General features: G+C 46.5%; 31 protein-coding genes across 31 annotated transcripts; 16 read left to right on the top strand and 15 right to left on the bottom strand.

The window, feature by feature from the left end:
• Positions 1-9,500: 9,500 nt before the first annotated feature.
• N7539_008774 (uncharacterized protein) lies at positions 9,501-10,019 on the bottom strand (the record flags this gene model as incomplete). Its single annotated transcript, XM_056938369.1, has 1 exon — positions 9,501-10,019. The coding sequence occupies one exon, from the start codon at positions 10,017-10,019 to the stop codon at positions 9,501-9,503; it is 519 nt and encodes a 172-aa protein (XP_056786377.1).
• An 824-nt stretch (positions 10,020-10,843) lies between these two features.
• On the bottom strand, positions 10,844-20,373 carry N7539_008773 (uncharacterized protein; the record flags this gene model as incomplete). The annotated part of the gene is made up of 2 exons (XM_056938368.1): positions 10,844-12,159; positions 12,219-20,373. The coding sequence occupies 2 exons, from the start codon at positions 20,371-20,373 to the stop codon at positions 10,844-10,846; spliced, it is 9,471 nt and encodes a 3,156-aa protein (XP_056786376.1).
• Positions 20,374-23,294: 2,921 nt separating this feature from the next.
• Positions 23,295-23,629, bottom strand: N7539_008772 (uncharacterized protein; the record flags this gene model as incomplete). Its single annotated transcript, XM_056938367.1, has 2 exons — positions 23,295-23,362; positions 23,401-23,629. 2 exons carry the CDS (start codon positions 23,627-23,629, stop codon positions 23,295-23,297), a joined length of 297 nt encoding a protein of 98 aa, XP_056786375.1.
• A 1,340-nt stretch (positions 23,630-24,969) lies between these two features.
• Positions 24,970-27,021, top strand: N7539_008771 (uncharacterized protein; the record flags this gene model as incomplete). Its single annotated transcript, XM_056938366.1, has 1 exon — positions 24,970-27,021. One exon carries the CDS (start codon positions 24,970-24,972, stop codon positions 27,019-27,021), a length of 2,052 nt encoding a protein of 683 aa, XP_056786374.1.
• Positions 27,022-31,140: 4,119 nt separating this feature from the next.
• On the bottom strand, positions 31,141-32,647 carry N7539_008770 (uncharacterized protein; the record flags this gene model as incomplete). Its single annotated transcript, XM_056938365.1, has 4 exons — positions 31,141-31,524; positions 31,575-31,718; positions 31,771-32,142; positions 32,192-32,647. 4 exons carry the CDS (start codon positions 32,645-32,647, stop codon positions 31,141-31,143), a joined length of 1,356 nt encoding a protein of 451 aa, XP_056786373.1.
• Positions 32,648-34,791: 2,144 nt separating this feature from the next.
• N7539_008769 (dynamin family protein) lies at positions 34,792-36,966 on the top strand (the record flags this gene model as incomplete). Its single annotated transcript, XM_056938364.1, has 3 exons — positions 34,792-36,059; positions 36,095-36,650; positions 36,700-36,966. The coding sequence occupies 3 exons, from the start codon at positions 34,792-34,794 to the stop codon at positions 36,964-36,966; spliced, it is 2,091 nt and encodes a 696-aa protein (XP_056786372.1).
• Positions 36,967-46,106: 9,140 nt separating this feature from the next.
• N7539_008768 (BTB/POZ domain-containing protein) lies at positions 46,107-47,011 on the top strand (the record flags this gene model as incomplete). The annotated part of the gene is made up of 2 exons (XM_056938363.1): positions 46,107-46,280; positions 46,346-47,011. 2 exons carry the CDS (start codon positions 46,107-46,109, stop codon positions 47,009-47,011), a joined length of 840 nt encoding a protein of 279 aa, XP_056786371.1.
• Positions 47,012-52,470: 5,459 nt separating this feature from the next.
• Positions 52,471-52,878, top strand: N7539_008767 (uncharacterized protein; the record flags this gene model as incomplete). Its single annotated transcript, XM_056938362.1, has 1 exon — positions 52,471-52,878. The coding sequence occupies one exon, from the start codon at positions 52,471-52,473 to the stop codon at positions 52,876-52,878; it is 408 nt and encodes a 135-aa protein (XP_056786370.1).
• Positions 52,879-53,344: 466 nt separating this feature from the next.
• N7539_008766 (uncharacterized protein) lies at positions 53,345-54,292 on the bottom strand (the record flags this gene model as incomplete). The annotated part of the gene is made up of 1 exon (XM_056938361.1): positions 53,345-54,292. One exon carries the CDS (start codon positions 54,290-54,292, stop codon positions 53,345-53,347), a length of 948 nt encoding a protein of 315 aa, XP_056786369.1.
• A 3,137-nt stretch (positions 54,293-57,429) lies between these two features.
• N7539_008765 (uncharacterized protein) lies at positions 57,430-57,838 on the top strand (the record flags this gene model as incomplete). Its single annotated transcript, XM_056938360.1, has 2 exons — positions 57,430-57,467; positions 57,547-57,838. The coding sequence occupies 2 exons, from the start codon at positions 57,430-57,432 to the stop codon at positions 57,836-57,838; spliced, it is 330 nt and encodes a 109-aa protein (XP_056786368.1).
• A 7,045-nt stretch (positions 57,839-64,883) lies between these two features.
• Positions 64,884-65,225, top strand: N7539_008764 (uncharacterized protein; the record flags this gene model as incomplete). The annotated part of the gene is made up of 2 exons (XM_056938359.1): positions 64,884-64,934; positions 65,082-65,225. 2 exons carry the CDS (start codon positions 64,884-64,886, stop codon positions 65,223-65,225), a joined length of 195 nt encoding a protein of 64 aa, XP_056786367.1.
• Positions 65,226-65,243: 18 nt separating this feature from the next.
• On the top strand, positions 65,244-67,741 carry N7539_008763 (uncharacterized protein; the record flags this gene model as incomplete). Its single annotated transcript, XM_056938358.1, is given in 4 exon segments — positions 65,244-65,624; positions 65,646-65,804; positions 66,392-66,598; positions 66,611-67,741. The coding sequence occupies 4 exon segments, from the start codon at positions 65,244-65,246 to the stop codon at positions 67,739-67,741; spliced, it is 1,878 nt and encodes a 625-aa protein (XP_056786366.1).
• A 500-nt stretch (positions 67,742-68,241) lies between these two features.
• N7539_008762 (RNase H1/viroplasmin domain-containing protein) lies at positions 68,242-68,953 on the bottom strand (the record flags this gene model as incomplete). Its single annotated transcript, XM_056938357.1, has 3 exons — positions 68,242-68,545; positions 68,596-68,811; positions 68,871-68,953. 3 exons carry the CDS (start codon positions 68,951-68,953, stop codon positions 68,242-68,244), a joined length of 603 nt encoding a protein of 200 aa, XP_056786365.1.
• Positions 68,954-70,003: 1,050 nt separating this feature from the next.
• Positions 70,004-70,915, bottom strand: N7539_008761 (uncharacterized protein; the record flags this gene model as incomplete). Its single annotated transcript, XM_056938356.1, has 2 exons — positions 70,004-70,119; positions 70,492-70,915. 2 exons carry the CDS (start codon positions 70,913-70,915, stop codon positions 70,004-70,006), a joined length of 540 nt encoding a protein of 179 aa, XP_056786364.1.
• A 1,579-nt stretch (positions 70,916-72,494) lies between these two features.
• N7539_008760 (uncharacterized protein) lies at positions 72,495-73,749 on the top strand (the record flags this gene model as incomplete). The annotated part of the gene is made up of 2 exons (XM_056938355.1): positions 72,495-72,592; positions 72,648-73,749. 2 exons carry the CDS (start codon positions 72,495-72,497, stop codon positions 73,747-73,749), a joined length of 1,200 nt encoding a protein of 399 aa, XP_056786363.1.
• A 4,978-nt stretch (positions 73,750-78,727) lies between these two features.
• N7539_008759 (uncharacterized protein) lies at positions 78,728-79,163 on the top strand (the record flags this gene model as incomplete). The annotated part of the gene is made up of 2 exons (XM_056938354.1): positions 78,728-78,950; positions 79,027-79,163. The coding sequence occupies 2 exons, from the start codon at positions 78,728-78,730 to the stop codon at positions 79,161-79,163; spliced, it is 360 nt and encodes a 119-aa protein (XP_056786362.1).
• Positions 79,164-79,201: 38 nt separating this feature from the next.
• N7539_008758 (uncharacterized protein) lies at positions 79,202-79,948 on the top strand (the record flags this gene model as incomplete). The annotated part of the gene is given in 2 exon segments (XM_056938353.1): positions 79,202-79,541; positions 79,554-79,948. The coding sequence occupies 2 exon segments, from the start codon at positions 79,202-79,204 to the stop codon at positions 79,946-79,948; spliced, it is 735 nt and encodes a 244-aa protein (XP_056786361.1).
• Positions 79,949-80,061: 113 nt separating this feature from the next.
• On the top strand, positions 80,062-80,397 carry N7539_008757 (uncharacterized protein; the record flags this gene model as incomplete). Its single annotated transcript, XM_056938352.1, has 1 exon — positions 80,062-80,397. One exon carries the CDS (start codon positions 80,062-80,064, stop codon positions 80,395-80,397), a length of 336 nt encoding a protein of 111 aa, XP_056786360.1.
• Positions 80,398-81,860: 1,463 nt separating this feature from the next.
• N7539_008756 (uncharacterized protein) lies at positions 81,861-82,382 on the bottom strand (the record flags this gene model as incomplete). Its single annotated transcript, XM_056938351.1, has 1 exon — positions 81,861-82,382. One exon carries the CDS (start codon positions 82,380-82,382, stop codon positions 81,861-81,863), a length of 522 nt encoding a protein of 173 aa, XP_056786359.1.
• Positions 82,383-92,455: 10,073 nt separating this feature from the next.
• Positions 92,456-92,767, bottom strand: N7539_008755 (HMG-box domain-containing protein; the record flags this gene model as incomplete). The annotated part of the gene is made up of 2 exons (XM_056938350.1): positions 92,456-92,624; positions 92,676-92,767. 2 exons carry the CDS (start codon positions 92,765-92,767, stop codon positions 92,456-92,458), a joined length of 261 nt encoding a protein of 86 aa, XP_056786358.1.
• A 3,524-nt stretch (positions 92,768-96,291) lies between these two features.
• On the bottom strand, positions 96,292-96,627 carry N7539_008754 (uncharacterized protein; the record flags this gene model as incomplete). Its single annotated transcript, XM_056938349.1, has 1 exon — positions 96,292-96,627. One exon carries the CDS (start codon positions 96,625-96,627, stop codon positions 96,292-96,294), a length of 336 nt encoding a protein of 111 aa, XP_056786357.1.
• A 587-nt stretch (positions 96,628-97,214) lies between these two features.
• N7539_008753 (uncharacterized protein) lies at positions 97,215-97,703 on the bottom strand (the record flags this gene model as incomplete). Its single annotated transcript, XM_056938348.1, has 1 exon — positions 97,215-97,703. One exon carries the CDS (start codon positions 97,701-97,703, stop codon positions 97,215-97,217), a length of 489 nt encoding a protein of 162 aa, XP_056786356.1.
• A 6,024-nt stretch (positions 97,704-103,727) lies between these two features.
• Positions 103,728-107,219, top strand: N7539_008752 (uncharacterized protein; the record flags this gene model as incomplete). The annotated part of the gene is made up of 1 exon (XM_056938347.1): positions 103,728-107,219. The coding sequence occupies one exon, from the start codon at positions 103,728-103,730 to the stop codon at positions 107,217-107,219; it is 3,492 nt and encodes a 1,163-aa protein (XP_056786355.1).
• A 6,426-nt stretch (positions 107,220-113,645) lies between these two features.
• N7539_008751 (GTP cyclohydrolase I) lies at positions 113,646-114,661 on the top strand (the record flags this gene model as incomplete). The annotated part of the gene is made up of 3 exons (XM_056938346.1): positions 113,646-113,872; positions 113,924-114,308; positions 114,359-114,661. The coding sequence occupies 3 exons, from the start codon at positions 113,646-113,648 to the stop codon at positions 114,659-114,661; spliced, it is 915 nt and encodes a 304-aa protein (XP_056786354.1).
• A 1,279-nt stretch (positions 114,662-115,940) lies between these two features.
• N7539_008750 (nucleic acid/nucleotide deaminase domain-containing protein) lies at positions 115,941-117,557 on the bottom strand (the record flags this gene model as incomplete). The annotated part of the gene is made up of 3 exons (XM_056938345.1): positions 115,941-116,756; positions 116,808-116,980; positions 117,035-117,557. 3 exons carry the CDS (start codon positions 117,555-117,557, stop codon positions 115,941-115,943), a joined length of 1,512 nt encoding a protein of 503 aa, XP_056786353.1.
• Positions 117,558-119,454: 1,897 nt separating this feature from the next.
• On the bottom strand, positions 119,455-119,712 carry N7539_008749 (uncharacterized protein; the record flags this gene model as incomplete). Its single annotated transcript, XM_056938344.1, has 1 exon — positions 119,455-119,712. One exon carries the CDS (start codon positions 119,710-119,712, stop codon positions 119,455-119,457), a length of 258 nt encoding a protein of 85 aa, XP_056786352.1.
• A 692-nt stretch (positions 119,713-120,404) lies between these two features.
• On the top strand, positions 120,405-120,929 carry N7539_008748 (uncharacterized protein; the record flags this gene model as incomplete). Its single annotated transcript, XM_056938343.1, has 2 exons — positions 120,405-120,569; positions 120,744-120,929. 2 exons carry the CDS (start codon positions 120,405-120,407, stop codon positions 120,927-120,929), a joined length of 351 nt encoding a protein of 116 aa, XP_056786351.1.
• Positions 120,930-121,673: 744 nt separating this feature from the next.
• On the bottom strand, positions 121,674-125,662 carry N7539_008747 (ATP-dependent helicase dcl2; the record flags this gene model as incomplete). Its single annotated transcript, XM_056938342.1, has 3 exons — positions 121,674-124,116; positions 124,145-125,360; positions 125,410-125,662. 3 exons carry the CDS (start codon positions 125,660-125,662, stop codon positions 121,674-121,676), a joined length of 3,912 nt encoding a protein of 1,303 aa, XP_056786350.1.
• A 3,843-nt stretch (positions 125,663-129,505) lies between these two features.
• Positions 129,506-129,703, top strand: N7539_008746 (uncharacterized protein; the record flags this gene model as incomplete). The annotated part of the gene is made up of 1 exon (XM_056938341.1): positions 129,506-129,703. The coding sequence occupies one exon, from the start codon at positions 129,506-129,508 to the stop codon at positions 129,701-129,703; it is 198 nt and encodes a 65-aa protein (XP_056786349.1).
• Positions 129,704-131,200: 1,497 nt separating this feature from the next.
• N7539_008745 (dynamin family protein) lies at positions 131,201-133,376 on the bottom strand (the record flags this gene model as incomplete). Its single annotated transcript, XM_056938340.1, has 2 exons — positions 131,201-131,467; positions 131,517-133,376. 2 exons carry the CDS (start codon positions 133,374-133,376, stop codon positions 131,201-131,203), a joined length of 2,127 nt encoding a protein of 708 aa, XP_056786348.1.
• Positions 133,377-135,881: 2,505 nt separating this feature from the next.
• N7539_008744 (uncharacterized protein) lies at positions 135,882-137,460 on the top strand (the record flags this gene model as incomplete). Its single annotated transcript, XM_056938339.1, has 4 exons — positions 135,882-136,337; positions 136,387-136,758; positions 136,811-136,954; positions 137,005-137,460. Coding segments are annotated over 4 exons (1,428 nt in total), but the record flags the coding sequence as incomplete, so codon positions are not given.
• Between the last annotated feature and the right edge of the window lie 3,157 nt (positions 137,461-140,617).

Here is a 140,617-nt window from a genome sequence, read left to right as displayed (position 1 = left end):
TGTGGGCCATAGTGTCTCGTTGTAATAGAGCAAACTCGATGTTGCTAACTGAGCTTCAGCGATTCACGTTCAAAAACATTTAGGGTAGCATGCTCACCTGGTCTGCCTTGAATTGTCGCTAGTGACATGTAGCCCCCAGGGTTGGTCTGAGTCCTGGTAGATGAAGCAGAGGAAGCCTTTCTACTGCCCTTCTTTGGCATTATCTCTTTTGCCTCGAAAAAAGGCAGGCTGAAGTAGTGCCGGGACTGGAGGTAGTTCGCCAAATATAAATTCCTAAAACGCTCGGCATGTGAACTCGAGAAATTTGAAATGTCACATTCTGTATCATCTGACCATGCCCCTTGCCTTCATCGTATAAAAGTCAACTTTGCTTGACGTCTCAACCAATCGCGCAATAGCATCAGGACAACGGAATGAGTGTAAATTTTATTGTGAAGTAATAAACGCCGCAACGATAGACCTGCTGCACTATCATGTCTCAAACAATAGACAGTCGTACTGGAATGAAAGGATCTCCCTCAACTTAGGAATTTTCTGCACATAGGTAGCTATTCTATGTAAGAAGCAAACTTTTTCTTTTCATAGGTAAGGATAGCCGCCTCGATCACGTCCACTCCTATGCAGCGTTGCTAGCAGCACGTCACAGTGCCCTCGGTAGTGCTTTACATTTCTGAGGCTAGACAAAAGGTAAGGGATACCGCCCAGGCAAAAGCAACAGCAGAGCACACTTGCCCATACACTGATGAGCATAGTAACGCAACTACAACTCGGATATCGCTGGCTATCGATCTGTGCAAAAGCCTTCCGCTTTCGCGACGATGACCTATGCGTCTGCGGCGGACAGGGAGATATGATATATATTTCGCTAGATCGACTTTCTCTCCGATCTGCACCGAGAGCTTGGGGGAGGGTCGGGGACGCGCTTAGTAGCACGACAACCTTGTTGGGAGGATCTAGAGAAAGGGGAACTGCTTCACATGCTATAACAGTGGAGGCTATCTTCATTGGACTTCGCTGGATCGTTACAGAGAGTTCGAGGCCACGCGCCATGGGGATAGCGGCATAAGCAAAAAGGCTACTAGGCCACGACATGCCCCGACGATGCTCTTAGTTTGTATTGAAAGTGGTACACAAAACATGTATTTTGAATTTATATATAAATACCGTAGCCTTTATATCGCTTTGGAGAGGGGTCAGGGAAAATCCAAACACATACACATACATGCTGGCGAGGTACCCCCAGTATTCGGAAGGATCTCAATTTGGTCGGGATTTTGACATCTGTTCTATCAGTGATAATTTACGACCTTTTCGAGGACAAGTGAAGCCGAAGATCCGCACCGCCTCCTGTGATCCTTAACTTGGATCATCTCATCAGTCTTGTGAGATGCAGTAACCCATTGTGAGGCCTTCTCTGCTCGCTCCCAGAATCACAATTGGCAATATAGAGTTCCGTGGCTCTCTCGAATCGAACACAGGAAGTAACATGCGAGTGCCGCCCATGGCCAAAAAAAGATTAGACTCAAAGTTGACAAGCTGGCCTAGAGATTCATCGGGATTTTAGGACAGAGAGTTGCACCTTGTAGACATTCTGAGAACTACTGAGCCAACAATCCCTTTAATATTTCGCTGTTTCCTACATGATGACATACAGGAAGAGCGATATATGTTGGATTCGTCCCAGACAATGTAAGAGCGGTTTTCTTGACTTTCACGCCGCTTACGGACAAGCAGTTGAACGAAACTTGCCACCAGTGATAAAAATAAAACTATCTGTACGGTATCTCTATGAAATTAGATCAAATATAGCCAGATCTGGCTCGCCCTTTTGGATGTATTCACTTGATAAGAGTCTCTTTCCTGGGTTCGTCTCAGGATCCTGATACAATCCTAGTATCAGGGAAGTCAATCGCTCATATCGACTCCTACAACCGTGGGACATTGGGCAATGATCATATATGTCAAGTCTTTGTTGCAGGAATTTTGCTTCGGTCGATGTGAGATCACTAGGTTCTTTACAGGTCACATGTGTTTCCAAACCATTATTGATCACCGAAATAGGTACATGAAGCTATACCCTTCGTGGGGGTTGCAATCCTTCTGTGCGGAACCACCGTTCCTGGAATAGTGGATACTCGGACAGCACAAGCATTGGTGATAGCCGACGCAAGGCCGGATGTACCTTCTAGCTAGTGGGGCGTATTTACGGATCAAGCAAAGTCACGGTCTGTAAATTACAATATCTGCTATTGTTGGATTGCACTATCTAGATCTGAAGAAAATGAAAGAAGAATTGACTTATGTTGTGAGTGTAAATTGCCAACCTGGTCGCAAACGTTTAAAAGCTCATTACGTGGTCGTTTGAGTGCATTTCGAGTTAAGAATGAACTTCCTTTCCTTCTCAGAGACAATATTTGCAGCGGATCAATTCCCAACTGATTTTTCTTCAAGGCTCACCTCATTTTTGAAGTCTTCGGTATGTTGGAATATTCCCGGTTTGATCTGGCACAATGTAGTTGCTCATACAGACTCGAGGATGGAAATCTTCGAGTGCGTTGAACATGTCGAAAATTTTGATATGCAAGCGGCAATAGAGTATATTCGTCGCTCTCATTCTGCCTTCATCAGACGCCCCGGAAGCATTGGGGAACCTGATGCACATCACCACGTGTGGTATTGCTACGGCTGTAGCTCCAATTTCAAGGATCACCGAAGTTTCAATTCCCATCAAGCAATGTGGCAACATCTCAAAGCCAAACACGACGAGATTATGAACAGCATAATTTCTGTGGTATAGATCAATACTCGCTAGAGAAAATAGGAATTTTTCAACTTTCGAATGTATAGAAAGAAAAAGGGGTACGCTCAAATAGACAGCCCACTTTCTTTCTGATAGCCGTGAAAGCTTGTGTTCTCTCGAAACGACGCATTCCTCGCTGGGGCGCGAGTGACACAGGGTAGATCCCTGAATCAATGCTAGCTGTGAAGATAGTAGCACATTAGATGTGAAACATGCAATAGCATGATTTGTTGCAAGTTCGTGTCGGGCATTGAGCGACCCACGGCATTATCAGGTCTCCGCGTCATTTATCACTAACAGCGTCGAGCGTGGCCGAGCCTGGACTGTGCTGGCAAGAGCCAGGTGGCCACACAGGAGGATAAAGTAGCGAGTACCTCTGTTCGTATATTCGATCATAAAGCCCACACCATCCCACGATTGAACCTCGTGTTTTTTTACTTTGCCAAATAACCCGAGACTCTTCATGGGGTATCTATCACCTTATATATTCTGCTATGACCGGTCCGTTAGTTCAGATTTATAGATAAGAATGCCCTGGCATTCGTCTGCATCATCTCGTAATCATTCCACATGATACCCAAAATTTAGTATCGTCGGACAATCACGTTATTGCAGAGCTCATGCAACGATCTTACCTCGCGACATCTCTTGCAAAATTCAACCTTGAGGTAGAACAATGTAGTCTCCCCATTCTGTCGACATGAAATCGCAACTTGCGGCGCGTTTTCAGAGTCTACACAGTAAATCTACTATTGAACAAGTCTCTGTATAGATTCAAAGAAATATAGTCTCTCGAGACACGGTCGCAATCTTAGCCTACAAATCAGGTACCTTGGAGATCCTCTTTGCTGCGAAACAATATCAATTGTCTACATATTGAGAAGAGAATTCGGACTATGGATATAGATTCTGAAGGTAGATTGACTGGAATGCTTCCAATTTCATCAACCACTGTTATGTTACTGATATCGACTAAAGTCCCTCGGTTCATCCATCAAGCCTCATGTTCCTAAGCGTATCAAATATTTAATAATGCACATCAGTCAATTGAGATGCGCTATTGCATAGAGGCAATCTTGCCAGGGACTGCTGTCATTGATTCGGAGTGGGGTAGGCCTATAAAAAAGCACCTTACTCTTACCTTCCAATCTCATCTACAGGTCACGATTATGCGCTAAGCTATTGACAACGTCGACAAATCCCTCGCAATCTTGAAGATACTAGGAAACTTGAACGGAGAGAACCTCTTCTCTATGATTTTGGCGCGTTATCACACCTTGAAGCTTTTCAGAAATTGCAGTAGTCATGAAAGCACGGAACACCTGCAAATAATTCCTTACACTACGGACAGATTTGGGAATCCTTTCGTCCAGAGAAATAATCCAGTGTGTAATGCTCTTGCAGAAGTCACACACGAAATGAGGGCCAAAGTCTTCCCGTCCCTGAATTCTAGCACAAAAGAGTATCGAAAGAAAATGATGATAATGAAACGACACCGATGATTACGAAGCCGCTTACAGAAGTTCCGAGTTCAAGCGTTTGGTCCAGCCGTCTTTTGCTTTATTCAATCAATCTGCGGCCACCTTGCCTCAATGGGGGATTACGGGCAACAAATCAGTCACGCGGAGTTTACTAAAATCCTTTACCAATGGTCACCCAGAATCCGCGAAATCCACAGAGCCAGCTAAGAGCCCTTGCTTGAGTTCCTAGAGCAGTCTCAAAGTGACTACTCCAGGACAGTCTGGCAGGGGGCTGAGTCATTGTTGTAGTACCTGATTTATGAGGTGGAAGCTTTACCGCCACTGTGTTTGCCGTTGAAATTACAGATGTGGATAATATGCAACTGCCAAAAGGTTGCAGGAAGCTTCTGCGCCCGTTGGATGGCAGGACAGCGGCGATGAACTTGCTCAAACCAAGTAGTTGAAGTTATTTACGTGCATCAGCCGAGACGCAAACTATTCACTGTCACTGAACAGTGCGCATAAGAATATCTGCACAAAAAGCAAGACTATGCATCACGGCCTCGTCAATTCGGCACAACCTGATGATCACCTGGATGACAGGATTTCCGACTAGACGTACTTACACTATACCAACTGATGAGTGATTTCCTACGGTGTGACGGCATTGATTTTTGGGATTTTGAGTATATCTTTGTAGGTATTTTGACATCTCTGGACTTTGTGTATCCATATCGGGTTGTTTCGTGTCGACAACAGCGTCTTTAAATGGCTATACAAAGTATGTAGTCAATATTCTCAGAGAAGTCGCCCCATCGCTCGTGGCAGAAACGTCAAGTCTTTATCCTGCTAAGCGTTGAATCGATCAAAAATCGTGCAAAAACCTGCAGGAAACGCTGTCTCTTTCCTCAAGTCTTCCTACTTCCAAAGCCCGGATAGAACGATGACCAGTGCACCGGTAATGAATTTCTACTGGTTATTTTGGCCATTAATACTTCTCTTGTTCCAATCGTTACCTTTCTCGAATCGAGGCCAAAATTGTGGACGTGATCACTCAATCCACCAAGGCTAATGGGCGAACCGCTTAAGCCACAGATACGCGGTACCGGTTTGTACGAAAGCGACTCTTAAAAAAGTTACAAGGAGTACCGGATTACCTAAAATTAGTCCTTGTGTCAACCTACAACCTGACCGCTGCGAGCCACGTCTTGATAAACAAGTCCTCCTACCTTGTGAAAGTAGATATCGTATCGATCTATATGATTAGTAGTGATTGTAGTAAGATATAACTAGGGTCACTTTCGTATTCTCTTTTATACAAATGCGCGCTCAATCTCCAGGGATGCTACAGCGAAAGCATTCAAGGTCTCGAAGGAATGTCGCAATATCCACTGTTAGGCAGTTGTCGGCCTGACGACGCGATTTCTCAAGACATGTGCACCCCGACGCTGATATAAGAGCTGCCCACGCGGAGAATCAAGCGTTAAGCCGCGCAAAGAAAGAAACAAGAAGGTTGAAGAAAAACCCTTGCAATGCGTCCTTGTCGAATGAGCTATGCGGAGTCAACGCGTGAGAAATTATTGACTTGTTGCACATACTGCTCAGAATATGGCGACATACTGGTAAAGCGGTTTCTTTAGTTATGTGTATACTACGCTCCCAACCAAGACGCGGGATATGCATTAAACACTATGTCAGATGTCTCATTCCTGACTGCAACCGATAGTTTGTGCGCCACCCACATCATAGACTATGCGTGCATACCTAACAACCCTGTTGCTCCAGTTACAACCCATGAAGACGATGGGGATCTATTTCCTCCCCGTTTTCTGGATGATTTTCGTGGTGGAAGATTGTGATTGTCTCGTCGATCCATACGATACAATCTTCAGGCCGCATCATCAGGCAGATCATCCACGGAATCTGCGTCGACGTCTATTTGACGTCAGGCATAGCCAAATGTGGCATGAGGTGGTCTTCGCAAAGTATATAATATTTAAGGTCTCATCTCTTTGTGCATAATAATTCAGTATGGCTACTCAACTGGATACAATTGTCGTTCAAGCGATTGTCGATTATTCTTTGTGCAATACAGAACATCTCGTGCAGGCTTTGACGGCAGCCGGTGCAGAAGAAGACAACCATGATGGTAATCGAAGACTGGCTCATCTTGGAAGCACTTTGCTCCGATTTATTTTGAGCCTTCTTGTGTTTAAGACTGCACCAATGCGGTACATTCGTGATGTGGATATCGAAACCCCCACAACAGGTAAAGCGCATGTCTTGCAACCATCTTTCCTGTTTGTAGCAGACGTTTCACGAGGAGACCACATTGACTACTCCTTATCCATTTGGACCTAAATCTGACACTGCCTAAATAGCTATCGTGTATCATTGATACGCCTGAGAAGGGACTGGAGTAGGTATACAAGGAAGTCGGGTCGTAATTTGAGCGCTTATCAAAATTTGGTACGGCTGGCTTGGTTTTTGGCTTCGAGCGTGGTGGAGTTATTGCTTCTGACATACAATTTATAAAGACTCGAGTTCCCACAAAGATTGACAAAATTGACCGATCTGCTATTGGAAATACCATCTGGCAAGATATCTATCTGTCTGTATGGTGGTCTCTGCGAATGGCGTGGCCACGATTTTCTGCATGTCTCACAGCTGGCCCTTCTTGGCTTCGATGAAGACAAGATCGATGTCTATTCCGATCTGTATATATTTCTACATAGTATCCAGGGAATAGATGACAGTCCAATAGCTCGGGCATCATTGCATTCATCATCATCCAGCAAATGAAATCATATATACAGACCCACTAGCATCCCGCCTGGTACCCTCGGTAATTTGGAGTTCCGAGAACATCGGGTTGACAGCCAGCCCACTCGTTCGATCGAGCACTAGAGGTCTGAGGCCTGGAGTATACCCCTACTGTGAGATGCCGCATCATGCCAGCGGCTAACTCTCCATCAGGACGATCGAGGCTAATTAATATGCGGTGCGAAACCCCCCCCCCCCCCCCTCCCGGACGATACACAGCGAAATTGTGTGAGCGCGTGTGCCAACTACGGCTCGAGCGAGTCATTTACCAGTCAGCACCAAAAAAGACCAGGGAAAGCGATAAGAACCAAGAATGATCCTGGTCACAGAGCATGGACAACGTCGGACTACCGACCAGAACTCTGACCAGACTAGCCTCTATCTCAATATTGCAATAAAAAATAGCGAGAAGAACAACAGTCTAGCCAAGCACTCAAAATCCACTCAACGTGAGTAGAGGCCCCTAAGAACCTTCGATACGTATAGACCCCGACGCGGGTGCCATCAAGACCGCTTTGGATTTAAAAAAGTGGACTCGCGCGGTTACTTTCAGCTTCCCCACACCTACTTCTGTGGCGCTCACAAAATTCGCCTCCCAAAAGCATTCCAAGCTGAGACGCGTCAACGAGCTATCACGATACTAGTTAACGATAGAAGTGCTACCAGTGGCCTACGTATCGTGCTCGCATTCAACCACTTCCAGTCTTTGCAAAGAGTATCTGTAAGGAATACTTAGAAATTTGTTTAGTCTACCGGAGTTGCTCGGTTCCAACTCTGTCCAGCCGCTTGTAGCGCGATACCCCAATGTTATGCGAGAGTCTTCCAGTCATAAAACATCTGTATAGGGCTCGTCAGATACGGACAATACGCAGCACAAAGAGGAAGATACGGTCGGCCTTCACTCACCGCCGTCGGCAGCAATTCTTAGAAAATCCGTGACGTATAAATACTTACGCTAAAGTCATCTATTAGAGGAGTCACTCATACACGTTATCACCAAATGATCGTTAAACATCCAGTCTGGTTACCGGAACTTTCTTGCCCCTCCCCTGGCCGACGTTTTTATGGAAGCAAGCTCTCCTTTTAAAAAATGGATGAACATCTAACACATAGCATTTCTCTCTCTCAAGCAGGTCATCCACTTCAGCTAAACCTTGTCCCTCAAGACAAGGGAACAAGATAATTTTAAGGAAGCTCAACGGCACGATAGAGAAGCCTGAAATATCGCAGGATTGCGGTGGTTCACCAGAAGGATTAGTGCGTAAGTCACCAAATCAAGATCCGAATATATACACATTTCCCCATCGATAGTAGTGCGAATCACGATCTTACCGACATGATATTGACCTTGCTTGAATCTGAGATAGCCCGTTTCTTTGGAGAGCTCCAAGTCTGCTCACGAATCTGGTGGTTCTTTAATACACCTACGACCTCTTGATCGGTAGAAAAACTCTATCAAATTTGTTCGAGAGTCTCTTAGTACCACAGTCTGACACTTGTAGGAATTTGGGGCCGTGCGTGCAGCTCGCAAAGGAACGAACCCGGTTTCATGTATCTGACTATGTACCAGTAGCACAGTTGAAATGACTTGAATATGGCCTGTGAAGAAATTTCATGAACTTCCTGCGTATGATCGTAGTATATTCTGTAGAGAAATAGAAGGATAGACGTAACAAGATTACCTAGACCGGAATAGATTGTTCCTCCGCACCTAAGTCTTCGCGTTCTCCAGAGGCGTGTTTGTTTACGCAGGATTGGCACGTTCCGCCCTGCCCCTTACACGTCAGTATCGCCACGGGTCTGTTCGCCACACGAGATCAAGCTTCACCACAGCGACAGAGGTTCTCCAGATAGGTCTGCGTGATACAGTCTGGAGCCTTCCTTCCTAGCTTAGTTATAGCGCCTATAGATTTCCCTCTGCAGTAGGAAATAAAAATCCCTTCTCTCTCTTCAGCTCCCTTCCTAGCTTGCCATCAGATCTTTATTAACGGCACCCTATCCAAAATGCTTAACTTACCGCGGATGAGTGATTTCTGTTAGATAGAAGCAGAGAAGTGTCAACAAAGGCCTCACAACCATAGAGATACAGAAGAGGTATTAGAAATATTAGTACAGGGGGTTTCCAACTACTAGAAATCATAGGAGGAAGCACTTGACAAAAGGTAAAGCTTGATTCTGGATGCCAGAAGCGGGAACACTTATATTTCTAGTTGCACACGCATAGCTACTACTTGAGAAGCTCGCGCTCTTCGCCGCGCTTGGTATATTGCCAAGAATCCATGATAACGAGCGGAGTCCCAGGGTCTGCTTCGCGGTATACTTTCCAGCATGTTATGGCTCAGCCAGCGATACAAGGTTCTTCTTGAAGAACGAGACGCTAGGTCTGACCAGATTTCTCAATTTCAACCACTCACCAGCTATCCTTCGTGGTTATGATAGGGTCGAATCCACATTACTCCTCGCTCATCCACAGACCCCTGAACGTTGGACACAAATAGAAGCCCGCCCTTGTTTATGTCAAAGCGTTCTGATACGACACCCCCGAGACGGTCAAACGCCGATATTCGCATAAAGGATCCACATATTGTAAAACCCAGGGAAAAGTGACGGCTATCTTGGGCCGCAAGGACTTCCCTAGCGTAACTCGCCAGATCCAGCCATGCTTTGGAAGTAGTATCGGCTGCTGGATAACTCTTCAATACTCCAGGTTCGGTAATCTCTGGCCACTGATACAAGGTGTTTTTCTTCGCATTCAAATCACTCACGAACCCAATGTCTAGCTTGGGCTCAGCCGTGGAACTCTGAATGGGCCGGTTGGGCTCTACTGGCGGTCTTCGCGGAAGTGGCGTCGATAAAGGTTGGTGCTCTGCTGAGAACGTCGCCAATTTATTGCTCATGTCTGCAGACAAGTTCAAGACCTCTTCTTGGTTCGCCATTTTTGGCTATGCTTTGCATCCATCAACAAATAGTGTATTGCTGCTCTCTCTACATTTTTGAAATTTGCTATCTTTGCTGTGAACGAGCTTGAGAGGCAGACAGCACGGACTCCACGGCGGACTGCAGATGAGGTAGGCAAGTCCTTTAAGCCATTCAAGACTGTAACACCTCCTTTTAATCATAAAGGTAGGTTTGAACTTACTGGCACGTAAAAACCCCTTTATTTCGTGGAGTTCAAGTGTAGAAGTGATATCTCCGCTATTCATCATATTTCAGTGTATTACGAAACCGGAATAAATGTGATGGTCATCCGGAGGGTCTTTTGTAAAGGCTCTGTCTCACCGAGTGCGTAGGTACGACCTAGAATCCCGTAGTGAGGGAAGCCCATATGAACTCTGTAACAGTTTCGTATATGAAAAGCTGGTGACGCGTGTGCGTCCTTGCGGTTGAAGATATCGTTCAGAGGGCTCGCATATATGACATGAAGCATTTTCAGAGTATATTCCAACTGATCGGTCGAAAGGTGGGTCTTTGTAGCTTGTGCCTGTACTTGAATGGATCGTTTTGATTGCTTTGGAAGTACAGGTAAATATCGCAAGGCAGAAAAGTAAGCCTTAGAGTCTAATAGCTTTTATCATGTTGTCTCCTTGGCTCATCTAAATATTCATGCCAAATTTTGACGGAGGACATCGTGGTGAGTGAGTCGTGTCCCACGGCCTTATTGGCTCACTACCTTCAAAATTCAATCACACTGATTTTGTCACCTAGTTCCAGCCCTTGTAACTAATGCTGCGGTCATATTATCAATACTGACGTAGCCAATCTACGTGGATTCTAGTTGCAGCGTCCGGATAGCTCGTTCTGTGATGGCAAGAGCAGATTCCTCTACATCCGAACAAGTCAACAATTGTCCATCCACGATCAGTCCCAAATGGGTCCTTCGGATGTCTCGGCCGTCTTTCCGAATTTGAGACAGCAAAAACTTGATGAACCTCAGAGGGCTCCGAGGGAACGTTCCGTTCGGATTCATGTGGATGAAACCGTCTGCCGCAACCGACAAACTGGCTGGTGTTGGGGTTGACGCCACGCCCAAGAAAGCACAAAGCTCCTGGTAATCCCTGTAAGACTCAAGATATAGCTGGCCTGCAAAGAGATTGAGTTGCATCCTGAGAAGGCCGGGAATAGGCCCAACATTGAGGACCGTAGGGGTGGTATAGAGCGTAAGTCTGTCGAGAGGTGCGAAATCCCGATTGTAGCGAGGAGCATACACGTGAAGTGCAACGGCTTTTGATTTCTCAATCGCTGGCATCAAGAAATTTGCCTCGTATGGGCTGATGATCATGATTTCCATCAGACTATTCGCCTTCCGTGAAACAGAAGGAGCAGTGGACAAAATGAAGCGCACAGATCGTTGGTAAGCATCGGAAACAAATGGAGATCCCTTTGGATATTGAACAGTATTGATAAAGTCAGCAGTTGCCAACAGATTCGAATGAAATCGATCCAAGTCTATCTGTGACGCGGCAGATAGATTATGTAAACTGCTGAAGGCGGGTTGGTAGGCGTTAGAAGATTGCCGAATCATACCTGATTCGATGTATGAGACCACATCATCGTCGATACGGTGTGCGGCAGGCTGGGCCGCGGGAGGGCGCTGATCTTCGCGTTCGCTCTCAATTTCCGGTGCAAGCTCGCGCTCTTGTTCCTCATCGAGGGATGCGGAAGGAGCTAGGCCTTCAAATTCACTACAACGCTCGTGAATGGCCTCAAAAACCTCGATATCTTCATCCACTGTTCGCAAGGTGTTGTGAGGTGGTCTGTACCTCTGCTCGAGGGTCTGACATTCTGGTTCGAGAAATGTTTCCGCCTGTTCCGGGGCCAAACTAACGCCTTCGTGCATTCGGTAGTCCTGCCATCTGATCTTTTGCTTCTCAAAGCGGCAGCCTTGAACGGCCCAGAGTGGCATACTGCGTCGCATGTCTTGCCACGTTTCTAAGATCGCCCATTGCACAACATCAGACACGCCAATGTTAGAAATAATGTCGCGGCTCTTTAAGGACAAGATTTGTCGCTTGATCTCGCCAGGAATGCAAAAAATGACCGATTGTCCATGGCCAAGTTTTCTCATTCTCATACAGGCTATGAAAAGTTAGGGTTTACACCTCTTCACAATTACACAAAAGGGAAGAATTTCGAACCTTGAACTAGCTTGTCCTTGGTGATGCCCGGGCCCAGGGTCACCGCTGCACGATAATCCACCGGCAGCTTGAGATCGATGCCTCGCGTATGTGCCTCATCCAAGAAGACCAAACAGGCTTCCATTTGGAACGCGAACGGTGAGGTCTGTAGAAGCTCCACTCGACCCTCAGTGTCCACGACGCAAATATTGTCCTCATCATTGACAAAAATCGCGCCTCGGATCTGGTCATTCTGAGCAATGGATAGCCATTGCCGTGCTACCTCAAAGTTGTTAAGCTCCAAGATTTGCGCACCCACGTCGAGAATTACTTTTGTAAGCGGGTTCAGCTTCGCCACCAATTCCAATAATATAGAAACATCCGATTGACCTGATCGATGATATGTGGGGATATCCACCACGGAGTTTTCCCGCCTTAATAGGTATTCCAGTATCAGGGCATTTGTATGATTTTGCTCGGGAAGGTCGAGCTGTTTGACGGTCAGTGGCAGGGTTTTTCGTGAGTCATTGGTTCCACTGAAACCGACGGTGGGGTTTGTTCTGAGTTCCCCTGTATCCCAGCCTGAGGCGGACAACTTGTCGGCAAACTCTTTTATCTCTTTTGGAAACACTATTTGAGCGAGGAAATAGTCCACTACGGTTTTCGAGAACCGAAGTGCAGGGAATATTCGGCTCGTGCAAAGATGCTCATCGTCCAAATTGACACTGACTAATTGTCGGAAGCCTGTTTCGAGCATTGGTGCACCCTGTGCCCAGGCTTGGTACTCTGCTTCCGCCTCATCAGATTTTGCCAGATGATTGAAGGCGAGGAGGATCTCGCTGTTGGTGAGTCCACTGTAGTAATACTGAAGGCAGGTAAGGAGGATGACGACATCGGGATGACTGAACTCCGAGCGCAGTGAAGGGCAGTCTTTGGCGCGATACGGTACCGCAAGCCGCGTCGATGGGTCCCGGCGTGAATCGGGCCCGTAGTTGACACGCCAACGCTTTCGCCCCAGACAAAATGCTAACACTCCGCCTGCAAGCAGGCCTCGTAAAAGCAGGAGGTGACTCTGCATGCTTTTATCCCAAAAGCCTGCTTGAGTACTAGACTCCACTGCGAATATCTCATCAGCGGTTGGTTCAGGTTTCAGGATATAGATCAAAAATGCCTGTCGGACCACGCGAGGCTGTCGGGCAATGGGCAGGGGACCAATCCCGTATTCACAGATATGAGTCGCAACTCGTTGGAGTAGTGCATGTTCAGCATCGCAGTCCAACACACGAATGCGTGGGAAACCCCTATTTTCAGGCTGAATGAACTCAATGGAGTCTGGTAACTCAGCCTTCACTTCACAGGCGTATAATTCTACCAAATACAACAGTTCCTGGATGAGAACCCATCGCTGCGGGCTGAGCTCAACGGGGCGCTGAGTGCCCATAGAATATATCAATTCAGACTTGGCGTTGAAAGTTTCATCACTCTCATCGATGATGTCACAGGCATACTCGCGAAAGAGGTTCAGGGTTTGGAGTAGCGTGCGCCCTAGCGCGGGTTTCCCTATAATGAAGCATTCAAGACACATGAGCTTCAAGGACAGGATATGCTCCGGTTGCACAAGCAAGACACCGCCAATTGACATGCACTCGTAACACATGCGCTGAATTTCCTCCACTTCAACCTCCCCGAGACTCAATGACCGCGAGAATGGAAGCTGATAAACTCGACGATCTAGGAGGCCGCCCAACTTCCCAACCAGCATTTGATACATCTGTCGCGATTGGGGCTTTGGAGTCAGAACTCTGGCAATGCATCGGCCATTAGCATGCGCTGCGGCAACAATAGGCACTACCACCGATGATTTTCCGTCCCCCATGTTCAATTGCAGCACGATATTTTGTCCTCGGGTGGACCAAGTCATTGCCATGGCAATCGTCTCCTGGTTTGGCCGAATCAAAATACCGCTTTCGATCTCTAAAAGAAGATTCTCGGGCTTTTGAAATGGATCCCAATTGATATGACCTGAATTGCGGATCTCTTTGAGAAAATCCTCGGGACTAAGGACCAAGCGGCAAAGTCGCTGCGCTTGCTGGAGCTTTGTGATGGAAAGACCGTAGAGTATGAACCAGCTTCGCCACGGGGTGGCTAATTGTGACCAACGATGCCGGCTCAGCTGCTCCAACAGGAGAATGGGTGACAATCTTGGGGTGTGGTGAGCCCTGAAAGCCAGAGCAGAAATCTTCTCTTTGAAGGTGCTCGATGTCCGTGACTCGTCTGTTGAACTAGGCGGCAGCAGCCTCGATATGAGAGTTGTGTAAACATACCGATTATACCTCTCGCACATATTGAGGTAGGCGCCGACGGACCGTTCAAGATCGCCACAGTTGATTGTGAACTGAGTCTGATTCTTGGTGCAAGATAGCGATTTGACACTATCTCGCAACATCTCCACGTACCTTTTCTCATACGGAGAACTGGCGTAGCTGCCCATCGAGTCAATAAGACTCAATAGATTCCCGCTTGGGGGACTTTTCTTTGAGTCTTCCCGGAGAAAGTCCGGCAACAGAGGCTCCTTAATGTTGGGGAGTGGACACATCGCCATCAAATCATCAAAAGAGACATATCCTCGCCGTGGTTGAGCCGGCTCTGGACAGGACGTTTCCGGATAGGGCGGCGGCTGGATGTCTTGAACTGGATGTACACATAGCTGATTTATCATGCTGGCCAGGCATTGCCGAAGCTGACCATTATCAACCCAAATAGAGAACCTGTCTGTCACCAAAGTTATGATTCTGGGAATATCCAGGTACTCATCCAAGTCGACAGCTTCTTGTGCGGCGGGACATGACGGCGAGTGTGTAGGCCACTGACGGTAAAAATAATCCGCCGCAGTTTTGCAGGCGAGCTTCCGTTTTATTATTCGGAGCTCTCTAATGCGTGACTCAAAATTGCCATGGGTCTCGTAGGGAAAAGGTTCAAGCCTATCTTCCGGTGTTGAATGAAGCTGTGCAGCTTCTATGAGAGTCTGAATTGTCCCGCGATCCCACTCACAACCTTCCCCGGGTTGATATTTTCCTCGGATGGTCGTATACTCGCAAATGACTTCTGGGTTCAAGTACAGAGATGCAATAGTCTCGACGACAATCATATCGGTCTGGGCCGAGTAGGCGACGGTTGACAGCCAGATTAGAAGTTGATACTTGTTGAATCGACGATTGCGTGATGAAACCAATTGTTGTATTGCACACCAATTCTCAGCGATAAAGCCTTGCGAGGTAAGTATCCACTCTGCGCTATATCGCAACCTTGCGATCTCTATCTGGGTTCCAGGACCACGTATTTCAAACGAGGTAGTCAGAAATTTCCAGACGTGGGAGAGCCATTCCCCGGATTCAATGTTTCGCGCACGAGATATCTTGCAGCATAGCATCTTGCTAATCGTGAACGCTCGAGTGCTGTTTGGCGAACAGCGATTGGCGTCCCGGCTTGCGTAATGGCGGTCATGCTTGCCTGTGTGGTCTTCTGAGCCGAATTGAGAAACGCGGAACGACGCAGTACGAATTTTCTCACGAAGTAACAAGTGTTGGTTCACGCTTGGAAGAGAAGGCGTGGCAGGTTCTTCGCCCGGGTAGTAAAACATGACACGTGAGTTTTGATCCTGGATGGCTGCTACCTCTTCGTAAAACCCTGGATGTTGTGACAAGCAGCTGAGAGCGTGCCTCCACTCTACACTTTGCATCACCTGCTCATTATCTGGATAAAATCTTCTCTGCGGGGTCAAGGTAGCAATTCTGGTGAGAATGGCGACGTTCTCCGGTCGGAGTCGATCGAATGATCGAACGGACGCGGAACGAAGAATGGAAAGTGCCTGCTCGGTGCCCGTACGCCTGGTCAGTGGATCGGGAAGGAAATACGAAGTGATGGCGTGCAAATAAGCCAAAAAGAGCTTGCTCTGTAGGCTTCCATTATCCACAAAACGCCCAAGTCGCTCATCAATGGAATATGCATGCCATTGCGCCTCGCATAGCACGTTGACCTGAACATGATCGCCGGCCTGTGACCAAGCAACATCGCCTTCAGGAATGAGAATGATGCGTTGGAAAGAATCGGTATTGACGAGGATCAATTTACTGTACAACCCGACTAGCGCATTGCACGCTTGTTTTGCATCAATAGTCATTCCCGGATACTGTCGACACTGAACTGCCGTGGAGCGCTCAGGGAGGACAAATTCCAGTCTCAAACGCGGAAGATTTATATATAACGTGAATTTGACCTTATCGAGCCGGCAATGAATCCCGGAAAGCTTCTCCAAGGGATTCAGAATCCTAGCTAAGGTATCCGCGGTCTTGCTTCTGCTGCCGACCAGGTGATATTCCCGGTTCTCTAGACGCCATGAATTCTCCGAGTCCCCTTTGCGCAATCTCCAATGCTGCTCAGATGATATCCACGGGGATGATAGGGGCCTGAATTCAATGTACCCCCTATCGATGGCGTACCAGTGAGCGTGATTGTGAATGAAATCGTCGGGAAAGTATCCAAGGAAGAGTCTCTTTGGCACGAGAACCCATGCTTGGCCATCTCTCACCGCTTTGACGGCCAGGTGGGATCTTGTTGATCCGGGACTAGGGGTCATGCCCAAATGTATAGTATGACCGCAGTATTTCGCTCGGCACGAAAATTGCATTCCGGGCTGGTCACTTGGCATCACCTCCAACTGCGATCTTTCTCCGAAGAGGATGCGATATATTTGATTTGACATATATTCAGCCGGCAGATGCGCAAGTGGAAGTCCATTGACAAGAAGTTCTCCCGTGAGCAAGTTATAGTGTACCTGTTGTGTTCGGACACGTTCTCCAGTGGACTCTGAACATAAGGCGTGAAGCCAATATGACACAGATGGAGAAACTTCTGACCATATAGAACCAGCTGGATATGCCGCCCACGCCTCGGAAATGGCACTGTCGATCGGGGAAAAGGAGGTAACGGAACAAGCCGCGGCTAGTACTGCACGGCTGTGATAGCATAACACTTGCCAGCGATAGTACAGTATGCGCTGCAGGGAGCCGACTCCCAGGGGCAAACAGTCACGTCCATTCCAAATAATCATGCAGCACCGCAGAAATAGTGACACATCTGACGACAGATCAAAGCTCTGTAGATCGGTTTCGGTGTCAAATGTTTGGACACACACCAGAGCGATATGGACAGCTTTGGCAATCACCTCAACCTTTCGCGCGTCGTCAATCTCTCCACTAGCCGCTGCTCTGACACTTTCGACCCACTGGAAAGAATTTTGGCGCATTAGACGTAACAGATCGAGACATTTTCGATGGTCCTTTTCACAAGGTGAAAGACTGAGAATTCGAAGTAGGAGATTTATCAGCGTGTGGTATCCATGGACCAGGTTCCAGTTTCCTTTCATCCTTTCCGCCATCTTGCTGATAGAGGACAGCAATCTCGCCGTGAATTTCGGTTTACGTAAGATCGCGTGACCGCATCTCATCCACGTATCGGTCCGGGGCAGACCCGCTTGGTGGACAATCTGACGGAAGAATAATGCCGACTCCACTTTTTTCATGTCAATCAAAGGCATTGACAATTCTAAAAGAATGTTCTGCCATTGAATTTCCAGGCCAAGTGGCATTGCTGCGAGTGCTTTGTACTCCGCAAGCGACATTTCCACGGGTGCGGCATTCTGGGTCGCGATCACGGTGTTTGGCGATGGACCATGTGGTTGGCTAGCTGGACGAAACAGGAATTTTTGAAGGGCGGAGCTCCTTTGTGGCAGCTGGTAGGTACATCCGATCTCGGTCTCTTCTTTCCTCTCAAAACTGCTCACAAAACAACCCGCGGTGTTGTCAAAGTACTGAAGTTGTAAAGCATTGTTCAAGCACACATCATCTTCTGTGACATGGATGATCAACCTCTTGCGACGATGCGTGTTCTGATGAGGTTTAACTTGTGATAGAAGGCATATCCGCTGGGAATCAGTCGAGCAAGAAAAGAATGAGGAGAGACCCTGATAATTTTTCAGTCTATGCTCGGATCTAGGCTTCTCAATCTTTGAATATGCAACACCCAGGCAATTGTGAAGCACGTACAGCGTGGCATCTCTCCAACCCCGGAATGGCTCCGGAATTCGGAGCTCGAAGACTGTAGACTTGGCTTGTTGTGGATTCGTCGGTAACGGCCATTCGTGGATGTCAATCTTGATTGACTCTGCTTGTGAGATATAGCCGCGGCATGGGCAGGACTGGCTGTGCCGTGACTCACGGAAACTAAATCTTCGATCCAGGAGCACACTGTCATACTGGCATATGGTCTCAGACGCTAAAGTCATCAAGTGGGTGTAGCGGGCGTGTTTCTGTACCAATTCGGCACGTTTCTGATCCTTGTCATGCTTGGCCTGCTCTTCGATGGCTCGAAGTAGCTGTTGGTGCTCATCAGATTGATCGAAATACCGAACAGAGAAACAGGACCGAGTTCCATAATCACGAAAGACCCCCGGCCCTGGATGTTTTAACCGTCTCTGACGAAGATCGAGATATTCCTCCGCACGACCAAGTCGAATCATTTGTGATTTAAACGGGAGTAGGAGAGAGTAGAAGCAGCCTATGGGTATGCAATGATCATAGTCTTCCAAGTGCGGATGCAGGCGAATCGCTGACTTATCGCAGGCAATCCATAATTCCAACAGTGTGAGCAGCATCATAGACGTGGCTTCTGGATTGTGCAAATATGTACTCAACGCCACTTTGTGATATTCGGAAATCAAACGGCCGAGCTGAGTGCATGTTGCGGCATCCTCAAGATGATTATCTATCCAACTCCCCAGACATGAGTCGACCCAATCTTCAAAACCACAAAGGTTTTGTACAACGTATTCAGGACAGCAAGATTCCAAGCCTATCGGCAGCTTTCTGGCTTCAAAACGCATAAGCTGCGAAGAGGGCTGGAACGATTCGGATGGGTCTTTATCGTCTTTTCGGCCCATGTCCCGTAAAAAACAGTCCAGTCGTGGCATGGAACACTCAGTATCTTCTTTGAATTCTAGCTCTCTGAGAGACTCAAAATCAATTTGACGGTCGTTCTCGCCCACAATACGCTGCCACCCGGTCTGGGTTATATCACCCACTCGCTGAAGAATTGACTGGATCGGAGCAAACCACGCAGGCTCTTCCGTGGAGGAGAGTTTCATCAGTCGACGGACAACCTTAGCCGTCATGAGGTGAAGCATCTCATGAGAGGCTGTTTCGGATGTTTTGTCAAGAATAGAGCCCATGAAATATATCAAAAATGACTTATACAACTGAGAGACTCCTCGGCCATCACATAAGCGGGAAAAAACCAATTGGAGCGCGACGCGAATGAGAAGCCATAAAGCTGACCGTCGCCACGGAGAACGACAATCACGCCACATGACTTCTTCACGACAACGTTTTTGAATTTGTTCGTCTATGCCGTCCTTAGACAGCGGCCGAAGTGTGGCCATGAGAAAGTCGACGATCATTTTCGGATCGGTTGTATCCCTGTCTTCGTCGTGCTGGCGGTTTGCTTTTCGGATCTTCGGCTTTGTACCAGCAACGGGCTGTTGACTCATGCGAGAAATAGTTTGTGCCAACATCGTAAGCAGATCAGGCTCGTTGAAGATACAAGTATCGAAAATCAATGCCGGGCCAGGAAATGTGCGTTGAAGTCGACCTTTCGTTGACATCACCGCTTCATTTACAGGAGAGAGCTCAAAACATTCGACGTGAGTTCTCATGCCCTTATTGCTGATCAAGATAGCAGCATTCTGCTCGTGAACGTAGATTGGTAGGAAACCGCCTGGGTTCTTGTTAACAAGCTTGACTTTGCCATCAAGGGTGAAATGCAGTTGACCTTCTTCTTTCAATTGTCTAAGAACATCACTAAACTGTCCTTCATCTACCTCGCCGTTGAGGCCGTGAACCTGTCGTAGTCGAGTAATCATTGTCAAAGCTTCTCCAATAACTTCAGCCTCGTCTGAAGAGAAGTAAGATTTGAATTGACAAAGGGCATCGATCACTTCATCAGTTAGAAGAACCTCGTGGCCGACACTGTAGTCATCTTCCTGTGGAAGCTTCGGCGGGAGGAAGATATGATGAAATAGATACGATATTCCTTCTATGTCTTGTAAAAAAGTATGCTTCATGTCGGTCCTTATACGGGTAGCAATTTTGTACCGTGGAGTTTTTGTTGAGGGTGATAGGATGCTATTTTGAGTTCAGCAGACTGTCTGGGAAGATTGAACAAGGCCGTGTGTAGAAGATCATATATATTTTACGCGAGTAGCAAAGGGCGGCTTAACTTTGAGTGACGCATTCTGTATCCTCCAGAGCCTTCGATAAAAGTGTTAGTGTAAAGAGTTTCTCGCCTGAACAAAATACTTTATTGAAAATTAATTCAGTTTCGTGAAAGCTGAGACAGCTGGGGCGAGGGGGGGAGCGGTGAGGGGCACATTTGGGTGTATCACAGATTCTTCATACAGCATTGGCGCCCAAATTCTGCCGATTGCAGCACGTAACTGCCGAATGTGAAGATTTGATATCTAGATATGCCAAGATACTCAAGAAAATGACATGTTTTCTGGCATATGCGGACGGAAAGTAGGTAATCCACTGCAGGCTTGGGTGGGACTTGCTGGGGATTACTTGATTTGAGGGCATTCGGGCTAGGATTTTCTTATGAGGCTAAAGTGAGTATTCTCGCTATTTAAGAAAGCACTACTTTTCGTGATATAGACGTGGAGAGAACTCTCCCGCTCATTTCTTCCTTGTCAAAATTTTGAGACAGTAGACTCTCGCAATTTCATTACGCTTTGGGATACCCTCGAGTAGGCGCTATAGTTCCGCAGAGCCCTTGGGCCGCTGTAGATATATGCACAATAGCGCACCCAGTGGCAGGTTCAGTTGTAGTAGAATCTTTATTAAAGAGCCTTTGTAGCAATGGTACTGCGGCTCTACAGACTGCTCTTGAAAAATCATTTTCAGGCTGATTTGAAAGTTTCAGAAAGAATTTCAGCAAATTCTAGTCAGTCCTCAGATTCTTATTGTTATTAGCGAACAGAAAGAAACGGATTCTACACTGCAGGCCTTCACCGCAACTTGGCAGTCATCCCCATTCGGGGAATCTAATATTAAACAGTCTTAATTACTTGATCAAGGTCGGATCGACAGTTCGTTGGGCAAGCATGAAAATCGCCATTTGAGAAATATTGGTTGAAAGTCATTCGCGTCTTACATACTGGCTATCATCAAGGCCTGAATCAGAGATAAGTGAGAGGTGCAGGGAGTTAACTCACACTAATGTTCATCATCAAATACTCACCCTGCCAAAACCGACAGAATAATCAAAGGTGATTGGTCATATTTTATTACCCATCATTTGTGAAATTGCCATCAACAATAGATTGTTGAGCTAGGAGGTTTGCACCGAATGTTCCTGACTTTCTCAGTTCAAATTAAAACAAAATTCGTACAGATGTAAGATTCATTCCTGTGGCAAACAGCCACTTGAACTAACCACTTATCTTGGTTAGATAAATCCAGACGCGGCTCGATAGTTCTTCTCTTAGATGAAAAATGTGACGCCTCGAAAAAAGACCCCGTCAAGAGAACACTTCGGCATCATGTGTACGCAGATGAGAAGGTGGCGGAATGATAGAGCCAAAGAGGTAATTACAACACTCGCACAAAGACTTCGTCATGTTACGCCCAGTGGATAGAAAACAGACATCCGAAGTTTTGCTAAGCTTGTGTGAAGGATAGGTTGCCATTCGTCTCTTATAGAGCTCCTCACAGATGCGTACGTGATGCCAGACTCTACAAAGCTAGCGATCAGAAAAAAGCCGTCCAGTCGAGAACTTTACCGATTCGTATAGAAAAGACCACATCATCTTCACAAGGAATATTAGACTTGACTCAATTTTTGCGGGCAGTGCCCTTGATAATCAGTCACCAGGTTTCAGAAGCTAGGAAAGGCTAGAATTGTTCTATCACCTTCCCATCGCCCATGAATCGACAGACGGCGATCCCTTCCTATCACTTACAGTAACATTGCTGAAAACGTCTCCGTACTGCAGTGACCCGGAATAATGCCTTTCTGCCCTTCCCCAACATCGAAATGGTAACCATATGTTTCAAATGATCTCAGGTCGAAACGATGGGCCATGACGTAATTGCGGTTCAAGCAGCAGATGTATACTTGGTTCAATTGTATGAACCCGGGAGTGAGCGCATCCGTAAGTACAGTATGAGTAGATATAACCACTGTCATGCCCTCGGGGCCCTGTTCCAGATAGCTTGGTTGCTTCAACAGTCAACTCCATCATCCCCTGTCAGCGCTCGGTTACTGACTGCAGGCATATGTTTTGAAAGGTAAGCCAACTGTTACCCTTGTCGGAGCCAAGAACCACACCACCTCATACAGTTAATTCCTAGCTTTATCTCTGTTCAAGAATTTTCCTTACCTGGTGGACCTGACAGCGCTCGAGTTCGGCCATGATTCGCATACTGGCTCTGATGGAATGGTCATGCCCCGATCGATCGGACAAATAATGATAATGGACATACATGTAAGTTTTTCCGCTCCCCGTGGGCATCTTATCACCTCAGCATTGAACTTGAACAGTATTGACGTGCTGTGATATAGATCTTACCACAGCTATTATATTTGTCTTCATACTCAAATCAAACATTACAAGTTGGTAGCTGCGGGGCCGAATGTTGTCCATGTTACCGAAAATTGCATCTAAAGCACAATTGAGACTGAAGACCGGCGTGCTTGATTCCTTGCTTCTTTTTATATTGGAAGAGAATAAACACAACCGAACGTTGTAACGACACATTGGTGCCAAATTCTTGTGCTATGCAAAGGCTATTGAACCAATTATACCGTGCGACAGGGATCCAAGACAGCCTGTCAAATGTACGGTTCTCCCCATCGGCGCCTCTTCGAACCATCCCAAAATCCTGTTGTTCCTGGCGTTCTTCTTTCTTAATTATAATGTGTACTATTTCAGAGAATCGTGCGTCGTTTGCGTCAGGAATCTCCTCCAGTCCCATTAGATATATACTAGTCGGATGATGGGGATGATCCGCCCCCACACCAATTTTTTCCAATATTGCGCCCCGCGAGGTATGCTGCGGAGCTGATAATGTGAATGAGGTACTGAGCTCACCGTAAACTATATCCTGTAATCCAACTGTTTGATGGTTCTTGGCGGCCTCCCACGTCAACGACCTCCCCGCGTTGGTGGCCTCCCGCGTTGGTGGCCTCCCGCGTTGGTGGCCTCCCGCGTTGGTGGCCTCCCGCGTTGGTGGCCTCCCGCGTTGGTGGCCTTCCGCGTTGGTGGCCTTCCGCGTTGGTGGCCTTCCGCGTTGGTGGCCTTCCGCGTTGGTGGCCTGCATATTCATATTCTCGACATAGATCCTGGCCTGCTCTTATCTCCTATGTGTAGCATGATGCTAAACGCTTATTGGCATTCAACTCCTGCATTCCTCACTGTCACACATCACTTACCCATCTTTTCCTACAACTACCAATCCGGTTTTCCTATGGATATTGACTAATATTAATGGCCATATCGAGATCGGATCGGCGGTTCGTTCATCAGGCATGGAGGTGAGTTCTGTGAGGAATTGATGAGCAGCCTTGAGTTTTCCGGCTTTTGCCGACCCTCAATCCTCAAATTGAGAGTCAACCACGACCAAACAGATGAATGCTGAACATTTTTCTTCATCCAGAATACAGCGCGAGGCAATTCTGCACGCTCTTTTAGGGTTTCGTTTGTCTTGTGAGATCGAGTATTGTAATGCAATTCGTGAGTCTTTACGGTAGCAGCGGCCAAAAGCGTCGCAACAGGCGACATGTCTTCACAAACTCTGAGTCCATCCCGTGGCGAGCGGCCACTTGAGCCAGCTTGTCGTCTTTGCTTGCATTTATGACTTCAGACACGGCTCGATGCTTTTTCTTTTGGCTGAACAACGCCGCGGCTCGAAAAAAGCCCCATCGCAGCGAGAACTTCGCGATCATATACACGTAGACGGGTAGGTGGCGGAGTGATGAAGAGTGAGGTAAACTTCGCACAAAAACCCCGTCATATCGTGCCCGGTGGATTGAAAACAAAACATCCGAGCTTTCACTGAGCTTGTGCAAGGGAGAGGTTGCCATTCGCCTCTCTTGAAGCTCCTCGCGGATGCGCGCACGATGCCATGATCGTGAAAGCTGACGATCGAGAGAGAGCCGTCGTATCCAGCATTGTACCAATTTATGCAAAAAAGAATCGATCATCCTCAAAGACGCTTTCAATTCGGCTAGAGTTTTGTGATTAGCACCCTTGATAATCAGGCTCGAGAAGATAACATAAAGAAGGCTGGATGTTAAAGATTATACACCGCCTTTCCACCGCCTGCTGAATCGGGAGACAACAATGCCGACCTATCACATAGCAATGGTTCACATATCCCTGCACTACGGTGGCTCGAAATGGTGCCTTTTTCTGCTCCCCGTCCCCATCCCACCTGCACCTCACTGAAATGGTAATTGACCGACCCTTTGAAATTCTGGAAATGCTTCGGGTCGTTAGGAGAGCCCGATACCTGCTTGCGGCCTGATTAGAGGGAAGGATTGGGCAGAAGACCGACAAGCTCACCACGCCAATCCACAACAAAGGTCAGTAGAAGGAATAAATTTTATATAAAGTAGGTGCCAGCGGTCTTGCTTCCAATATGCCTTCCAGTAGCTAGCTATGTCTTCCCAGAACAAGAAAAGCACCGACAGTCCGAAAGCTGGTAGCCAGCAACCAAGCGTGATTGGGTTGTACGGCATACCTGGCTCGGGGAAAACCTTCATTTTGAATCATCTCAGACAAAATCTCGATCGTTCTTTCTTCACTTTCTACGAAGGGAGTGAGGTGATCTCCAGTGTGACGTCTGGTGGACTCGAAGCTTTTCAATATCTTGATGAGCATGAAAAGAATGAGAGGCGTCGAGAAGCCATTCTTCGAATACGCCGTGAATGTGTGAATAACTCCAAGATCGCCTTCGTGACCGGCCATTTCATGTTTTGGAAGGGTGACGAAGACACCGGCCAGGTGGCCTGTACGGAAAGTGACCTTGACACTTACACCCATATTTTGTACCTGGATACAGCCGTGGAGACAATCATCAACCGTCGGCAGGAGGATGAGAAGAGATTTCGGCCGATCGAATCTTTTGATCATCTGTCGAGATGGCAGGAATATGAGCGGAACCAGCTGCGCCGCTCGTGCTATCATCGCGGGATCCTATTCATCAATCTATCAAAGCATCTATCTGCTGCAGATAAGATTGTGGGACTCGTGAATTCCTTTCATCTGCGCACGGAAGAACATAACCGCTCATGTGCTTTGGGGGCCTTGGATCAATATATCTCGCACCAGCTTGAACGGCCAGAGACCGTACTTGTCCTAGATGCTGATAAAACCATTGCTGCAGCCGATGGCGGCGCGATGTTTTGGGAGCAGTTGAATGCTTTCGAGGCAAGGTCTACTAAGAAAAATCCTCTCTACGATATTTTCAGTGGACCTCTCGGCTATTCTTGGTCGTCGTTTGAACAAGCTACGTTATTAAACGAAGAGGCAGTCGACGATACTCGATTTGAAGAAGTCTGCCGACAAGTGGCATCCCGCATTACTCTTCATGCCGAGTTCAGTTCCCTTCTTGCGATGCTTCGAGTTCATCGGCACGTGTGCGCAATCGTCGTTACCTGTGGAATCGGACGCATTTGGGAGCTCGTGCTCCAGAAAGAAAATCTGTCGAAGCTAGTCCACGTATTTGGTGGAGGGCGGATTGGGAGCGGATTGGTTGTCACACCGGGTCTTAAGAAAGATCTTGTTCTGCGGCTTCGACAGTCTTACAACGCTTACACGTGGTCTTTCGGTGATAGCGTTGTCGACTTACCGATGATGCAAGAGGCAGATGAAGCCATTGTTGTGACGGGAGAACAGACAACCAGGAGCACGTCCATGGACAAGAGGCTTGAAGAGCTGGTTGGTGTCAATGGGTTCCAGCCTTGCCAGGTTACCCTGCCGCATCACGCTCCTCCTCGCGTTCTCACAAAACCACTTCCTGTCACGAATTTGACGGATACGAGCGTGATTCAATCCATTTTCACACGACACAATCGTCTTCGACGCATTGATATATCCCACGCAACAGAGAAAGCCACTGCCAGGCTTCTCATGACTCCCATGCGAGACTCGACTATCTCTGGTCCACGATTGCGAGACGCACACGAGGAGGTTGGTCGATACCTAGCCGTGGAGTATCTGACGGCTGTTGTTGGCCTAGAATCTTACCCCCTTCAACACGTCCAAGGTCATATCACCAACGGCTATCGCCTGTTCCGTGAGACAGAAACATTGATAGTCGCATTGATGCGTGGCGGCGAGCCAATGGCGCTGGGAATCAGTCAAGCATTTCCGAGTGCAATGTTTCTGCACGCACGGAAATTGCAAGACATCTGCGACAAGTCATTGGAGGGCATGGTCACTGTGATACTCGTAGATTCCGTGATTAATACGGGCAATACAATCCTCGAATTCGTCCGTCATATCCGCACTTTGCATGCCTCCATTCGTATCGTGGTCGCCGCAGGGGTGATCCAAGCAAGTTTGCTCCAGCGCAGCAGGATAGCGCAACAACTAGTTGCGTTCGAACAACTTACCTTTGTCGCTTTACGCATTTCCGAAAACAGCTACTCCGGGAAAGGTCCCACAGACACTGGGGCAAGATTATTCTGTACTGTGTCCCGGGAATGAGACTCCAGGGGCTAAATGATTTCTTTCCGAATCTGAGCCGAATGTCATTTTCATGCTTTAGTCAATCACTGCTTTCCAAATTAGGTTATACAAAATCTACCTTATGGAAAGCTCACACTTATTTCTTGGGTTCTGTCTTTTATCAGCTGTCTGTCCGTACGGGCTGATAAGTTAGAGAGCCCTATGAATTCGTCCAAAATGGAACCATAAATGATGACCCCAATATCAGTAACCATCGATTTAGGGGAAACAAGTTAGCGAGATTTTTGCCACCTATAGTTACCGCAAACCACCATATCTCTATGATTCACCTTGATGTAGGTCCCCGACTATTCAGAGGCTTCATATGACAGGGTCTACATATGAAGATGCAGTCGAGTGAACTATGATTGCGAGGCCCGGACTATGAGCTGGCTTGATCCTGCCAAGCCTGTCGGGAGCGCCTGTGATACACGTAATGAATCTCTCCATACTGTCGAAGGCAGACCTTCCAGGTGTCGCTAATATCTGCGCTTTGAGGAAGCTTCTTGTGGGAATCTCATTCGCCATGCCTGTGAGTGTTTTCTTATCATTCGGGCATTACACCAAAGCTCACCGTACCGCCCTGTTGACCCACACCTCTATCCACAATTGTAGCAGATTCCATGAGCACCAGTAGATCGACCAAGGAGTGAATGATTTGGTGACAGCTCTACGACCTTGGCAAGGTTTTAGAGGGACAATTTGTCATCAGCCTGCGTCGTCATGTCGTTATCAATAATACGGTCGTATGTTGGGGCGGTCCCACTACGGGAGCTTACAATACGGTCGGTCTCTTTGACCCTCACCAAAACACTGGTGCACGCCGCTGTTTCACAACAAATTGTTCCCCGGCGCACCGCAAGAATACTAAATCGGGTCGTTCTTCATATTTCTTCATCTAAGATGGCTTCGAGTAAACTTTTATCAAGCTCGCAGGTCCAAAAGTTTAATCACAGTGGTTTTCCTCAAGCTACCTAATCGAATCATACTGAGCTCTAGCGAGTAAGCACGCCCAGGCAGAATAAGAGACATGTCGCAGGGTCATGCATTACTATTGCACGTCGATCTTTGGTTGACCCTCAAATATTCGCGGCACTCCGAGGCTCGTAACAAATAAACACCGCGCCTTTGGAAGGTGGAAAGTAAACGTAATGCGGGACGCTCTAAACCAGAGAGAAATCGGACTTGCGATGTCTGTATGCATGTGGCGTGCCTCTTTCTGAGTGTCGTTGAGCACGAAGATAACTATCGAAGAAAGTCGAAGTTTCCTTTGCACTGGTGTTCTGGTCTGTGCCTATTTGTTCCTGAGGGCTGCCATTCTCGGCCCGGACGACATGTATACCGATCGGATGTGGAGCGTGTGGAGTATTCATATAGATAGACTGATGTGATTAGCCACATTCCGAGAGCCTCAGATGCCCAGCTCACCTTGCTAGCATTGACGATAGACCTGGTCGAGTGTTGGAGCAACGACCAGCCTTACAACCTTCACACAGCTGGTTGTCATGGGGTCCTTTGCTAGGACCAGAGAATACCAGAGACTGTACCTCGATTCCGCTCCATTTTTTCAGCCTGTAGGTCACTCTTTCCACATAACTTTCGCGGTCCAAGGTCAACTTCCCAATAGTTTTGCAGTATCTGCATCGTTTTTGATATACCCGTGCGTTATATTGCTGCTCAGGGTACAACCGAATGGTGATCGCAACTTTCTTGCTCGACCAACCGCGCGAGTGACATGCCTTGCCCGGGCAATCAAACCAGCCCATGATGTTAGTGTCTTTTTCGACGACGCGGTTCATCTCGTCGTCGATGTCCAGGAGTTTCATTTGAAGTCCTTCCTCATTGAGGATTTGTAGAACGTCTTGGTGGAGGCTTGGGTGAAGCGACCACAGTTTTGCGGCTCTGCGTCTTTTGCGTGTCATCTCAAATGTTTGATGTCAGTCGTGGGAATCCGTCAATTTTATCGATAGAGGATGCACTTAGCGCAGAGCCGTGGTCTTGAGATGATCTTCAGAGGTAGATATGCTTTTTTATGAAAGGTCTACCTCGCTTCATACTAAAAACAGCAGTCTCTAGCAAACATACCTTCATGCAGTAGCGCAACCTAATTAGTCGATGTGTATTGGCAAATCTTGGCTAAGATAAGGATTATGGGTCTTGGCGGATGTACCTCGTAACTAGTTAGTTAGTTAACTAACGTACTTACCGCTTGATCGGGTCACCCGGTTGAGCGGGTCACCCAAAACACCATACAAAATGGGATATTTCGCCACTTCAAATTTCAACGCTTAAGGCTGATTATAAGATCTTGCGATACCCCAATATTAAATATATCCTACTAGTTATTTTTAGGTGCCCCACAAACAATTGACGGTTTGATTTTATGGATATATATTTCAACATCACTCGATCGGATCGTATTTTTGGTAATACAGGTAAATAATCAATTTTTGAACATGGAAACCGTACTATGCTAATTTTTATGATAGTAGATCATAGCATACTTAGAATCAGGCAAAATGATATTCTCGTTGCTGATATATGATGACTTAAAAAATCGCGTTTAGTATGGTGCTTTGGGGTGACCCGGTCAAGCGGGAATTACGTTAGTTAGTTATGGGTCAACTTGGATCAGTCAGCAGCCTGAGATAGGACAATGTGACCAGGCAAGATAATTGTGCTACGACGGTGTGTGGAAATCACGTGATTCGTCATATCTTCGGCTATGATAAGCAAGTAACGTGATGTGAGCGGATCATACCGAAACATATGAACCGATCATAGCCCGAGCAGTGTGTTCCGAGAATGAATTGATTCTCTCAATCCATTGAAAAGCGCAGATGAAGTCACTACCCTCCTTCTCTCAATATCTCTAGACTTCTTGGACGTGCACAATCGATTTCGATTTCTCTTACTTGTTGCCCGTACTTTTAGTTCACGACCCATAAGCGGTGGCGATGCTGCGGGAGTAATAACTTTTGTAGTAACATGTGTGAATGAATCAGACAAATTGCATATTGTTACGGGGGTAATTCTATGAGCAGTGGGCACTTCACAGTTCAGCTTTTAGACAATCTAGCCTTTAGCTAGGAGACTTGCTTGGTGATAGAAGTTGGTATTTATCCTCTTGACGAGCACCTCGAGCACGTCCTGCAAGAACCTCAACAAAATCAAACCCGCAGTAAGGCTCTACGAAGCGACTGCACGATTAAGAGAGACTCTTGGGGTTCGCAGATGGAATGAGGGAAGTAAAGTCCGTGGACGTTTTAACCCTCAGTAATTGGTTGGCACCGCATAACGACAGTGTTCTGATACTATTCATAGTGATAGAAAAAGAAAATTGCCGTGTGGGGCTAATGAAGGATCAGAGCGCTGAGCTCGAGCACTGATCGTACTGTAATGCATGTTGAAGATAATACTATGAGCCACATAAGTCCATCGCATCATTGCAATGAGATTAACACATTGCGTGGATATGACGATATAAAGGTCTACAAGACTCTCAAATAGATGTAGTCCGGAGCGTATATGAAGGGTGTAGGCTCCGAGACTTAGGGTTCACCCGCGTAATTATAAGTGATCGACGTACTACCCCGTTATCCAGCTATCGGGAGGGATGTCAAACAGCCATACAGCCATGAAAATCAATGAGTCAGGGTCGGCCAGTTTCGACTCGAGTAAATGGTCTACAGGCGCCGGATCACCATCTCGTGCGACGTACGAGAGCGCCATTCGTCCATTATCATCTGTCACATCATGATCAACGCCCAGGGAAGAATCCGGGGCGTTAATAGTAATGATATGTTCACGTGTAGGAGCGATAATCAGTAGTGAGCTACACCTGGACGGCGGTAAGATTCCAGCTCTATGTGAGAGCCAATGATGCAATGTTGCTTTTTAACCGAAGGTTGCAGCCCAAAACATATCGCGTTATGAAAAATGTACATGCCGACAGAAGACAACTGTCTTCGAATGCGAGCCTCATTGTCAAAGACACCTTGATAGACAGTTTCAGGTGGATAAAACACTCTTCCCGCCATCTTCTGTAAGCCTGCCTCGCACCTTGATAGTCATATAGCCGGAGCCTAGTCTGACCATTTATTGCTCAGCCTCTTTGGATACGATACTCAGCATGGCCCCCGGCGAAAAGAGCAGAGCCTCGCCCACTTTAAGGTTGACGATCCGGTGAAAGATAGAGAGCCTTGTTGGAATATCGAGGAGTGCCTGCTCATCTTTTGCCTGACTGTCTTTCGCTGCATGTAGATTCAAGGCTGCCGCAGCCACGTGAGATTGTAAAGCACGAACCCATGCAGGCGATGAGAATCGATGGACAATAGCGACAGAGCATAGATCGAGAAGATCGCTGGAGATGGTTGGCTCCTGAGTTGAAACAAAGATGCGAGCGCCGAGGTGACGTTGTAATCGAACAGTGGAGAGAAGGGTGTCTGTAAAATTCTGGGCTTCGACAGAGTCCTTCATATACTACGTGACGAATAAGTAGGACGAAGACACCTTGGGAGTATCATTCATACCTTGTGGGCCTCATCAAGGGCGACGATCCTACCAATCCTGGTATCTTGTTCCATAAAGATTCCAAAACAAACGTTAAAAAGGCTGCAGGCGGTATCAGGGGAAACACAAGGACAGGAGAGATCAACGATTGTCAACTGCGAGGCCTGAATCACATGTAAGCTCAAGTGGCCCAGAGGTGCGTTTTGAATACAGTACCTTGGGGACCCAGATTGAACCTCCATCATGGGGTTTTGCCTTCGTTCCCTTAACTTTATAATCCGTCCTTGCTTGGTTGGGGGGCATGAAGCTCTCGAGAATATCCAACCTTTGCTTCAAGGGCTCCATTTGACTAGTCAGCAGCCCAGAACCGAGTACTCTGCTCTTGAAATCTTGATAATTGAACAGACATCCTGTGCTTTGTTGTAGCAGACGCATCTCTCGCAGTATCCGTTGAACAGTCTGCAAGTATAATGGGCCAGCGCCGCTATCCCGGGCAACTGACATGAGATCCAGCATTCGTTTGGTGTTCAGATGAGACTGATCAATCTGTAAAGGCTGCACCTCGATGTTGAATCTTGAGTAGGTACCCTGTAGCATTGTAAGCGGTGTGAGCTTCAGTAATGCATGTCCCCCTTACCTTGATAGTCCGAAGGTTGGTTGGAGCACAAAGTACTCTGACCTTCAGATTGGGATGAGACGACAGAAAGGCAGCTTCACAAGGCGACCCACCGCCATCACAGATAAACGCATCATAATGAAATACGACAGCTGTCAAGGGGCTCAACAGCCTGCCAGCTTTGGATGGAATCAAGCACCCTTCTAGCAAACAAGATAGCGTGTGACTCTTTCCGGATCCCTGGGATCCGCAAATGAACACGCTCGAAGGTGATGAAACGTTAAAAAACAACCGGGGGTCATTTTTCGTCAGTTCATCGTCCTTGGTGGAGTATATAGGTGTATCGATTCTCTTCACGCCCCCTAGAAGTCCATATTGCGTAGGGCCGAGCGACGGTTGGTTGAGAACCGGACCAGTCAGTACGGGGGCAAGAAGTACTTCGTCAGACTGGCCATCGGATTCTTCAAGTTTCAACAAACTCAAGTGATGAGCGAAGTCTCGAAATTTATGTTGTTAGGACTTTTATTGGAATGTGTCGAGATGAAAAAGTGAAATCAGCCAAATACATACCAGCATGGTCTCCTCTATACAAGGGTGATGACATGTTCAAGTTGTGTCCTTAACAGAACTCTCCCCAGTATGATCCTGATACCTATCTCTTATGTACGAAATTTCATTCCACCCACTGAGTCACAGTAGCGGTATGTCTTGAAGCAGGTTTGCATCTTTAGGCCATCGTTACTGATCCGGAACTTGTCAGCAGGAGATGCTCTTCGAAGTGCCGATTCTGCGATACTATGCAAAAGACAAAAATGTGAAGTGACCTCATGCTCAGCTTTACACCTTCAAGAAGTCTGACCATTTCCAGTACGTACATACTTGTCTATGCACAGCTTCGGAAATACATGATTCGCTTCTTTGAACCTTCTTACGGACAGAGCGTCCCAGATAGGACTAGCCTTACTGTGACGATAGGGCCTACAGCCAGACAAGATAAATCTCAATTTATTCGAGCATCAATCTCTAAGCCAGGCGTCTTCTTACAATACGATAATTAATCAAAGCTCTCGACTGCTACTCCTGAGTATAGATTATATCCGCCCGCGCGATTACAGCATTCACTGGATTCAGCGAAACGCCGTAAAGATGATAGATCCCGTTTGACTCTTTCCTTTTATTCGCTCTTTCACTGCAATTCTTCGCGCTGAAACAATCTGCTTAGCTAGAGCTGAGTTGAAGAAGATGTCACGTTGACCTCGTTTCTCGCTCGTCGAGCTACTCGGATTTGACAATTTATCTGTTTCTCTATTAGCTAAACGAATGAAAATGACATACAGGACCCATCGGAGAATCTAGAGGTATCATCCGCATTGGGAAGATACGCTTCCAAGGAAAACATTTCACAGGGCCATGACCGTTCCGTGTGATAAGCTGCGACTTCGCTCAAATATAGCATAATTAGAATCGCATGACTTTCGAGTTAGGCGTGACAAGCGCCTTGCACTTAGCTCTACCTTATTCAATTGTCAATTTTTGGGTCACGCTAGTGGGTGGGTCGGGCTTTTACTATGTAACAGAAGGAGGACCGATGACGGCCAGGGGACATGTCCGCAATGATGGTGAAAATTATCATACTTGGTCTCTAGACAGGCTAGTAGATGAGCCATAGCATTCACTGCCACAGCTGTATTTGATTATATATTTGACTAGAACAAAAACCTTCATACAACGTATAATTTGCTAGAAAATTGTTGAGCTCAGGATTGACCTGTCACAACGTGTCAAGAGACAGAGAAGTTGCCTCGTTTGCAGTACCAACCTAGAAACAGAGACAACATAATCTAACCTTGAGTCAATATATTTCAATCAAGTGACCGGGACTGTCATCGGTCTTCCGGACGTCCGCCCTCGCATGCCAGATCTTTTTCCTCTCACGTGAAGCTATCTGGGTGAGCAATCAGAACAGAAAGTAGCGGGGAGAAGAAATGCCTACGTAAGTTGAGGATCAGGAATGCGCTATTCCAGAACTGGTGGTTTCACGCGGGAAATTCGTAACTCCCAAAACGGGCATAGTTTCAATCACGTTTGAAAAGTACGTTGATTCTGTAAAGAAGCCCGTGGTCTCAATTTGAGATACATTCCACAAAGCCCATAAGCACTTCTACTTGATTTCTGATGTTCTACTATCGCAGGCTTGTAACTCAATATATAGGCATTATGTACTTAGGGAAATTTATGAAGATTTGAAATAATAAAATCAAGAGAGACGATAAGATCTGTCGGAAAGAGGTTAGTACAAGGTGGTGGAGAGTACGGGGCGTGGTAAGTACTGTGTGAGAACATTTCATAAGCAAGGGCTATCGCACAATATTTCTAAGAATTACCTATCCGTAAATGTCTGGCTTTTTATGTTCATGGGCACACGTGTCATCATTGGCTGAGCTGACAATAATGTAGCACAGGCTCATTCTAGAGCATGTTAGGGATACACCCGCCGCTGAGCTGTTTGGAAAGTCGTCGCGGGAGAGGACAATAAATATGTTGTCCCGACGCTGATATTACACCAAAGTATGGTATCCCAAACCTCCAACTCTTACGTTTGAAATCATCTATCCTCCAATATGGTCCTGACAAGATTCAACACCCATGCCTTGAAGGATCTGTGTTCCGAAGAACAGCTAGAACTCCTCAACTCGATCGACACTCTTCGTTCTCAAGGCATTGATCACTATGTCTCACTACCACAGATAATAGTCTGTGGTGACCAGTCTTCCGGAAAAAGCTCGGTTCTGGAGGCCATTTCCGGTGTTAGCTTTCCCGTCAAGAGCAACTTATGCACTCGATTTCCGACCGAGCTCGTTCTCCGAAAGCACCCACGAGTGGGGGTTCGTGTATCTATCGTCCCCCATCAAACCCGCAGTGAGGTTGAGCAACGATCCCTGGGTGATTTTTGCGAACAACTTGACAGCTTTGAAGGTCTGCCGATGTTGATGGAGAAGGCGAAGGGAGCCATGGGAATAAACACTCGCGGCAAAGCATTCTCCAATGACTTGTTGCGAGTCGAGGTGTCCGGACCAGACCGTCCTCATCTGACCATTGTTGACCTCCCGGGGTTGATCCACTCAGAAACCAAACAACAGTCGGCAACAGATATCCAGCTTGTTCAGGAGGTAGTTCAGTCCTACATGCAGGAACCACGCAGCATTATACTTGCTGTTGTGTCTGCGAAGAATGATTTTGCGAATCAAATTGTCCTCAAACTGGCGCGAAGCGCGGATAAACTCGGAACTCGGACGCTTGGTATCATCACAAAACCTGATACACTGGCTGCTGGTTCGGAAAGCGAAGCAATGTTCGTCTCACTGGCGAAGAACTTAGATGTGGAGTTTCGGCTTGGGTGGCATGTGTTGAGGAACATGGATATGGACCACGGGCAATCGACCCGAGAGCAGCGCGACGTTGAGGAATTCAGATTCTTCTCTCAAGGCATTTGGAAAGACTTACCGAGATCGATTGTGGGTATTACCACTTTGCGAGGCCGGCTGAGTACGGTGCTCCTTTCGCAGATTGCTAGGGAGCTGTCAAGCCTCATTGGAGAAATTGAAGATAAAGCCGGCCAATGCAAGACACGCCTGCGACAGCTCGGCGAGCCTCGAGTAAGCATTGACGAACAGAAGTCCTATTTGATGAACATAGCGCAGTGTGTTCAGGAACTGGTCAAAGCAGCTGTCGACGGCACGTACAACGACAATTTCTTCGGTGACGCTTACTCGTCCAGTGGGTATCAGAAGAGAATCCGAGCCATCATGCAAAACTCAAACGAGGTGTTTGCCAATGATATTGACCAAACTGGCCATCAGCGTCGTATAGTTGAAGCTGATGGGCAACAGTCTCCGGCTAAGCATCAAGTTGACATTACCCGAGAGGAATATATCGAGCATATCTGCCATCTCCTCAAGAGAACCAGGGGCGCGAGCTCCCTGGGACTTTCAACCCCATGATCGTTCGTGATCTGTTTCTAGAACAATGTTCTCCGTGGGAGAGAATCACCTACCGCCATACTGATAGCCTTTGGGCCGCTGCTCAAGAATTTCTGATTCTTGTGGTCAAACATACCTCGGACGAGGCCACCTCAGCGGCGCTGATTAGGGAGATCATTTATCCAGCCTGCGACTCTATTAAACAGGAGATGAGCGTCAAGGTCAAGGAGCTTCTTCAACCTCACCAGATTGGCCATCCGATCACCTACAACCACTTCTTTACTGAAAACTTACAGAAAGTTCGAACGGCACGGCAGAGAACTAATATAGCCACAACTCTCCAGCAGTTTTTTGGCGTAAGCTCTATAAAACAGTCTTGTTATATGGATACAACAATTAAACTGGAGGACCTCCTCACGCTGCTCACACAACATTCAGAGCCTGACATGGTTCGTTACGCATCGGTCGAGGCATTAGATTGCATGCTTGCCTACTACAAGGTGATTTATGCCCACGCCCCATCGCGTACATGATATTGACTTGAGACAGGTAGCATTGAAGCGATTCGTGGACGACATTGCCAACGAAGTTGTAGAGGGCAAGCTTGCGGCTTCCCTTTCGCGCATTTTGTCTCCAGTGACAGTGTTCGACATGTCCACAGATCTGGTCAGAAGGATTGCTGGCGAGTCAGAAGAAAATCAAAACATTCGTGCGCAGCTTCGCAAGGAGCTTAGTGTCTTGCAGAAGGGCCTTGAGACCTGCAAAGAGTTTGTCAAATTGAGAAAAGACGGTATGATTCCTCAGTCTCAACATTGATATTCTTACACGAGACCTTAATAACTTTCTAAGGTCATGGCCTCACGAATGCTCGGGATCTATCAAGGCAAAGCAGAATTGAATCGCTGCAGGAAGTAGCGACGCTGGATACAGAGAGATCTAATATTTCCGATCCATCAACTGATACGCCAAACTCACCTGAGATACCTGACGAAACGGTTGATGAAAATCTATTTCCTAACGTTGAGGCTGTGAGTCCAAGCCTCGAGCCAGTGGACGTGGTTCCTGCGCCCGTTGAAGAAATTGCAATCTTAAGCGACCATGAACCCGCGACAAAAAGGAAGATGAAGAAGAAGGTGAAGCGGTCTAAGGTTTCTGCTCAGTCTGGCGGGACGTGAGTGGCCTCTGGTCCAAGGAGCTTTGATGTTTTCTCAATCAAAATGGATCCAACTCAAACGCGGTCACATTTTTCACTTCGGGAGACCAGCACTACTTAAGCATCTTTAGGAGAATGGGCCACATTCTCTCAGTTCAGCTTAACTTAACAACCACGATCACTTTGCCATGAACAATGTGTCACCGCATAGCTGTGTCAGGATTAGAGGTATAGCAGTAGAGAATCTAATGGCTCTTTACATCACTGGATTTCAATGAACGTATCATATTCGCGCAGTCCAGACGACGCATTTTTTCCATGAGAATTTCATACCAGAAAACATTTCGTGAGGATGATTTCATTAAGCTAAAAAGTGTGCCGAAGACAGAGAGATGGAGGTTTCCATCTTAGGCAGGAGATTTTAGGTATTTCACTCCACCTTGACCTTTACTTTTTTGTGGGTCCTGGCGGCCTTGAAGACAGAGCAACCGGAGTGAGTATGTTTACATCTCTATGATAGGCCTGAAATGTGGTCTCGGAGGGGGTGGCAGATACAACCGCAATTTATGTGGGTCAATCATCTTCTCCTTGGACTGCTCACTGTTCACTGGGCATACTTGCCCCTTTCCAATTGGGAATCCCAATACTGGTCTCTCGATCTACCGTCGCTTCGCAAAGCCTTACTGCGGGTTGGATCTAGATGAGGGTCTTGCAGAACGTGCCAGAGGTGCGTGCCGACTGGATAATCACTAAATATAATCCTACCGAGTGGATTCCTTACTTGTAGGTTGGGTTGTCTTTAAATTGAACTGTGAAGTGCAAAGTGCTCGAGGTAGTAACCAAGTAGCAATGTGCAATTGATCGCGAAGATCTAAATACATGGTGCTAGATGAGTGTCCGTATATATCCAGTCCTTCCTATGGCTTGATGACTGCTGACTCATCAATTGATGCGAAACGGCTCATCGGCCGATGAGTCTTTCTTCCGTAATTCTAACGTTATCGGGGTGTGTCGTGCGCTGCCGTGAGTCTCTCCTGTTCCCGGGGGTGTCCTTGTCGTGTGGTTGACCACAGTTTCCAGTAGTTGCCCAAGACTCGTGGATCATTCGCCAGCTAACTCGTCGACCGCACGGCCTGTCCCGTCTTATGATGGTTCAGGGTATATCATGGCCTTCCCACCGCGGGTCTCGGTTACCCCGTATTCTTTTGAGAATCCAGGGCGGTTTTTACAGTCGGATTCCTTACACTTGCAATGTTACACTTTTTTTGATTCCTGCCTTTCGTTCCTGACATCGGATTGTACGGTTACCTTAGAGGATTCCGGGACTTGCTTGCTTGTGGTTTTGGTTTGTTCCTCTATGACTCGACCTGTCTGGTGAGATCAGACTGCCTTGAGCATACCCTTCTTCACTATACATTTAGTTACAACTTTGAGATAGTAGGAGAAATCAGTATTCAAGGAGAAGCACTTCCGAGCTTTGTGGAACATGCCTCATATTGAGACCACGTGCTTATTTCAACTCTTTTCAATCCTGGCTGGAGCTACGTCCTTTCGGGGGGTTGCGAATTTCTGGCGTGAAATTACCATTTCTGGAATAAGGCATTCTTGTCCTTCCCCAGCTACTTTCTACTGTACTTTAATCACTCACCTAGATAGCTTACAGAAGGAAGATGCGGGATGCGAGGGCGGCTGTCCGGAAGACCAATGAGAGTCCCGGTCACTTGATTAAAATATCTTTAAGGTGAAATTGTGTTATCTCTGTTTCTGGGTCGGTACTTAAAACGCGTGACAGACTTGTGATATGTTTCGAAGGTGGTTGTGAATATGGCCAGAAAACAATTCGCGACGATGACATAGTAACTAGTAACTGAGGAATACGGTTCAAGATAATCAGGTAACTTCTCTGTCTGTTGAAACGTTGTGACAGAGCAAGCTTCAACTCAACACTTTTGTAGCAAATTATGCTTCGTATGAAGTCTCCGAAAAAGCAGTAGATATAGCCGTGGCAAGTGAATGCTATAACCCATGTGTTAAGCTGCCTAGACCTAGTATTCAAACAGAATAAGATATCATTACGACGTTTCGCTGAATGCAGTGAATGCTATGATCGCACGCGTATGTAAGATAACAAATTATAATTGACAATCGAAAAATTTGATCAACTATTGTATGGTGAGAACAGGATTGGCTTGGAAATTAATTCTCGAATGAATTTCGAGTTGTCTTCTCAATTTGTATGCTAAATCGCCATGGTGGAGGTAATCCTTCAAGTCTGAGGCGCTCTGTCACAGGAAAGGTTCAAAAAAGTGAATGCGGCATTTTCTAAACTGTGTATAGACAAATATGGACGCACTGTTAAAAAGCCAAGCTTCTTGAAGGGTAAAGCTGAGCATTAGGTCACTTCACATTTTGTCGTGTGCATAGTATCGCGAAATCGGCACTTTGAGGAGCATCTCCTGCCGATAGATCTCTGATCAGTGCAAGAAGGCCTAAAGAGACAAACCTGCGTCCAGACACACCGCTATTGTGACTAAGTGGGCCGAATGACTTTATAATTTGCGGTATATATAAGTCGTAGGTATCAGGGTAATGCTCGGGAGGGCTTTGGAAAGGACACAGGGTATTTCTAAAATGTCATCGTGTTTGCATAGAGAAGACTGTGCTGGTATGTTTTCTGGCCGACTTCATCTTTTCACTTCGACACATTCTAAGAAAAATCCTGACAACATAATATCCAAGACTTTACGTATCATTTGAGTCTGTTGAAACTTGGTGAGCCCGACGCCAGTCTGACGAAGCACTTCTTGCCCCCGTACTGACTGGCGCGGTTTTCAACCAACCATCGCTTGGCCCACCGTAATATGGACTACTAGGGGCCGTGAAAAGAATCGATACGCCTATTTACTCTACCATGGACGATGAAGTGACGAAAAATGATCCCCGGTTATTTTTCAACGTTTCATCACCGTCGAGCGTGTTCATTTGCGGATCCCAAGGAACTGGAAAGAGTCACACGCTGAATTTTTTACTAGCTGACTTTTTTACTAGAAGGGTGCTTGATCCAATCCAAAGCCGGCAGACTGTGAAGTCCCTTGACATCTGTCGTATTCCATTATGATACATTTATTTGTGACGGCGGTGATTATCGTGATAGCCTGCATATCACTTTGGTGAAGGGCTGGGGGCAATAGAAAAAACTCACATACGCGTAGTGTAGAGATACTCGCAGTATTCCGAGGGGTCTCGATTTGGTCTAGACTTCGATATCTGTTCTGCCAATGACACTTCACGACCCTTTCGAAAACGAGTAGGGCCGAAGATTGCCACCACTTTCTATAATTCTTAACTTTGATTATCTCACTAGTCTCGTGAGATGCAGCAACCCATTGTAAAGTCTTACCTGCTCGCTCCCAAAATCGCAATTGCCAAATCCAGAGTCCTGCGCCTCTCTCGAATCGTAAATAAGTCATAATACACAAGTGCCGACCATGACTAAGAAAGTTGAGACTCAAAGTTGACAAGCTGGCCTCCAAATTTTCGTCTGTAATATGAAGTGATCAATGACGATTCAGGAACAGATAGCTACACGTCATGGGTATTTCAAGAGCCACTGAGCTAGTTATGTCGCAAAAGCAATACTTGTCGGACTCGTTATTAGAGAATGCAAGAGCGGTTTTCCCGACTTCCGCGCCGCTAACTGACAAGCAGTTGAACGATTTTGGCTACTGGTGATGATAGAGTGCTAGGTGTAAGGTATTTCTATCAAGTGTGATTGAAGTTGGCCAAATCTGGCTCGCTCTTTCTAGTGTAATTATGTTACGAGGCCTCTTTCTCCTGGGCCGGTTTTGAGGATCTGATGCAAAGCCAGTGTAGGGTAAATCATTTACGGATACTCTTCATACTCTTCATACCGTGGGATATTGGACAATCGTCATTTGTGCCAAGCGTTGGTTTCGTGGGATGCATTTTAACCGATGAGGGATCGTCAGATTCTTTAAAGGTTAAATGTGCCCCCAAAACATTCGTGATTACCGAAATAGATACGTGAAGCTATGCCTTTCCTGGGGGTTGCAAACCTTCTGTGCGCAATTACCGTTTCCAAAATAGCGCATTCTCGATGCTTGAACTGCACAGACATTGATCACGCCTCGCGTGACTTCCTTCACTAACACCTCGCCACTACAAAGTATCGCATGAGATAATGGTGACAGCCAATGCGACCGAATATTCTGTCCAGTGTGACGTATTTACGGACAAATCAAAGTCAGTGTTTCGAAATTACGATGCTCGCTATTATTGGATTGTACTATATTGAATGACAATAGGCAAAAGAGATGAATTCCTCAAAGTAATGGAGCTTCAGAGGCTCGTAAGATTACTTACGTTCATCCTACCTGCGTAATTATGAGGTAATGTACGCGTCTCGCATCATACGATCTCAATCATAAGAGAACGAAAAAAATTTGAGTTGTGATGTTTTACAGTGATAACCGTCAACATGGTCGGCAAATGCTTAAGAGCCATGGCGTGGTAGCTCGAGCGCAGCGGAAATTCAAGAGTGCAACTTTCTCTCCTCCTCACAGGTCATATTCGAAGCGGATCCACTCTGGCTTGGTTACATTTCTAGCAAGAGAAGACCTCACCTCATCTTTGAAGTCTCTAGTACGTTTCAATACTCCCAACACTGGCCTTGAAAAATCGACATATTTCTTCAGACTCGAAGATGGAACTCTTCAAGTGCGTTGAACACATCAATCATTATGATACGCAAGCGGCAATAGAGCATATTCGTCGCTCTCATGCTACCTTCATTAGACGCCCCGGGCGCATTGGGGAGCTTGATTCACATGACCACATATGGTATTGCTACGGCTGTAGCTCCGGTTCCAAAGATCACCGAAGTTTCGATTCTCACGAAGCAATGTGGCAACATCTCAAAGCCAAACATGACCAGGTTGTGGATTGCATGACTTCTGTCTCATGAACTAATGCTCGCGCGAGGAAGATAAGGTTTCTCTGCCTTTGTAGTGATAGGACCGATCTCGGAAAAAAAAAGATATCCGAATATCTTCAGTGGTGCACCCAGACAGAAGATCCTTGTTTTTTTGAATAGCCGTAATTGCTTGTGTTCTCTTGGGACGAATGCTATCTCGTCTCCAATCCACGAGATTCCATAAATTTGAGCTCAAATATCTCCAGTTTACAGGAAACTGCGAATCCGGGGCCTAAAAAAGGTTCCGAGAAGGTCCATGTTGCACCAGTCCCAAGACATTGTGCTAGGCCGCGTGTGACACAGATTTAGGCCCTTGAATCAGTGTGCAAGATATATGAATCGTAGTGTACTAATCGTAAGATATAGCATGACACAATTCATTGCTAACTAGTGCCGGGAATTGAGTGACTAACACTTTTATAAGATCTTCTAATCGTCTATTACCGGCGGCTCCGAATATGGCTGAGTCTGGACTGTTCTGACACAAGCCAGGGTGTCACGGCGTAGGCTTCTGTCGCATGGGGAGACGATTCATGGTGGAATCGCCCCCGCGTCACCTAAGGGAAAGAACCCTATGGGGCCCATGTGGAGATGTGGGAACTCGGCAAGCGGGACCTTGATATGTTTATCGTGGAATCAGTGGGGTCCTAACCAAGACTCCAAGATTCAGTCTTTGGAATTCAGGCCCCACAGACTTGGACTCTCTGCCTAGCCAACAGGTTCTCTGACCTGCAATCCAGACACCGTAACACAAGGGGTCAACACACACACAATAGAATGTGTTTGATAAGGACAGAATGAGCGAGCGTTTGTGCTCCTAGATCCGGCCCCGAACTCAACACCATCCCACAACTGAGAGTTGAGCCATTGATTGCAGCAAAGAATTTGAGAATCTTCAGGAGGTACATACCTACATATTCTGCGACAACCTGTGGGTTAGTTGGGGTTTAAAGACAAGTATGTTATTGTCCTGCGTCGCCTCGCATTCGTCACCCCTCATATCGGGTGACCACGCTGTAACAGAGGTTATGCAACGGTTTTATTCGCGGCCTTTATTGCAAAATTCACCCTCGAGGTGGGAAACCTCCCGATTCCGGTGATATTGGATCCCAAATGCGGCCCTACTTAAAAAGCTACAAGGTCAATCTACCAATGTATTATCTATTTTTATGGATATTGAGGGATATAGTCTTTTTAAACACGAGAGTAATTTCATCCCGCGAATCAGGTCTTTCGGATATACTCTTTTCTGTGAAACTATATCAATAATCTACATTTTAAGAAGAAGCCTCGAGTTACGGATGTTAATTCCGTCGGATCCCGAAGGTAGAAAGACTAGAGTACCTCTGACCTTTATCAACCACTGTTACATTACTAAGCTTGGAAGTAGTTGTGTTAACTAGTTAATAACCGTCCCTTTTCACCCGCATTAGGCTTTGCTATATGGGAGGTCTGTAAAATACGCGTGAGAAGTGAGCCAAATTTGATAGAAAGATACTCGATCATGATCACGCGCGATCAATTCGCACACGACCAAATTCATCAGACTTGACGACTAGTGGCTCCATTCCGCTACTTGCCCGAGGCATTAAAGTCCATTGCTACAGATGCGTCGCGAAAAGCCTGTTAGTCATTTTTCTGGCTGGTTAGCCTCCAGCTACTGACGGTCACTCAAAATTTGAGTGCTACCAAAGCTTTTTTACACCGAAGTCCGCTCCTCCCGATCAAGCAAACGAAAGTTCTATTCACTGGTGATCCTCGCGTGACATACAAGTAACAGGAAGATACAAAACCAAAATCCCCATATACACAAATGTTCTTTTTGAGTACTCTCGTTTCTTTTACAGAGACTATAGTTGCGAAGAACTCGCTAAGGGTCTTTGACAATATACCTTAACATTGTCGCGGTGCAGGCTTTACATTGTGTTGATATGCAATTCTTGATCGCATCGTTCCCTTGGCGTCCGGTGCAAGAACCTTAAGCCCGAGGGTAAGCTCGCTTGGCACGCGGAACCTTGATAAATATTGTAAGTGTTGGAAGTTTTAATACAAGGTATCCTACAGAACTTGCACGCTATGATTTAGTGAGGCATAAAGAATGATTACAGCCAGGTTCAAGGTTACAATCCCCTTTCGGCCGCTCGTGTGTTTAATCTCTAGCAATTAGATTCCATGGAATGACCTTCAACCAGAGGCCGTATGATGTTATTTACCGATTAAAGGTGCTTTTGCAGAAATAGAGCTGAAAGGTCATAGCTAGCTACCTAAGGTACCCAAAAGGAGCGATTAAAAGTTTATGCGGTTCAAATCCTTGGTGTTTAGATGTTTTGCGCTGTAAACCTTCAGGATTGCATTGCTGCACTTGTTGTCGCTACGCTACTGCGGATGGTCATCCACCTACTTCGGCAAGAACGCAAGCGCAACCCGTCTGCACAAGACAATCCCTGTAACTTCGTGTATAGCGGTCAAATGGGATGCAATAGTGATTGTCACAAAATGTGATGGCTACAGTACTGGAATCCAATACAGAGCTTTGCGTTTACGCGTCTTACAAATATTCGAATACGATATTCCTGTTTGACTCGAATACGAAATCTGAATCACGCGTTGCCCGGGAATTGCATTTCTGAACAGGGACCTCACTCCCCCGTCTCTTCGTATGCGCCCTTTGCATCGCGTAATACAGGTCGATATTGTGGATTCAGATACAATCATATCAGATATCAAGCATGATCGGTATTTTATCAGCTTCCATCAGTCCGGTCATATCTGCTTCTCATGTTAAGTTTACTGCAGAACATAGTTATGGGCACCCCGCGGTCGCAATATATCAAAGAAAGCAAAGCAGGCCCGATTCTTACGTAAACGGGGGACAATCTGGGCGCTGAGAAAGCCCAGAAGCCTTTCGTCGACCAGGAAACTAGTCACTAATAGGTTACTGTTGAAAATTTGACGCATTTGACAAGAATAGTCTATTACTAATTCGACCGGGAATATATAAATAGTATTGATTGCTAGTTTCCGTGATGTATTGGAAGGCTGACAACCTGTTAGATGCCTGAGAACGTGCCATTACCTTGACGCTGCCGTTTCTTATGGGGACACTTTTCCCGGAGAAAGTATTCCTGCTTTATTGTTGGTTGACGGATGGGACTTTTCTCGTCTACTCACTATTATTGGATTTGCTATAGTCATTTCCATAGTCGTCACAGCAATTGGGTCTGCAGCTGGACAGAGTATCAGTACCGGGCTAACGGCAGGCAGTTATGCATTTGGGGCGGTGTCTGTTTTAATGACCACCCTTACTCTCTTTAGCGCTGTAGTCTGAATACATTACCAATACCGGAAATTCGTTTAATTAAATCATATTCCTTTGTTTATGCCTCTGCTTTATCTACATGCGCGGGTGTGGCTGTTAAGAATGCCTTTTATGACTAGCTTATCTGGATCCTGGGCCCACAATGGAGTCCCAAGAACCGGCGTGCTTACGGCAGGTATGTTTGGTAAGACTATACTGTAGAGTCGCTTCTCTCCTGTGTGTTAAACCACAGGTTGAGAAGCGCTGTTTCACAATTACAGCAGTTGGAAATCAATGTATAGCGTGCTGTAACATCAAATACTGGATCTCAGTATTAGGATCCCCGTATCTTCATCACTCGACAGTCTACGCGTCATTGCCACACTGAACTAGCTCTTTGCCTTGTTTAGTATATATTATTTGTCCACGTAAAACGTGTGCCGGGACCCAGCTTCAATCATTATATCCAGGTTTCTATCTTAAATCTTTTCCTCGTGCGAGATCCAATGCCAATGGACGCGACATCAACCACGTCTGAACTCAAGGACGTGATGCGAGACTTACTTCTACGAGGCCGGTTCTTTGACATGAAGATTCTTTGCCAAGGAATTACTTTCAAGGTTCACCAAGCTATTGTGTGTACTCAGTCAAGCTATTTCTATAGCGCGATGTGCGATGGCTTCAAGGTATATTTTGACAGGAAACGGCAGATATTTTCGGTCGCTTACTTACTTTTTGGGAATCGATTGAGAAAGCTGTCAATATCGAAGACGACACCCCAGAGACCATGGAGCGTGTTCTATCTTTTCTCTATCTCAGGGAGTATAGTGAGGATGGGCACATAATTCAATATCAACAACCCATATCGGCGCTTCCCATTTGTGACCATGAATCTGGTTCATCTCTTTCGGAAAACAAGCCAGAAATCTCAGAGCCAGCCAACCAAGCTGCTTTCAACAACATTGAAGTATTCATCGCTGCTGATAAGTACGCAATCCTTCCATTGAAATCTCTGGCTACCCTGAAGTTTTCACGATGGGCGAACACAAATTGCAGCTCTCCAATGTTTCACGAAGTCGTGCAAAAGGTCATGATGTCAGTACCACCACATGAATCAACTCTTCGGGAAGTGATTGCAGACGTCATATCGAGGCATGTCTTCGACCTTATCAAAGACCCGGAGATAGTACACAACTTGGATTCTTTTGGATGTCTTGAGTCCCTCGTTATTGCGAGATTAATCAGCAACGAGATGGTGAAACGGCCTAACGAATATGACGTTCTGCGAGCGTTGGTTCAGAAGATCAACGCTTCTCGGCGCTGTCGGCATTGTGCGAAAGATTTTAACGTAAGATTAATAAGTGGGGAGTATCTAGATGAGAATTTCCGCTGCGCTTCTTGCAATACACGAAATTGAAGCGTCCTATTTTATTTTCTGGTTTCGTCACAATTGTTGTGGTCCCTACCACTCTACTCCAAAGTAGAGAAAGGAGTAACAGAGAATCAATCATATATCAATAGCTCCTACGCCGTATTCGATATCCATAGTAACACGCGGACGATCTCTTTGAAGATGGAATCTGCCAGTCTCATCACTGCATTCTCTCTTTCAGCTTTATACGTATTGATCGTCGTTTCGAAATATTAGCCCGTAATTCGCTCCTCATTTTGCGCTTGGCCGGGATATTTGTATGCAAGGATTTCATGCTGGCCTCTATGGTCGATTTGCTTTGATTGACAAATGGACTCGGTGAAAAGCGGCTAACTTGAACATGCGTCGCATATAATGCATCTGAAGTCATTTTCAAACATAAATTTTCTACGTACTTGGAATAACATTGTGTTGCTAAAAATCCCTCTCGGTTATGACCTGGAAATCATCCACGTACCCTTCTTGAAATCTCCTGTGTTTTTTGACTCTTCTCGCGCTATAGGAGAACCTATTTGAGTAATTTGAGTATAGTCAAATTTCCGGCAGCTGCGGTATCTCAGAAATGTTGAACCCGGAGTAGATTCCCTAAGGACCAAATTCGGTGATTTGATGGGACAATTTTCTCTGGCCCATCTTTCGTAATCTGGAGTATCATGCGAACTGTATCGGCTTCCGAGTTATCTTCGTCTGGCTTTCGCTGTCATTCTCGTCGACAACAATGGAACTGGCTCTAGTTAATCCATTTGAGACAGTTAGAACCACATCGGACATGGCGTTAGGTGCAAACTGAGAAAACCATTGGTTGTTTAGCTTCGTGAACACAGTACTCAAGCAGAAAATGGCCATTGCATATTTTAAAGTCAATCTTCTCAACTCAGATACCGCAAAATGTTTGATATTCCAAGCACAAAGCTGCTGTTCTGCTAGATGGGGCTGATCAGTTATGGGGTAAAGGTGAACGTGAACGTTATATATGGTGGTGGTCTCTTAAATACCTCTCGGGATCGCGGGTTAGCTTCCTAAGAGTACCAAAGTCTGTCGAACATGAACCGACCCTCTTGGGAGCTATACTGATCCTAGGACTCTGGGTAAAGTTCCCAGAGCAGGCACTAGTCATCCTAAGGTAGACACAAAGTAATCGATTGACAATTGACAACCTTTAGAACTAATCTAATGTGGATAGTTTCAGGTCTTCCGCGGAAATAAAGCTTAGTAGACCCATAAAAAAAAATTCGTTCCTAGAATACGCAAAATTACTTCTAGGAATACGTGTTAGCTTGTCTAGGAGTGCAAAATCTGTCTCTGAGAACGTCAACATCCATCCTGGGAGCTATATTGAGCCTAAAACACTAGGTAAAGATTCCAGAAACACGTCCGTCGATCCTGGGACATAATTCCTTCAAAATGTGGATAAAGAAACTTTGGGCTGCTTCATGTACGGATACACTCCTTGCTTTCACAGCGACATCGTGTTAAGATACGTGTTGGGTAGTCCCGGTGACTATACTGCTCCTGGACCACGAAGCCGTTCTTGAAGGTTAAAAGCGGGGCTTTGGGCCCTCAAATGCCTCTGGGATTGCCTGGAGCGCACGTGATGGATATTCGGAGTCAATGAGCTTACACAATGCTCTCTACGAGCTTCAAGAACGTGCAAGTCGACCCTAGGAGCTTGAGTGTCTCTGACATTGGTAGTGTTGGTTGATGGAGGCTTCCAATAAACATCCGCGGGTTCTTAGTTTCCATGTCTCCTTTTTCTGCGGTCTCCCGAGCCCCATTTTGACACAAAAATTACCACGGGGCATTGTCAGTTAGGATAAGTTGTTTATTCAGAGTAATAATAATTTGAGCTTCATTTTCCTACCTAGCCTATCTCTATTTTTAACATTTTTGCCCATATTCTTCGTGCCAAAGGCCGGTATCTTAGCTATAACGGATCCTGTGCCTCATCTTTTAATGTCAACATCCAGCTTCACCGAACCAGTTTTATACTGAACTGGTAGTGTTCGAGTGGGCTTGTGCTAGCGGCAATGTGTTCTTTATCAGAGCAGTCTCAGTCTCTATAGGACGAGCTAAAAAAGCAGACCTTACTATAGTGTTGTTCAATATTAAGTCCATTCTTAAGCACACATTAGGCCATAAGGCTGAGTGACATCATTGCTCTAATCAAAGCAGCGGGTATAATCCATGGGACACCCAACACCAGCTTTGATTGGGGGTAAGGGATGTTGTTTTAGGTGTAAGTAATTATTTACTCGGCCTCAATTTATTCGGCGGAGATACTCTATTTACAGTACCCGTCCAATTTTCCATTAACCTGTTCAAAAATGAGGATGTAGTCAAAGACTACGATGGTCAAGAATGGTTCGCATCTATAAATACCATCTCAAAGATCCACTCCGACCCCTCTAGCCACAAGTTCCGTTAGCGGTAGCACTTCAGTTTGCCTCGTGCAAGGATTCTTTTCCTTAAAGCGGGACTTAAGTACTCAGATCAGCCAGGTATGTCATTTTGATTTTCCACGACGTCCCTTGGAATGATTGCGTGATGTCTAACCGTAAAGACTAGAGCACCCCGAAGCGTGTGGCGCTAGGCGGACAGGGACAGAGGTAAGCGTACTCTCCCTTGGAGTATATACCGGGTGGGTCACGTGTGGTCCTTACCGTCACTCGCCCTGGGGCGTAATATTGATGTTGTTGCTATATATTAAGCCGTAATTTTGGTATTAAATTTAATACCCTTAGTAAAACTAGATACAACTACTATTATATAAAGTTTGAATAAATTCTATAAAGCTTTTGTGTAGTAATTTATCTTTCTGTGAGGTTGACTGTCCCGGTCGGGTAGATATTGAAGAGGGGAATGCTCAAGGCAGTCTGATCTCGCCAGACAGGTCGAGTCATAGAGGAACCAAACCAAAACCACAAGCAAGCCAGTCCCGAAATCCTCCAAGGTAACCGTACAATCCGATGTCAGGAACCAAGGGCAGGAATCAAAAAGAGTGTGACATTGCAAGTGTCAGGAATCTGACTGTAAAGACCGTCCTGAAGCCTCAATCCAAACCGTTGATCAGGCACCTCTCACTACTAAGCATCTCCGCTACGGAATATCAACCTTCAAGTACATGTAACCAGATTCCCCACTACAATGTATATATTTGCGGGTAGGTAACCCGAACTTTTTGAAGTACCCGAAAGTATTTGATAAGGTTGTATTTCAAGCCTTATTTCTAACATCATGATATAATTAGTATATCATTAATATTATTAACTATATAGGTTGAATAGCCTATAAATAGATATGATTACTATATAAAACCTAAGATTACCTGAGATCAGCGATATAACCATACAAATACTATAAAATACCTTCCGTTTTGAGAATCTGGGCTACCCATGGGACCCACGGCCAAAATACGATACCCATGGGAATACCCATGGGTACCCACGGCTAAAAAATTTCGACCCAAACACATATTTTTCGCCCATACCCAAATACCCATACGGGTCCCATGGGTATTCCCTCTAGCTGCGCTTATGCTGTAGAGAGCTAACCCTGGTACGCAATGATATCTCTCTATTTCATTGCTTGTATCACCTATTGCGAGTTTCATTCGCTGCCAGCCCGCCGACGACACGTGGTTTTTAAGATAAGCTAATATGATTGGTCCAAGGATTATGAGTACTTGTTAGAAATGACACAGAGCCCGTTTCATGTCGACGACACACTTCACTCTCCCGTGTGAAGGGCTATAGCAGAATTGATTCAATTATACTAGGCCACATGCAATTTACAACAATCTCGAGGAAAGAAAGAAGAAAGGACAGGGGTGGTCGCGGTCCGGGCCAGAGCCCGGTGGTAAACCATGTGCCATGCATGGCCTTTCGGATATCGTCTTGGCAGAAGGATTCTGAGCGATTCTATTACGAGGTTCTAGAGGGTTCTATCCGAGACGGGGCCAACACTCTTAAGGACCACAACCGACTCCTCTCTCTTCTTCTTTCTTTCCTCAAGATTGTTATAGACAGCATGTCGGCCCAATGCAATTGAATCAATTCCGCTACAGCCCTTCACAGAATCCTCTAGAACCTCGTGATAGAATCGCTCGAAATCGCCTGCCAAGACTATATTTGAAGAGGCCATGGCACATGGTGTATTACCGGGCCCTGGCCCGTCACACTGTCCACCAGTTCTGCCTGGATGTAAATAAGCCCTTGCACAGTGGTTTTCAGTAACCGAAGATCTCCTGGCAAAATTATTCCCAGTGATTACATTTTTATACATGCAAAACATTCACAAGACAAGCTCTGCGCGAGGACCTCTGATATTATTGCCCCGTTCATATCCCACTTGACTACGTACAGTAGTGCGTAATGCTGCGACAATACGTGGTAAGAGCCTCTCACTAGGCGCTTTTCGCGCCAAGGACTGAATAAGCACCGTGGTTCCAAATTTTCCTACGTTGTATGCGGATATGAACTCTTCGTCTGGCTATTTAATGTAGAGTGCAGCATATTCTTCTGCGCTTTTACGGCCTACGCTGGACGGAATCTCATATGTGTCCAAGACCCTCTACCCTTGTAAATGCCTGTTAGATCCAGAGGAAACGCGAAGCAGCGAGCCCCCTCCTTTATTGAAGAGGTAGATATATGTTCTCAATCATCAAATCTATATTCATGAAAGAAGGGCTTCTTCTGACACGGTTAGGTAGACCCCGTCTCCGCCTCCTCCGCATGCTGCTCAGTCCCTACCTTCTAGCGATGAGGGCTCGGACAAGGAAAACCGTGAGCCAATTTTCCGGGTCCGCGATACTCCGATAGAAGTATTAGATCCAATTCTCCTGCATTTGCATGATGTTGCCCATAAGATTGCCGACCTCTTCTATGCAGTGATGGCATTATCTATTCGAGAAATATTTGCTCGTGTTTCGTGTCGTGTTTGATAATTCATAGTGAGAAATTGTGATCTAAGATTTCTTGACCATCTTATGTAGTCATGACTTGGAGAGAGAAGTTTACGCAAACAAAGCACCAGTTAGGGGGCAGTTGGTGATATTTTGGTGATAGCTTGGTCGGATATAGGTCGAATGTAGCGCCCTCCTTTTTGACCGGTTTTGCGTCGCCAATGCCTATCCACTAACGCCCGTGTATAGTACGCGCCGAGCACACTTGCTACTACCCATTCGAGGCTAAGGTGCCGTCGAATTTTGTCACATCAGTATACGCGCCGAGATTGAGCGAGTTTGAGGGAATATACTATCACATAGGTCTTAGCGGCAAAAGTGGCCCGTCACAAGGCGAAAATATGATTTTTTGGGTAAGCATGACATAAATACTTTACGATTCCCCTTCCTCGTCTACAAGAACAGAACTTTCCAAACAGAACTCTCCGTATTCTCTCCTATCACCCGATACTGCCCGATAGAATCATCTACGCCATCATCCAAAATGTCGACGGCCTCCGCTCCTGGTACAGCTAGCCGCACAGTGAGTGCCCGTGAAAGAGCTCTTGCAGTTAAAAAAGAGCAAGAAGACGCACTGGCTAGGCTGCATCTCAACGTCCTATACATTGTCCTCTATATACGAACAGATCCACCCCGATCGGACGACTTTCACTGGGGCTACTATTTCCACACAACCCCGCAAGGTGGACTGAAGTACCACATGAGAAATTTGGGTGCTGGGTGGATACCAGACCATGGCTCAACTGGTGGTGTATTCAAATCCAATTTTCTGTGTGTTCTTATTGAAATCGGAAGAGTTCCTCCAGAGAAACACAGCCAGCTTGATCAAGTCATGAAATCTCGCGATCGAGATGTCAATTCTATTCCTGGTGTCACATGCCGCGTCTGGTAGATGGTCATCTTGCAATCGTTGATTCAGGCCCGAATAGTCCGCTGCAACAGTGTTGAAGCATTGCAACGGGAGTGTATGGATTTCGGAAACAAATACAGCAAGAGTACTGCAAGCAATATCCAGCCGCGGCCCGTTGTCAAATCGCAGAGGTGTCTTTGAAGAGGGGGGGGGGGGTAATGAGCAAGCCGGCCTCCTAACATCTGTCTGGGCACCACCTGTCGTTCGCTATGGTATTCTTGAGCTCTTGCTGACTTTATTATTTTTCACCTTGTCCCTCGTTTGGTTTGTTCAAGACCGGTTCCCTTGGATAAATGGGCATGTTGAGTTTTGTCCGCCTTGCCATGAGTTAGCTATTTACGATTGGTATATGTCATTCTTTCGAAAAACCAGCAGTGATATTTATTTAAGGATTCGGTTTTAAAGATAAATTGAAGCTACAATGATTCATGTTTACAACATTGAACCATTACATTGCTATGTATGAGTCGACCGTTAGAAGGTTAAGGGCGATGTCCGAAGCCAGTTCACCCAAGTATCGGTCACCTCCCATCCAAGAGGCCACTTGAAACCACCAGCTACCTTTGCCGAACCGCATTGCTGTTGTGTATTCCCAGTATTCAGGATACCACCCAGCAGATTCCCAATCCAAGAACCCGGATAGATGCCCATCGTCGCCGATTAAAATATTGTGAGCCTTGAAGTCCCCGTGCGTGAATGTAATCCGATAATCACGTTGTTTGAGCTTTTCTGCACGCGCTAGGGTGTCCTCGTACTCAACCATAGTTTTAAAGCCATGAGGTGAAGCGGGCGAAATCAAATATTCAAGGAGTTGTGCATGATCGGTGAAGGGCCCCATTACATGTCCAGGGACCCGCGGACTCCGCAGAGGCGTCCCAGTAGGGGAGCAGATGGAATGGTGGTTAGGTGGGAGCCACGAACGCATTGAACGCACACATTTGTTGAGTTCCTCTAGCCATGGTTCTTCTAGGTCGACTTGCAGCTCATCATCCGAATTTTCCAGGGAAACTCCAGGCAGCCTAGTCATCAAGATCGATATCTTCCTGTTGAACGGAGCCTTTAGATGTTCGCCGTAATTGAGTACCCTGGGAACAGGAATTCCGGCGGCAGCTGCCATTTGCATTGACACCACTTCTTCTATGCTGGTCCGATCTGTCCATTTCATGACGAGGCCAAAGGGCAATTGGACGATATTGGCATTGAATGTGATTCCGAACCAGGAGCAATACCACTGGGAAAAGTAGTAAAGAGACTTGTGCACAACGCCCCATGCTACCCTGACATTCCTGCTGGAAACACGAGGCAAGGCCGGTGTTTTCTCCGAAATTGTAGACGGCATTACTCGTGGCCAGGTAAAGTCCGGCCGTAGGATGGCGGGGATGAAAGATTCAAGCATGTTTCACACGACAGAGGACTGTCGGGCGGATATAGGTCGATACGTGTCAGTAGGTGGAATGTATAAAGAGCCGTGTTTCCTAGCTCAAAAGAAGCACAATCCAGGGATCATGACGGTCTCACGTGACTGCCGGAGGTGTGTCTAAAAATTTCCACTCAGCGGCCTACACTCCGCGACTTCGCGCCCCTACTCCGCGGAGCTTAGGTGCTGGACCCGGGTGAAGTGGCCGTGACGCGGCTGGCGTATCTCTATTAGTAAGGTACTGTGCTGGGATCTAGCACGTGATTCGGACTAACAATCTAGCAACACGTGACACCGGCAGACATTCTCTTCCGAGGGTAAATCTAAGTAATCAAGTCGATACATCAGCATCATCTTGCAGATTAGCAACCACTAAGGACGGTTCTATTTATCCGACATAGGCCCTCACCTCCAAAATCAGGGGACTACCAAAAGAAGCACTACCAGTACCCAGCGCCCCGGGCTTGATTTGGTTAATCTATGTGGTGAGAATAGACCAGATACCACACCCAATCATCAACTTATCATCATCCCGGACATCTTATCTCCTTTTCTCTTGTGAAAGGTTGGAATCTGATTCAGTTTCAGGGAGTTCGCATACCTCTCTGCTTTTGGCTGACTGATCGACTGATTCATCGGTTGACGACCCACAAATTGAGGAAAAGAAGAAGAAGACTTGTAAGACGTTTCCTGTAGGCTAATTTCGGGCCTTGTTATTGTTTTGTTACGACCCAGCCACACTACGCATATAGGGCCTAGCCACACTACACACGTGGGGCCTATAGGCCGCCGTAGTATACTTGCGCAAGGTACAGTTACGCCCCGCCGTACCCGCAGGACCTAACTACTACCCATAGGAGCTGTAACGAGATCTACTTGTACAAGGTAGAAAGACTTGATTAGGCCTTGCAATTACTCGCGAGTCCTCGGCTCGCGCTACTCGCGAGTTCGAGTCAGAAAGTCTGGCTCGCGAGCCGTACGACGGTAATACACTAGTAATCGAGCCGATCGAACCGCGAGTTTTTCTGGCTCGCTATATATGATAATAAATTACCGGCTCGGTTTTACAATACCGTACGAGCGGGAAGACTCGCGAGTCGAGTCCAAAAAGCCGGCTCGCCGCGAGCAATTGCAAGGTCTAGACTTGATCGTCAGGGAAGAAGAGGGCGCCGCTGGTCAGGAGTGAATTCCAAGACTAATTCTTGAGGATCCCTCGAGGATCCCTCGAGGGAGGCTATCTTATAGCTCCCCAGGATTTCGCACAGGGGCCTGATAGTCCCTTGTGCTACATGCCTGCGTGATAGAACCTGAGGGGTTCGAAACCTTCGAAACGGTGGTGTAACCCGGGCTTGATCCTTCAGGTCCCAGACCCTGCGGGATCTGGGTGGTCCTTGTCAGGAGGTCGCTGAATAGAAGGTACCAGGCAAAATCAGTATTTATCGATCATTATTGTTCATTAGCCAGGTACGGTGATATCGGTGAATGAGCCAAAAATGTGAATTACCACCTTCGTCGAGTTTCACCAGAACACCAAAAGGTTCCTACTATCCCCTGACAGCGGCCCTCAGATAGCAAATGGACACCGTCTAGATGATTGAAAATATCAGGTTCATTAATGGGAAGTCTAGAATCATTACTTAACTGTCTTTAGTAGACCAAGAGGGAGACTAATTAATTCTCGACGAATTCACAAATACTAAGCTACGAGACTATCTAATAGTTGTGATAGAATATCGGAACGGATACACTCATTTTTCGGATGCACGTTATCGGATCGGAGAACAATCTTGTGAAGACCAACGCAACGACCGCAGGGGGAAACTGAACGATAACCGCCCTCCTCGATACGTTGGCATGAACGGCTCTTCGTGATAGACCTCTTTGAAAATGTGTTCAGTAGTTATCACGGAGAAACGACAGTATGAACAAAAGACTGGCATACACACGTACCTGAGGGCTGGTATATTACTATATGAGAAGGACTTTCGAGGTCAAGTCTAGGCTCCTCAGACTCTCGACTAACCTGGTCGGTTTTTAACACCCGTCAATACAGTAAGCTCAGATCCTAGTCAACATAAGGAGCCTGATAGGTGGAAAGATCCACCGCACTATTCTCGAATTAGGTTATACACTTAAATGCTCGCCGTTAGGCATGGTCAAGCCTTCCCATTCATTACACTATCTCCAAATTTTTCCTGGGGATTCAATCCAAATACCCAGTCAAAGAGAAAATTCACATTCAAATTGAAGGTGCTATCGCAAACCAAAACTTTCAGCTTTGAGTCTGAGTCAATCATTGTAGAATGTCAGGTCGCGATCATGATACACCGGTCCAAAGGTATGTCGAGCGGCAGGTGTGTTATGTTATAGTACCACCATCACTTCTTGAAGGCTTTTATTGTATCCTTGAGTCAATGAGTAAGATAACCTGTGGGCGAGTAGAACAGAAATCTATCCTCTGTTTTCTTGATCGCAGGGCTGATTGACGAAGGTTCAAATTTATAGCAAATTTCTTTCTTTCAGGGGTTAATGGGCCTTCATGCCGGCACTACCGCGCGGTGATATAGAGAAATTTACTTTGGGTGATTACTCACGGCATGAGAAGACCTCGGCGCCTAATTCAAAAATCCTCTTATTCTCAGGATGTGTTCATTTTTTTCTCACAGGTGAGGGGTTTTCGCTTAGCCGACGCCACCTAAATCCGCGAACGTTAAAAACAACTCTTGGAGTAGCCACCCCCTTCCGAGGTTGAATCTTATCATATGCTAGTCAAACCAAACTCCACAATATTTTCTAAAGAAGACCTACAATCACACAATTTGATACATAACTCACGTATTTGGGATCATGAAATCATGAGGGTGGCAAGAAAAGAGTCATTGGCAGAGAACACTTGTATCTTGGAACTGATTGATATCCATTCCAGTACTCGTGAGCTCGGTCTATAAGTACTCCTATTTCGTTGTCACGGTGCACGATACCCTGCAGAATAAGTCACGTTTATAACACGATAGTTATCCTGCATCAATCGAGCGCGCTCCCTCAATAGCCACATCGTCTCCGGTGTAGCAGGGACAGCCTAGCTGGAGAGAGCGACAAATTGGTCTATGATGAGAATGCCAGATTGCCGTAAATACCGAGGTATAAGGGTCAGGTAAGTTTTATCGGCTAGGCTTATTTGGCCATGTAAGTCATGTAAGTTAACAGATCATGGTTTCTACTGAAAGATACAGCCGGAAAGGCCGAGAGGCTCATCCAACGTTGCTTCCGCCGTTACACCCACTCCCTCGTTCACTCCGCGAAGATCCGAGTCATCACGAGAGAGTAGAAAATACACAACGACTGCACCAGGGCGGAGATGACGATTCCTGTATATTCAGTCTTGACGGTGTTGACTATCCAAAACATCGCGATGCCGAGTTTCGCTTCTCAGTCAAGTTCGTTGACGGAGTCGGAGTCATCGGCGAAAGAGAAAGCGTGAGACTCGTGCAGCGACAAGAGTTGATCAAGTACGTGGTCCAATGAACCCAGGTCTTCCGTTGCCTGATTCTGAATGTCTTGCCCGGATTTTGACACAAGCAGAAAGACACACTTCCCGTTGCACCCCAGCTATCAGTCCGCACCTAGAAACGGCACTAGAGCCTGCACAGGAACTAAATGCTTCCGGTCCCTACCCTAACGGACACAAAGTTCAAGTAAGCTTATTCTCAATAGAAATCGCCTGATCTGACTCTCGCTCTTAGCTCTTCGACTTGAGCACGGATTACAGAAGTTGAAGCAAGAATCTGCGTGAAACGGTTACTTGATTACAATGGGATGACTTCTACTGCACGATATAAATTTCACATTCTTTACGAGGCAAATGCGGATCCGGACTCCTAGCCTAGTTCTTCCCTAACGTTTCTTTGAGCCAGTAGGAACGGAGTATATTCGCACACCTCAGGAGAACTAATTGCAAGTTTACATTTTAGGTGCATGTATACCTTTGAAAAGATATAGGGATGTAGATGACAGAGCACCCAGTTCACATTAATAGAAAAATCAAACAGTCCAAGGGAATGTCCGGGGGAATTATCGGTGATCCTCAGGAATTGGGGCGCGCCTTGTCAGGTAGATTGGGGAGACGCCGGCAAGACATGATATATTTAGGAATTGAGTGGCTTGTCCTACATTGAATGACTCCTGGACGATAAGATTGATTCAGATATTTCTTTTCCTTTCTCGCCGGAACCAAACACGATGTTCTTAAAGCCACTGGAGTACAGTACCCTGCCCTCTCTCTTTATATCTTGTGCCGGAATTGGACTTCATTTTCCACTTCAGTCTCTACTTTTTTCTTCCTTGCCCACCACTTTAAACATGCACTTTCAAAAATTTCATCTCTTACTGCGTAGTTTCTGTCTTGAAGACGGTATTTGTCTCGAGAATACTCACCAGCCAGAAACGAATGTATCCCTTCCATGCCAAGTTTCATGACTTGATTTACCATATGACAGATTGCGCCAATTGTGAAATCATACTCGTGAGACTTCATTAACTGCACGGTCAGATGATGGATCAGTAGAGTTTTTAGAGCTTTCCAAATATGTAGCATATGTCCGGCGTCGCCAGATGACAGGTTACGATTCTAGTAGACACGGTAAGACAATAAGACACAGCAAGCGCGCTTCATGGGCCGCATACCTCAAACCAACAAAATTGGTCTATAGGATCTTCAGTAATCCTAAGTTGGTCCAAAAAATCCCATAAAAGGCCGAAGCCTCGATTAGCACACCCAAAGGGGTAATCTTGCATGGTTTGCAGTAATATTCCTCTAGATCGATCTCCGTCAATCTCGACCATGTTGAGTCTGTCAATGATATAGTTTCTTAACCACATGCAGCAGGATATTCGGATAGAATTATGAAAGATAATCACATCCCGTTCGAGAAGAGTTCTTGCATAAGCCACCTTTCCGTCAGTCAGGGGCTCCTCGTGGTTGAACCCAAAGAACGCATAGAACAGTTGTCGGTTTTTAGATTCGTTCGTGTCGATGGCGATGGGCGATCTTCTTCACTTTGATGCTAAATGAGACTCTCCTAGTAAAGTGAGCTCCCTACAAGATAGTTTTCGCAAGGTATAATCGTTTCTCTTCGAAATACCCTGCGACGATTTCGGGTGCAATGGTGGCTTCCTTGACCCCCGAGATGGCTTTTGAACCCTCCCGCTCATTCAGATTGTCCCTCGATTCGAATCCAATGTCACAGAGAAAAACTTACATTGGTCGTCCTTGTCGCATATATCTGGTTCTCTAAGCCAGCTATGCATCTTATTGATGTTGAATTATAAATTATATTCTTTTTTCACTGTTGTCGGTAAAACTGCTTCAATGCTTGCTGAATCATGTGTAGAAAATGGAATGTAGTGATTTAGTTCCGTACTTAGCAATACTAGATACTAGACATCGAAATAAGCAGATCTACTGTGGCTTTGACGCCAACTCTGCTGTCCAGACCACTGCGCCCGCCATCTAGTACTCTAAAGCACACACTTGTTATTGGGTGTTCAGTATTATTTGGATGCCATTCGGCGTCTGACCTTTTCTGCCACCGGCCCACTCTCACCATTTGGGCTCTCCAGACCCTTCTACTCGGCGTCTTCGTCGGATCTCTCTTTTAGCTTAGAATCGAGTTTGTGGGCGCTGCCGCTATTTAAATTTTCCCAAAATGGTGTGATAACAGTACCAGTGTGTTATTTTGGTCGAAAAGATGCCTCATTAAGTACTACCGCTCATACAGAATCATCTGGATGAAGGTATTTAGAAATTGCAGGGAAAGTAGAGAAGTAAAGATGACAGCAGACTTGCTTAGGCTTTTATTCACTTGTTCTTTTTTGTTTTTACTATATCACCATTCCAAGATTTACTACTTGTAGATAGGAGATCAAACCGTGGAGCTCTAGGCTTTTTATTCATCAAGGTTAGTGCGGTGCAGACAAGGTTGAGTTACGAACGTTTCGAGAAATGTAAAACTAGGAGTGGTGGCCGAAACCTCGTGTCGTGGGGTATTCTGCGTAATTCATTTTTTTCACCGAAAAAAAATGTTAACGTCATACTGGATTGTTCAACGCTAGATACCACAGCAGAGCTGTGCTCAGAAATCATAGGCAGCCTGTATGAAATCTTAGACACTTGTCATATTTCCGTCTTGTGGGCGGCTTTCCGCCCGGAATACTGATCGCAACAGAGCATGTCTGTGTCACAAAAAGATTATTATAGTTTAGAGTTGCCGAGGTCGTATTCCTTTCTGGGTGGTTGATTCATGGGATTTAGTCATCTAGCTTGGTGCTCGGCTCAGAACGAGGCTCCGCAGGGTCCGTAGTTAGTGCTCCATTTACTTTCAAAAAGTAGACGTTTTTCCATGCATGATTATTGAAAACAAGAAAGGCTTCGTCAATTTATTAAGTAACGGATCTTGACCTAAGTACTAGCGGGAGTAGTTACTGTCGTTGTGCGGTATGTTGATTCTCTGGCGGGGACGGTAGTGGTTATATTGACAGTTTCCACGACAACAATAGTGGTAGTCTCCCAGATAATGGTCTCCCAGACAACAAGTCGCTGGTGAACGGGGCCCCCATAGCCAGTTTGAGGGAAGAGCATGGCCGCGATTATAACGGTCCTAAACAACACAAGCATTTGGTTGATAATTTAGTCACCTTGAACTAGTACGGCTCGTAAGTAGATGGGTGGCTGTAATGTAGAAAATCGAGAGCGAAAAGGATGGCCAGCAGGAAAGTGAGTCATGTGGTCTATTTTGATGAGGTAAACATAGGCAACCTACGAGATGATGTGAAACACCATTTGTTAATATTCCTGTTTAGTATCAAATTTATGCATAATGACAGAAACGTGGTATTATTTGTGCGTGATTGCAACCAGCTCTTTTAGGTGTCCCAACTGTCCGTCTTTATATTCCTCTGTAGATTATCGCTCCGATTAATCAGAGGGATGTAAATATGAATGAGCCTGTAAATATTATTTTATAAATTAGGAAAGGGGTTCAAAATGGGAAAGAGAATTGAGAAAGCTGACGAAGAATTGAAATTTATGCACGTGGATGCTGTAAGACGCTAAGTAGGGATGTTACGGAAAGAAAGATCGTCAGAGAGACGTTCCAACGCCGCCACTAAGGTTGCTCGGGCCGATCTATCGATGCTCCCATTAGGTTTGCCCTGTTCTTCAGTCATTGATTCGTTGCCTGACTTGAGATTCCCTCATCACGCGTAACGCAAAGCAAGTACCGCCGTCGCCTAGTCCACAACCTCTAAAGTATGAATACGTAACAGGTAGAAAGAGAAAAAGTAGAAACCTCTAAGATCCTTGTACCAATGACAATTCTTTTACCGATGACATGAGCGTCACGTCATACCAGCAGCGGAAATGTTGCAGGGTATGGTAAAGAAAGGGTGAGCATCGATCCCTCGCGTGAGTCGGTTGTATTTGGATTCGTGCCGTAGTCTAAGAGGAGCTTAACAATCATAGTGTGTCCACCATGAATTGCCTAAGACAAGTGCCCCATTTCCGCTCTGCGCCCGGGCGGGGAATTCGGGCTCGCATTCCATTTCAGAAGTAATTGTACAACTCAATATGCGGCTGCTCTGCACAATAAAGCCACTCTTTTGGATGGTCATGATATGGCTTCATTTTGTGCGATCACATCCACTGCACATCCAAGAATCAGGAGTCTTTGCACAAGGCCCTCCCAGCCGCAAGCAGCAGCTATGGAAAGAAGCAAAGCGCGGGCGGGTCCGCACTCCAGCTCTATCATTGAGTCCAACTCCAGCCCCCGAAGAAACACAGCCGCTTCGTAATGCCTGCCACTTGCGGCCGCCTGTAACAGCTCTAATCGACGTGCAGGTGTTGCTTAGGGTGTCGAGAATGCCCCATATTGGCGAAGCATTTTCAAGGACGCAAGATGGCCGCACCTTGCGGCGCAGCAGACTAACAACTCATATAGGGAGGCCTGTGTGTGAGGATCCGCTCCCGCAAAAAGCAAGCATTTGCCACGCTGATATGATTGTTGCGTATAATGTGAAGGAGCGGGGAGTGATCGTTGCGATATAACGCTTCAATATCACACTGGGCTCCTATCAAAAGTTCCACCAACTTCAGATGCCCATACTCCGCAGCAATTGACAAGGCTGTCTGGCCTAGGTTACTGGAGCGCGAATTAATACATGCAATCGGATTCGACGGCTGATCATTGTCGTCTGCAGATCCTGTGGTGATACGTGGAAGCCTTTTGGTAACATTCTGTCCTTCAAGGATGGGTACAGGCAGATCAACATATCGAAGCGCCCAAGGTTGCCTTAACGACTAATGGGCGTTCACGGTCTTGGCTGGAGAGGGTAACAAGCTTTCAAAAATTTCGCTACGGTTTGGACATGACCCCGACGTGTTGCCCAGAGCAGAGCGGTACTACCAGAATAGCCAATGTTGTGCTAGTAGAGAGTGCAATCGAGTAGTGAGGGAAGTTTCCCGCAAGCTTGTGACAAAGTATTTATTTCCAGCTCTTATCCCAAAGAACCGGTGATATGAAGCAAAACTTCGTTAGACAGGTTCATGAAGTTCATTGATAGGTAGCAACCAAAGTGGTAGATTTATTGCATACAGTAGGAGCTACTGGTTACCAAAATTGAGTTAACGATATTATGCAAGTCATTGAGGATGGCGGGCTCTCCTACCTTTCCCCTATGTTGTTTGTGGACCGTCGCCCCAAGATGCGCGAATACCAGTGGGGAAGTACGCCAAAATATTTTTCTCTTCTGTGTATCGTGTAATAACGTACTGGTATACTGGCCAAGGGTATCAAAAGAAGAGTGGTGGTCAAATGACAATTGTACTTGGGTCTTGATCGACGAGAAAATTAGAGACTACTGTAATTTTCGAAATCAGTTATACCTCAAAACTCTTGCAACCACATCCCCGGAAATTAAATCCCCCCCCGTATAAGCTCTGATTGGATCAGCTATATTTCAGACCGCTATTTCAAAAAAATCGCGGTATCTTATAATACAGATATCAGACCGCGAGGGATGTATTTTACAGCTTGTTACCTCTACGGCCCTGCAAAGGCCCCTTTTAGAGGAACTGGAGACGCGCATACACCTAGGCGGGATATATTACTTCGGTTATATTCGGCCAAGATCAAGATTCCGTTAAGGGTCATGTTAGCCAACCAGGCCGGTTGAGATATTTAGCGGTGCATTTTTTCCTTCGCACGCCAACTACGGTAAAACGTAATCTGTGTTGCAACTTAGTTATATAGGGTGCGCGATTCGACAGTATACAGCTCCCCTGTGAATCATACACAAGCCGTTAAAAGATTATGGTAAACTTTGGAAGTGAAACCATCAATTCGTTCTTTGTCACCTCCTGGGAGGTTCAACTTGTACGCAGCGTATATAATGAATATATGTAATCTTGATTTCTGTTGTAGGTTGGGAATGATATTAACTTACTCTAGCCTATTGAATTATAATAGGCACCTGTATCCAATATATTATAGTGTGATACAAAATGTCAGCTTCGAATATCAAGATCCCAACTTTAGTCATTCGGAAGAGGGCCACGTACAGCTTCCTCCACAATTAGAGTGTGGCAAAGCGCTGAATGCAAATGATGCATTCTCGCAAGCAGGGCACGCAGAGCTCGTAAGTGGTAACTGATAGATTACCCTTACTGACAGGCGCACATCTCCCAACACGTCTTTTAGAGAAGACTAAGTCTGATCAAACGATCCGCCAAGTCATCGGAAGAGACAGCAACATGGCGCCCGTGGCTATCGCGACAAGGTAGATGAAAGTCGCATGCCCCAAGCCTACAGGTGAAGAATAGGCCACGTGAAATGCGCTTTTCACGACCCGCCATATGCGCTTTGCTGGACTCTCCGCAGTAGCATAACGGGTTCAAGGGATGATTGCCCCGATAATCAATAAAGCAGAGAAATTTGTCGCAAGGGTGACATTTGTAATAAGGTCGCCCCGCGTTACCTTTGCGATTTGATGAGCGTGTGATTCTTTCGCTCCCTAGTCGACCGCATGTAGGACATTGAGGGGCGGTTTGCGGCGGGGAAGCAAGGCAAGCAAGCCGTATGCTGGATAAGTCGAACGCGAGGGTTTCAATCTGCTACAAATTAATCATTAAATTCAGGGTGTTGAAGGCTGAAGCCTCACATTCATGATGTAAATGATTCCTCAAGACTGTAGTGGTTGTCAAAAGGGTGAGAGGTAATTACGGAAAGAGTCTGTACGGAAAGAGTCTGTACGGAAAGAGTCTGTACAGACAGAAGATAAATCAGAGGTGGTGCGCGCTACGCTCGCTAGATCAGCCAGGGACTATACCAGATTAGCTCGTTTAGATGGAAGGTTCTACAAGACAGGGTGCCATGCCCGCGGGGTTTGCTGAGATCCACTAGGTTTATACGGAGTTCCACAGGAGAAATCTGTGCAAGGGCTACGTTGAGGTGTCCTTGTGCTGTAGGGCGGTACCTCGGGTACACACTATCCGAGGACTGCGTATTTGCGGGAACGCATGGAAAACTACATACAAAAGCGGATTGGCCGCGACCTAGAATATTGTGGTGTAAGTACCACATCCACATTTCGTGACAACTCCTAACGGAACATTAACAAACACTTTGAAGGTACTAGTGTTGATTGGACAGCGGTGGAGGAATAGCTACTAGCGTAGGCCTATCTATTCCGTCGTGGAAAGAAGATCCGGCTCTAGATATCGATCAACTACATAGAGGACAGTGGTCCTCTTCCTTCTAGAACAGACAAGCGAGGAAAGTCATCGGTGACCACACAGATGCTCGCTGACCGAGACGCTCAGATTAACGCCGAGCAGGTCTCCGGCCAATATTCCGTCTAGCGCGATGTGTATCGTATTATGCGATGTCCCGGGCCTCTATGCCGCCACGAAGGACAATATTACTGGCAAGATCAAGAGGGAAAATGGCACCATAGATTGAAGACACACTATCTGAAAGCCCTCGTTAAATATTTGGAGCAAGGTGGAGTTCTTGAGACTCACGATGATATCCCTAATAGTGTTCGCGCGCAGCTCTATGCCGAGGAGAACCAGCGACTGGACAAAAAAAGAAAGCTGCGGAGAAACTCTACAACGGGTTCAGTGTGTCATCCAATCAATATCAATGTCCTCCCGGCTGGATCATCTCAACAATCGATACAGCCTCCTGCTAATGATACCATGTCTACCGGGCCCGGCTGTACTGAATCAATCATAATCGACGGCCTGCTAGATATCGCTGTTGACGAATATACTAGATAGCAGCAATCGCGGGCTAGCAACGAGACTTTCAGGGAGAACATCAACAAAGCACGCGACGTGACCCTCGAAAATTGTCTCGATCTTATGCAGATTTATGAGGATCAAGACCCAGGTTTCTTTGTTAAGCACGGCGTGAAAATAGGTGCCGCGCGGCGGTTCGTTCGTGACATCGGCCTTTAGGTGAAACGACGCAAAGAAGCGACTTGCAACGAAAATATTCATTTAGTGTAGTTATTTTATGTACTCTAATTAGAGAACAGCGTACAGTAGAATTCGAAATGAGTTTTAACTTTAAACTCTTCCGATTTCATTCCCGGACCTTAAGTGGAGACACGCTAATCTAATTTTAGCTCTTTCCCTGTTAATCCATGTAGGGCTGTATTGTATTCCCTGGTAACCACAATGAGTCATTGTTATAGTACCGTAATTTCTTGTAGAAACCGATGGAATTCATCGTGCAAACAAAAGGAAATCCTAACAATCTGGCAAGATCTTCTTTCATTCTCTCATGTCTTGCTTGGGCTATCTGTCACGCGCAGCCTACGCCCACACTCTTTTGCATCCAAAAGAAGGCTGTAGTGACGCTATAGAGAACTTATCTTGGTACGCAACTTGTTTCTCTATAGCTCTGGCTTCTGCTATCCACTGCGATTATCATTCGTTACCAAATCCTGAGGAAATCCGGTACTTGGTGAAACTGACATGGACCCTCCCAGAACTGCCATCGTACTGTAGAGATGACACAGAGCCCATATCATGACGATTTCATCTCCCATCCCGAAGATCCTGCAACATGGGAAAACAACTCACATTACGCTCCAACACCTGGATATTGCGGTAGTCCCAATGCAACACAGTTCAATTACAGTCCCTCCCCATCTGTTGTGCTAGAAGATCAGTCACGGTCAGATACTCTTAGGCTGCTCCAGTTGTCTGAGTGGGAAGAAGGAAGAGTATAAGACAAGGACCCGCCGACCTGTATACACTACCGTATAGAGTGGCGTTTTACAGTCAACAACCGAGAGGTGTTAAAGGACACGGAGGAAGATCTTGTTTTGGCCCCTAGTGCCTTTTGGCAGCTGTTCTTGGAGAAGAAATTAGAGAAAGTTCTTCGACGAAAAATTGCCCGTCATCGTCAGGTGAGAGCCGATGACACTGCGATTGTCGTTTCAGTGAACGACCGAACCCAGCGCAATTTGACTAAACGATTTGATGATACCGATATCATTTGGACCGCCATCGAGAAGCAGCTCCGGATGTGGTCAGGTCTATTCTCCCGGGGTAAAGAGCTCACGCTGAAGATCAGTTTCAATTACGTAGACGATCGTCACTCTCCTCCAGCCGCTGGTCGGAATGGGGAGAAAAGAGGAAAGGCGTCTGTCACGAAGAGAATGCTCGATGAGAGAGCCGCTCAGATTGATGCTGAGCAGGATGCTTCTGGAGAAAGACCTGTCTGGCGCAGCGTCTATAATCTGATGCGGTGCGCATCCTCGACTTGCCCATTAGGCCCATATTGTTGGGTGGATCCAATGGGAAAAAAGCATTACCAACTGAAGACTCATCATCTCAAGCGGCTCGTTACCCACGTCGAAAAAGGTGGGGTGTTAGACGGGCACAAGGATGTGCCAGAAACAGTATGCGAAGAATTATATATGGAAGAGCAACAAAGACAGGAAAAGAACACTCGCAAAGGAGGACATGTGACTGGGAATGGAGCACCATATCCTGCTATCAACATCAATGTCCTGCCCTCGCAGTCTTCCACCTCTGCGGCTGCACAGGTTTCTGCTGACTTCCAGTCCATGCAATCTCTAGGTCCGCTTGAGATCCCTGGACCTAGGGATGAAGCAGTCAAGGAGCATGGTGAATGGCAAGTGTCAAATGTCACTGATGACACTCTCAAGGCTGCATTTCGAGAGATCTGTGACATGATGATCGACAATGGTCATGATCTTGAGCAGGTCTACAAGGATCAAGACCCGGCATTCTTTATCGGAAAGGGCATTAAGATAGGTATTGCTCGACGGTTCGTAGAAGACATTCGGCGCTGGGTTGAGAACGTGAAGAAAGCAATCCCCATTTATGAGATAATTTAGCAACTATCCACTTTGTCGTTGGCGTACATGGCGTTTAGGAGGTTTAGTTTAACATATTGCTGTTGACCGCAGGTGCAATTGACATATTATTGGTTTCACGAGTGTTGATTTGTGTAGCTGCAATTGTTGTTTTCAGGCTAATACTGTAATTGAGACCAGGAGAAAAAGTAGCTTAACTCGTTCAACATCATTTCCACGAACCATTACTACAGCGTTTATTGACGGACTTGGACCGGATCTCCACCATAGGTGGCGCTGACTTTCACTAATAATGTGGGGATGGCTATCAGAATACTGAGTAGTTTATGGTTTTCCGCAGAAATGTGAGGTGGCACTGTGTAACTGCGGGTTCAGCAAAGTAGGTAGAATTGCATGACATTCATTGCTAAATTTGTTGTAGAAGAAGCTCCAAAGTCCCGGCGCCATGTAGAGCTCTTCTTCGGTCGTGTTGGCCTTCGCTCGTTGAGCCCCACCACAAACGTAACCCTAGATTGAACGCTCTATTCCTGGTTCTCTTCTTTGACAGATAATTGCTCAATCTTCGGAAGTTCATTTTGAGCCGTTTTGACCATCTCGTGACCATCTTCCTTTAACCTCTCGTTGTCATTCTCCCTAAGCAAGATTGATCCAATGTTCAAACTCATGTCCCTAGCCTTCCATCCCTCGTTCAATCCTTGTCGAATTGCCCTTCGGCATACATCAGCGTAGGCGTCTTTCCAATTCTCAATGAACTCTTCTGCTTCTTGCTTAGTGCTAAAACATTCTTGGCACGCGGTGGTTCCATTGATCGCTTCTTTCGCATCCCTATGTTATGTGAGTTATCTATGTTGGACTATCAAAATAAGGAGACTTACTCCCAAGAAGTGAACACTCTAGTGGTCTTGCCACCTGCAACGGCATAGTATTTGTCTTTTCGCAACGACGCGATTTTGGTTTCAGCTGATTTTTTGACAAATATATCAACGTCCTCGAAGCCTCTATCTTTCATTCCCTTGCGAGCATCCTCGAGTGTGTCCCACTTCTTATGCTCGGCGCCTTCGCATTCTATGACTCTTGGGTGCGCTTGACTCCTAGGCAAGTAGCATGTCAGTGCATCAAACGTGTCTTGCCAAGTTGGATCCAATCCTACCAAGATGAATATATGGTAGGCTTGTCAACACGACCTTTGTAGACCGCATAGAACTTATCGCTTTTGCTAACTGGTGGAGCCATAGGCGTATTACTTCGTTAATTGCTTGTCTTAAAGCGTCAAATCCTATGCACTGTGAGAGAAAAGAAACTCCAAGAGTATGGCAACAGTCCTGATATCATATAAACAAGATTTGGGGCATATATATAGTTATCTCAAGGGCGGCTGACGGCATTTGGCTGCATTTGGCTTGTGAATGTTCGATGAGCTGGCTTTATGTGTCACGACCTAACTGGTGGCCCGAAATAGAACCCCTCAAGGCGTACCTACGGCGCTATTGGCTTAGACAACTCCATGAGAGCCACGTTGCAAAGTTGTGTGGTCGAGAGTATTTTACAAGAACTCATAAACGAAAGGGGAAAATATGTTTTCGTATACTGTATAAATTCGTGCACAGGGAAGTTGAGCGACAAGACTACACGTGTTGAAATCCTTATTACGCGATATATATCTTTAAGCTCGATACATCATCTGCCTAGCAGGTTTATCGAGCACTAAGGTGACTGAACCCTGTACTTCACTCACCGAAGTTCAATCACCTTACCCCTCACTCCTTCACCCCCTCGTTATGTCATGCCGAGTAATCAATATCACTGCATCCTTGATGCTGAACTGGATCAACACATTTCCACGCTAGCGGAAGAGCCATCCCAATACCCATTAATCTTCGTGAGTTATTGAACATATGCGTTCTCCACGATGTGCTTTGATGCTGTATACTGGAAGAGGTCCCCGGTATGTGTTGTAGCCAGCTGCCTGTGCCATAGATAATCCCCCACTCTGGATCGTGTCGTGGTTAAGCTCATGCTCTAGGGTAGCTTTGCGCCATCTCGGTTTGATTTCTCGTGATTAATTGTTAAGATACGACGTCCTTCGGAGGGCTTGAGGGTAAGAGACATCAAATATATTAAATTTAGGCAGCACATAAAGTGCCGTATAATCTTGTAAAAAGCAATACATGCCCAACTAACAGGGTACTACGGATAAGTTCCCAATATAGACTGGTGTGTTTTGGCAGTGGGGCTGGATAATTAATCGAAGATTTCAGGTGGTGGCACCAGTTTCGGGCGTACCTAACAATCTTTTAAGGCTTCTTCGATTTTCAAGCCTGCGTGCCGAAAATGACCTCTAGCACTCTCTTCTTTTGCACCGACCACATCAATACACCATCCAAGAAAGGCATCAAAGCCTTGATCGGGGTCTACTTCATAATAACTCCAGTTGCGTTTAATAAAGGCTTTGAGCTCAGCAAAAAACTCTTCAATCGGATTCAAGTCCGGCGAGTAGGGTGGTAGATAGACCAATTTTACCCCTGCGTCCACACACATCTGCGCCATCCGCTCTGAATGATGAAACGATGCATTATCCATAACCAGAACGGATTTAGGTTCGGGCCATCTTCCACAGTGCTGAAGAAGCTGCGCTATGAAGTCCTCGAACACTGTGGCATCCGTGGACCCGCGGAAGACACGTGAGAAAACGATTCCATCCTGGGAATAGGCAGGCAGTATTTGATATCGCTGGTCGCGATGAAATTGTGACACTTGTATAGGGGACACACCAAGTGGTGACCAGCCTGTCCGTCTGAATCCAACCCTTTTATCACATCCGGATTCATCAACGTAAACCAGCTGATACGACTGAAAATCCGATAAATTATACAGATACCATTCTCGCAAATCGGCATTTCGCTCCCTCGCTTGCTGCCGAGTGCTCTTTTTAGACCAACTTTTGGCAACAAGGGCTCGTCTGATGCTGGAGGTTGTGACTAGGGTGCGGAATTCATCCCAGAGGAAAACAGCCATCTCATCGAGGTATAAACCGGGCTTTTCAGACAGGTGTTCGCAGAGGGCTTCGATCATCAGTGGTGTTACAGTCCGTCTCCGTCCTATTCGAGTTGGGGGTGCGTGCACACTACCAAATTGTCGCAAGTTTGCGCGAATATTTATAATCGTAGCCTGGCTGCACTCTGCTTCTTCGGCCATCTTAGATGTGCCAAGTGGCTGGCTCTCTATCATGTCGCGGATGAGATGCAGCTTGGATGGTGGAAGTCTCGGTGCCATTTTGTGAGGTCAATTATGACATTCTAGAGAGATAGACGGGTGAAGATGCCTCCTGCTTGAGGTGGGTGGTTAGGCAGAGAATTACGATTGTAAGGCATTTACGAGTAAGATACACAAGGCAAGGTCCCACCTTGGTCATGTAAAATACAATGTCTATTCTTGGAAATCATGGATCGACCACCATTCCAAATGTGCACTAGTGTGTTTCAGATTAGGGTTCGCAAATCAAATCGCAAGAGTGTGGAGTTAAAACTGATTTCGATTTCTACTGTACACTGGCATGCTGCATTTACCCTTTGCATAGGTTCGGAATGAACTGTAATTTCTTTCGGCGATCACACTGCACACAACAAAACAGGTAAGCTCGTTCTAATGACCTTTCCCAACATGCTGGTACTGTATCACGGTAGAGAGGATATTGTCGGATATTAATTTGGCATAATACATGTCACTATTGTGAGTAGACTTTGCCCGCTATTAAATGAGGTCAATATTGTTTCAGGTTCAAATCCTCACTGGATGTGAGACCTGCTGGGTAGGGCCCGTCCCCGCATCAATTTTTGGAGGTACAGTAGAATTCGAAAACAGATTATCCCCTAGACAACACGCTTTTTTTCCTAGCACCCCACTTAGATTACGCTAAACTGAATTTGGTCAGGGACAGTCCCACCACTTTTCTTCGATGTATCTCTGGTAGATCATCAAAATTACTATAATTACTGTTCCCGGCATCGAGCAAATCATACTTCCTGAAACGCATACAGTAATGTATGGCCCAACGTGCGCTGGCGTATCCCTGGCCAATAAACATTCCACACGTATCCAAAGGCTTGGTCGATCCGCAGGCAAAACAGCACAGTGGTCTGCCAAGACCTGACGAAGGTTTGCAATGCAAGCCATTCTGAGCCAGCTGGAGAGGGGTGATATTGACTAGAACTTGTCTATGAAAAAAGAGAGCTCTAGCGGCGATGGTCGAGTAGGTAATCGGGAGCTGGTGGAGAGGTTTGTCGTTGCCATGTGGGGTGGATCGGACCGGTGGAGCAGCGGGGTTGGCGGGTTTGAGGAGTGAGGAAGGACGACGAAGGGCTGAGAGGGGCTTGGGTTTCCAGCGTACTTTGGCATTCGGATGCTGTGAACTCATCTCTCCCCCGGTCGACTATACACAGTATGCCCTGAAACCTGTGTCACCACCTACACTCTTTGATTGCTTTTCGAGCCCTAATGCCAAGCCCAGTAGTCCGTATACGGCAGCAGCAGCTGTAGCACAAGCGGACGGCGTAATTGAGCAAAAGCACTACAATTTTTCCGTGTGACCTATCTCCCAGAATATTGCATTCGACATTTGGGAATTGTGCATAAAGAACAGCTCATACTTGCATATCCCCTCTTTTCCAAGCTTCGTCCACAAATACAGACTTCATTGTGCTACCACCCGCTAACTCAATCTTTTCAATTCCTCTAATCGGATTCATCTATGATACCATTGTCAAAGGCGTTCACAATGACCCGGAGCCTCTCTGGTCAGATCCAAGCAAGTTCGGAATCTCTGGATTCTGGCCATAATGGCCCGAAGATTGAGTACAATCAGCCACTGTCATCGTGAGGGCTTTTCAACTATTGTACCCGAACTTAACTGACTTCTCAATTTCTGCAGACCATATGAACATCCAATGATCACACTATGTATTGGAGAGAAGAAGTATGGTGTTTTGGGGTCCCATATTCGAAAGTATCCTCTATTGGGTCGAGGTTCCCCCCAAGATACATACGTCACACTTTCCGATATTCATAGAGACGTCGGCCACACCGTAGTTCATTTCTTGTACTCGGGTGCTTACGAGACGATCAATTCGCCACTTGATGAAAATATATCCTACATCGAACGAGAATATCGGAGAAGTGTTCTGGTCTACCATGCGTCTAGGAGGTACAACATCACCGACCTCGAGATCCTTGCCAAGAAGTATATTGAAAACTTTGACGAAGCGATCTCTACCTTTGAAATACTGCGTTCGGCTAGAGAAATATTTTCCAAGCTTCCTGACGACGAAGTCTGGCTTCCAGGCTACGTGAAAAAAGTCTTGCAGCGCTCATTTGTGACAGGCAATTCACGGTTCAATACTAAGGATCTGTCCGGAATTTTGCAAGAAGATTGGGACCCTTTTAGTAGAGCAATTATGCTATCAGTGATCGACATTTTATCATCGCATATTCAATGCTTGGAAAAGGGGACCAGATCTCAAGCTCATGTTGCATCAGGAGTTTCTAAGCACGAGCTAACCTCTACTGAACATCCGGTGGTGGTTGATCAATGGTCTATTGCTTCTGAAGAGCTCCCAACTCCCGAAGAGTGCGCTGCTCCCGAAGAGTGCGCTGCTGCCGAAGAGTGCGCTGCTCCCGAAGAGTGCGCTGCTGCCGAAGAGTGCGCTGCTCCCGAAGAGTGCGCTGCTGCCGAAGAGTGCGCTGCTCCCGAAGAGTGCGCTGCTCCCGAAGAGTGTGCTGCCCCCGAAGAGTATCCTGTCCCTGAAGAGTGTCCTGCTGAGTGGCATGTTGGACCAAACGAGCCAGATGCTGCGGCTGCTGGTCAGGCCGATACCAAAGACAGCCTGGCTAAGATCTTGCTGCCGGATGTGGCTCTATATCACGATTGGGAAACTCTGTCATCGGTAAAGAGGAGCAAAAGGATCAAAAGACTGAAGAAGAAAGGTCTACCGATCCCAAACGCGAACGGCGTTATTTCAATTTCGTTGTTATAAATATTTTCTCTCCTTGTCTTGCCCTTTTGGCTTTCCTTGATCACCAACTTACCATCATGAGATCGACATTCCCGTGTATGGCAATAATACCTATACTGTAATACATCTTCCCCACAGTTGGACACGCCTTAGATGACCCTCTGTGCTTTCCACTTTTGCTCCAGGCGTGTCAATACATCATTCAAAGAAAGAAAGCATCAATCCATGGCCCAAGTTATCTTCGTGAGAAAGTCATTGTCGCCGAATAATGAGCCCAATGAAGGAAAGTCTTAATAGAATATGATTCGAGAGATGTAGGGGTAGATACATGAGCGCGTATATTTCGTTTGGTCACAGTAGAAAAAGAGACCGAATAACTTGGAATTTCAACGATCTACCAGAAATACATAAAGAACGAACTTTCCTACCCCAATCAAGTCTAGCGCGGCTGGAGTGGGGCTCTGGGAAAGAAAAGGTGAGTGTATGAGGGGTGTTCTGTTTTCGAATTCTACTGTATCAAACTGGAGTCGTCTATTGACCTGGAGCGCAGGGGGGTTTAGTGCCACGGATTAGGGGCCTTTTAGCAATTTAGACCTGTTATCGATCCTATTGGTGTACCCGTATGATGCGTTTCCGTCACTGTGGGGGATTCTGTCGGGCCGACGGTAAACCCGGTATGGGTCGGCTCATCACATGCCCCCTCCATCTTCCTCGCCCTCACGATTTGGTGGGTGGTTAGATACCCTATCAGTGCATTAGAAATTGGTACGATAACATTGGCATGTCGAAGAATTCATGCATTTCGTATTTCTTAATGTTGCCGAAGTTCAAAATACAATGTAGTTCGCAATAACGCCCGTGATTGAGCCACAGTAGCGCTATCTCTCTACAGCTAGGCCAGCGTGTCGAAAATGTCCCTTCGCGCTTTTCTCACTCGCTCCAACAACATCAACACACTATTCGAGGAAGTTATCGGATCCTTGCTCTGAATTTTCTTCGTAGGATTGCCAATTACGCCGAATAAAAGCCTTGAGCTTAGCAAAAAACTCCTCAATGGGATTCAAATCAGGAGAATATGGAGGCAAATACACTAGCTTAATGCTAGCTTCTGAGCACATCTGTTCAATCCTGTCCGAGTGATGAAAGGATGCGTTATCCATTACTAGCACAGATTTCGGCTCGGGCCATTTCCCACAATGCTGGAGAGGCTGCTCGATAAAATCCTCAAAGACGAATGCGTTAGTCGAACCCTGGAACACTCGAGACAAAACAATGCCGTCTTGTGCATACGCAGGCAGAATTTGATAGCGCTGTTCACGATGAAATTTCGACACTTGAACCGGTGCGGTACCAAGGGGGGACCAACCCGTTCGCCGGAAGCCGATCCTTTTATCACATCCAGATTCATCGACATAGACAAGGTGGTAAGACTTGAAGTCTGATATAAAATGATGGTATTGGTCCCGAAAGTCAAGGTTTTGTTCTCGGGCCTTGATCTGAGCATGACCAGCCTTTGGACTGGAGGGCGCGACTCACGCTAGATTTCGTTGCTTAAAGAGCGAATTCGTCCCACAGAAAAACCACCATCTCTTCCAGATATAAGGCAGGCTTTTCAATCAGATGGTCGCACAAAGCCTCGAGCATGACTGGAGCGATACTACGGGGTCGTCCGCCTTTATTTGGCGGTGCCTTGACGCTGCCAAACATTCTTATATTGGAAGAGATTTTCGAGATGGTGCTCTTGTTACAACCAGCGGCCTGTGCCATCTCAGTTATAGACAGTTCGCCACTGTGGATCATGTCATAGATAAGCTCATGTTTGGAAGGAGCTAGGTTTGGAGCCATCTTTGGTTGGACCACTCGTGACTGATTATCAAATGAGCTCCCAAGGAAAGCTGCTTCGGATGAGGGACATGGAGGTGCCACATATATTGAATTTACAATATAATACATTTTTAATATTACTATGTAACCTACGTACGAGGCAAATACCCACACAACTGCTGGGACAACTCCCAATATGGACTATTGTTTCTTGGCAGTGGGGCTAAACAATCACTTAAAGAGTGTAAACGGTTGCACCGGTTTCGGGACGTACTGTACAGGGAAACGAAAGACGAAGGGAAAGGGAAGAAGAAATTTCTATGGCGATCATGTTCAAAATACTGATAAGGCAGGTCGCCAACTCGCTGTGTCGTTGTTGAAAAAGGTCTTCTATTACGATCTGTTCTTTCTTCCCTTTTTGGCATACTTGCCCCTCCTTTTCAATCTCATGTGACCAAGAGGTTCAACGTCATATTGTGGAATTTAAAACCTCGTTCTAGATTATCTCGAGCGGTATCAAAATAGAGAAGAAGTCCGGTAAGAATACACGATCTTTATAGATGTGGCGACAAAATATCGGCGAAGAAGTTCATTCCATTTCTTGTTGTGGTTTCATAAGACTAGCCGAGTCCAGAGTTTCAGACAGCTTGAAGGCTAGCTCTTCCAGTGCTGCATTTAAGATCTTGGTCGCCTCGCCACACGCTATCGTAAACCTTTGCAAGTCTTTCAGAGCATGAAAGATTTGGGTATTTGATAGTTCGCGAAGTCCTCGAAGCGAAATTATTGACATTGTTTCGTCTCCATCACTTTGTACAGTGATATCAGAGCATGGCGTATTTCTCTTCGATCTTTGGGCTGTAGGAGGAGGTGATGGTCCCAAATTTCTGAGGTGGTAGCGAGAGCTCGGCATGGCAGAAGATAGATGAAGGAACGTTTCTACTTGGAGATATCAGGGTTTTTAATGGTACTATGGCTCCTTATATAGACTTTCAACATCCGTACCATTCTTAGGCTCATCTCATTATGCGATATGAAATGCGCACAACATTCTCAAAATCACAGCTCGATTGATTTCTTTGTCATACGGTAGGAAACCCAATCTCAGCCTGTAACTCTTCTTCCCGCCCTTGAGGCAACAGCTATATAGCTATATATGTGGAGGAGGTCAATCGATGAAAAAAAGTGCAGCGGGGCCCATTTCTAAGGTTAAAAGTCGTCTGTTGAATTGACTTTTAAAACGTATATTGATTTTAGAGAGTGTAGATGTCCCGCCATTAGCCTCCGGCGCTTCAGAGGTTAGACCGTAAATGTAGAGATCATAGTCCGCTGTTACAGAATGGTAGAGTTTTATTTCTTCTGCAAAAGAAATTAGCAACAGAAGCAATATGTAACGAAAAATTAATGGAGTGGCTTGAGAAGTTAATAACACTAACAGTGCAGGTTTGCATTTTCGGTGGCTCAATAACATTCACAATCATTTTGTCAAAGTTTTCTGATCCTGCAGATATTAACACCGACCCATTCTTTCACGAAGACAAAGTGCGGCAAGTGCTTGCAGTCAGTTGGCTGTTTTTCATGCTTGATCTTGGCCTGGCCTTTGCTTGCTCGGCTATATTCGCTTTCCGCTCAGAATATGATCCGAAAGTTTCCATTCTAGGAGAAATTGCCTGTTTTGTTCTTGAGATCGTTTTGTTGGCGGCTATTATTTGTCTTGCCCTTGTATTGGTTGCATACGTGGAGGTCATAGGATGGGTTGTTTTCGGTATTGTTGTGGCTTTTGTACCCATAGTGGTTATCCTTTGGTATATTCTTTAGCCACATTAACATGCCATCCCTTGAAATTCGCCACTCCTACCTCGAGATCTGTACGTTGTACATCGAATCAGTTCTATCACAGCCCAACTGATGACAAGGTAGGGTCCCAGCCTCTACCGGTAGAATGAAACCATGATTCGCTGGAGCTCAAGCATATATCTGGTTAGTCAACATTCGGTCGGGACTTGTAACTAGCTTGATGGGCCGATTATCTGGAACGACATTGTGGCGAGGCTTACTCCTGGATGAGAATATTCTGTGTCACATTTCCTGGTTCGAATCTATAGATACTTAACCCTTTGTGAGCCTGCAGTACTTGGATTTCGTATATAGAAAGCTAAATTATCCTAGACAGTAGAGTCTTCTCACTCTTTTCCTCGTGCAACCTGGGTTTGCTATATTAGGACAACTCATTTGAGACCGCTCCGAGTCTATAAGCCGGCGAAAGGCTTAAGTTTGCATCTAGACACAGTTGTGTGACCGAAGTATCCTAAATTCCGGATTATCGTCCGAGGATTTGAGACCAGAGGATCTAAATAAGTGCAGGTGCTATACGAGTTAGCAGCTATCATGTTCGTTTCCAAGCTCTAACACATTGACTACGTAAAAGTTTGGACACGCAGGGACACGCATTAGCTGAATACATAATATTCTACCGGTCGTAAATCATCCCTAAGCACCTCATGATATCGAAACACCCTCAGAACGTAACTTGAGTTAAAAAAATGCTCTGCCTATCGGATAACTCGTGATAATGTACTTCTCTGCGTGTTCCTAGGACCGAGATTTGGAAGTGGTATGTTACTACACTAGGCGGTCTAGGAGTGGTTCCGAGGGGATATTCAAACTTTTGTCGTCACTGCAACTTCGACGTCAGTACAATTTCGCTGTTGTACAGTAAAGCAGCTACCAAAACCCAATTTATGAGACCCACCGCCCCAGAGGTATCGTGTGTATGGCAGTTTCGTGTAAAATACATCACTCCCAGGTCCCATCGTACAGTAATGTAAAGTACACTGACTTTTTATAGAAAGCGGTCTGAAATAGGGCCCAAAGGCCTTTATCCAATCAGTGCTTGCCGGCATCGAAAATAGTTTTCCGGCAATGAAGTTGCAAGAGTTAAGAGGTTCAACTGATTTCGAAATCTACTGTACGCAATTCTTGCAAGACTGCCTTACAAGACGACTGTTCCAAAACATTACGCAGTAGCCTGTGAGGCTGCCACACTCGCACTACTGCTTGCTCGTGGGGTCCCCGTCCCTAAGGTCCTTGCGTATTCTCCAGATCAGACAAATCCCGCTGGAATTGAATACATTCTACTTGAAAGACTTGAACACCCTTGAGCGACCGGTGGTTCTCCATGGATACCAAAACTCGGGCCAAAATAATGAGACATATTGTTGATCTTAAGAGACGGTTCATGAGCCCCCACTTCCCAGCAAGCGGAAGTCTTTATCACCGCCGTGATCTTGACAGCTCACAACACGTTATCCCAGTCTTAGACGACATTGTCGTTGGCCCAACTGCACAACATGAATGGTGGTACCAGGAACGGGCCTCGCTGGAGGTTTACCACGGTCTATGTGAGTCGCTATCCGTGCCTTTTCTCTGCAAATATTGGCTTCGAACGAGGGAATACCTTTTCTGCATGTTTTGAAGCACCCGCCAAACGCGAGTTAGAATTCTGCGAACGATTTGGCAAACCACGCCTACACGTCGAAAGATACCTGCGAGAAATACACCAGTTCCAAACCTCTCACCTATTCAGTACCAACATCTCCTTACCAATTATTTGAAGTCAGCGCCTTACGTCGACGTCCCATTCGACCACCGCATGTCTCGCCCAACACTTCGCCATCCGGAGTTTTCACCTAATAGTATCCTAGTAAATACCTCCAGCGACGTGGTAGGTATCATTGACTGGCAACATGCAGTTATTCTGCCTCTCTGTCTGTGCGCTGGAATCCCCCATCATTTTCAAAATTGGGGCGATCCATTGTCCGAGACATTATCTAAGCGAGAGGTCAAGTTGCCTGAAAGTTTTGATCAACTTAGTCATGAAGAACAAGAGACTGTTCAAGAGACGATGTGGAGACGGATTTTTCACTTTTATTATTCTGCGTTGACCATGAAGTCCTTGCCGGATCGTTTTGACGCCATCAGAACCGAGAACGGTATGCTTTGAGCGAAGCTTTTTCATCATGCACAGGCTCCCTGGGAAGGAGACTCCGTCTCGTTGAAGTATGCCATGTCCCGGGTCCTCAAAAATTGGCCTATGTCCCTGGATGAAGAAGCACAGACGAGATCTGTTGAGTGCCCAGTTCATTTTTGTGAGGAAGAGATGCAGAAATGCTCGGAAGAACATCGCCAAGAACAAGAGAAACTACAGGAACTGAACGAGATGAGGGATCTAATTGGGACAGACGCCCTTGACTGGGTTTCAGATGAGGATGAACTTGAACGATGCAGGTCTGTCATCCAGAGCATTAAGGATTGTTCGATGGAGCATTCAAGCACTGAGATGGAGAAGACATCGGTCCTCTTCCATTTCGCTTTCGATGATCATGAAGAGAATCCGTGATATATTTTAATAACCTAGCTCTCGATTTTAATGAGACATGCCGTCCCTACACACGTCTATGTCAACCTAAAAGGACACAGCAGGCGATTACCGGGGATGCCCACCCATTCTTGATGATTGAGATAGACAACACTTCCCTGAGCAGCGTGCGTGCTGCCACGAAAGCCATTCTCCAAAAATCGAACGGCCAAGTCAACATCCTAGTCAACAACGCCGGCATCATGGCTCTGCAAAAGTTAGAGCACGCTCAGGACGGCTTTGAAATGCAGTTTGGAGTCGACCACCTTGCCCACTTCCTACTCTTTGAGCTCTTGAAGTCAGCTCTTCTCGCCAGCGCTAGCCCTGGATTCTCTTCTCGAGTCGTCAACGTCGCTTCTTCTGCCCATCCTGTCACATCGACCAATGAATCAGGCAACTACAATCTTGATAAGATTAAGTACAACGACTAGGCTTCATATGGATCGGGCCGCTCTGTCGTCAACGGGGTTCTAGCATGTTTCAGAATATAGTTCGAGAAACAATCGAAGGGAAGAACAACGTGAAGCTGATTTTCAGCGGCACTGTACACCTATTTTTCGTATGGTATGGACAGCTGAGAGGAAATATACCGAAAGCATCCATGTATGGGCTCGAAAGAGACACGGAATATGTATATTAGGACCTGCATTGATAGATCAGCGATAGTTGCCCTTTCGGCTTAGTCGCCGGGCGTTAATGAATTGTGTGTGTCACGTGCGCCTGTTTCGTTGCGTTTTCGCTCGTACACTATTCGCCTGGCGCTTCTTCACCCGCACAATTAGCCTAGGCTACCTTGCGCCTGTCCTCTTAAGGGAGCTCCCACCACAATCAGAAATTTCCAGGTTCCTGTGCCCGCATACGAGGTGGAGGTTTCGCTCACCCACGCCCTCAAGCGCCCGTTTAGATCAACTGCTTCAGATATACACGCTCATAAGAAGTCTCTAAATTAATATATAACGCACCCTTAATTGCTGTTTAAATTATAACATTCTACGCCCAACGCCGTAGAAAACGATATCAGGATCATTTGCCTTGACGAGCAGAGAGAAAAACAGAGGCTTTGCTCGCCACCCTATTAGTGCTCTGGGCCTGCCAGCCAATGGCAGGTACGGTCTCCTGACTGATAACTTTTGCATCTTTGATCCACTGCTGGACTTCTTTGTTGCTGATCTGTTTGGGGAATTGGCCGTCAGTCAAGAACCCGTCCACAACCCCGTTGAACTTGCTGCAACAGGCTATGGTGCTCCTGCAGTTGTATAGATTATACAAAATAAATGCATCCAACCTAAAAGACTTGCTTAGTCTGCAGACTCGTCAGCGGAATTAGCGCAACCGGGCACTCTGAGAAACCAACATTTTCCTCCCTGTTTCTTCGCTGCACAGGAGAATGAACCAACGACCTAGGTAGGACCCAGACCACCACCACCGCTCCCCGACGACATTATGTTCATGGAAAGACATTCGGGTCTTGTCCACTTTCGCTCTGGGAAAAGCTTCCGTGCCACGGAAAATAATCGTCGCTCGGGTTTTCGCAGTCTGGCCGGGATGCCCGGCTTTCTTTTGTTTATCGAATTCTTCGACGTACTCCAAATACAGCATTATATCTGCAAGCCGAGCTTTGAGATAATATGTCTCATCCTCTGCCTGCATCACCTCTATATACCGCCAAATCTCATGACCCTTTCGACCACCAGGTATACTGGGAAACTTGGACGGATCGAGCAACGGAGAAGACCAGAATCCGGTCGACTTCTATAGCTTGGTGTGCTTCTCCCTAAATTCAGTCAAATCAGACTTCAGAACTCAGCTGCTTTTCCTTTCAATTTCGTCCTTTTGGTCTGGCAGAAGGGTAGATAAGTGACTTTGGTGAGGGAAGCGACCTTTCCACCGATCTCTATCTAGGTTGGGAGGGACTGATGCCATTTGGCTCACGCCATTGTGAAGGCGGGCCCTGAGATTCCTGGATGGTAGGAGGTGACTGGGGACCAACAGTCGATGAAAGTCTCCGCTTACGACGCAATTCGTGGCTCCCCTTCTCCGAAAAAGCCTCCGATATATCTATTTGTTCCTTGATGGGCAGCGCATGCCGATCATCATCGTCAGCTAGGCAGGAGGCTGGGACTGAAGCATTTGGGTCTAACTCCGTATTCGCTGCCCCACTGGGGTGGCTCTCATGACCGGCAGAAATGTCCCCCAGGAATCTGCGTGCGTCGTCCAAGACGGCCTCGACGTCTGAATCCCCGAGATCATCATTGGCGAAAGAATCATCAGCATCATTATCGTCGATTTCATGGAGGCCATCAACAACAGTTGGCTGATATTTCGAGGAATATTGTTCGCCTTGGCAATTCCTGGAAGTTTGACCAGTAAAATATTTTTCGCCTGGCGTCCCATCACCTGCGTCCACTCTTTCCATCGCTGGCACTGGAGTCGTTGGTAAATCGTGCTGACTAGTTTCGACGATGGAATATGAAGCACCTGGACCCGATCTCGGACCCCTTATGGAAATCTCTGTAACTGGGGTGTAGTTGTCATAACAAGGCGTATCTGGGTTATCTCAATGGGCATCTTCCTCGGGATCTGTTGTTTCCATCTCATGAAAACCCTCCTAAATGTCGCCAACTGAATTATCATGAGGTGGAACCCCATGTGGTGTATCGTGATCCCTTTCTTCAACACGGTCGCGGTCGGGGATCTGCGTCTTTGGTTGGCTGGTCGTGGGATCTTCTTCGTCGGGATCTACCCTTTCTGGTGATTGTTCTATTCCTCCAACTGAAGGACGTGTAGAGGATTCGGGTTCGTCCGTACAATCGGAGGACCCTGAGCGAACATGGGCGATTGGTCTGATGATTCTATCTTGTCAATTCCTCGAGGGGCGGCGTCAAAGTCATTTTGATCACATCCGGATGAGACATGTGTTGTTGGTATTACGCGGGTTTTCTCGACCTGCGGAGGATTGTGCTCGTTGAAGGCGCCTGGGGCGCGGTGCCCTTGAACTTCCTCATCAAATGGCAAGGGTCATACACTCAGCAGGTTTCTCGTGCTTGACTGTGCAGGGGAGTGGAATCGATCCGAGTCGGGGGTGGGAAATGGGGTTGACTTATGATGATCCCGTGCTCCTTTGTCCAAAGTTACCGGGGAAGAATCTAGAAAATTGAGAAATGTTAGAAAAAACAACTTCAGTGCATGGGATATAGTGGACATTACCGATGAAACGGGATGAAACGAGCTAGCATTTGTGCCACCTGTATCACTAAATCTGGCACCAGGTGGCTGCAGTAAAGAGTCGCTGTCGTTGATATCGTAGCTGACGAGGCAATCGGTAATCGTTCCGACTCTTTCGTAGAGGTTGACGATCTGATCGTGAGAGAGCGATGATTGGGCTTTGCACAAGAAAAAAAGTGCATGTAAAATCTGGAAGAGGATTAGATACCTCGCAGGCTAATTCGGGAAAGAACACCCCTCATCATCCGACATTTAGAGGGGATTGTTGGGATTATTCGCCTCACTATCACAGCTGCTCTATAAGCAATATAGGCGAGTGGAAGAGCCAAAGCGACTAACTTACATTCAGAGTCAACTTGGTCTGAAGCATTCTAGTAAAAATACTGCTGTAGGAGAATGGCACTGTTGGCGTGTATGGGATTTGTCCCGGGGGAGGCGTGAGAACTGGGAGGATGGATGGATGAACGGGCAGATGGAGCAGATCAAGGTGGTAGCCACTCATCCTGTGCTCAGGGCATGCTTGGGGATCTGCCTCATATTCACCGTCGGAGAAATGTTTCCTAACGATCGTTTGTTATCGCTTGGAGGTCGCTCGCCCCTTCGTAATCGGAGCCTAGCAAAAGGGACATGTTCGAGCCCTCCTCATTCGGCTCACCGACCACCTCCGCGGCCAATACTTTAACGGTGGCATCCTTACGGGTCAGTTGAGCCTCTGGTGGACGTCTCCTCGTCATGGAACGCTGACTTGCATATGACTCTGGACCCACCGGCACGAGGCATGGCCCCTCAGGAAAAGCCCATTGGCCTTGGGGAAGCATCCCAAGCTAGCATGACTTCTACCTCCACCAGGCCTTCCATCAAACCCAGATAAGGCTCGTCTGCCGCACCTCGGTTTTCTATGTTGCTAACATCCCAGCCCTTGTTGCCTATGTTACTGGAACATGTCAGTGGATTTTCGGAATCACCGGCTTTGAACTATTCTTCCCCAATGAAGATGACTGTATTCGTTTACGCGAAGACAACTGAATCTTTATCTCTTTCCCCAGAGCCCTTAGTGAAATTTGGTCGGCAGCAGTCCCCCTTACCATCTCTCGCGGACTCCGCCTTATTACCAGTACTGAAACCCTTGACTGAACGCTCACTCAATTCACCATCTAACGTTCTCTCAGGACACATGAGCACCGGTACGTCCCCACGGGGCCATCCTCATTCTCTCAGAACGAGGCCATTAACGCCGCAGTCAAAGGTCAACCATTCTAGTGATATTACTTCCCCTGTGAACGCACGTGTTCCAATATCTTCTTATGCTGCGACAACGTCTGCATCGGCATCATCGAATTACGCAACACCTGAGCCGATACGAGCAATGTCTGCAACAGGGCTACCTCATCGCAACTTCACGAGTGGCGAGCCAGAGACGCAAGCAATGATTACATGCTCATTAGATCTGGAATCAGCGTCTTCTACGCAAGTCAAAAGACGACAGGCCAATAGGAACGCTCCCAAGAGATTTCTTGGTCGTAAGAAAAGTCACATAGAACTACTGTAGCGACTCGCTGCCACACAGGACGAGATTCGACGTCAAGTAGAAACGATCCGGCATCAGGTCGATAACTTTCGATTCTTAGTGAGCCAGATAAATCACTACCGAATGGTAAGAAACTTTTCAGAGAGGCCTTTGAGCAGTTGAATGGTTCACAAAACTCGTTACAGAGACCATCTTCACCACGACCAATTGACCGGAACATGGTATCGGGAACAGAAACTCAAATCGAGAACAGCCTCGGGTACAATATCGGTGAAGACACAAAACACATCAATGTAGCTGTTATAGTCGGCTTGATCACGGTGTGAGTAGGTAGCGTCCGACGTCCTGTCTATATACTCAAACACGCTGGGCCGCTTCCTGGTTTATCTGGCCCTCACGCACGACCATATTCATCGTTTTCACCTATCCCGGTCTTCTGCCAGGCATTTTGTGCTCTGAATAGTCTCGGCGTCGACGATTTCTGTGTCTTGAATCTGCTGCAGAAACCTTGGTCGAAATATCAGACTCACCTCGCACAAGGCTGATCGATGCCTTGTGTAAATCTTGATTCCGAGCGGATTTTTGCCGTACCAAACACTCAGCCAATTTTACTCCTTGTACTTCCTTGACGTATACCTTTGGCTGCTAGCTTGCTTATGTGGCGAAGGCTTCGGGTAGTAACCCTTTGTTTTCTTATGAATTGTTCTTGTTCTCAGCCCACTCCGTATTGAGAAATTGCGCTATAGAACATATTGTGGCGTTTTGGTCAATATCAGCATTCAAATTTCAATGTCACACCACTTGCAAATGACCCTGCTCGTGATTTACAGATTTGCGACTTGTCCGCCGTTCCACACGCAGTGCTTCTCGAATTGTTTTGTTTTGAAGGCGTGGGTTTAAATACACAGCAGAAGCTACTTTCTCGAAACACTCCAACAAGAGTAAGACTTAATAATGGTGCTCATATATGCAAATAGAGAAGAAAAAAAACTCATATCGTTATTTTACTGTTCCTTCTCCAATAAGGAAGAGAGAAGACCGGAAAACTTGATTGGAGTTAGCCTACTATGCCGGTGGTAAGTCTCCTCAGTTTTTTGGGGGACCATATCCGGGAACATGGAAGAGCACAAGTTTAGTGGTCTCTATATTTATGCAGGTTTGCATACTTTCGATGAATGGAGGGATCGTGCATTTTCATTTTATCATGCTTCTCTTTTCCAAATATGTAATTATTGTAAGGTATGGATAAAGTCCAGGGCGCTACATTGGCACCCAATATCATTAGTCTTCTCAGCTCTTATGCCAGGGTACAGCTGAGTTCGACAATCGGAGGCCCTGCTAATTAAGAACCTGACATCGACACTCGGCTACCAAAAATGCTTAGCGCGCTCTTGGCTATTATCGAGGTCAGCTTCGCCGATTGTCGATACCACCTATACACTCCTCTTATGCGCTTCACTTGATGTAAGCCGCTAAGCGGGGTCGCGCCTGCACTAGTGAAACGATTCAATGGGTCATTTATCGACACTGTCCCTCAAAGATGATAGCTAGAGTGGGTCCGATTGACTTATCTGATGAGGTGCTAGTCTAATCGTATTCGTTTTGTATCAGACTCGGCTTACCTCATATGACATAAGGATTCTATTCGATTCTACCCCTTTTTAACATTGTTTGACTATTCGCATAACCGTTCCTATTAATAGCACGCGCCTGGCTTTGTAATGATTTCACATGATGTATGAAATGACGGCACAAAAGGTGCGTGTATTAGGGAACTCAAATACATGGAAATCTATTTTTTTCGGTGTTAGGGGGTCTGTATCGCAGGTCAGAATCCAAGTCTATGGGGTCTGATTTCAAAGACTGAATCTTGGGGTCTGGTAGGCTCCACTAGTTCCCACAATATATACATGGAGGTTCCGCGTACCGAGTCCCCATATCCCCACATAGGGCCCTTGGGGTTGTTACCCTAAGGCGACACGGGGTCGATTCGACCGTGAATCGTCTTGAGTCACCACGTATGACTTGCGCCGTGACATTCGGGATGGAAAACGCGGAATCGAGTTTTGGACGGGATGGAAAAGAATTCTTAGACACCTAAGGCATCCAAGCTCTAACCAATTAAATACCTTTATTTCCCGCTCAGCCAATCATAGTTAGCTCCATAGCGCCTATCCTAATCAGTCCGTTACGAGCTCTTACAGCTTTTGCGGGATTTATCCAATGCTCATACCTTATCTGTTGCACAAAATCCCCACGATCACTGGAAGGGTTGATTATATATTTCTACACTCCGCTCACTATCTTCTGTTATATCTTAGTATCTATTTTCATAATTAATCTCTTAATATTAATACTATAATTTCTATAATAAATCGCGTTAAATTTATATTGATCTTGCGGGCGCTGGTTGATCTTGTAGGTGCTAACTGGTCAACCTCGCAGATATTAAAAGTAAAGGCGTCAACTGGTTAGTATTACGGGCGCAAGATGGTCAATTTCAGCCGGATTGATTGGATAGCCTACTAGGTAGTAAGCTAACTGGTAAGTAATTTATTTAGTGCAATACTGTCACTTACACCGAAAATACAGGGTATCCACAAATGTTTTCCGGGAAGGGAAAAGAATTAAAATTTTGGTTCTTTTCCATCCCGGAAAAGAATTCTTGGAGTTCCCTAGCGTGTACTAGCCAGAGAGTCCCAGTTATACTATACTCAAGCAGGCGTTGTAAAGGGGATTCCTTTGTTGTGACTCCCCGATCAGTCCCCAGGGGGCCTCAGGCCCGCAACCCCTCCACGCACTAGACACCATCAGGTGACCAACCCCTTCCCTTCCACCAAGGGCTTCGGACCTCTCACATGTATCACCCAGATCCCGCAGAGTCTAGGACCTGAAGGATCAAGCCCAGGTTACACCACCGTTCCGAAATTTCGAACCTCTCGAGTTCTATCACGCAGGCATGTAGCAGAGGGAACTATCAGGCCCCCGTGCGAAATGCTGGAAAGCTATAAGATAGCACTTGTCGAGGTTCCCTCGGGGATCGTCAAGAATTAGTCTTGGAATTCAATCCTGACCAGCGGCGCCCTCTTCTTGCCTGACGATCAAGTTTTTCTACCTTGTGCAAGTAGATCTCGTTACAAGCGTCCCCTGTATGATCAGAGGAAGTCAGACAGCTATTGAAGAGGGGAATGCTCAAGGCAGTCTGATCTCACCAGACAGGTCGAGTCATAGAGGAACCAAACCAAAACCGCAAGCAAGCAAGTCCCGGAATCCTCCAAGGTAATCGTGTAGTCCGATATCAGGAACCAAGGGCAGGAATCAAAAAGAGTCTGACATTGCAAGTGTAAGGAATCTGACTGTAAAGACTGTCCTGAATCCTCTTTCCAAACTGATGATCAAGCACAATGATGATGATCCCAAGGATCCGCAGCCTAGGTCTTAGATAACCTCCCTAGGCGGTAGGGCTATCAGGCATCTCTCACTACTAAACATCCACCCTTAAGTACATGCAACCGAATCCCCCACCACGCTATATATTTTACGATATAGTAAGGAAATTAGGGCCCTTAATTTAACTGCTGCTTTCCAGGGTTCAATACATGAGTACCCGTTTATACTTTATATGTTCCATACTCCTTTAAACGTTTTCACACGTTGTGTGCATAGTTAGAGCTCAATTTCTCATCTTTTTTGGATTGCCGTCTAGTCGTTTAGCAGTAGGGATCCTAGGCTGTAACTAGTCCTTGCTTGAGATGCCAACTAGTTTACCAAATGGGCAGATTTGTTCGTAGAAAATGGAAATGCAAAATTCTAGTTATACCTCGATGCCTCTTGCTATATTCTTCTGTGGTCTCGCGAGAGCTCCTCGTGTTATTACACGCTTATAACAATTATGACGTATCGCTCGTGTAATTAGGTGATTTAGTGTGTTTTGCAGATCCGCAGAAACGTAGAAAGAGCAAAGCTTTCCCCAGATCTTATTCAGCTAGGTGAAACAATTTCTTAGGTCAGATTAAAGAAAGTGAAATTCTTTGTTTCTAGCTCGGGTAGAATTCTATAATATGCTAATGACTAGTGGCTCTTCAAAGATATATGATACAGGTCAAGGGACCTGGAGAGCTTTATTCCTTACTCATTGCGACTGTCAGGTTAAGCCCCAATTAGACCTTGCAATTACTCGCGGCGAGCCGGCTTTTTGGACTCGACTCGCGAGTCTTCCCGCTCGTACGGTATTGCAAAATCGAGCCGGTAATTTATTATTATATATAGCGAGCCAGAAAAACTCGCGGTTCGATCCGCTCGATTACTAGTGTATTACCGTCGTACGGCTCGCGAGTAATTTTCCGCGGGCCGGCCTTCCCGGCTCGAACTCGCTAGTAGCGCGAGCCGAGGACTCGCGAGTAATTGCAAGGCCTAGCCCCAATTGACTCCGTCACACCTCAATCCTTGGCATGCAGTTCCCTTTTCTTTCATACAGATGTCGGTCGTGGTTCTCTAAAGTATGAAGAAACGTTTGCCTGAATCGGTCCTCCCTCAGTAATGGGGTAGTTGCACTCCATCCTGCCTATGCCACGACCGATAATGACAGTGGGAGCTATTAAGAGGCGAGAGAAACCTATGCTAGTCTGATTTCGGCCCTCCCATAAGGCTGCTGAGTTCTTTTCAATTTGGTATGATACAGGATATCTCACAGGGCTGCTTTGGCCATCCCGTCGTATCGAATTGTCGGCAATAGGACATAGATCAATACATTTAAGGGGTATATGTGAGAATGGGATTCAATCTGATAAACATTTTTCGCAACAACAAGCACTTCTTATATTATCCCATTTTGCTTATAACGTACTTTTTTTAACTATTGTGGACTGATTTCCGTCTATCTCTCTTCACGCGACTTCCCATACTTGTTAAATATCAGGTTCCGATTTCTCTAACCAAGCGAATCATCCTGTATTGGATAGAGAGGTGTTGAAACCTAGCAGGGGCTCGGATCAAGAGGTTCCTTCTGCCAGTGTCGCATTTACACAGCCTGGAGTTATTCGGCAATTTGCCTATGGCCTGGATAGCTTAGTCCAATATCGATAGAAAGTTGCTGAATATGCAACTGCCGGGGATGTTAAAAACGACCTTACTGAAGAGCGCAGTGATATATGAGTACTCTGGCGTGTGTCACAACAATAAAACATCAAAGTCACTGAGATAGTATCCCTTTTGACAAAATATGATGGCAAAAAATTATTCTGCCAGTGAAATATGAATCTGATGGGGACCGCTAATACTCTCGAGACCTCGACTATGTACAGGCCGAGCCTAGTGTGCGTAGATCACCTGCACCTTGAGAAATCGTGTTATTTACGCGTACCTCGGAGGAAAATATGCTTCGTATCTCAGTACTATGATTTGCGCAGCTGGATTATTCGATCAAATCGTGATAGCGGCAGGCCCTGCCCTGCCATATGTTAAGTAGCTGGGCCAGCCTCCAGGCTCATCTTGGAAGACGTTGACCAACGTGGGCCGTATAGAGCACGGCTTCCTTACATCCTTCGGCTTAACCGAAAATGACAAATTTTACCTTTCTGTCTAACTCAGAAAGAAGGCTACAAAGCCCTCAGATGCATGTAGTCACAGCGCACTCCCGTTTGGAAGATTCACCTCGCAGAGTACAGTGATATCATCGTAAGGGACTTGTTGCGTGCTGGGCCCGAGCCACCAGACCATCTTCACGGCTCAATCGCGGAAAGAATGAGTGTTTACTATCTATTTCATGGGAGTATCTCGGGATGCTGTAGCCGGGCTATGACAAAATCATATAGTTAGGACAAATTCCTCATACCATATTCGGAAGCATCGATCTTCAGATTGGATTTAACAGACAACAATCCGCTTCTAGGCCCCCTGGACGGGAAATTAAATACCGCAATGATAACGTGTATCAAATTGGGGCTAGTAAAGACTAGGCTTGATGAAGTAAGCGCTGACTTCGCCTCTCTTGCCGACTCAATTAGGGCTCTCTGCCCCTGGCATCATTTTTCAAATTCCGAGCACCTACAAAATCTTCCCCAATCTCTGTGTCATATCAACATACGCAAAAGCAATATATTCTGACCATTACCATTTTCCCTATGGCTCGTGGTGTGTACGACACTACTGGCGTGAAGAAGCCGGGAGCGTCCCCTCCGCCACCGAAATAGAGATGCAGTCATCCTTCACACCCGCATCAGGGAAGATGTACTTCTTCAAATGAGCATGTAAGTTAATACTGATCTTCTGATCGGTGCGGCTTTAATGACATGGGTTTGGTTTGGGCTGGCCTCAGGTTCGACACTCATAAATTCACCACAGACGACCTTTCCATCTCCCCGTGCGACGTATTGGCCATCATCAACCTGGCTATCTCCTTACCAGATTGATTTCAAAGCGGCGCTCGTCACATTCTGCTACAGAATTGTCCACAAGTTCGAGCACTCCACATAGTGGTTCATGCGGTCGTTATTGAAGGTCTTACCTTGGCTACCTCGGCTTTCAGGTGTTCAAATCCCATTCATGTACAAGCAATCAAGAGACGAATATTCCGGGCGATCGGCCATTCACCCTCACCTATTCAAGTCTGCAATGAAAAGTAATGCTTCCATTCAGTTATGCCGCTACACCTCGCCTAATTAGGGAGTTCTGGTGGGATCTCGGTGCCCTCCGCGTAGCTTTCTCTACTGGCGCGGTGTCTGCCTTGCGTCAACTGTTTCTTTAATCAAAATTTGCAATATCGAGGACACTACGACCAAGATGCCGAATACCATGTCAGTCAAACTCTATAGAGATTTTCGTGACGGACCAGAGCCCGGCGAAAAACTTTGTACTATGGCCTCTCCAGATATCATTGTGGTAGGGGACTTTGAGTAATTCCATCACGAGTTTCTAAAAGGTACCATTTAAACTAGGATCGACACTCTCGAGAACCGCGACCACCCAACCCTTTCTTCTTCCTCTCCTCGGGACTGTCGTAAACGGTATATTGGCCTAGTACAATTGATTCCATTATGTCACAGCCCTTCACAGATACGGCTGCATTGACTGCATTAAATTTATCGAGCTGCATCGGCCAAACCTGTTCCAGTGAATCCATAAAGCTGGATGCGTAAAGTTCAATATATAGAGTTGAGACAGCTACATTAGCTACATCAGATCTACGGAGAAGGACCCATTATATTAGTATCAATTTTTCTGGCCAAATAGGAGACGCTTACCTCCTGGTTATCTCAAAAAATCACACGAAAGAATTGCATCGGTCAATTGAACTTTGAGAGTGGAAGAAGATCAGCCTCCCAGTCACGGATGCTTCCCATTCTGTGACTTTCAATCAGTCGACGCAAATCCCATGAAATACGAGGTTTTTAAATAGAGAATTCGATCAAATGCATCATACCCTCACCAAGAGCAAAAATAATGTTTCTCTTCCGCTATCAAGTCCTGCACGGAAACACACACCTCATCAAGCCGGTATTCCTACAGTACGCCAACACAGAATGAAAGTCAAGTGTCTACTAAATCATCGGGCGATAATAGCCGTGATGATTTGAATAGCAGCGCAGTCGGCAGGTGGCAATGTCTTCCTCCTCAGCACTGCGAAATGCTCGCCGTCATCACGGTAGTAGTTATAGTCACGTGCCAAGATGGCAATTGCGTTAAAAGCATTTCTCGCGAACCAGGACTAGCGATCATTGGGGTAAAAGGAGCCATGGCTAAAGCAGGGGCGTTGATGATACGTCCACTGCAACGGTTACATCTTGATCGTCCGGACGGATTGTTGCTAGTCCTTGAGGCCAGGTTGTGCGTGGATCTATCACGGCCACGTCGTCTGGGTCGATAGCAATATGCAAGGTAATTTTGCCCATGGCGGATTCCCTCTTCCTGCGAAGGGTCAGTCTTCAGTCTGTGATCTGTGGTGTATACTCGGCATACACGTTTGCCAGAGCATGCCACTCGCTCTTTTTGTCTTCGGAGAGACGCCTCCACTGCTCACTAGTCACTTTGAAAATCTTAGGAAAGGTCATGCGTGGGTTGTGGGCCATCTCAGTGGATCGCCAGTGCTGATGATATAAAATGAAAGCTATCAAAGTACAACAGACGGTCAATGTTAGCTTGCATTCGATTCCACTACTTTCCATGTGCATTGCACACGTTGTCAAACAACAAAGTCTATTCATCACTCGGGTACTGCACATGACAACGAAGTCGATACTCGATAAGAACTAATCATGAAATTACCATTTCGTGGACGAGGAATTTTCGGCACGGGTTGACACAGACAAGGTCGAAGACCATCATTCCCCACCGATTTCGCCAGGCTCGAACTTCCCGAAGGGGACACTGCGAGTCGGGCCAAGGTCTCTCGTAGTGATCGATGAAATAGGCTTGACGAGCCGCTGTACGGGTGATTCTGCAGCCCGAGTCTATTCCGCCCGGCGTTTGGGGTGGTTCATAGGACATGAGATGCTGATGTGTTTTGGACCCGCTGTCGAACTGACCGTGAGACGAAAATCGTACCCTGTCGGACATAGAATCTTCCACAATGCCTTGGTTGGGGCAATGCGGGATTTTCCATATCGCTTTGTCGGTGGACCCGCTATCATATTGTGACCTAAGGGATCACTAGGCCCGGGAAGGGAGCACAATGAAATGGCCTTATGGGGAAGAGAGACCGGGTTGGGGAGAGCTCTGTCGTAAAACATGATGTCTATATGATAGCTGCGATGGGCCACGGAATAACTGGCACGCTAGAGAGAGAAAGAAGGTTTTTGAATCACACCTGGGCAACACCCTGCGCCGAACATAAGAATGAACAAATCAGATGGAATCCTGACCGAGCAATGGTCTCGATTATGTTGATGTGTCCTCGCTGGACGTCGGAGATCAAAGAAAATGCGACCAAAGAGTGGTGGTTAACACTGAAGTACTAGAGCAGAGAAAGCAAGGATAAAGGATGAAGGGTCAGAATGACGCCACTCCGGCCAAGGGAAGATGCAGAGGAAGATCAATGTTTTTGAATTGACTCTTTTAAACCGCTCATTTAAATCTTGTCCCTTGGGATGGTCAGAAAGACTTGGTTTTAAAAGCCGGAAAGAGAAATTTATGGTTAACTGACACACTGCTACCCTCTCTGGTATCTGGCGGGGGAGAAGCAATCTAGAGAGTTGGTCGGATGTAGGAATCGCTTGTCACTCGGATGTGGGCTGACTAGGAAGAGAAAGAGTGAAAGAAGCAGAGGGGGGAACAAATGAAAGGCAAGTATCAAAGAAACTATGCTTCCGAGATCGGGAGGCATTGCTAGACACTTATTTGTTACTCTTGGGTGATTGTCCTTGTGTTCTGATCTAACGGGCTGCTTTCACGTGTAGCGATCAATCAGAAGACAGAATGAAGTGGAGTCTGGATGACAAGGGAATAGACAATAAGTGAACATTGAAAACAATTACTCAAACATGGACTCAGAGACACGGGGCCGGGCAAGAAGAGCAGGGTAAAGGCTTTTGTGGATTGAAAGCACCTCACTCCAATTGGCGCAACAAACTGGTCTACCGTGAGGATGGACAGAGCATGCACCTGGTCCAATTCCTCTTCGGGCGAAATTAAACATTCAGCCAAGCAAAAAGTCGCCAATCAAAATGTAGTGCTTGCCAGCTCTACGACAATGGAAGAAACGCTTGAAATTGGGGAACATAATGTAAGTTGGGCGTCCTGATTTGTTAGATTCTTCGTGCGCATGAATACGGACTGGCGAAGACGGGTCGGGTACGCCTCAGTATGTGTACTGTGACGACTTTAGAAAGGGGGTACGGACTTGCGAACTGTTCCAATCAGGGGGCGAGCTGTGTGTTTGGACTTTTGGTCTTTTACGTACGCCGTAGGAGGTCATGCTATGGAGACTTCCCTAAATAACGTTTCTGTCTTGTCACTTCTCACATCGCCATCATGTTAACAAAAGACTGTCTACCACTAATCGATCTGACCAAAAAGCAGAGCCCAGGGACCATCTTAAATATGCGACGCGCAATCCTGCGGTATGCTGCTTTTCGACTAGAGGTCCCTGAGCTCAAGATCGCTTTTGCTCGATGTGTACAACAGGATGGAAATTTATCTTCCCTTTTCTACTAACTTTCTACGTGGAGGCTGACTTTGAACAAGCGCGGGCTTTCTTTCAGCTCTCGATGTGTCTAAAAAGCCGAACAACGGGATACGTAGCATTTGGTAGGGAGATTATTTGTGAAGAATTGGTAGTAAAGGAACGCCTTTATTCCGTTCGCAAGGATTCCCGGAAGGAAGATCACGCACCGCTACCCTCAGATCTTTATCAATCAGTTAAACCGATACACGATATAAGTCGCCCATGTCTTTGATCGCGGCTAGCTAAGCTGATGAATTTGGACGCAGGAATAGAGGCTTTTGTGATGGCCCCTCTTCGACACTTTGTCTTAAAAAGTTCTCAACCCACATGTCACTTTGACAGGCCCACAACTCCTCGAACACGAGTCGACAGGGCTACATTATTACGTCCGTCAAGACCTGACATCTGGAGAGGGCGATTATATTCCTCCCCCTCAAGACCATATTTCAGGCCTATTCCAGAGGTGTAACCATACTCGCTCCGCGTTCTCTGTGTCCTAGGCCGTTAAGACTCACAAACAAGTAAAAGCCAAAGTGGAGTGAGTTACCCAAAACCTCTTACCTCAGATGAAATCTCTACATTTTCTGTCTTCGGCTAATTTCTTAGCTTGATATTATTATCTTCACGGATCTTTTTCTGGTGTGGACTTCTCATGTAAAAATGCGTCGTTTGGACTGCGTGTATATGGTACGTTCATTCAAATTAAGAGATACAGGGAGCCATTAGATTTTCCACTGCTGTTCCTCTGATCCTGGTATAGCTATGTGGTGACGCACTATTCATGGCAAAGTGATCATGGTTGTGAAGTGAAGCTGAACTGAGAGGATGTAGCCCGTTTTTCTGGAGATGCTCAAGCAGTGCTGGTTTTTTGAACTGACAAACGTGACCATGTTTGAATTGGATGCATTTTGATTTAGAAAACATCAAGCTCCTTGGACCAGAGGCCACTTATGTTCACACAGAGTGAGCAGAAACCTTGGACCGCTTCATCATCTTCATTTTCCTCGTGGGTTCATTGTCGCTCAAGATCACAAGTTTCTTCAGTGGTCGCAGGAACTACGTCCACTGCCTCAAGGGTTGAACTCACAGCCTCAGCGTCAGGAAATGGACTTTCATTTATTGTTTTGTCGGGTATCTCAGGTGAGTTTGGCGTATCAGCTGGTGGATCGGAAATATTAGATCTCATTTTTTCCGACGTCGCTAATTCATGTAACGGTTGAATTCTGCTTTGCCTTGATAGGTCAGGAAAATCGGAGCCGACCACTTCCGGTATAATTATTTCATAAATAGATCCGCTGCTGCTCTCCTTTGTCAGATATTTCTCGTCTAATCGTGCATCGCAGCTGCCTGTAGCCAAATTCAGATTCCATGAGTCAGTTTCAGTCACCGATAATGTCGATACACCGTCCAATTTTATCCAAACGAAGCGTTTGCAGGTCTCTGAGCCCCCTCCAAGATCACGAGCTTCTTGTTGAGTTGCTCACGAATTGATTGACTTTCCTTCAACTCACCAGCAATCTTCATGACAAGGTCTGCTGGCATGTCGAATACAGTCACCGGTGATAAAATGCGAGACAAAAAGCCCATGAGTCTACCCTCCACAATTTCGTTGGCAATGTCGTCGAGGAATCGCTTCAGTGCCACCTGTATTTTGTCAGACCCACAAAGGTCTTTAGGATACGGGCGGAGAGTCACCTTGTAGTAGGCCGGCATACAGTCTAATGCTTCGACAGACGCATAATGCACCATGTTTAGTTCCGAATGTTGACGGAGCGCTTTGGCAAGTTGTTCAAGATTTATGGCATAAGTAGTGTGATAAGGATCCCTCACATAATCAACCGCAAAGAATTGCTGCAGAATCTTGGATATCTCATCTTCCTGGCGTGCGACCCGGATCTTCTGCAGCGTTTCCGTAAAGTAATGATTGTAAGTAATTGATGCCCCTTCTGGTGCGGCGTCAGCAGCTCTTCAGTCTTGGCATTGGTCTCATTCGTAATAGAGCCACAAGCTGGGATTATAATCCCATCAGTCAATGCCGCTGACGTTGCCTCGTCAGTGATATGTTTGACCACCAGCGTGAGAAACTCTCTGGCAGCAATCCATACACCGTCCGTATGGCCACGGGCCAGTCTTTCCCACGGAGAGCACTGTTCCAAGAACAGGTCACGAACGATCATGGGATTGAATGTCCCGGGCAGCTCGCGACCCCTTGTTTTTTTGAGAAGGTGGCAGGTGAGCTTGATATACTCTTCTCTGGTAACACAGAGCTGGTGCTGAACGGGCGTCTGTTCGTCGGTGTACTCACAGATGCGTCGATAATGGCCCTGTCGGCTCATTCAGTCGGCAAATTCTTCGTTGAAATTTTGCACGATGGCTCGTATTCTCTTATGATACCCGTTGCTCGAGCGGGCATCCCCGAAGAAGAGATCGTTGTATGTCCGATCGGTAGCCACTTTCATAAGCTCCTGGAGTGACTGACTGATATTCAAAAGATACGACCTCTGCTCGTCAATGGTAATCCGTGGTTCACCAAGTCTTCGAAGCCAAAATCTGCACTGGCCAAATTTCTTCTTGATCTTTCTAATCAAGTTTGGTAGCTCGGTAGCGATCAGCGAAAGCAGCACCTTACTCAATCGCATTCTTAGGATTTCGATGCCAGCTATTGAGATCGACAGATCCTTCCATATACCTTGCGGGAAGAAATTGGCTTCATTAACGTCGCGCTGCTCCAGGGTCCATTGGCCTTTCTCCATGTCCATGTTCTTCAGGACGTGCCACCACAGCAGGAACTCGACTTCCAGATTTTTCGCCAATGACACAAACATCGCTTAACTCTCGGACCCGGCTGCCAGGGTGTCAGGTTTTGTTGAGATGTCAAGCGTTCTCTTACCCAATGGGTCAGCTTCTCGAGCCAGCTTGGGAACGATTTGATTCGCAAAGTCATTCTTGGCCGACATGACGACCAGGACGACGCTGCGCGGCTCCTTCATGTAGGACAGAATGACGTCCTGGACAAGCTGAACCTCCCTCGCCGACTGTTGCTTGGTTTCCGAATGGATTAGTCCGGGGAGGCCAACTATGGTCAGATGTGGGCGGTCTGGCCCCAACGCCTCGATCCTCAGGAGGTCGTTATGGTTCCTTTGGCCTCAACCAGGATGGGTCATTCTTCGAAGCTGTCTAGCTCTTCGCAGAAATCGCTAAGTGATCGTTGCTCGATATCACTGCGAGAATCGTGCGGCAGGATAGATACGCGGACACCCACATGGGTATGCTTTCGAAGGACAAGCTCAGTAGGAAACCGAGTGCAAACGTTGCTTTTGACCGAAAATCCAACAACCGATATGGCCTCGAGAACAGAGCTCTTGCCCGATGACTGATCACCACAAACTATAATCTGTGGCAGGGAGATATAGTGGCTTATGCCCTGGGAGCGGAGAGTATCGATCGAATTGAGAAGATCCAGCTGCTCTGCAGAAGATAGATCCTGTAGGATATCCGTCTGGAAGTTTCGCACAACCTTTTCGAACTGTGTGTGCAGAGATGAAGGATGATAATTTGTTGATAGTAATAACGTCGAGATTGGAGGTAAATCGAGAGATGAACCCTTATATACTGCTCATAGTGACCATCTACTTCTGCGGGGAGTAAGACTCCCTATCAAGTGAGGGTTGTAGGTATGTGCAAGGGATACATTCTCATCGACTGGTCAAGGCCACGCAGTAGTAACTGACTATTAACTATGGCTCGGTTTGAATAATGCAACCTAATTGTGGAAAGTGTTTCATCCGTTGATGTTGTTATTATAATTGCTTCTTTGTCCTAGAACTTGGGGTTGTGCCATCGTATTCACTTTTGTAACCGGTCATTTACAGAGCGTGGAACAATTCACAGTGATAACGAGGTGTTTTTACATAAAGTGCAAGTAGTAATTGCGGGTGAAGATGCAAAAGATAACGGCGGAGCGATATTTTAGGGGAATAGTATGGACACGTCTGCTGAACCGTTTTCCCCTGGTATTCTGTATTATTCTATACTTTGGCGGGCATCCGGTGAGGATATTTGCTTGGTCGCGTTAGCTCCTTCTTGAGGTTGTGCATACTTGCAAAACTCTAGATACACTGATCGTGCGTGATCTAACTAACGATACCTATCAGGTTAACTATAGCTGTCAATCAACTACAGAAAATGGTATTCCCCCATTGCAGGTGAATCAGAGGTCGTCGTCGATGGAAAAGATCCAGGTCGCAGTCATGCGCAGGGTATAATTTAATGCCACGGCCGCATTTGGTATCCGCATCATGCACTTGCGGGACAGCCGGGGCCCAGACGTAGCAGCTACAGTACAAATTACCTCACCTTTTTCTTACTCGTGCTACGAAGACTTGACGATATTTGACTGGATTGCTTATCGTTGGACATGTCTTATTTTCTATCGGTAGGGAGGATACCGAAGCATACCTTCGAGGGAGAAGAAAATGGTTTGTTGTAGCAAAGACGTTGGTGGTGAGATACTATATCTGTGCAATGTATCAGTGACCTACGTAAGCATACTGCGACCCACCCACACCATGCTTACGTAGGCCACTGATACGTGTTAACATTAGCCTTATACCTCCCGCATGGCTGGCCTCCCGCATAGCCGTGATAGCGCACTGAACTCCATTTGTCTTAGATCAAATAGGTTCTAAATAACGTAATTCCCGCCCGAGTGAAACACCCGCCCGAGTGAAACAGTTGCACCCATTAGGAAAAATTCAAAATCGATTAACTTAACCAACACCCATCAAATTAGCTAAATATAGCGATTTTTACATGAATTGATCCTATGGCCAACTTGCCCACACCCACTACACTTAGGCGGAGCCCTAGTAGCCGGCTGGTCTGCCTGATTAGGTGTTTCGCCCTGCGCATGCGATACTACCTCACCTGCTTCAACTGGCTGAATTGGCTGCTGAGCTAGCTGTAGGCCCTCTTGTACGGTCAAACCATCATTGCAGGGTATCTGCCTAGTTGACCGTTTGCGCTTCTTGGTAACCTTCTCATTTGCTGCGCGTAAATTGGCGATTTCTTGCGCTAGTATCGTAGCGTTATGCATCGAGAGATAGGCACTCTTGATAATCTGATCCACAGCGGTTTTTGATGGCGACGGAGGGCTATTTGAGCGCTGTTTTAATAGATTTTTGAGTAAGGTAGCCTGTTTCTGTAGCTGAACCACAGTTCTAGTTGTTTTTGGTGTGAATTGGCTAGATCTGCTGCCTGGTCGGCTATTTGGCTGGCTGTTTGGTGGTGTAGGCGTTCGTAGAGAAATATTGAGCTTCGAAAGCACTCTTTCTGCATCGATTGGCACGAGCCCACTAGCTGCGAAGCTATTTTGAATAATCTTTGGTTCAAAGGCCTCAAGCCGCGCGCGTTGGTAGTCATCGAGAAAGTCAAACTTATCGTCAAACTTATCGATGTGGTTATAGCCCCTACGCGCAAGATCAATTATATAGCGACCGTACGAGCGTTTCAACACTGCAACACAGCCAACATCTAGTGGCTGTAATAGATGCGATGAATGCGCAGGCATACAGAGTGGTATAATATCGTTTTCAGCGCAGATTCGATCAAATTGAGGCGTAAGATGGCTACCGTGGCCATCAAGAATTAGTAGCCGAAATCGGCCACGTACACGCGAATTTGTTGATGGGATAAATAGCTTTTGTAGCCATCGTAGGCCAATCTCATCGGTAGTCCATCCGTTATTCGAGACCTCAAATCGCCAATCTTGTGGTAGGTTATCAAACCAACCAGCGATTGCAACCTTGCCTTTGAAAATCACACATGGCGGTAGTGAATAGCCATCTGCGCAAATTGCTTCGATAGCAGTAACCCATTCACGATTTCCTGGCTGTATTATCGATCGCCGACCGTAGTAATCAGCTCGCGTAACTACCTTCTGTGTATATATAAGACCCATTGCAAATCCTGTCTCATCGAAGTTGTAGATATCCTCCGGTTGAATACCGTTCTCATCGATTACGCGTTGTACGGTTGCGAACCACGCTCGTAGCGATTTTGGATCTTCGTTCAGAGCACGTTGGTAGTCATATCGCCTAGAGAAGCGTGATCGAATCTCTTCGCGTCGATTTATAAAGGTTGATGGCCAATTCTTGCCAACAGTAGGTGATGGCTGGCTACCGCGAGCAGCCAGTAGGATATTAGCCATCTCTCGTACAGTAGTAGGCCTAGGCGCTGCTCCACGTGTATCCATAGAGATGATCCATTCGACTAGCGAATCCTCTTCTAATTGGGTCAGTTTATGACCAGATGGGCGTATATCGACGCGTGAGGGAAGGCTATTCGCCCGTCGGGATAAGGTAACATATGAAACACCAAACTGCTTCGCAGCTGCGCGGATTGATCTAAATTGACCCTTTTGAACAGCTTGTAGGGCTAATAAGACCCTGCCCTCTTGCTCAGTCGCTTTTTGCCAGGATTCAGCGCGTTTTGGTGGCATGGTAGATTGTTAATGTAGGTAAGTAGGTAAAAAGACGCGATTTCTGGTGAAGTGTTTCACTCGGGCGGGAATTACGTTATAGGGCAACTACAACTTTTCTCAAGGAACCAGCCGGGGAGCTCTGCACTAGTATCCTAGATACGAGAACTGGCTTTTGTCTCTGTGATCTGCACGGGGAAGGGGAGTTTCAGGAACGATAGTGCTGACTATCTGGGGAGCGAAGAGGTTGTCGAACGAACACATGGGCATCCAATGTAATGGGTAGAAATCGAGAGGAGGAATGAAAAAGGGTGTATATTGATAAATATCGATTGATGTCTAGGACACTGGGCCTTGACATTGAGCTTTTGCATTCATATCGAAAACTACCGAACAGTTCAATCCAGGGAAACATCGCGGCCTTAGATATTGACTCCAGCATATTCAGAAAGAGAAGTACTCTTGGTTTTCTAGTATATTTAAGTCGGCCATCTCCGAGACCTTTCAACGTTCCTGATTTTGAAGTTGAGATTGATGATATCTACACGGTATTCGAGGCAGGAAAGAGAGTATGTGGATATCGTATGTACGGTAGTGTCCTGGGCCGATGTTATCGTTGAGGGTGGCTTTAGCTAATAAAAAGGAGAGAGATTATCATTTCAAGCATCATGTAAGGAAAAGAACATAAATTTGAAAACCTTAGTATATCACCGATACTTTGGATCCGCGAAACGTCAATAACCAAAAAATCCACGGGGAGGTTGTTGTCAAAATCGACCCTTCTATCACCAGACTTGGGACACGACTTGCTGAACGTAAACAGCAAAAGCTTGAGTTAATAGCTAAAGCAGGCTCGGTTGAATCATACAGAGGCAAAACGTTGACCTCAGTTGCCACGGCTAAGGAACTCCCCTGTTGACATTTGCGGTTCAAAATTGCTGCGAATTCCTCGTTAAGTCCATCCTGCGCCACACAAAGTTCTTCATAAGAGCGCTCGCAGGGACGAAACTGTCGTCGGAAGTCGTCTTCTTAGATCATGGTAGGTCCTTGGACTATACGCGCCCTCGTGAGGAAATTTGACTGGAGGCCCCTGCTCAAATCTTTATCATTGACGATTAAATGGATCCGACTAATGATTGCATCATCAAACTAAATGCGGCGATCCGAAGTCAAGAATAGGATTTTCTTGAAACATTCCAGCTTTTGGAGAAACACGGTCACCAGGCGGTTGTGGGTGTTATGGTAAGATGTGCGTTGCTCTATGAACGTATTTGCCTCATTCAAGACGAGCACGGCATTGAAGTGTTTGATGATCTTGAATACAAGTTCAAATTTGTTGCTCAAGCGCATGGAAATCTCCGTGGTCGACATCGAACTCGTCCGTGGATGTCTGGGAAAGTCAGGGAGGCCACAATCTTTGCCACAACTCGCTGGTACCGAATAAAGAGGCAGCTGGAAATATTCCGAGGTTGCTTCAGCTGTGGACGTCTTTCCCACGCCAGGTGGGCTACTAGCACGTGGTAGGACGGAAACCTATACAGTATAATAATAAATATTTGACCTTCTCTATCAATTCAGCCCCATCGACCTTGAATCCGCAATATCGAGAAATTGGTATTCGAGACTAAACCACGTCTCGTCGTTTCGAGTCACTTATTTTCCCGCGTCGAATTTGGCACACTGTAGCTCTTTTGTGTCAACGTAGGTGCTAAGCATTTTTGTAGTACTGCTTGGAAATTGCGCGTCCGATAGCTATGCAAAAATCACCTCTCTTGTTTGGATAGCATTGTCAACGGGATTTCGAAAAATTTGTGCCTTTCGCTTGGTCGGGCTTGAGGTAATACAGTTTTTGTTTTCGACTCTGCTACGCAATTTAGTCGTGAAAGGCAGATATTGCGACGCGTACATGTGAGCTTCGCACACAACTTAGCATAGTATTCCGCACTAACACTAGGTAGAATTGTTGAAATACATCCATTGCGATTTATGATTTGGATGATTGCACTAATTCTACGTAATGAATGAAACAGCGAATGCTTTATGCTGCTTTAGTTCGCACAAAGCCTGTATTAAAGGCTTCGTCTACGTAAGGTATGACTCTATTTTATACAATTACCATCTTTGCGACGACCCATCCATGCGAGAGGCCGTCCTCATGGAAGGCGAGCCAAGTACCCACTCAACTCTCAAACCTGCATGGCTGGTTGAGTTATCAATTCCGGGCTCAAAGCGCCACGAATACCCCGCTCCACGCACCTTCACTCGGTGGGTGCCTACTAGGGTCACCTACGGGTAATTAAAACGGAGGATGGCAGCATTAGAACGTTGTCAAACAAATTCAGATTCACCTGTCAATCGTATCATATTGAGAATGGACAATGTTGACTCCCTCAAGTCAGCCCTGAGGCAGAGAGCCATGGCTGCGTCATCATCGAAGCAGCCACTCTCTGACGTACAATATAGCGATGGATTCGACATCTTTCTACAGGGCACTGGTTGGACCATTTATCAAGACTTCATTATACCACAACTGGTGGAGCTTCTGACGCCTCTCTTCAACGCTCGCGCTCGCATCTCGGTGCTAGAAATTGGCCCTGGGCCAAAGAGTGTTCTTGGTTATCTTCCCTGCAGTCTAAAGCGGAAAATTAGAAGATTTGCCGCATTTGAACCTAACATTCTCTTTGCCAACGCGTTGGAAAAATGGTTCTCACCTGGATTCGCATCGGACCCGCCATTTCCCTGCCTGGATGACCTGCCCGATATCCGCCGAGCGCCATTTATCCTTCATGACGACGTAGACAGCAATGCAGCAAAGGGCGCGCACGACAATGACGAGAAGTACGACGTGATTCTGTTCTGCCACAGCATGTACGGCCTGAATCCCAAAACTAAATACATTGAGCGAGCGCTGGATATGCTTGTTAATCAGCCCGAAGGGGGAATGGTAATAGTTTTCCATCGCGACGGACAGCCAAAGTTTGATGGATTAGCATCCCATCGAACGGCTTGTTTTCCTACCGGAGCAATTTGCGTACCGAATGATGACAATATCTTGGACTGTTTTGCTTCATTCGTTGCAGGATATGTCTTGCACGAAAGGGATGCAGATACTACCATTCGAGTTGGTTGGCGTGATACATGCCGACGGTTGAGTCGACGAGCAGACCCCAAGGCGAAACACCTCATTTTCGGCTCACCAACCTTGATGATCGCCTTTAACAATCACTCAACTGCTGTACGGGAACTGGCGACGTATGTTCCACTATCGGATTTGACCATGCCGATTAAGAATTGGGAGGCCCGCTTTCATCGGCCCGCATCAGTCGTTAGGCCGACAGAGATCCAACAAGTACAGACCTGCGTTCAGTGGGCTATCCAACATAAGACCGGTCTCACTGTCATTGGAGGGGGCCACAGTGGTCACTGCCTATGGCCCCATATTGTTGCAATTGATATGAGTGTATTCGACGAGATTCACATTTGTCGGGCAGGGGATGGGGAAGCGGGATCCAGTCTCGATTGTCAGCCGCTGATCGTCGCGGGAGCTGGGTGCAAAACAGGGGATATCATTCGCCAAGCTATGGCAGCTGGTGTAACCGTGCCTTTGGGTGCCCGTCCCAGTGTAGGTGCGGGCATGTGGATACAGGGAGGACTTGGACATTTGACTAGGTTGTACGGACTCACATGCGACGCTATCGTTGGAGCCATTGTTGTCGGCGTTGATTCTGGCCGGGTCCTTTGTGTCGGCGATGTACCAGCACAACATCGTCCGGAGGGTGCTGTCCGCCCGGAAAATGAAATAGAGCTCTTATGGGCACTCAGAGGCGCTGGCACGAACGTTGGAATTGTCATTAGCTTGACGTTCAAGACATTTCCTGTTCCGACCTACCGGGTCCGAACCTGGGATTTCCCGCTTGAAGATGGAAATGATGCACGACTAAAGCTCCAAAACTTTGGGGAGGCCTTTGCCAGTTGTCTCCCAACAAATTGTTCTGCGGATGCATATCTGTATTGGCAAATGGACCAGATTTATCTGGGGGTGACCATATTCGAAACTTCGACGTCCGGTGACAGCTTACGAACCTTTCCGTCGATGCCTGGTACAATGGAAATGATGTTGGGGCCAGAGGAAAGTTCGAAATCCATGAACAGCTTAGAATTGTTTGAGGCCGAGATGTACATGTCCAGAATGCACGGCGGACACGGCGGCGGCAAGACCTCTTCGTTCAAGCGATGTCTATTTTTGGAAGGTATGGGAGCGCAAAACATCACGGAGATTTTGGTGAAGGCCATCGAGGATCGCCCATCGCCGCTCTGTTACATTCACCTACTTCATGGTGGTGGTGCAGCCAGTGACGTGGCAATTGATAGCACAGCTTTCGGTTGTCGAGACTGGGAATATGCCTGTATCATAACAGGTGTGTGGCTTCGCGACCACGATGGCAGCGAGATCGCCCGCGATGTCGTGGAGTGGGTATACCACGTCGTCGACAATCTGCTGCCCTTGAGCCGTGGAGTCTATGGGGCAGACCTGGGACCTGACCCTAGAGATTTGGTACTCTCGTCTCGGGCATTTGGGTCAAATCGACGGCGCTTAGCCTACCTCAAACAAGCAGCGGATCCGTACAATGTCCTGAGTTATGTATGCCCGTTACCAAAGGCTGAGACAGTAAAGAAGCTCGTCATTCTCATTACCGGTGAACATGGCGCTGGAAAAGACTATTGTGCAGATGCTTGGGTTTCTTCATTTGCAGAGAGACTTCCATGTGGACTCATGGCAAGAGCAATCAGCATTAGTGATGCGACCAAACGTGAGTATGCAGCAGCTGTTGGTGCTGACCTGGGCCGTCTACTTCGGGACCGTACTTACAAAGAGCGTCATCGATCAGCGTTGACAGAATTTTTCCATGATAAAGTCCGACAAAGACCGCAGCTTCCAGAGGAGCATTTCCTGGATGTGGTTCACGATGCCGTGGACGCCGACGTGTTGTTGATTACGGGAATGACAGATGAGGCCCCAGTCGCAATGGTCTCGCATTTAGTGCCTGCCACTCGAGTCATTGAGGTTTACGTCAGGGCATCAAATGAAACTAGAAACGCTCGTCGAGGCTGCAGCACCACCGACAGTGGTGGCTGCAGCATCACAGCTCAGGGCCACTTCCAGGGATTCGCAAGCCTGGTTTCGAACCACACGCCCACCTTTTTCTTCGACAACGATGAGACAGGAGACAAACGGGTGAAGCATTTTGCCGAGAAGTACCTCCTCCCGCTCATCAGCGAAGACATTGAACGACTCGCCCAAATGGTGGGTTTGGTGCACGACTTTCCGCGGCCGAGAGTCGATTTCCGCCACGTCTTGAACATTTCCCAGCAACCAGGCGGGCTAGAGTTATGCACGTCTTTGTTGCACCTTCAGCTCCCAGATCAATGGCCCAAAATCGACACTATAGTTTGTTGTGAGGCTGGTGGATTTGTATTTGCTTCAGCACTTGCCTCGCGAGTAGGTGTACCGTTGGCCTTGATCCGAGAAGCGGGCAAACTACCGCCGCCAATTATTTCTGTCCCCAGATCCGCATCACATATATCTTCCCCTACTCCTATGTCCGAACCCAAAGAGAGGCATATCGAAATTGGCTTGGATGTGATCCCGCCGGGGGCGTCAGTTGTGGTTATAGATGACGTACTCGCCACGGCAAACACAATGCTCGCAGTCCTACAACTTCTTAGCAAGACCAAAGCATGTGCTGATGTCAAAGTGCTTGTGGTCGCCGAATTCCCCATCCACCGTGGGCGTGAATTGTTGAGGCAGCACGGCTATGGTGGAGTTAGTATACAGAGCCTCCTGGTTTTCGATGGCGCATAAGGAAGCGAAGAAGTGCGATAAGAAGGGCCGGGGTGGCAAAATTCGAAGCAGTGAAACAGTCCGATCTCTCTTCTCATACTACTGAGATAGCTAGCGACAAGATTTCGAGACATCATTGGATCCATCTTTTGGAGCGCGATGGCATCGGATTTTCAATCTTTGCTTTGGTGTGCCATACGTTCCCATTTCTGGAAAACGACGTCCCAGAATTTAACTCTGTTTCTTTCTCTTCCCACTCCACAAAATTTGTTGTGAATTCGCATGTTCCCAATTACAATTGGATCACTCCTGTAATAGCCTTTTATTGAAGTATTTTGTTGCTAGAGCTTTTGTTATAATCTTGGGGTTGATGGGGGTTCGACCGTATAAACTATGCTAAGTCCCGTGAGTACCCTTCACATTAAAAAGAGCCGGACAAAGAAGTGATAGATATGCTTGATGAGAATAAAAACACTGCAGACAGATCCCAACGCAACGTATAACAACCTCGAAAGTTGGGCGACGAGAATTTCGGTAGTCAGGAAGAAAGCTTGTATTCATATCTGCACTCGGTGCTCGCTTCCTTTGGAATTGGCTCCGCCATCCGATCCACTCGATCTATCACCCGGTAATGGTATGCAAGCGTATAGGCAAAGATCTTGCGTCTCCAGTAGTTTTATAGAGTAAGCGTATTCGCTTCTCTATCCACACCTCTGAAGACAAGCCGGAGCATTGACCCCTCCAAGAAGGATATCCCCTAAGCGGAGCCGAGCCAACCCCCTTTGCTTCTCCAGTAGACCTGAAGCAGATTATTAGCTACAGCTAAGTACTTGATCCATTGATTGCTTACAGAATTTTCTTTCACCTGGAACTAACACGACATCGCCACTTGAGAGGGTAAGGTAATAGCATCTGTAATTGAGAACCAAAGCATTGGTAATGCTCTTGAACACTTGTTTTTTCTGGAACAAGTTCTCCGCGGCAACGAAGACAATGAGATCACTGGGTCTCTCTTCAAGGGGGGCTAAGCCATAATTCACTGGCAAAAGTCAACCCGTCGAGAACACCGAACTTGTCTGCTGTGACAGCGACACTGAGGACAGCTGTGCAATGATAGTCGGAGGTACCGATTTGTTCTGATGATGTATTACTGCACAACTACATCGCAGTGCGGTCGCATTCTCATCCGGCATCAGTGCCCCCAACGAAATGCCCGCAACGAGCGTACGAGGGCTTTCTTTTGGACTCAGCTCAAAGATAGAGCATAGAATTGTCGAGGTCTCACATCCATGACCGGAAAGGGTAAATCATCCCTGTCTACCATATCTGATTGACTGGAACATGGTCCACACAGATACAACTGCTCTCCAATTAAGCTACCTGTATGGTAATATTCCGGGTGAAGGACCTAAGAAACAGGCGGATCCACTATCACGGTTAATCAAGATGATCCAAGCGGAATTCGAGCCCAATGGTGATATAAAGCCAAGTTTGATTTGCGTTCATTTTACCTCCAAGCCAGCCCTTCGCAAAGTCAAGTCTCAGACGTAAGAGAGGATGAGAGCTAGTTTGATTTCGCAATTGACAACGAGCTGTGGCTGGAGCCGGGTATATGGATTGGTGAGTGGATTTTGGGATTTTGGCTTGCAACCGCCTCACTTTGCTGATTGTAAGGAGACTTGACACGGCACCATGGGTCATTGCTCGCAGCATTTTGCCATAAGCCAACTTGCGATTTAGCTGGTCGTCTCGTGTGAAAATTATTCGGCGTCAGTGACACTGCGTTACAGGGTTTATGATTCAGTCTTGTTCTGTGCTCCTTGACTTTCCCAAGGTAATATGCAGATCAACGATGCATTACTCAATGCGAGCTAGAGCGCATAGCGCCAGAAGTGTGTTGGAAGTTGGAGATTGTAGATTTTATATTTTGAATTTAGTGCTACTGAAAGGAGACAGAGTAAAATGATACTACACCGATGCAGGTCAGCCTAGTTCTAGCTCATCATGCCCCTTGTATTCGCAGAAATTCGGTATTGAAGATAATTCAACCGAGAGTTATCAACTGGTTCATGACTGCAACACAACAAATTCCTGCAAATGGGCTACCTGTCAGAAGCGGTAGAAATTGGTACCACGTTATTGTCAAAAACAGTGATTTCAATCGAGTGAGCGCAACGTTACGATTCCTGTAGGACTAACCGTTTATTTCCTCTCTAAGACCGACTCAGTCAAGTGGAACGAGAATTGCATAAGTCTCTGGACATATTTGTATCCCCTTAACCACGTCTGAACTACAGCCACTTATCTCATAGCTTTACTTAGACATCAAGATAGGACAATCTGGGTTCATATTCCTAGTTGAAATCAAGTGCAATTTCTTCCTGTGCACCGCATTTGGATCCGGTACTCGGAGTAAATGCTGCCTTCATATAAGTTTCCAGCCCTTCCTGATTGAACACTACGGAGCACGGAACTTTTTCTTTACCACATTTCATCCTCGAGAGAAAGTAATCAAGCGAGAATGGGGCATGAAAGAACCAATCTGTGTGGGAATAAGGCAAACCATTTCAAAGTGCTATTTAACGTGCACTGACGTTTCTATGCTGCCATTTGACACCGGCGGTCTCACGAAGGAAATCTCTTCCATTGTCAAAGTGAGTAGGAGACCTCGGTGTATGGCAGGTCAGGGTGGGTCGTGAGAGGATATTGGAAGATCTGTAGCGTTGGTGATGTACTCTTGCATCCTATCTTTGCCGCTTGCAGAGCAAGATCGTGCCAGCAATTATTTTGCTTGGCCAAACTTTTACTCTAGACGCTCGGTTCTGGAGTATAAAGCGGGGCATCATGTTACTGTCCCACGATTTAATAGCTGCGGCTTCGTTATCAACGTCGCGGAAGTTGAGATAAAGGCCAACTTCAACCCGGAATGTTAACAAATTTCCATGAAAAGACGGTTACAGTGACTAAGAAGCTGTTAGCTGATTTGCACCTATCTAGGCCATTTTTGGCATATGGAAAGCGTTTGCAAAGGAGCAAAAGTACGCTTCAGACGTTGAAGAGACAAGCAGATAAAGCTTACATTGTGGGTCAGAAAAGAAGTCGTCACAGATTGGAAGAGTCAGATGCGTATATATAGATATATGTATATAAATTAATGAAAGAAAAAGGCAAGATTCCAAAGAATCGACCCTCGTTTACATATAGCAAGTGCGCCGGAGGATGGAGTGAAGTATTATGCGCGGCCATAAGAGGAAGCAGACCAGCCAGATTGGGGATAGAAGCGGTCTTTCCTCTCCATTCTTTCTACCTTTTTGGACAACGTGCAAGTTGACCTCTTCGTACTGGCATATAACGGATTGCACCGAAGTTGCTGTGATCGCGAAGAAAAACGCGCTCACTCCCGCGCCGAAAAAAGCCTTTAGAATGGTAGCCAACTGACATATCTTGCTTGGCATGCAGAAGCTATAAAAGCCAAGCGGTTCAGACTAGACTTGTTGTTTATATGGACCCCGAGCCACGAAAACCTATCTATCTGATCCTCGGCACTACCTAGGCCGCCCCTGTTTGCAGGTCAAATTTATCAGTAGGGGCGCTTTGAACGAACTACGACGACGCCGGGTCGTGGTTTGGCCTATATTGATCCATCATTCTCACACTCCAATCTCTTTCATCATGGCCTCCAAATATTGTATTGTGACTATTGTCATTCTGCGTCAACATTTCGATTGCACCCGCTATTCTTAGTTGCAAATTTCATGCCCGACAACCGATCAAGTCCCTAGCAGCCTATGGGCTATCGAATTTATGTCACAAGAAGAGGCCTGGATCTGTGAACCGGCTGCCAATATCTCTTGCCGGCATAGTTCCCGGCCGACCCAACACCCAAGCGGCTAGGCAAACGACAGCCACAGCGAGGGTTTTCCTCATGTAAGCCTCGGTGGTCGTTCCAGAAAATTCTAATGCACTCAAAGCAGCGGTAACACCCACGGCTCTTATTACCGTTTTCTTCTCTTCCTAGACGAAATCCAGTGTTAAGGCTCTGTAACAGCATTGCTTCCCCGTTGGGAATTATAGTTCGCCCGCCATCTCTCAAGGGTTTTGATCCTGACCGATGTTATCGGGGTTCTTTTCACTACTGACAGGGAAGAGATTGAAGAAAGCTAGTTGTCTTGTCCCTAATGTAGCGTGACTTTCTCACAGATTTTGCACTCGAAAGATGGTGTATGACAAAAGAGAGAAGGGAGGGTGGCATTTTTTTGTGTTTGAACGGAACATTTTCCAGGAGTCAATCGAAGCTACCATGAGGGTCAGCCGACGGCTACACCTGGTCACTGAGTAGCGCTAGTATTTCGCATTGGAAGTATGCTGATATTTACAGGACAATTGCTCTTAGATAGTCACGAAGTCGTAGTTTTTACTTGGGAAGGAATGGTTTTTAGCTGAGGAGAATACGCAGATTCCTTCCGTATATGCGGTATCCATGCATTAGGCGCACTCACTTCCTAGTTGGTTCACTTCAGTACCACCACGCTTGCTTTGCGAGTGCGCAGAAGTGAAGTATCGTTGTTCGCGGACACTTTTGGCTCTCGATTGACAGCATTTCCTACTGCTTCAAGCTAGGTCTTCACGGTAAAAGACAGCTTAACTAGTTGTCTTCGCTCCGTGCCTGGCACTCGGCCGAGATCAGACTCTGAAGAGGAGTTGCCTTTGGAGGGGTTTGGGCCCAAGATAGTGGCTACACAGGCTCTCCTGAATGAACCACGTGTAGCAACCTAAGTACAACCTTTATTCCCCTTCCACAACGCGGGTCAGGCCCCGAGCTACCGTCTGGTCCGCCTTTCAACACACGCATTCTGGTGTAGGTACTCACACCGCAGCCAGTTCCACCTCGTGCCCTCACGATGATACCGCTACTTTCCGTTCGCCAGTATCCATACTAGTCACCGTTCAAGACTGCAAATAATTGCTGTAACGAGCATGTTTTCCCCAAAGTCTGGATGCCATATTTCAAGCATTTACAGACTCAATCTGTACGCGAATTAATCTAGTGATCAGTTCCATAAATTAATTGAAGTAGAGCCAACCTTTCCAGTCGTGCAACCCAGCTATCCGTGGACTGAGTGCAATGGCCAGCTCTACAACCCTCACATAGATGACTATTGTGTGGGCCTGTGCTGCTGGTGGACACTGGTGGTCTTTCCACTTGAATCCCATTCCATCGTTTGATCCAGTAAGAGACTCTCTCGGCATATGAATCATCTAAGGTTGGTCGCGCGAGCTCGTTGCAACTTTTGCAACGCTGGTGATACACCCTCGCATTGTACAGATGTCCGTGATAAAGACGAATGGTGACGGCGATTCTTTTGCTTGACCAGCCTTTTGCTCTGCACGCTCTCTTCTGGCATGTAAAGCGTCCCATGATGTTTGTATCCCGCATTTTGAAATATTCGGTATCGTCATCATCATCGCGGAACGTGATATGTAGGTCATGCTCGGCCAGCAAATCTGACACTTGCTCATGAAGAGACTGATACATTGACCAAGAAGCAACACCGTGGCCTTCTGCATTTGGAGCCATATCCGAATCGAATTGAATCTTTTGTTAACAAAAAACAATGCAGCCCGTGAAGCGCTGTTGATTTCTGGCTAGTTAAATCTTTAAAGGAGAACGGAAGGGGTTAGCTACCGGACTTTATAGCTAAATTCAGTTAAAGAATCTTGCCCTGGATATCTGGTCGAAGTAGACGCAGAGTCCGCTCGCCTAATCATAAGTTCCACTCTAATTCATCAACAGATAAGCGCATGTTGTTGTGGATGTAGCGCCCCTGAAAATCCTATTGAACAGGACATAGAGACACTGTCTTTTCTGGCCACAACACAATAAGCGCAGACGATTGGCCAGTAGGGTCATAAGGGGAAGAGCCCCTCGCGTAATGATCGCGGAGGGGCACCGCATCTGATCGTTAAGAGAATTCCATCAATTATAACTCCATTGTGTATATAGTACAGCGGGCATTGCGCATACTGGTAGTCACTGTACTGAAGAGGTGGCATGGTTCAACAAGTCACTGCACTCGGTCACGCGCGGAATGAAGGAACTGACTTGATATTTTGACACCTCGTGACAACAAATTGATTGTTAATTTGCACTGGTGAAGGCCATTTCGAAGATATGTTTTTCGCTCTAGTAGACCCGCATGGATGGCCTCCCCGTGGACGGCCTCCCGCTTGAAAGGCATCCGCATGGATAGCCTCTGCATGAATGGCCTCTGCCTGAGCGGCCTCCTGCTTTCTGGCTATCTCCTACGGGACGTATTATGGAGGAGAGTTGGAAGACCACACCTATTAAATGGAACAAATGGCCGGATATCTGCTTATACTTCAGCCCAAAATATCGCTTGACAGTAAAACCTTCTGGCTTTTGAGCTAACGACCACAATACCCACCATGCTCGCCAGCGACTTTCCCCAATATATGTCCACAAGCCTAGATTATGCCAGTCAAAAGCATGATTCAGATAGTGAGGAAGACTTGGACACACCCGCAAGAGCTTCCCTCTCATCCAAGTTTCATGCAAATTCAGATTTGCCTAAGTTATCAATCTCCGGTTCCGGGGTTGAAGCCCCATATTCCGTCCCAACGAGCGAGGAAGCTCTAGTCAACCTCACTCGAAGGTGGGTTGTTGCAGTTGTGATTAACCTGGCGAGTTACTGATCGTCCATTAGTTGCACAAACTCGGGCAATACCCTACCTCACGACGATCAGGCTGATCCCAGTGGATTTGCAGATGAATCCTATCATCTATGCCACGAAACATCGCGTCTGTTGGACTTCCCACTAAAGGGGGCTGAAGAACCCGCTAAGAAGCTTGCAGAAGCTGTACGGACAATTCTCGAATGCGTGGGAGAAGACACGGAGAGAGAAGGATTACGTGCAACTCCAGAACGGTACGCTAGAGCCATGCTTTACTTCACCAAAGGATACTCAGAGAGTGTCGGGGATCTGCTCAATGGGGCTGTTTTTCATGAAAACTACGACGAAATCATTATCGTGAAAGATATTGATATATTCTCCCTCTGCGAGCATCACATAATTCCTTTTACTGGAAAGGTAAATCCCTAGCTCCATCTTTGAAACACTGTAATAACCAGACAAGTCAGATGCACATAGGCTACATCCCAAACGGCCGCGTACTTGGTTTGTCCAAATTGGCCCGTTTGGCTGAGATGTTCTCTCGCAGACTTCAGATTCAAGAACGTCTGACCAAGCAGGTAGCTATGGCCATTCATAACGCTCTCAAACCACGAGGTGTTGGGGTCATTATGGAGTCCTCCCATCTGTGCATGGTGATGCGTGGCGTTCAAAAGGCCGCAAGTACTACAACCACTAGCTACATGGTTGGCTGCCTGCAGTCGAGCGCAGAAACCAGAGGGAAATTCCTGGCCCTCCTGAATCGGCAATAGCCAAATTCCCTCGGATTTTATGGCCTCGGTGATCAACAGGATAGAGAACCTTATAGTTTCAATCCTGCAGGCACAAGCGTGCACACGTTCACTGATGTTGCATACGCACCGACTACTTTTCTGCATGCCGCTTTTGACTTTGTCCCACGTTCGAGGTCTGCATATCCACGTGCAGATGTCCGAGGTTAAATCGATTCTCTCGGAGTGGAGTTCCTCGTTGTGACTTACAGGAATAGTCATAGGGTAACCATGAATTATACACATCGCTTCCATATTCAGCCCCCTTCTGACTGACATTCTACGATGGGCATATAAACATGGATCAGCGAATCAAATTCCAAGAAGAGTAATACAAGGATGAAGCGGAATAATTGTGGAATTCGCTCCTCGAACTTCATTGCAACCGGAATTCCATACGGAAATAAAGCGTCCCCAGTTTACTAAAGCGGTGAATGGTGCGTAGGTAAAAAATTCAAGAGTCATTTAATTGGCCGGAAAGCCTTAATTTCCTTGAAGTTCCTTGAACTTCTTTTTTCCCGTTTAGATCAAAAAGACATGAAGGGCGGTGTTTGTACCTGTACTAATTATTTGAAATTCCCTGCAGCGGCTGTATATTTAAACTCAGACACATGCGGTTTAGTGTGCTATGAAAGCCATGTTGGATGCCGACCATGCCGAAGGCCCTCTACACGGCAGGCCCTCTATGCGGGAGGCCCTCTACGCGGCAGACCCTCTCTGCGGGAGGCCCTCTCTGCGGGGGGCCCTCTATGCGGGAGGCCCTCTCTGCGGGGGGCCCTCTATGCGGGAGGCCCTCTACGCGGCAGGCCCTCTATGCGGGAGGCCCTCTCTGCGGGAGGCCCTCTATGCGGGAGGCCTATCAAGTGACCAGACAATGCGCGATAATACAGTATCAAAAATTTGCGAAGTTTGCTGCGTAAGAAAAACAGCGGAACCTTGGTCAAGCCACATAAATGTATGTTCGACCTCCGAGTATTTGCATCGGGATGTTGAACATCAGATTTCACGTTCAAGGGTCAAAACTGACAGGCAGTACGGAAAAATAATTGAAAAGACTAACAAAAGAGCTTTAGAAGCGCATGGGAGGTGGTTAGCTAGCATTGGGGTGTTTCATTTGAGCTCGTAGATTACCAGTCGCCTCATATTTAGTCTAGTGGCATCTTGATTGAAAACTCGGTAAACCAGAGTCATTATTCCTTTCGTGTCAATGCATGTCCCTCGGTCTAAGATATCGCCAGGTTGTCTCGAGTGATCATCCTGGCTAGGTGCAGGTTGATGGACAATAATCAAAGAGAGAGACCCCACCATTTTCTGCGTCAGACGTATCATTGAAGCTTGCATCTTCGTTCAAGGGCAAGGGGAATGCTGTCTCGGGCGGTCTGTTATAGCTTTTCGGACAACTTGTCAAATCTATGATGGCTGGGGTCTTTGTATTTCCCGCGTTGGGGACTTCTAGCCCCAAGGAAGTCACATCAGGGCATCGAATACTGGTGATGTTCGTCATTGAGTCAGGGTGCCAACGATTCGATGGTAAGCGTTGCAGAACCTGGGTAATGACTTGCTCGCGCAGCTCATTGGTCATCAGGTTCAGTATATCCCTCTGTTGCGTGTATGTCGGGTTGTCGCCGTCGAAAGTATTCAAATTTGGAGGACTCCAATTTGTCCAAATCTTGTGATGAGAATAAGATAGCGTAGCGCGGGCCGGATGATATTTGAAGTACATTTCGCAGCAAAAACACGCTGGCTTGCTACAAGCGACGAAACAGTCGTCACCTGCAAAGGATTTTCGCATCTTGTGAAAGTGGTCCAACACCTGAACCTCAGCATGGACTTCGGGGGAGCAACGCTCATATGGAAGCAAGAACTTTTCGAAGACGCCGCCTACTTTGTCCAAGTAAAGAAGACCATTTTTGACCTTTGACCTTTCCTGGTCGCTTTTTTTGAACATTCGGTTCAGAATGCCCCGAAGATTAACGTGCGAGTCACGAGTAGGCGGAGGTGCAGCGGATAGTGCGTCAATAGCATAGACTGTATGACTCTCAAGAAGATGACTGAGGTCCTTCATGTCGTCTATTAGCTGTTTTGGAGCCCGTATATGTTGAGCGAGTCGCCCGACATAGTGACGCACTAAGAGAAATGACGAGCGTTTGCTTGCAGGGCCAAGCCGTTTCTCTTCGTTCATGCCCCGCTCAGAAAGCTCGGCAACTCGATCTGAATGACGCGTCTCATACGCAAAAATGCATAGCTGAACATGGTCATCCAAATTCATGGCCACCTCCAACCACTCAATGAGCTTGGAATCTGTGAACAAATGAGTTATGAGGTCCCCCACGATGCAGAAAAGGCTTGACGCACCGCATCCCGACGATTGTTCGTGCAGCGTAGAGAGGCAGTCTTTGATACTTTTGCAGAGACATTTTCTCTCACCTTCGATACGATCAGCAGCAAATTCAAGGCACAGGTGTAAGAATCTAGATTCTTCGCGATCGTCATCTGCTGCAGTGAGGTGCGCCCCAGATTTCAAAATACCAAGGGAGGTTTTGAGAAATGCGGCGATTTTACCGGTCTCCCTGTTGGAAGCGATACAGAAATTATAGCACGTATCGAGCTCCTCCAGACCTATTGCGGTGCATGCGCTTCCGCCTTTTTTGAAGTCGCATATAAAACAAAGATTTTGAAGAAATCGTCGGACCTGAGCTCGGCCCCTATCAAGCTCAAAAGATGTGGTTGTATGGTTGCCACGAGTCTGTCCGAGTGCATTCAAAAGGAACAGCGGTTCGTAAAATCGACAAAGAAGTCTTTCGTGGGGGTCAAGTCTTGGGCGACCGATACGTTCGGGATCGATATCAAGGCGTCTTTCTAGCGTTGCGGAACCCATTTTTCTGTTACTAAGATGTTCTGAAGACGAAAACACTTGAGTATGTCGCGACAAAGAAGCGAGAAAAATTGTCAGACTTATACGGAGGTACAGATAAACTCCGTACAGAACTCAAGAACGCGACAATGCTGATGAAAATGAGTCAAGCGGCAGTCAGGTCTCTACGCAGGAGGCTGCCATGCATGAGGCTGCCTTGCGGGAGGCCGGCACTTTTGGTCAGATGTCATGCAGCACATAAATTAAGTAAGTTCTGTCGGCCATTAAATCATTCTCCCAGTATCATCAGGTTGATAGATACCCTATCATATTGGAACGATGATAGTACTGACAACCATAGTACTGACAACTTGGCGAGCAAAAGAAGACATCAAATTAGCAAAGTGACATTCGGTGAAACAACTTACAATCGAAACGAAGAGTAAGAAAGAGGGAACAGGCAAGGCATTCTGATTATTAGAGATTCATCTCTGGGGTGCTGGGACTCGCACTTTGACCGTTAGCATTAAACTCAAAAACTACGCAACAGGTCAAAGCGAGAAAACATGAATGATCTGAATGTCGACTTCAGAAAGTCTATATCTACTAATACCGATTGCGAAAATTTCTCAGCAATTCAAATATAGATGTAGAACGTCTTGGCTCGAACGTATTTTGGCCGACCATTCCGTTTACGGAATGTAACTATTCCAACTTCTATCTTAATCGTCGCACCAAAAATAGGAATCATTTGTAGAACATGTAGAGCAGTCCTCACAAGTACAACGCCCTAATTTCCACTGCAAACATGAATGTATACACACCGCAGCAAAAAACTTTCAGTTAAGCTGTACCAAGCCAGCAAACTGTTGGCCAAAATATTGGGCGAAGGAAGCAACGGAATAGGCAGAAAAAGAGAAAAAGTAACGTAGAGGATATTCGAAGAATAGCAGCAAGCGGCAGCGGTGATGATGGCTCTATTGCATAGCAGGAGGCGGGTCTCACCTATCACACGAGGAAAGCTTTGTCATTGATCTCGCTCGTAGGCGTATTTTCGGACAATATGAACGGACGGTGATAATTGAATTACGAATTCTGTGGTATTTCCAGCCGTAATAGGAAAAAGCATCTAGCAAAATGAAACAGTAAGCTTCTTCATCATAAGCAGTCAGTACTTAGAGCCTTAATTTGTCACTAAACCGAAAGAAATCCATTCGACCTAGCTTAAGTGAACCGGAACTGACTACCTATCATAAGAATAAAACACTTGCTGGTGATGGAGGAAGGTCGTCAGGTGAAAAACACCTTTTGAATCCCCTCGAAGTGACAAAGAGGAAGACAAGATAACAGAAAGAGCAGAGAAATTTACTAGGTGTGTTGTGCTTTGTAGTGTTTTTGAAAGTTGTCTTTTCGTGTGAAACTTGTTTGACAAAGAGGACAAATAATGTGCTCTTTGGGGCCCCAGAGTGACTCAGCCAGCATTCTATGGGAAGACCATATATGTCGTCTGATGTCCTTCCTTTCAGCTGCATGATACGAGCACCGAGGGCATTTGGAACGCCTGATATGTGTTCGCATATGTTTTCTGAGTCTTATTAAATCGTGAACAGGGCTAAAGGGGATGTAAATCATACCTTAGCTGACTTTTCATGCGATAGCCATCTAGTCGTTGACATCCCTCATGTTGACAGTAGTACAATCCGTCAACTGGCAAATGTGCTGGTGCTTTCTCTGGAAGCATCTCAGCATATTCAGATTCGCATCCAGCTGTCGCCACAGAACCAGAAGCCATCGACCCAGCGTTGTCAGCATTAACAACTGAACTGGGCTCGGTGACTAGATCCATGATACCAAATCCGCTCCCGCTGCTTTCACCATCCATCCTGTCTTCATTCAATTGGAAGTCGCCGCATATGGCACTCTATAGAGCATCATCCACGTCGTATATTTCCTGAAAAGAAGCAGGCGGGTTCCCTGTGAGAGGAAGGTGCGCAAAGACTTCCGGGAATTCCTGATACTCGCTGGCGATGTATGTGACGGAAGTCTCTCGAGTCGCAGGAATGATTTCGGTAGAAAGATATCCGGAGGGGCCGTACGTGGGCTCGATTGGACCTTCAATGGTGTTGTGGAAAGAGGCGTTGGTGCCAGCGCCACGGTAACCCGGTGAATCTGACTCCATTCTCAGCTTCTTCAGGTTGGCCTGGTGGTGAGAGAGGAGAGAATTACGACTTGACGATCCGAAACTAGGTATAAATAGCCCATTCACCGGGAGAGTCATCCCTTCTGTCGTCATTCTACCACACTGAAGGCATTTCTACTGGGAAGGAAGACCACATTAGCACAAATTCAACAATACACCAAACTGGGTTGGGCAGCCATGCAGGTATCCAATCAGGCTCCGCCACGACAGTCCTTACCACTGATCTCTATTGGCCACCCAATACAGACTAACGCGCATGACTAGTTTGGAGCGTTTCAACCAACCGCATAATAGTTATGAAGATAGAAACAAGTTGCATACTTATGCGGCGGAAATCCTGGTGGTAAACATGTGTCTTCTCTACGAATTGTTATCCCCATTACAGGTGCCTTTTAGCCTGGTGATTCGATCTGAGCGCGTAGTGTCCTGCAAGCAGGGGTAATAACGTATGTGTGACTATTACGACTCGCTAAAAAATCTGGTTGACAGATCATTTAAGTAGAGGACGAGAACGCTGTCCTCGTTTTCCATAAAGCTACAGCCACCAAAGTCACGTCAGCACTGCTATAGTTACGCTAAAGAACTACCAGGGCCTGGAAGTCTTGCCTTATCTCCCAAAAACTGTCTAAGGATTTTTTTTTTCAGTGCCAAGTCAAGTCTTAGCGGGAAAAATGGTCAATTCAGACATTAACATCGCTAGCTTGGGTCAGTGTCACACACATTCAGGCAGCGACATCTCTCATGTCTTGATAGATGAGCTACTGGGCAAGGGGCCGTTCCACGCCTTTGTCACAGGATTATCGGCTCGGGTACAAGAAGGCAACCTGGAGACCATGGTAAGAGTCCTTTCGATCACGATCATTCAGAATTTGATACAAACTGCGAACCAGGTTTCAGTCGAATTTCTTGAAAGATATGACTACGCTGCCGGTCTAAGCAGCCCATGAGAGAGCCACACGCATTTAGTATACAGCGACAGCGATGAGCAGCCCCAACATACGTTCTTCCAGATTCTTGGTTTCACTTACCGGACAGACTTCCAATTCGCTGCCTATCGTCAAATTCAGCATATTCTCGACCCCCACGACAAAGAAGCTACTTCCACTGTGAAGCCATTCGGCCTCGTGGAAACTCCCATTACTGCCTCTGATAATGATTTACCCAAATACACATCCTCTCTATTTGTGGAGGCATAAAAATGGGGCGAGATACCTCAACAGACAGATTTGATGTCGAGCTATGATCCACCACAGTTTAAGGTCAGGATTAGTTTCCGAGGGGTGACGTGTACCGCAGTCGCACAGAGGGAAAAGGTAGCCCCTCATTTGGCGGCGAGTGAAATCTGTCAAAGGTTAAATATCGGCATTTAGCCGCATGAGCAACATACTGATATTTAATGAGAAAGCAATATGCGACCGGTCGCAAGACACGAGGGGCCTCATTGCGAAATTAGTAACTATGACATCAGAATTTCCTTTTAGCAGGACTATTTCCTGATGAATCTGGTCAACAAATATACCCTTGCCACGGCTAACCAGTAACCCATCTTCCGTATATGAAAGACGTTGCATTCAAACACTCCATTGTGATTTATATCCATAGAGTAGTATTCATAAAGTAATCCATTCTGATAGAGGACTACTGTAATCCAAATATTCTAAATATAAACAGCGAAGAAACGACGTAGCGTTGTTTGCATTCTATGCACTCTTTCGCAGCTTACACACTAGAATAAACTTCCGGCTTGGGGGCTTGAAGATGTTCAAGTACTCTTTCTCCATGTCTCTTTAGGGTTCTCCGGAAGCTAAGCTTATATGTTTGACTATTCTCACAATGAAACAACCTGTAATCAACCCCTGGAGTTCGACGATCTTCTCGCAACTCAGACAAAGCGACTAAAAATGAACATTCCAAGGTCTGTGAAACATACTTTAATACAGTCAAGCTCCAGAGAGAACTTTACTCGCGGCATCTGCAACTATCACAACAGCTTGGTTCTTGGTCGAGCAATTTTCGACTGATGCAATCCTCTCGCTTCCCAGCCATACAGAAGCGCTGTGAAGGCCATTGCCTTGTTTCTGGAATTCATATCGTGGAGTGTGTGTCCCTGAAATTCGATGCAGTTTGCTGGTTGGGTGTTCGAGGTGAATCTCTTTCCCCGCAAACCGCTCCAGATAATTTAACAGACTAATCCTTTCCAGAAAGCGCTCGCACGTATCTAGGCAACCTCCGCTATCGACATAAATCGCTCCGATCGTGCTCTCGATAAGATCCGAGTAGAACTTGGATGGTCCTAGCTGAGCGAGTTTTGCCCACGGATATGACACATGTTCCTCCAACTCGTCTTTGATCAGGCCGCCTAAGGATTGATATCGTGTGCTGCATAAAGCCTGAACCTTGATTAGATCAGGGGAGTCATGACGCATAAACATCCATAAGGAGACAATCTTCGGTTCGGCCATCATTTCGGGCGGGTCTGACCTCGACTTTGAGCCGTGGCAGCCTGTCTCGAGCATGGTGAGTTCCATACAGAGAAAGGCTAAAAAGTCTGCATTTACCAGAGCCGCGCGGATCTCCGACATTCGGCCTTCGTCAAGCTTTGGACACCACTTATGCACGTTTCTGGACACTAGAAATTCGAGAACCGCGTCTCCCAGAAACTCAAGTCGCTGATAGGATCCCGTTGTGCTGTCTCTTTGCCATGATGGATGAGTGAGTGCTTCCCAAATCAAAGCCCGGTTCTTGAACTTGAAGACCAGCAGTAGGTCAATCTTCTGATCCAAGTGCGTGGAGAACGAATAGTACTCGTATTGTGGGCTCTGAAGTGCACTTGAGATGTCCGCAATTTCCGGGAGAAAAATGGCAAGAAGCTCTTGCGAAAGCGGAATCCCACCACTTTCGTAGGCAGCTGCAGTCAACGCTTCAAGGACATCGGCGAAAGTCTTTTTGGGAAATCTTCTGTTCTGCTTTCGATCCGCGGCTGGCGAAAACATGAGATATTTCAACGTGATGAAATCCGCACAGATGAACCTTTCGAGATGAGCATGAACGGCTACCTGTGTCAGTTTCTGATTTGAGACTAGCAAGTCCTTGAATTTCGACAGGTAGCCTTCGTGCCACAGTGGATATTTATAGAACGCGTGTCTAGCAACCACAAGCTTGAGGATAGAGTCACCGAAAAATTCTAGCCGTTGATAATCAGTTGGCCATTGAGAAGCAGGTGTCGTTATAGCCTCTGTAAGTAAGCTGGAGTCAATCATAGGGAGATCTATGAGAACCTTCATCCGTAAGCTATGTGCCATTAGGTTTTGATGCAGAAGCTGCATAATTGGTGGAATTGCAAGGCTAGCCAAACTCAGCTCCCAAGGCATGAAATCAATGATGCAGTCTGTGGCAGCTACGCACGCCGTTTTGAGGCCGCCTGGCTCCGATGATGTTCTGGAAGATAATGAAGCTCGCTGCAACAGGTTTTTTCTTCTCCCAAATTTCTGGCATTCAATGGAGAGTTCTTTTGTATTTGGTTCCCGTACCCATCTCACAAAAATATGAGGAGCAAAGCGAAGGCTGGGGCTGCGGATGAATCCCGAGGGGGAGAGTATCGGGATTTTGGTTTGTTCTGTGCCTATGATAAAAGATCCTTGGTTGACGAATAGCCAGTCTTCTAGCTCCTGCATAGGAAGATCTGGGATGAAGAATGGGAAATAGTCGGGGTACTGGCTATGCAGAGGACGGACGCGTGACGATTGGAGAAGCAAAGTCGTTATACTCCTTATCATTGCCCTCAAGGACGGAGCAAGTGCCGTTTCGATGTTCAGAGGCTGCAAAATTGCAGTGAGGGTTGTTTTGGCGTCCCAGTAAAGATTCAGATTCGCAGTTCGGGGCAGCTTGACAGGTGTCAGAAGTGCTAATGATAATTCTGGCCGGCTTTCTCCGTTCTCGACAAAATCAATGCGGCATTTGTACATTGTTCTTTCCATCCAGTGCCCAGGAACTTCCTTCCAAAAGTCATGCAAGTTCGAAATAGTAGGCATAATAGGCATCTCGGAAGGAACTTCCCTCTCGTGAACCGCTTCCACTGCCGCGGCGGTGTCAGAGAACAGTGGCAAGATATGGTCGTTGATGAGATCCTGACTGTGCAAGGCGAGGACAGCTTGAAATGCGGCATCCTGACGGGCAGCCCGCTTCGTTTTCCACCAGTGATGACCTTTCACGATTCTCAAAGAAGGGTCCACGCCACTCGGCATATAAACCGTTGACCGAGTAAGCTCTGCCCTATCGTTCTCGTATGAGAATTCTGGACGATCTATGCCAGGTCTTCCACTCCGTAGAGTTGTGCAAAAATGATACAAATGTGATATAGCATTTTCGCTTGTCAGTAAGGCCCTGTGAAAAAAGGGTTTTCATTAGTCACATAACGATAATCAAGAAAGGGAAGTCGAACCCAGTGTGTGTTCTAAGCGAAAGAAGAGTCTCTTTCGAGTACTCATCGCCCACTTCTACCGCCTGCGCACATCGTTCGTAGTCCCGACATATTCCCTGCAGCTGCTTTTCAAGGTCGCCCCACAGCTTGGACCGCATAGATATGGATTCCACACCTATTGCCTCCATCAAAGCAAACTCCGATACGCGGTGTCGTGCTCGACCCCGGCGCTGAATGAAAGCTATCATGTTGTCTGCGCTATCAAATGAAATGACAAGACGGCAGGCGGGGATATCGATACCCTCCTCGAGGACGCTGGTTGCGATGATCAAGTTTTTCAAGCCGCTGCGGAAGTGTGAAACCACAGTCTCCGTTTTTTCGAAACTCCAAGCATCATTTTTGGCCCAAGACTCACAGTCAGACGTGCTGCTCACACAGGGTGCGCATTGATATAGATCTCGCGTCAATGGATGAGCATTAAGCAACGCTGATAGGACATACGCAGTAATCCTCTCTCGAACGAAAATAATCCCCGAGAAGTCTGGGCTGAATTTTTCCAGCAGAAACGATATGAGCGCTTCGACTTTATTCGAGATGTTGCCAGGTTCGACCAAATGGAGAACATGGCCTTCTATATCACTTCGCAGACAGGCAATCAAAGCTGTTGATTCAGGATCAGCTCCCCTGCCAGAGAGGCATTCTTCATGTCCGGCGATGTAGTGGGACACATATGGAATTTTGATATAAATGTAGTGTCGTAAAGCCCAGATCCCTAGCTGGGCCCAAATGGCATGAGCCTTTCTAGGAATCTTTAATAAGTCGGTAGGGGCGGTGCGGCCATTTTGTTCTTTCAGAGCTTCGATGAGTATCCTCAGCTTGTGCAAATATGACGGCAGATTTACCGAGTCATCTTGGATTTGAGTGTAGGCAATCTTAGTGACAATTCGTTGCGAATCATACGCGGTCAGCTCTTGCTGCTCGACCAATGGGGCCCGACAACTAGCGTCTAGATTCTGTTCAAGCTGCCTTATAAAATCGTTGGTGAGATGCCCTGAACCACAGTAGGACTCAGCGTACCGAATTTTTGCTACATCAACTGCCGCTGTCAAGCCGAGAATGCTGGGTACGGCCACATTTTCTGATTTGGCCTTATGATAGAAGTCACGCATTATACGGTTCCCGGGATGTGACTTCATGCAATGATGAGCTAACTCACGGTTAGATCTTTAGCTGATATGACATTTAGCTGCTCGTACCTTCATCGAAAACAATGAGAGCTAGTTGGTTCAGTTTTATGAACCCGTGAGTGAGCGCATCCGCAAGTACAGCATGAGTAGATATAACCACTTTCATGCCCTCGAGGGCCCTGTTCCAGATAGCTTGGTTGCTCCAACAGTCAACTCCATCATCCCCTGTCAGCGCTCGCATACTGACTGCAGGCATGTGTTTTGAAAGATAAGCCAACTGCTGGGTACACAAGACCCTTGTTGGGGCCAAAAACCACACCATCTCCTACAGTTAATTCCTTGTTCTATCTCTGTTTCAGAATTTTTCTTACCTGGTGGACCTGACAGCGTTCAAGTTCGGCCATAATTCGCATACTGGCTCTGACAAAATGGTCATGCCCCGATCGATCAGACAAATAAGGATAATGAACATACATGTAAGTTTTTCCACTCCCCGTGGGCATCTTATCATCTCAGCATTGAACTTGGACAGTATTGACGTGTTTTGACATAGATCTCACCACGGCTATTATATTTGTCTTCATACTCAAATCAAATATTTCAAATTGGTAGTTGCGTGGCTGAATGTTGGCCATTTTCACCGAAAATTGCATTAGAGCACAATTGAGACTGAAGACTGGCATGCTTAATTCTTCGCTTCTTTTTGTAATGGAAGAGAATAAAGATAACCCAGGGTTAGAACAACACGTTGGTGCCCAACTCATGCGGTATGCAAAGGCTATTAACCCAATCATAACGTGCGACGTGGACTGGGGATCCAAGGCAGCCCGTCAAATGTACGGGTCTCCCTATCTGCGCCTATTCGAACCATTTCAAACAAAACTTGTGGTATCTGGAGTTGGTTTTTCTTAATTACAAGATTCGTGCTTTGTTGGCGTCAGGAATCCCATTCAGTCCTGCAGTCCTTTTGACATATCCTAGTCGGATGATGGGGCCCATCCGCCCCCACGCCAGTGTCCCTAACATTGCGCCCCGCGAGGTATGCCGCGGAGCAGATAACGTGAATGAGATACTGAGCCCATGGTAAACTATATCCTGTAATCCGACTGGTTGGTAGTTCTTGGCGGCCTCCCACGTCAACGGCGCGTTAGTAGCCTGCATGTTCGTATTTTCGACATAGATCCTGACCTGCTCTTATCCCCGATGTGTGATATGATGCTAAGCGTTTATTGGCATTCAACTTCGGCATTCCTCACTGTCATATACCACTTACCCAACTTTTCCTACAACCACCAATCTGGTTCTCCTTACTACTTTGCTGTGGTGGCATGCGACGTCCAGGTCAGATTGGTAGCAGTACACCAAATATGACTCGCTAATGTTCGTCCTGCACAGCTTACAAAGTTCGAGGATCTGGTGATTCACATTCTTTATCATTGGGTGGATGCGTTGAAGTTGCAGTCCTTCTATAATTTATAGCACACATTGCAACCTGGCTTGACGTACTAAGCCAATTACGCAAATTCATCGGAACAGTAGAGTGACTAACAAATTTTTTACGACGTAGTCATGTAGCAACAATAAACTTGCTTTACTTTCCCATTTCGAACAAAAATATGTAGGTGGGAACGAGAAAGCTCCAAGGCCCCACCTAGGAGGTTTCACTGACATAGCTCAGTGTTATATTTCAGGGCGAAAAACCTATATTTGTAGGCTAGTATGCCACTTTCGGCTACGCCCCGGTGATAGAAGACGGGAGGTCCAAATGCCACGCAGGCAAGTGAGCTGCACCAGAATCATTTGATCTTCTACCCCCACAAGCTCAGAGATACAGCGAGAATATTTACAAATATCAACAATTTTTAGAAGGTTCAATTCCGCGATGAGAAATAATCAACACTGCGAGATGCGAACTATACGAGGATCAGCAGTCGGCATTGAACCGGACAGCGCTGATATTGATAATGCTCATGATGGGCCATAGAGCGTACCGACTGCTCATAAAATGATACATCCCAATATGCGTAGATAGTGAAGAGGGGAATGCTCACGGCAGTCTGATCTCACCAGACAGGTCGAGTCATAGAGGAACCAAACCAAACCCACAAGCACGCAAGTCCCGGAATCCTCCAAGGTAATCGTGTAATCCGATGTCAGGAACCAAAGGCAGGAATCAAAAAGAGTGTGACATTACAAGTGTAAGGAATCCGACTGTAAAGACTGTCCTGAATCCTCCGTCCAATCTGTTGATCAAGTATGATGATAATGGATCCCGCAACCTAGGTCCTAGATAACCTTTCTCGACGGTAAGGCTCTCAGACATCTCCCACTACCGGACATCCGCCTTTAAGTACATGCAACCGAATCCCCCACTACAATAGGTACCTTAAGAGGCCCTTTCGAATTTGAGTCAAATGCTGAAACAGCATGTACTACCTAAGTGGCACTTGTGGAGTGGAGGACTTGACTCGGGACCACAACCCACCAGGCCGATAGATATGTCCTTCGATTTCGTGTAACCATCAGCACGGATTATTTGAAGGAAAATGGCGCAACAAGACCCGAACCGCTCAACAATAGCGAGGAATGATGTTATCAACATGAGTTTTCCGGGGATACTGCTACTAAATGTAAACCTCCTGCCTGTCGAACCTTGCGGAATTCTTATCCACTTTCACGGCTAACTCTTATTAGCGTTTGTAGCTCAGTTGGCTAATAGCAATATGCGATTTAGGCAATGTTTTTGGTCAAGTTCATTTAAGTCAGCAAGTGACAAGAGCAAAGCCGACCTCTGAACCCACTCTTCGCCCATTGAGAGCTTAAGACTCCAGTCGGAGATCGTGCTCCTCAATCATGGTATGCCCTTGGAATGTACGTGTCTTGGCCAGGAAGTTGACCTCCTGCGAAATCCTCTGCTCGAATGTCTATGGTGGATGAGATTGAATGGATTCAATTTCTGGACCTATTGAAACTTTGGTTCGAGAATCGAGGTAGTGATACCAAGCATCCCATGATACAATGAGCGTAGAGGGACGAAATGAAAGCCCGTGGGCTGCATGAATTGTCTTGCTGCAAGAGAAATGCACCCTTAACTATTGGAGATCTTCTGAAAGCTCCCTACATAGAACAGTTGATGGATAGGGATATCCTAAGCACACTGACCCTGATTAACTAACGTAATTCCCGGCTACCCTAGCTGCCACAGAGTGGCCGTTCAACGAAGTTCCATCTGCGATACCACGCTATATATACCGGACTCTGGGCAGTATCCGCAACTACGGATATTAGTGATCTTTTATGGTCTTGTTGATTAGTGTTCAGCCCAGAAATACTTCCCGTGACACTAGCCACCCGGTTACCCTGGCCACCCCAAAACACCATACTGAATGCGCTTTTTCGCAACTTCATATTTTAACATTCAACACTGATTATCAAATTCTTAAGACATCTTGATGCTTAATACGTCGTATTGGATATTTAGATCAGGTCGTATAATATTCCAAGCCGTAACAATATAGGCATCAATATCTACGTCGCTCGATCGCGGCGCACTTTTGGTGAAAGCGGTATTTAATCATTTCTTGGAGTAATCAAGTACGCCGTAGTACTTCGAGTACTACGAAATAATATCATGTCAAAGTTGATATTCAGGTTCCATCTCTTCGACAGGCTTCGTCGTTATCAAGGTTTTCTTTGAGTTCTTTTTCACCATGGTTATCTCCGAGAATTTGGCAGGGACGCGTTGGAGAAGAGAAAGATTTTGCGGGGATCTCTTTTCGTTCTTCAAATATAGAGAATAGGGTACCCTGGTCGAAAGATGAGGGGTAACGCAAGGATGAGCTGTTCAGCAGGGCGTTGAGACACGTCATGCGTGAATTGTGGATCTGGCGTATTTTTGCGTTCTGAGCCTTCTAAGCCGTTTATCTGTGCCTTTGTAAAGCCTCAACACTGCGTCACGGAACTTTTTTGTCAATAACTGATTTTTTAGTCTATTGAGGCTGCATCGTGTCTCGTAGGCCAATGTTTACGCTACCGACCGTATAGTGCATCCGTGGTGTATGGACCCACTAGTCTCGAACCACTTGGCATAGAACACGGAACTATTTGACGTGGCAATGATCACGATGAATGCTGTACGTGTAGATATTACGGACCATGCCACACTATGGGTCGCAGTCCACAAAATGGCCACCAAGAGCCCAACCGCCGTTCCGCAGCCATGACCGCCCCAAGGTCACGTGTAAGAAACAACAACCGAAACCATGGCGTCTCCGCTGCCAGTGAACGTACCCCCGCGGGGCTAAGCCATCGTAAGACGGGACAGGCCGTGCAGTGGACGCTGTCCGATGATAAAGAGCGTTAGCGTTGCGTGCGACGAATTAGCTTACGAACGACCCACGACTCCTAGGCAACGACTAGAAACTGTGGTCGCCGCACGACAAGGACCACCCCCGGGAACAGGAGAGACTCACGGCATCACGTGACACCCCCCGAAAACGTTAGAATCACGGAAGGAGGACGGACTCATCAGGCGATAAGCCCTTAATAGCGGGATCACGGAAGAAAAACTTATCGGTCGATAAGCTTTTTCGCATCAATTGATGAGTTAGCGCTCATCAAGCCATAGGAAGGACTAGAACATACGGACACTGATTTAGCACCATGTATTTAGATCTTCGCGATTAATTACACATGATTGCTTGGTTCACTTTAAAGACAACCCAACTTACAAGTAGGGAGTTCACTCAGGAGGAACACTTAATGATTACCCACTCGGCACGCACCTCTGGCACGTCCTGCAAGACCCTTATCGAGATCAAACCCGCAGTAAGGCTTTACGAAGCGACGGTACGATCGAGAGACCAGTCTTGGGATTCGCATTTGAAATGAGACAAGTATAACCAGTGAACTTTCTAACTCACAGTAACCAGTTCAAGGAGAAGATGATTGACCCACATAAATTGCGGTTGTATCTGCCCCCTCTTTCTGAGACCACACTTCAGACCTATTATAGAGCTGTAAACATACTCACTCCGGTTGTCCTGTCTTCTAGGCCGTCGGGACTCACAAATAAGTAAAGTTCAAGGTAGAGTGAAATACCTAAAATCTCCTACCTAAGATGAAATCTCCACATTCTCTGTCCTTGGCATACTTCTTAACGTAATATTATCATCATCACGGAATGCTTTTTAGTATGAAATTCTCATATGAAAACTGCGTCGTCTGGACTATATGAATATGGTACGTTCATTCAAATCAAGAGATAAACAGAGCCATTAGATCCTCAGCTGCTATACCTCTAATCCCGACGCAGCTATGCGATGACACACTATTCATAGCAAAGTGATCGTGGTTATTCAGTTGAGCTGAACTGAGAGAATATAGTCTATTCATCTAGAGATGCTCAAGTAGTGGTGGTTTCTCGAAGTGAAAAATGTGACCGCGTTTAAGTTGGATCCATTTTGATTGAGAAGACATCAAGTTCCTTAGACCAGAGGCCACTTACGTTCACCCAGAGTGAGCAGAAACCTTAGACCGCTTCTCTTTCTTCTTCATCTTCTTTTTTGTCGTGGGTTCATGGTCGCTTAAGATCGCACTTTCTTCGGCGGGTACAGGAACTACGTCCACTGGCTCAAGACTTAGACTCACAGCCTCAACTTCAGGGAATGAATTTTTATCAACCGTTTCGTCAGGTATCTCAGGTGAGTTTGCCGCATCAGTTGGTGGATCGGAAATATCAGATCTCTCTGTACCCAGCATCGCTACTTCTTGCAACGGTTGAATTCTGATTTGTGTCGATAGATCCCGAGCATTCGCGAGGCTGTCACCTAAGAAATTATTAAGGTCTCGTGTAAGAATATCAATGGTTAGGCTGAGGGATCATACCGTCTGTTCTCAATTTGACAAACTCCTTGCAGGTCTCAAGACCCTTCTGCAAGATCTCAAGCTCCTTGCGAAGTTGCGCACGAGTGTTTTGATTCTCTTCTGACTCGCCAGCAATTCTTCGGACCAGATCTGTGGACATGTCGAACACTGTCACTGGAGACAAAATGCGTGAAAGAGAAGCCGTAAGCTTGCCCTCTACAACTTCGTTGGCAATGTCGTCCACGAATCGCTTCAATGCTACCTGTCTCAAGTCAATTTCATGTATGCGGTGGAGCGTGGGCATGGATTACCTTGTAGTAGGCAAGCATGCAATCTAGTGCCTCGATCGATGCGTGATGGGCCATGTCAGGCTCTGATTGTTGTGTGAGCAGATTGAGAAGGTGCAATAGGTTAAATGATCTATCTGCATAGATGGGCTGCTCTATAGAGCTTACGCCAAAAAACTGCTGGAGAGTTGCGGCTATCTTAGTTCTCTGCCGTGCCGTTCGACTTTCCTGTAAGTTTTCAGTGAAGTGGTGATTGTAGGTGATCGGATGGCCAATTCGGTGAGGTTGAAGAAGCTCCTTGACCTTCATGCTCATCTCCTCTTTGATAGAGTTGCAGGCTGGATCAATGATCTCCCTAATCAGCGCCGCTGAGGTGGCCTCGTCCGAGGTATGTTTGACCACAAGAATCAGAAACTCTCGAGCAGCGGCCCAAAGGCTATCAGTATGGCGGTAGGTGAGTTTCTCCCACGGAGAACATTGTTCTAAAAACAGATCACGAACGATCATGGGGTTGAAAGTCCCAGGAAGCTCGCGCCCCCTGGTTCTCTTGAGGAGATCGCGGATATGCTCGATATATTTCTCACGGGTAATGTCAACTTGATGCTTAGCCGGAGGCTGTTGCCTTTCAGCGTCAACTATACGACGTTGATGCCCACTTTCGTCAATAACATTGGCAAACTTCTCGTTTGAGTTTTGCATGATGGCTCGGATTCTCTTCTGACACCCATCGGGCGAGTGAGCGTCACCGAAGAAATTGTCGTTGTACGTGCCGTCGACAGCTGCTTTGACCAGTTCCTGAACACACTGCGCTATGTTCATCAGATAGGACTTCTGTTCGTTAATGCTTACTCGAGGTTCGCCGAGCTGTTGCAGGCGTGTTTTGCATTGGCCGGCTTTATCTTCAATTTCTCCAATGAGGCTTGGCAGCTCCGTAGCAATCTGTGAAAGGAGCACCGTACTCAGCCGGCCTCGCAAAGTGGTAACGCCGACAATCGATCTCGGTAAGTCTTTCCAAATGCCCCGAGAGAAGAATTTGAATTCCTCAACATCGCGCTGCTCTCGGGTCGATTGCCCGTGGTCCATATCCATGTTCCTCAACACATGCCACCCAAGCCGAAACTCCACATCTAAATTCTTCGCCAGTGAGACAAACATTGCTTCGCTTTCCGAACCAGCGGCCAGTGTATCAGGTTTTGTGATGATGCCAAGTGTCCGGTTTCCGAGTTTATCCGCGCTTCGAGCCAATTTGAGGACGATTTGATTCGCAAAGTCATTCTTCGCAGATACGACAGCAAGTATAATGCTGCGTGGCTCCTGCATGTAGGACTGAACTACCTCCTGAACAAGCTGGATATCCGTTGCCGACTGTTGTTTGGTTTCTGAGTGGATCAACCCCGGGAGGTCAACAATGGTCAGATGAGGCCGATCCGGTCCGGACACCTCGACTCGCAACAAGTCATTGGAGAATGCTTTGCCGCGAGTGTTTATTCCCATGGCTCCCTTTGCCTTCTCTATCAACATCGGCAGAACTTCAAAGCTGTCAAGCTGTTCGCAAAATTCACCCAGGGCTCGTTGCTCGACCTCACTGCGGGTTTGATGGGGGACAATAGATACACGAACCCCTACTCTTGGGTGCTTTCGAAGAACGAGCTCGGTCGGAAATCGGGTGCATAAGTTGCTCTTCACGGGAAAAGTAACACCTGAAATAGCCTCTAGAACTGAGCTCTTTCCGGAAGACTGGTCACCACAGACAATGATCTGGGGCAGTGATACATAGTGATCGATGCCTTGAGAACGAAGAGTGTCGATGGAGTTAAGGAGGTCTAGCTGTTCTTCGGAACACAGGTCCTTCAAGGCATGGGTGTTAAATCTTGTCAAGACCATATTGGAGGGTAGATGATTTCAAACGTTAGAGATCGAGGTTTGGGACGCTTTGGCATAATATCAGCGTTCGGACAACCTATTTATTTTCCACTACCAGTGAGGTCTTTCTCACCCTCTCAGCGGCAGATGGCCCTAACATGCTCTAGAATGAGCCTGTACTACGTGATTATCAGCCCAGCCAATCATGACACGTGTGCCCTGGCTACGGACGGCATCGAGCGTATCCATGAATATACAAAGTCAGACATTCACAGACAGGTATTCCTCAGGAATTTTGTGCGATAGCCCTTGCTTATGATATTGCTTTCACACAGGGCTTACCACGACCTATCTTCTCCACCACCCCGCTCTAATTCTATCAGACGTTTATCAAAGATTCGACCTCTTTCCGACAGAACTTATCGGCTCTCTTTATTCAATATTTCAAGTGTCCAATCTTGATTAACTTCCCAGATTGCATGATTCCTATACATTTAGTTACAAATTCTCCATAGTAGAAAATAAGCATTCATGTAGAAAGGCTTATGAGTTTTGTGGGACGTGTCTCAAATTGAGACCATGGGATTATTCACAAGGAGGCCGGACTTTTCAAACGTGATTGAAGCTATGCCCTTTTGGGGGGTTGCGAATTACCCGCATGAAACCACCATTTTTGGAATAGCGCATTCTTGATCCTCGAATCACGTGGGCGTTTCTTTTCTCCTTCCCCAGCTACTTTTTACTGTACTCTAATCGCTCAACTAGATAGCTTAGAGAAGGAAAATCCGGGATGCAAGGGCGGGTGTCCCGAAGACCAATGAAAGTCCCAGTCACTTGATTGAAATATCTTTAACTTAAGGTAAAATTGTGTTATCTGTGTTTCTGGATTAATACTGCAAACGAGTGACGGACTTGTGATATATTCTGAAGGTGACCGTGAATATAGCCAGAGAATAATTCAGGGCGATGACACAGTAACTAGTCACTGATGAATACTATCAAGATAATCAGGCAACTTCTCTGTCTCTTGAAACGTTGTGACAGATCAACCTTGAACTTAACACTTTTCTAGCACATTATACTTCGTATGAAGCTTCCAAAAACGGAGTAAATATGCCGTGCCGAGCGAGTGCCACGGCCGATTTACTAAGCCGTCTAGACCTAGTACGGTAATTTTCACCATCTTTGCGGACATTTCCCTGGCCGTGATCGAATCTTCCTTTTGTCACATAGTAAAGCCCGACCCGCCCAACAATGTGGCTTAAAATTGCCGTTTTACTAAGGCGGAGTTTATTGCTAATCACATATCAAGTCTAATTCGGAGGTGATGCAGGTCTAGGCATGCCTTATTTGAGCGAATCCGCGACTTGTTCCACGGAACAATCCTGGACCTGCGACATATATTTCCCTTGGAAGCGTATCTTCCCTATTATGTGTGCAACGAGGTAGTATTCTAAGTGGAGACTTGAATGAGTAAAATGACCAGTCGGACAAACAGATACACAATTTATCCAACATGCATAAAAGGGTATCGAGAGGCTTCAGTAGTAGTATCAGGTATCTCTTGCTTTAGATTGGATCTGCATCCATATATAGAAAGGAGGTAGGCCCATTCAAAACTATGAACTAGGTCAATACCTGCTTGACAACGAGTCTATGCGATATTGATGGTACCTCTAGATTCCCGATAGATTCTCCATGTCATGTTTTATTCGTTTAGCTAACAGAAAAACATGTATGATTGCTTACATCCAAGTACCTCAACGAGTAAGAAACAAAACCAACATCACATCTTTTTCAATCCAGCTCTAGCTAAGCAGTATGAATCAAGGGAAAGAATCGCAGTGAATGCTATGATCGCGTGTGTGTATTAGATGACAAGTCATAATTGGCAATCGAAAGCTTTGATGTATTATCGTATGGCGAAGAAGAGGTTTGATGTAGAAGTCAATCAAATGAATTCCGAGTTATCTTGTCCGTCTGTATGCTGAATCGCCATAGTGGGGATATTCCTCTCAGTCTGAGGCGATCCGTCGGACTAACAGTTTAAGAAAGTGAATCATGCATTTCCAAAGCTGTGTATAGACAGATACGAACGTGTATTGACAGATAAATACGTACTGTAAAAAGGTAAAGCTTCTTGAAGGGGTAACGCCGGGAATTAGGTCATTTCACATTTCGGCTTTTGCATAGTATGGCGAAATCGGCACTTTGAGGAGCATCTCCTGCCGATAGGTCTCTGATCAGTCCAGGAAGGCCTTCTGGTACAAACCGGCTTCCAGACACACCGCTATTGTGACTCATTGGGCCTGAAATTCTATCGTTCGTGGTGTATATAAGAGGTAGGTACCAGGATCATGCTTAGGAGAATTTTGGTAAGGACACAGAGTAACCCTAAAATGTCATCGTGCTTGCATAGAGAAGACCGTGCTAGTATGTCTCTGGGTGACTTCATTTTTTCATCTCAACACATTCCAAGAAAAGATCTAACAACATGATTTTCAAGACTTCGCGTACCATTTGAGTTTGTTGAAACTTGATGAGTCCGATGGCCAGTCTGACGAAGCACTTCTTGCCCCCGTACTGACTGGTACGGTTCTCAACCAATCATCGCTCGGCCCTACGCAATATGGACTACTAGGGGGCGTGAAGAGAATTGATACGCCTACATACTCTACCATGGACGATGAAGTGACGAAAAATGATCCCCGGTTATTTTTCAACGTTTCATCACCGTCGAGTGTGTTCATTTGCGGCTCCCAAGGAACCGGAAAGAGTCACACGCTGTCTTGTTTACTAGAAGGGTGCTTGATCCCATCCAAAGCCGGCAGACTGTCAAGCCCCTTGACAGCTGTCGTATTTCATTATGATACATTTATCTGTGACGGTGGTGGCTCGCCCTGTGAAGCTGCCTTTCTGTCATCTCATCCCGATCTGAAGGTCAGAGTGCTTTGTGCTCCGACTAACCTTCGTACTATCAAGGTAAGGTGGGCAAGCATTACTGAAGCTCACATTGCTTACAATACTACAGGGTACCTACTCAAGATTCAACATCGAGGTACAACCTTTGCGAATTGATCAGTCCCATCTGAATACCAAACGAATGCTGGATCTCATGTCAGTTGCCCGGGATAGCGGCGCTGGCCCATTATACTTGCAGACTGTTCAACGCATACTACGAGAGATGCGTCTACTCCAACAAAGCACAGGACTTCCGTTCGACTATCAAGAATTCAAGACTAGGGTACTTGGTTCCGGGCTGTTGACTGGTCAACTGGAGCCCTTGAAGCAAAGGTTGGATATTCTTGAGAGCTTTATGCCACCCCATCAGGCAAGCGCGGGTTACAAAATCAAGAAAACGAAGGCCAAATCCCGAGATGGAGGTTCAAACTGGGCACCCAAGGTACTGTAATCCAAGTTCACCTCTGGGACACTTGAGCTTATCTGTGATTCAGGCCTCGCAGTTGACAATCGTTGATCTCTCCTGTCCTTGTGTTTCCCCTGATACCGCCTGCAGCCTCTTTAACATTTGTTTTGAAATCTTTATGGAACAAGATACCAAAATTGGTAGAATCGTCGCCCTCGATGAGGCCCATAAGGTGCGAATGATAAATTCATTGTGTTTTCATTCCACTTACTCGCTATGTAGTATATGAAAGATTCTGTCGAAGCCCAGAATTTCACAGACACCCTTCTCTCTACTGTTCGACTACAACGTCACCTCGGTGCTCGCATCTTTGTTTCAACTCAGGAGCCAACCATCTCCAGCGAACTTCTCGATCTATGCTCTGTCGCTATTGTCCATCGGTTCTCATCGCCTGCATGGGTTCGTGCATTACAATCGCACGTGGCTGCTGCAGCTTTAAATTTGCACGTAACGAAAGATAGTCAGGCAAAGAATGAGCAGGCACCCCTCGATATTCCGGCAAAGCTCTCTATCTTTCACCAGATCGTCAACCTTAAAGTAGGCGAGGCGCTGCTTTTTTCGCCGGGTGCCATGCTAAGCGTTGTGTCTGAAGAGCCTGAGCTACAAGACATGGTTAGATTAGGCTCCGGATATATGACTATCAAGGTGCGAGGCAGACTCACAGAAGACGGCGGAAAAAGTGTTTTATCCACCTGAAACTATCTATTAATATGTGTTTGATAAGGAGGCTTGCTGTTACAGTAATGTTTCTGGGCGGAACATTAAACAACCAGACCATTAAAGATCACCCATATCCGCAGTTGCGGATATTGCCCAGGGTCCGGTATATATAGTATGGTAACGCAACTTGATATTTCCGTTGATCGGCCACGCCGTAACACTTACCTTCGAGGACATTTTTCTTCTGTCGACCTGCAAAATTTTCCTGACTAAATTTTTTTTTGGGCTGCAAAATTCGATTAAAAAGCAACACTGCATCGTTCGCTCTCACATGGAGCTGGAATCACACCGCAGTCCAGGTATCGCTCACTGCTAAGTATAACTCCTACATAAGGACATATCATTAATATCAACTTATCAGTTTCTTCCCTAGGCGTTGATTTTTATGCGACGGATGATAATAGACGAATGACGCTCTCGTACGTCGCACGGAATGATGATCCGGTCCTCGGAGACCATTTATTCGAGTCGAGACTGGCCGAGCCAAACTTACTTGGGTTTCATGGCTGTACGGCTGTTTAAAATGCCTCCCAGCATCTGGATAACGGGGTAGTACCTCGATCAATTATGACTACGCGGATGAACCCTAGCTCTCGAAGCCTTGCAATCGCGCACCCTTCATGTACGCTCTGGAGTACATCTATTCGAGGACCTTAAAGACCTTCATATCTTCATATCCACGCAGTACGTTACTCATATCATGATGGTTCTACGGATTTATGTGGCATATAGCATTATTTTTAACATATATTACAGTACGGTCAGTGCTCGAGCTTAGCGCTCTGATCTTTCGTCAGCCCCACACTGCAATATTCTTTTTATATCATCATGGATAGTATCAGGACACTGTTGTTACGTAGTGCCAACCAATTACTTTGAGTTAAAACGTCCACATATTTTACTTCCTCATTCCTTCTGCGAGCCTCAAGAGTCTCTCTCAATCGTACCGTCGCTTCGCAGAGTCTTACTGCGGGTTTGACTCTGTTCAAATTTTTGCAGGACGTGCTAGAGGTGCTCACCAAGAGTTAATCACGAAGTTGTATCACCAAGCAAATCGCCTAGCTCTAGGTTAGATTGTCTGAAAGTTGGGCCGTTAAGTGTAAACTGCTCATAGAATTAACCCCTCAACAACATGAAATTCCTCCGATCTATACACACATGCTACTACAAAAGTTGTTACTCCTATAACATCGTCACCGCTCATGGGTCATGAATTAAACGTACGAGCAACAAGCAAGGGAGATTAGAATCAAATGTGCACGTCCAAGAAGTCTAGAGATATTGAGAAAGTGTGGGCAGTGATTTCATATGCGCTTTTCAATAGATTGAGAGAACCAAGTCATCCTCAGAGTACACTGCTCGGGCTATGATCAGTTCATATGCCTAGTGAAGAGGGGAATGCTCAAGGCAGTCTGATCTCACCAGACAGGTCGAGTCATAGAGGAACCAAACCAAAACCATAAGCAAGCAAGTCCCGGAATCCTCCAATGTAATCGTGCAGTCCGATATCAAGAACCAAGGGCAGGAATCAAAAAGAGTGTGACATTGCAAGTGTAAGGAATCTGACTGTAAAGACCGCCCTGAATCCTCTCTTCAAACTGTTGATCAAGAACTTCGATGATGATCCTAAGAATCCCGTAGCCTAGGTCTTAGATAACCTCCCTGGGCGATAAGGCTATTAGGCATCTCTCACTACTAAACATCCACCCTTAAGTACATGCAACCGAATCCCCTACTACACTAGGTATGATCCGGTCACATCACGTTACATGCTCTCATCGTAGCCGAGAATACACGAGTCACGTGGCACAATCATCGTGCCTGGTAACGTTGACCTATCTCAAGCCCTGCCGACTGACCAAGTTGACTGATGAAATACGTCGCTTTTCACCGCAGTAGCCTTTGATACATGAGAGGTCTGTAACATACGCGTGAGAAGTAAGCCAAATTTGATAGAAGGATACTCGATCACGATTACGCTTGATCAATTCGCACACGACCAACTTCATCAGACTTGACGACTAGTAGCTTCATTCCGCTAGGTTGCAGAAGCATTAAAGTTCATTGCTACAGATACCTCGTGAATGGTCTATTAATAATCTTGCTAGCTGGTTAGCCTCCGGCTACTGACGGTAACTCGTAATTTGAGTGCACCAAAGCTTTTCTACACCGAAGTCCACTCCTCCAGATCATGCGAACGAAATTTCTACTCACTGGTGATTCTCGCATGACATACAAGAAACAGGAAGATACAAAACCAAGATCTCTATATACCCCGAACATCTTTTTGAGTACTCTCGTTTCTTTTACAGAGACTGTAGATACAAAGAAGTGGCTAAGTGTCTTTAAAATTCTACGTTAACATTATCACAGTGCAGACTATACATTGTGTTGTTATGCAGATCTTGACCAAATCCTTCCCGTCCGGTGCAAGAAAGAAACCCAAGGGCTCTTTCTAGAGATATAGGGTAAGCTCGGTAGGCGGATGTGTGAGAACCAACTAGGTCCCGACCAGACTATAGTATATCCGACGAGATATTCTCTTAAAATTGCACCCTATGATTTATTGAGGTATCAACAATCATTTCAGCCAAGTTCAAAAATTGCACCCACGTTTCAGCCGCTCGTGAATTATTTCCGTAGCATTAGTTCGAAATCATGGAATGATTTGAACCGCCCGAGGCCGTATGATGTTGTCCACCGATTAGAGGTGCCTTTTCAGAATCAGTGTTAAAATATCATAGCTATCCGTCTACACTATATACCCAAAGGGAGCGATTAAAATTTTATCCAAATTGATTCTGCTTGAACTGAGCAAGTCCCCGGAGTTTAGATATTTTGCGCTGCGAACCTTCGGGATTGCTGCATATGCGCCCTTCCCTTTTGTGTCATGTAATACAGGTCGATATTGTCGACTTACATACAAACATATCAAATATCGACCACGATCGGTATTTTATCAGCTTCCATCAGTCTGGTCGTCTCTGCTTCTCGTGCCTTCACGGCTTCTTTTGTTAATCTGACAACCTCACGTCCAATCTTTTGTTCTGTGGTAAACAGTGTATGATGTATTTTTAAATTGACAGTAAGTGGCGACAGAATCAATCCTTTATCC

The sequence above is a fragment of the Penicillium diatomitis genome (assembly GCF_028827545.1).
Source record: "Penicillium diatomitis strain IBT 30728 chromosome Unknown utg000014l_segment0_segment0, whole genome shotgun sequence".
In the NCBI taxonomy this organism is placed as follows: domain Eukaryota; kingdom Fungi; phylum Ascomycota; class Eurotiomycetes; order Eurotiales; family Aspergillaceae; genus Penicillium; species Penicillium diatomitis.
This window is presented reverse-complemented; position numbering and strand designations above follow the sequence as displayed.